This window comes from Panicum hallii, chromosome 1 (genome assembly GCF_002211085.1).
Source record: "Panicum hallii strain FIL2 chromosome 1, PHallii_v3.1, whole genome shotgun sequence".
NCBI classification, from domain to species: domain Eukaryota; kingdom Viridiplantae; phylum Streptophyta; class Magnoliopsida; order Poales; family Poaceae; genus Panicum; species Panicum hallii.
The window spans coordinates 11,406,832-11,551,010 of NC_038042.1; the positions used below are offsets into that span (position 1 = coordinate 11,406,832).

A 144,179-nucleotide genomic window follows, 5' to 3' on the forward strand; every position below is an offset into this window, starting at 1 on the left:
GATGCACAAAGGTAAAGAAGGGATCCAATCACGGAGCGATATACCTTTTGATCTACGGCCTTGCCATCTTCATTTAGATCAAGATGTCCATTAGTTGGCATGGGTGTCTTGATGGGCTTGACATTCTCCATGTCAAACTTTTTCATCATATCTTTAGTATACTTGGTTTGACAAATGAAAGTGCCTTGTTTGAGTTGCTTGATTTGAAATCCAAGAAAGAAAGTCAACTCGCCCATCATGGACATCTCAAATCTCTTCGTCATGATCCTACTAAAGTCCTCGCACCAAGATTGATTAGTAGAACCAAATATAATGTCATCGACATATATTTGGCAAACAAAAATATCGTTATCAACTTTGCGAGTGAAAAGAGTAGGATCGGCTTTGCTTATCTCAAAGCCTTTCCTTAAGAGAAAAACCTTAAGGCATTCATACCATACTCTAGGTGCTTGCTTAAGCCCATAGAGCGCCTTAGGAGCTTGTAGACGTGATTAGGAAATTTGGAATCTTCAAAACCCGGTGGTTGCTCAATATATACCAATTCGGATATTGGTCCATTAAGAAAAGTACTCTTCACATCCATTTGATATAGCTTGAAATTATGGTGAGTAGCAAAGGCAAGCAAGATATGAATTGACTCAAGCCTAGCTACAGGAACATAAGTCTCACCAAAATCCAAACCTTCGATTTTTGTGAAGCCTTGAGCAACCAACCTTGCTTTGTTCCTTGTCACCACGCCATGTTCATCTTGTTTGTTTCGAAAGACCCACTTGGTTCCAATAACATTTTGCTTGGGTCTTTCTACTAAGGACCGGACTTCATTCCGTGTGAAGTTGTTCAATTCTTCTTGCATAGCCATCACCCAATCTGGGTCATCCAGTGCTTCACCTACCTTAAGTGGTTCCAAGGAAGAAACAAACGAGTAATGTTCACAAAAGTAGCCAAACGAGAACGAGTGGTTACCCCTTTACTTATGCTTCCAAAGATGTTATCTATGGGATGATCCTTTTGGATATTTTGATGAACTCTTGGATGAGGAATTTGAGCTTCTTGCTGTATTGGTTCAACTTCTTATTCAGCCTAAGATTGATCTTGATGTGGAGTTGAGGGTTCAACTTCAGTGACCCGGATAGTCCGATCCTCAGTCCGGATATTCCGGACAGGGGATCCGGAGTCTCCGGACGTATGGCCGGAGTTTCCAGGTTGCGCGGCAGAGGTGGATGTAGATGACCCTTTGAGCATCAACTCATCATTATCATCTTGATCTCCTTGTTCTTGAGGCTTTATTTCACCAGTGGCTAGCTTCTTGATAGTCTTGCTTGGTGATTCTTCCATGCCTACAACACCATCAACTTGCTCCCCTTGAGAGCCATTAGATTCATCAAATGTCACATCACACGCAACTTCAACACAACTGCAGGTTTTGTTGAAGACACGATAGCCATGAGCATTTGAGGCATAACCAAGAAGAAAACATTCATCAACTTTAGGTTCAAACTTAGAGTTTTTGGACTTCTTGTTATGAATGACGGACTTACTTCCAAAAACTCTAAAGTAAGACATGTTAGGCTTTTTACCATGTAGAAGCTTGTAGGCCGTCTTGTCCAAGATCTTGTGTAGATAAAGGCGGTTGATGGCATGGCACGCTGTGTTGATTGCTTCCACACAAAATTGATCCGAGACCTTGTATTCATCAAGCATTGTCCTTGCAGCCTCAATGAGAGTTCTATTCTTCCTTTCAACAATTCCGTTTTGTTGTGGAGTATATGAAACAGAGAACTTATGACCAATGCCCTCTTCATTTAGGAATTCTTCAATGTTGGTGTTCTTGAATTCGGTGCCATTATCACTTCTCACTTTCTTGATCTTGGTCTCAAATTCATTTTGAGCTCTTTTTGCAAATTTCTTGAATATATCTTGCACTACACTTTTGTCATGCTAAAAGAATGCCGAAGTGAAATGAGAATAATCATCAACAATGACAAGACTATATTTGTTACCACCAATGCTTATATAAGCGACCAGGCCGAATAAGTCCATGTGTAGTAGTTCCAATAGCTTGACGGTGGTGACAATGCTCTTTGGTGGATGAGGAACACCAACTTGCTTTCTGGCTTGAAAAGCACTACAAATACGATCTTTCTCAAAAGAGACATTGGTTAGAACTAGGATGTGATCCCCCTTTAGGAGCTTGTTGTGATTTCTCATCCCAACATGGGCTAGTGTGGCAGAACCGCTTGAATTATTCCGGCTCAAGTGCGCTATTGATCGCCGTACAACCGCAATCAGCTCAACGCACTTCAAACGGAACAATCCTTTGGTCTGTCGGGTCTCCGCCCGATACAACCACGGTTCAGCAGGATCGAAGCAGGTTTACCTCGCACGAAGGCGAGTTCACATCCCGGAATAGCTCATCAACTTTTAATTTACAGCCATACATACATTATTACAAACTGAGTTTAAAGATAAGTAAACTTATACAAAAACCATGTTTAACTGACAAGCATAACAGCTTGTCTAAACTCACAGCGGAAGAAAAAGTTTTTACGCGACTACACACGCCGCGAAGGCGAACACCAAGCTTAGACCAGGGCCTGGTGTCACTCTGGAGGGTCTGTGCCGGCCGGGGACGGGTCCCACTCCACGGACCAGCCAAACGGAATGGACGTTGGCCACACAAGGTTGTCCGTGGGATTCTCGTAGGTTGTACCTGAAAACAGATATTGGCAAGGCTGAGTATTCTAATACTCAGCAAGGCTTACCCGGGGCTGGGTATACTTTAGCCCATAACTAGACTCATGAAGGCATTGTAAAGGCTCTGGGTTTATTTTCAGCTGAAAAGTAACAAAGAGTATGAACTATTTTCAAGTTTTAGCTTTCATTTTCTAGTTGAGTATTTATTCTAGATTAGCACCTACACTAAGCAAGCAAGGTAGTGATTATCATTCATCAAGATTATCCATCATTAGTTCCACTTCTTACTCAATGTGGTAAAAGGGATAAGCAATCTCAATCCTCGTGAGAGGCGGACGATTCGAATCGAATTTAACCTTGCAAGGTAAACCTAACACACACGCTTGGAATACCAACAGGGCACTCCGAAGCAACCGTTTCCCTCATATTCCGGGTTATGGATCAGGGCCACCACAAGCGACTGCAGGACCGTACGCACACCCAATGTGTACAGGACATACGTCTGTAGCGCGACTACAAAACCCGTATTCCTGTCTGCCTTGCAGAACGTACTCCCACATGTCGGTGCGTGTAAACATAAAATAAAAGTCGAGTGGTGGAGACAAGTCCATTTGCCGGGCTATTCGGGTACTAGGCTTACCGCTTACCATATTTCGCGGTATGTGGTTAGTACTTTCAAAAACTTAGCCACCACTACCACACATTTCAACCTTAAAGCTTTTATCAAAACAGACAGGGTAAACTTCCAGGTCATGATACAACACATGACCCTGTCCGTCATCCTTATAGTGGTTGCAGGAATGTAAACATGCAACTCCTATATCGCGCGAGTGACAGGAAATCACTCGACTTCTACCGGTCCTATTAGCGGAGCAACTATCCGATAAGGACTCGGAAGCATTACATTGGATTCCTAGGATTCATGCATCTAGGGTTTCACTTCAATTCCTAGACTTAATGCAAAATATAATATAGATAGACATAGATTGCAGTGTAAATAAAGTAGTGGGATATGTCCGGGGCTTGCCTTCTGGAGTGGGGGTGAAAGCAGGAGTGTCAGAGGTTTCCGAACTCGGGTTCGGAGTTTCAGTTAGTCCCTCGACGACTTGCGTTGGATCTTCTGGGAAGCCTTGGTCTTGTCCTAAGACCAATTCGTAGTCCCCGTCGTCGAGTGTCGTTGATTCTATATGAGATGCAGAAAATAAGGTGAAATTTAAATTTAAAAATCCACATTTCAAATATTATAACTCATCCAATTAACACACAAACATGCATAAAATAAGAGATTTTAGATTTGAAACACTATTTATAAAGATATGGTGGAGTTTATTGCAATAAGAACTAAAATATTTAAATCAAATTTGAAATGAACTAAAATTTGGATTCAAAACTTTTAAATAAAAGATTATAGAGATTTGATTATATATTAAACATTATAAAATATTACATTAGTGAATGATAAAAGATTCTGATTAAAGAAGGCTATACATTAGGTTTATTTCAAATTTGAAAGTTTCAAAATAAAAGAAGTTAAGTTTAAATCAAATTTGAGTTTGAAACTTTGCACAAAGATGCTTAGAATTTATAGATTATTTATACCAAACTTCATAAACAAAGCATGAAGTATCAAAGTTAGGCATAAACTACCCTTAATCTTAGGTTTAAAATACAGGTAGAAATATTTTGTTTCAAACTAAACTCTATTAACAAAAGTCATAGAGTTTGAAATCTAGTTTCTAACAAAACTAGTTTTGCCATTTTTGGATTTTTCTATGAATTACTACGAATTTTGCAAAGCAGAAAACACATACACATGAAATAACAGATGCATCAAGGGGGGGGGGTCTCGGTAAAATTGCATCGGGGCCCTCAGACCAAACTTCCTAATTGCAAAAGGGTCCCTGCCGAGCCCCGACGCCGGCCGGCCTCGCGGCTCCGACGTGTTCTCGCCGACGGCGAGGTCGCCGGCGGGGAAGAGCTGCCCAGGCACGGTCTACAGAGCCTAAGGAAGAGATTTGGAGGGGCGGTGCTCGACGGGTAGCCACGGGACACGGTCGACGACGGTGAGGCGCGGCGGCCGTGACGGCGCGACACCGTTCCCGGCGAAAGGCCGGCGAACACGAGGGCATAGCGCGCGCATGAGCATCACTGAGATGTGGGGAGACGATTCACAGACATGGATTGGACGGAGGAGTGGTGAGGCGGGCTGTCGACGGTGAAGCCGAGCTCGGCGGCGCCAATGGAAGGGCGGCTCGGGGTGGAGCAAATCCGGCGAGGGGAAGGGCCGGGGCTGGTCTGGATCATGATGTGGGGCAAGGGGAGGAGGTGGGGAAGCTCTGGGTCAGCGGGATTTGGGCGGGGTGAAGCGATTGCGGTGTACGCCGGTGAGGAGTGCGGGCGGCTCCGGTGACGCAGGGAAGAAGAAAGGGAAGAAACAGCCGAGGGTAGGGGTTTGGCAAGTGAAAAAGCGAGAGAAACAAGGTGGCTTGGAGTTGCTGGTGCCACGGAGCAGAAGAGAGGGAGGGATAAGGCATGCCCACAGGGGTATTGCGGCGGCGGCAGAAACTCCGGCGTGCGGTGCTGGCAGCCGGTGGAAGACGTGGCGCTCGGGTGGGACGCCAGCAGCAGAGGGCTAGAGCGGTGGGAGGATGGGGAAGCAACGCGTGGCAAAGGGGGGCACAGGAGATGACCGGCGGTGGCCAGGAACGACGCATTACACCGGCGGCAGGGAGAACCAGAGGGCAGAGCAGAGAGCAGAGGCGCCAGGAGGAAGAAAGGGGAAGGAATGTAGCTGAGGACTGATTTGCAAAATCAGAGAAAAGTAGGGACCTTACTGAAAAGAGCTCGCAACTTTTAAACCAGTGCTCAAATGAAGATGGTCCAAAAAGCAAAAGTGCATGGTTTTTCAAACTCTACAACTTCTCTTTAAGGTTCATCTGCATTTGAGCAATAGTTTTAGAAATAAAATAGACTTAGTAATACTTTCACTTTTTATGTAAATCCCATGGTAAAATTACTTTTACATATATGCCCAAGGGTAATTTCACTTGTTTTTGCCATTTAACCACAGATATCACTTTTTGCAAAATAACCCTTATGTTTTTAAACTTTTCCCCCATTTCCACCCATTTTGCATAAAAAGACCTTTAATTAAAATTAATTATATAAACATCACTTCTTCCACAACATTGCACATATTAAACACACATTTTGTCATACTTTGGACATAAAAACATAAAAACAATCTAAGGTGTGACCAAGCTAATTACCTGAGTGTCACAGCCTTCCCCCCTAAAAAGAATCTCGTCCCGAGATTCCGGAATGGAAAGGAATGGAAGGATCAAGCTTGGAGGTAGGTTTGGAAGAAGTTGGGAAAATTATGCTGAAGATAAGATTCGGTTTCCCATGTTGCTTCTTCTTCTGTATGATGGCTCCACTGAATTTTGTACATTCTGGTGGTTTCTCTTCTGGTGCTTCTCTCTTTAGTGTCAAGGATTCTGATTGGATGCTCAGTATAGGTCAAATCTGGTTCGATTTCGATAGCTTGGGAATCGATGACTTTGGTGGGGATCTTAACACACTTTCTGAGTTGGGATATATGAAAGATGTTATGGATGGCTGCTAATTGAGGAGGAAGTTGGAGACGGTAAGCTACAGGTCTGCAGATTTCAAGGATTCCAAAGGGTCCGATGTATCGAGGAGCAAGTTTCCCTTTTACACCGAATCTTTGAACATCTCGGGTGGGAGATACTCGAAGATATACGAAGTCTCCGACTTGAAATTGTAATGGTCTTCTTCGTATATCAGCGTAGCTTTTTTGTCGAGATTGGGCGGCCTTTAGATTGTTCTGGATAAGCCTGACCTTATCTTCAGCTTCCATAACTAGATCGGGTCCAAAATTTTTACGCTCGCCGGTTTGTGACCAATTCAAAGGAGTTCGACATCGGCGACCGTATAAAGCTTCAAATGGGGCCATCTTAATACTTGTCTGATAGCTGTTATTGTAAGAGAATTCTGCTAATGACAAGTATTTATCCCAGTTTTTGTCAAATTGGAGTACACAAGCTCGGAGCATATCTTCTAGAATCTGGTTTATTCGCTCAGTTTGCCCATCCGTCTGAGGATGATAGGCGGAGCTTCGAATTAACTTAGTTCCAAGAGCATCATGAAGTTGCTCCCAGAATCTAGCAACAAATTGCGCTCCATGATCAGAAATGATCGTTTTAGGTACTCCATGAAGACGAACAATTTGATCTAAATAGATCTCGGCATACTTCTTGGCAATATACGTAGTATGCACGGGAAGAAAATGTGCAGTCTTGGTTAATCGATCAACGATTACCCAAATAGAGTCATGCCTCCGAGGAGTGTTGGGCAAGCCAACAATAAAGTCCATACTGATATCCTCCCACTTCCATGAGGGAATGGATAGAGGTTGAAGGATACCAGCAGTCTTCAAATGACTGGCTTTGACTCTTTGGCAGATATCACATTCTGACACATATTTGGCAATCTCTCGTCTCATACGAGTCCACCAAAAGTTCTGTTTCAGATCCTGATACATCTTCGTACTGCCAGGATGTATAGAGAATTTGGACAAGTGGGCCTCGTCCATTATTTGCCTGCGGAGCCTATGGTCCTTAGGTACAACAATACGTTCGTTGAACCATAAAACCCCTTTAGGATCAACTCGGAAGCATTTATACTTCCCTTCTCCTTGTGTTATCTTCTGTTTAATGATTCTGATCCCTTTATTACGCTGTTGCGCTAGAACAATACTATCTCTAAGTGTGGCTTCAACCGAAAGATGGTTTAAGTCACCTTGGGAAATGATCTCTAAGTTGAGCTTACTCATTTCCCAACAGAGAGTTTCGTCGAATGCTTCAATGGATAGGCAAGAACAATGCGCCTTGCAACTAAGGGCATCTGCAACGACATTGGCCTTGCCCGGATGATAATGCATTTCCAAATCATAATCCTTGATAAGTTCTAGCCAGCGCCTTTGCCTCATATTCAGATCTGCCTGGGTAAAAATATACTTGAGGCTTTTATGATCAGTGTAAATATGACATTTTGTACCCATCAGATGATGTCTCCAGATCTTTAGGGCATGAATAACAGCTGCAAGTTCAAGATCATGAGTAGGGTAGTTCTGTTCATGAACCCTAAGTGCTCGTGATGCATATGCAATTACTCGGTTGTCTTGCATAAGTACACAACCAAGTCCAGTTCCTGATGCATCACAATAGATGTAAAAAGGTTTTGAGACATCTGGTTGAGCTAAGACTGGAGCAGTCGTAAGATGATTTCTGAGAATATGAAATGCATCTTCGCATTTTTGATCCCAGGAAAATTTTACACCTTTCTTTAGTAGTTCGGTCATAGGTTTGGCTATTCTGGAAAAGTCAGGAATAAAACGGCGATAATAGCCAGCTAGACCGAGAAAACTACGAATTTGATGGACGGAGGTCGGGGGTTTCCAATCCATCACTTCTTGTACTTTACTGGGATCGACGGATATTCCGTCACCAGAAATGGTATGGCCCAGGAATTTGACTGTATCTAGCCAAAATTCACATTTAGAGAATTTGGCATACAGGTGGTGGTCTCTTAATCGCTGAAGGATGACATGGAGATGCTTAGCATGATCTTCTGGAGTTTTAGAATAGATCAAGATGTCATCAATGAAGACCACGACAAACTTGTCGAGCTCTTGCATGAAGACGGAATTCATGAGGTACATGAAATAGGCTGGGGCATTAGTGAGACCGAACGACATGACAAGATACTCGTATAGACCATACCGAGTGGAGAAGGCTGTTTTTGGAATATCACTGGGTCGAATCTTAATTTGATGATAGCCGGAACGAAGATCTATTTTAGAAAACACCTTGGCTCCGGCTAATTGATCAAAGAGGATATCAATGCGGGGTAGAGGATACTTATTTTTGATAGTCACCGCATTGAGAGGACGGTAATCGACACATAGCCTCAAGCTATTGTCTTTCTTTTTCACAAATAAGGCTGGACAACCCCATGGTGATGCACTTGGACGAATGAAGCCTTTGTCTAAGAGATCTTGGAGTTGGGTTTTTAATTCAGCCAACTCATTAGGAGGCATTCGGTAAGGTCTCTTAGAGATAGGGGCTGTACCAGGTTGGAGTTCTATAATGAACTCGATATCTCTGTCTGGGGGCATTCCGGGTAAGTCATCCGGAAATACATCTGGATATTCACAGACGACTGGAATGTCCTCTAGTTTGACCCCAGACGTAGCATAGGTGTAAGAATGGAAGAACTTTGGTTGTGGAAGATAAAGAATGGTAGGCTCATTTCCCGGGGAACCTATCTCCACGGTTCTTGAAGAAATATCTAGAGACACATGATGTTGGGTCATCCAATTTACTCCTAAAAGAACATCTATTCCTTTTAGGTCTAGCGAGAGTAAATCTGCCTTCATCAGATTGTTACCCATCTGAATTGGTACACTTCTACAAACTTGATTTGAGGAGATATTACCACCCGGAGTTGTTATCATATATACTCCATTAACAGGATAAATATCCAAACCTATTTTATTTCCACATTCTTTGCTGATAAAACTATGGGTAGCACCGGAATCAAAAAGAACAATAACGGGATGATAGTTGATAGAAAATGTACCCGTCATTATCGGTGCCCCTTCAGAGAGTTCGGAGAGTGTGGTGAGATTCACCCTCCCTTGTCGGACCTGCACCACTTGTCTCTTACCCTTGCCCTTGTAGTTTGGATTAGATGTTTGCCCTTGGAATGATTTCCTAGGTTGAGGGCAATCCTTAATGAAGTGGGACGGGCTTCCGCAATTGAAACAACGATTATTGTTGTTTCCTGGAGTAGCTGGCGGAAAGCTCGGCCGCAGACCTTGTTGGGGTTGTTGTTGAGTTTGGGGCAGGGGTGGTCGGTTGAATTGTACTTGCTGGGAAGGTCGGGCTACCCATCTGCCAGGTAAATTGCCTCGAGGCGGAGCTCGAGGGGCATTACTCGGGACCAACCGGTACCTTGGCGACTGTGAAGTTGCAGGTCCTGAAGGTGCTTTTCGTTTCTTTTCTGCTCGGTGGGCGGCAATGCAATCTTCCTGAGTAATGGCCATGTTGACCAACTCATTGAAATCGTTGGCCTTCACTAAATTCAGCCATTCTTTGAGCTTGGTGTTTAAGCCTCGACGGAAGCGATCACATTTACGGGCATCCGTGTCCGCATGTGATCCCGCATACTGGCACAGGTGATTGAAAACCTGTGCATACTGTGTAACCGTACGGGTACCTTGGGTCAAGCTCAAAAATTCATTGAGCTTTCGCTCAATGAGTCCCGCTGGTATATGATACGCTCGGAACGCCGTTCGAAACTCGTCCCAAGTGATGACGTGATCGGCGGTTTGCATAGCATGGAACTGGTCCCACCAAAGACGAGCAGCGCTTCGAAGTTGCTGGGCTGCAAAGAGCACCTTGTTCTCATCTGAACATGGAGCTGACAGTAAAGCGAACTTAGATTCGATAGTCCACAACCAGGCATCTGCGTCCAGAGGCTCATCGGCCTTATGGAATAAAGGAGGTTGGGTGCTGAGAAAGTCCTGATAAGTGGCCGATAGAGGTTCTCCTCGGCCGCGAGGTTGCTGCTGGAAATGGCCCATCTGAGCTTGTACAAGTTGATTTAGAAGCTCGGTTTGCCGGGCCATAACCTCGGCCAGGTTTGGAGGTGGCGGTGGTGGTTGCTGAGAACTACCAGGTTGTCCTGCCCGGAATCCTTCCGGGGTTCCACGAGTAGCTCCAACCATCTGAAATAAAGGAGATATCCGTTGTCATCCATAATCTTGCTCCAATTTCAGATAATAGGCAATTATCAGATGGAAATGTAATACATATGTTCCATTCAAACCACTTATAGCGGATACATGGATATTGAACAGGATAACCCAAACTCGGGATTTGGATTACTACATAGATACTAATACCATTACACCTCATATTGATACATTCGCATCATTACAAACTTTTGCCTAATGAGACATGCCACAAATACAACCAGTGGCTCTATAACTAGATAAACTACACATCACCTAGGTTACATCCAGCTACAGCAAGGAGAGTGACGTGCTAAAAGTCATCAAGGTTTCCCACTGATGACTGGCTACCAGAAGAGGAATGATGGGGACTGATGACAGGATCTCCATGCTCAGAATCAAGTTCTGAGACTCCTTCAATCTCCTCTAGATCTTCTTCTTCCGCTTCAGGTGCTGCAGGTGCAACGGGAGGAATCGGGGGCTGCTGCAATTCTTCAATCTGAGCTTGAGCATCATCCACTGCAAGGATCAGATCTTGAACTTGTGCCTGTAGAAATTCAATAACAGTATCCCGCTGAGTGATTATGTGATCACTCTCATTGATCTGATCTTCACGATGATGGATGGTTTCATCCCGTGCCGCGATAATCTCATCCTTTTGAGTCACTAACGCCTGAAGCTGATCCACTTGAGCATTTTGTCTATCAGCTTCTCTGTAGTGACCCCGGGCAATATAGATTGCTCGGCCCAACTCATGACGCAGAAGTAGATGATAATGATATTGTACATTCATAAACCGCATCATCCCTTGGAGTGCTTCCTCCGGTGGACCATCCAATCTATGACTCTCGGGGACGATTCTGAGATTCCATTCTGGCTCATCGGGATTTGTCATTGAGAATAACCCAATGGGCTTTCCTGCAACTTCTTTTGGATGCTGAATACAGAAACGGTAGATTGCCTCTAATGCCGCTGCTTCAATAGTATCCACGATACGATAACCCATTACATTAACTTTGATGGGCGACCATTGAGAGTGAAATAGATGTTGTGGAATTGTCATTAGGACATGAGCTCTATGAATCCCATCCTCCACAAACTCGACAGCATCATACTGAGGAGGCTCCGTGTAGTAAAAAGACTGCAAGGACTCCCAAAGTAGACGTGGAAAACCTTCCCAATGGAGGGCATTAGTATGAAGATGCCCCTCCGAATCCCAGAAAACGTTAGAAGGTGTTGCCATCTGCGACCAGAATGCAAATGGTGGAACTTTTTATCTTGTTAAGAGGGCACAAGATAAACAGAACAAGATAGTCAATGCTGATAACAGCAAGGACTAATAATCAGATGGATACCTAAGATTCTATATAAGATACCCAACCTAAAACTATCATTAGAACTCCATTAGCCTATTCCTAAGGCAAACAATATATCCTTTATTTATGAAAATTCTTTTGTTAACAGATGATGTATGCACGCACTACTCGTCCTTACAACCAAAACAACTGCCGAGTATCCTCGGACTTACGTGGTTAATTCCGGTGGCATAACCATACGTCTCTCACTATATATAACTAATCGATAAACCCTACGCATCCTAATAGCGTAAACGTGGTTAGTGTACCTGCAGAAAAATACACAGATATATATATCTCATGAACCTTTCATGGCAGCACGACATGAAAGCGTCCCCAAACATTACTGTTCACTATAGAAATAGCATCTGTACAATTACCGCCGTACAGACAACGTTAGCATACGTTATCGAAACAACGTATTCACGGGGGGTGCCGCAAAATGCGGGGGTATGAACAGCGATCGCCATACCCTGCGCCGAACCATATACTCCCAATATAATCAACCTAAGTTGGTATATTGGCAGCATCTCAAGTAGGCCACTGCTTGAGAAACAGCGTTCGGTTCGCATCACCGACGGGAAGGCCAAGCTCCCTCAGTTGGCTGAGGATCCTTACCTTCTTACCTCCGTACGTAGATGTCGTTACAGGAAGTAAGGTTGGATTGTGCAGGAATTTAAGTTTTGACGGAAAGTAGTGCTGCAAGTCAGAACTATCTATACATATATAGATACTATTAGCCACCTGATACTTTCCCATATAAACCCCTAGGGCTTTACGTTCTAATCACCAACCTTAACGGATCCAACGTACTTTATAAATTCATTTGTTGGCAAACTTTTATCCAGAAAACACTTTTTAAGAGCTATTCTAGATGTAAAGATAAACCTACAGCTCTGATACCAGCTGTGGCAGAACCGCTTGAATTATTCCGGCTCAAGTGCGCTATTGATCGCCGTACAACCGCAATCAGCTCAACACACTTCAAACGGAACAATCCTTTGGTCTGTCGGGTCTCCGCCCGATACAACCACGGTTCAGCAGGATCGAAGCAGGTTTACCTCGCACGAAGACGAGTTCACATCCCGGAATAGCTCATCAACTTTTAATTTACAGCCATACATATATTATTACAAACTGAGTTTAAAGATAAGTAAACTTATACAAAAACCATGTTTAACTGACAAGCATAACAGCTTGTCTAAACTCACAGCGGAAGAAAAAGTTTTTACGCGACTACACAAGCCGCGAAGGCGAACACCAAGCTTAGCCCAGGGCCTGGTGTCACTCCGGAGGGTCTGTGCCGGCCGGGGACGGGTCCCACTCCACGGACCAGCCAAACAGAACGGACGTTGGCCACACAAGGTTGTCCGTGGGATTCTCGTAGGTTGTACCTGAAAACAGATATTGGCAAGGCTGAGTATTCTAATACTCAGCAAGGCTTACCCGGGGCTGGGTATACTTTAGCCCATAACTAGACTCATGAAGGCATTGTAAAGGCTCTGGGTTTATTTTCAGCTGAAAAGTAACAAAGAGTATGAACTATTTTCAAGTTTTAGCTTTCATTTTCTAGTTGAGTATTTATTCTAGATTAGCACCTACACTAAGCAAGCAAGGTAGTGATTATCATTCATCAAGATTATCCATCATTAGTTCCACTTCTTACTCAATGTGGTAAAAGGGATAAGCAATCTCAATCCTCGTGAGAGGCGGACGATTCGAATCGAATTTAACCTTGCAAGGTAAACCTAACACACACGCTTGGAATACCAACAGGGCACTCCGAAGCAACCGTTTCCCTCATATTCCGGGTTATGGATCAGGGCCACCACAAGCGACTGCAGGACCGTACGCACACCCAATGTGTACAGGACATACGTCTGTAGCGCGACTACAAAACCCGTATTCCTGTCTGCCTTGCAGAACGTACTCCCACACGTCGGTGCGTGTAAACATAAAATAAAAGTCGAGTGGTGGAGACAAGTCCATTTGCCGGGCTATTCGGGTACTAGGCTTACCACTTACCATATTTCGCGGTATGTGGTTAGTACTTTCAAAAACTTAGCCACCACTACCACACATTTCAACCTTAAAGCTTTTATCAAAACAGACAGGGTAAACTTCCAGGTCATGATACAACACATGACCCTGTCCGTCATCCTTATAGTGGTTGCAGGAATGTAAACATGCAACTCCTATATCGCGCGAGTGACAGGAAATCACTCGACTTCTACCGGTCCTATTAGCGGAGCAACTATCCGATAAGGACTCGGAAGCATTACATTGGATTCCTAGGATTCATGCATCTAGGGTTTCACTTCAATTCCTAGACTTAATGCAAAATATAATATAGATAGACATAGATTGCAGTGTAAATAAAGTAGTGGGATATGTCCGGGGCTTGCCTTCTGGAGTGGGGGTGAGGGCAGGAGTGTCAGAGGTTTCCGAACTCGGGTTCGGAGTTTCAGTTAGTCCCTCGACGACTTATGTTGGATCTTCTGGGAAGCCTTGGTCTTGTCCTAAGACCAATTCATAGTCCCCGTCGTCGAGTGTCGTTGATTCTATATGAGATGCAGAAAATAAGGTGAAATTTAAATTTAAAAATCCACATTTCAAATATTATAACTCATCCAATTAACACACAAACATGCATAAAATAAGAGAGTTTAGATTTGAAACACTATTTATAAAGATATGGTGGAGTTTATTGCAATAAGAACTAAAATATTTAAATCAAATTTGAAATGAACTAAAATTTGGATTCAAAACTTTTAAATAAAAGATTATAGAGATTTGATTATATATTAAACATTATAAAATATTACATTAGTGAATGATAAAAGATTCTGATTAAAGAAGGCTATACATTAGGTTTATTTCAAATTTGAAAGTTTCAAAATAAAAGAAGTTAAGTTTAAATCAAATTTGAGTTTGAAACTTTGCACAAAGATGCTTAGAATTTATAGATTATTTATACCAAACTTCATAAACAAAGCATGAAGTATCAAAGTTAGGCATAAACTACCCTTAATCTTAGGTTTAAAATACAGGTAGAAATATTTTGTTTCAAACTAAACTCTATTAACAAAAGTCATAGAGTTTGAAATCTAGTTTCTAACAAAACTAGTTTTGCCATTTTTGGATTTTTCTATGAATTACTACGAATTTTGCAAAGCAGAAAACACATACACATGAAATAACAGATGCATCAAGGGGGGGGGTCTCGGTAAAATTGCATCGGGGCCCTCAGACCAAACTTCCTAATTGCAAAAGGGTCCCTGCCGAGCCCCGACGCCGGCCGGCCTCGCGGCTCCGACGTGTTCTCGCCGACGGCGAGGTCGCCGGCGGGGAAGAGCTGCCCAGGCACGGTCTACAGAGCCTAAGGAAGAGATTTGGAGGGGCGGTGCTCGACGGGTAGCCACGGGACACGGTCGACGACGGTGAGGCGCGGCGGCCGTGACGGCGCGACACCGTTCCCGGCGAAAGACCGGCGAACACGAGGGCATAGCGCGCGCATGAGCATCACTGAGATGTGGGGAGACGATTCACATACATGGATTGGACAGAGGAGTGGCGAGGCCGGCTGTCGACGGTGAAGCCGAGCTCGGCGGCGCCAATGGAGGGGCGGCTCGGGGTGGAGCAAATCCGGCGAGGGGAAGGGCCGGGGCTGGTCCGGATCACGATGTGGGGCAAGGGGAGGAGGTGGGGAAGCTCTGGGTCAGCGGGATTTAGGCGGGGTGAAGCGATTGCGGTGTACGCCGGTGAGGAGTGCGGGCGGCTCCGGTGACGCAGGGAAGAAGAAAGGGAAGAAACAGCCGAGGGCAGGGGTTTGGCAAGTGAAAAAGCGAGAGAAACAAGGTGGCTTGGAGTTGCTGGTGCCACGGAGCAGAAGAGAGGGAGGGATAAGGCATGCCCACAGGGGTATTGCGGCGGCGGCAGAAACTCCGGCGTGCGGTGCTGGCAGCCGGTGGAAGACGTGGCGCTCGGGTGGGACGCCAGCAGTAGAGGGCTAGAGCGGTGGGAGGATGGGGAAGCAACGCGTGGCAAAGGGGGGCACAGGAGATGACCGGCGGTGGCCAGGAACGACGCATTACACCGGCGGCAGGGAGAACCAGAGGGCAGAGCAGAGAGCAGAGGCGCCAGGAGGAAGAAAGGGGAAGGAATGTAGCTGAGGACTGATTTGCAAAATCAGAGAAAAGTAGGGACCTTACTGAAAAGAGCTCGCAACTTTTAAACCAGTGCTCAAATGAAGATGGTCCAAAAAGCAAAAGTGCATGGTTTTTCAAACTCTACAACTTCTCTTTAAGGTTCATCTGCATTTGAGCAATAGTTTTAGAAATAAAATAGACTTAGTAATACTTTCACTTTTTATGTAAATCCCATGGTAAAATTACTTTTACATATATGCCCAAGGGTAATTTCACTTGTTTTTGCCATTTAACCACAGATATCACTTTTTGCAAAATAACCCTTATGTTTTTAAACTTTTCCCCCATTTCCACCCATTTTGCATAAAAAGACCTTTAATTAAAATTAATTATATAAACATCACTTCTTCCACAACATTGCACATATTAAACACACATTTTTTCATACTTTGGACATAAAAACATAAAAACAATCTAAGGTGTGACCAAACTAATTATCTGAGTGTCACAGCTAGTCAGCGATGCCATAACCATCCCAAGCTAGACTTTGCCACCAAGTATGTATCAAGTTGAGCTTTTTCTTGTGAAAAATCCACTAGATAAAGCTTTCCCTTGAGCACACTCTTGAAGGCAACAGAGCCATCGCTTCTCCTAATGACGGTCACACCCTCATTAGTGAATAAACAATTGAAGCCCGAGGCACAAAGTTGTGATATGGACAACAAATTATAGCCAAGTGACTCAACTAAGAGAACCTTTGAAAGAGAGAATTTTAAGTTTAGATCAATATTACCAGTGCCAAGCACTTTTCCCTTTTGATTTCCGGCAAAGGTACTGTAATGATCACCATCGGATTCTTTCAAAGATTCGAACATACTTCCTTCTCTGGTCATATGATTTGTACATCTACAATCAATCACCCATGTGGATCCACCGGAGAAGTATCCTTACAAAACAAGATTATTCCTTCCTTTTAGGTACCCAGAAGTACTTGGGTTCTTGAGTGTTAGTCACAAGCACCTTGGATACCCACACATAGCTTTTCACCTTAGTATTCCATGAGTGGTGAACTACAAACATAGCAACCACTTTACCACGGTGCTTCCTAGTTAACTTATAATCCGTATAAAAATACATTTGAGAGGATAATTCTTGTGTCTTAAGAGCTTGGAACTTGTCTTGATTTAATGAAGATGCGACAATTTTGGCACCTTCATCACATGTTATGCCTCCCTTGACAAACTTGACATGACTTGTCCCTTGGATCTTACCAACTCCCTTGTGGATGGGAGTAGTCATGTTCACTAGACCTCCATTTGCTCCTAAGGCGGCCTTGGTATTGTTCTTGACATATCTGGATGGTTTCAGGTGCACCAGCTTCATTCTTTCCAAGTCCCTTACCTTTCTTAAAGCCATACTTGCTCATGTACTTTGATCCAAATCCCTTGGTATGCTTCTCAAACTCACCTACCCTTGGTGAGGGATTTTTCTTGAGTACTTGCTTATGAGATGGTGCTTCTTCTTGCACTAATTGAGCGAGTCTAGTAATCTCTTTCTTCATGACATGCATTTCAGCATGGTTAGTACCACAAGTTTGAACATCAATATTAAAGCATCATGCACAATCGTTACTAGTTGAAGGACTAGATGACTTTGATGACTCACAAGCTTTAGAGGAGCTTTCCAAAAGAGTGTTAACTTTAACTTCAAGTGCCATGTGAATGGTTTCCAAGCTTGTTAAGCTTTCTTGAAGTTTCTCGTTATCACTTTTTAAGTTGGCATTGGTACCGAGAGACGTTATGTGGTGGGCCTTGGAAAAACACAAAGTCCCAACTAAGTATATTACCCTCATCAAGGATATGTACAAGGATGCGATGACTTGTGTTCGAACATGTGATGGCGATACCAGTAACTTTCCAATTAAAATAGGACTACATCAGGGGTCAGCATTGAGCCCTTATCTATTTGCTTTGGTGATGGATGAGGTCACAAGGGACATATAGGGTGATATCCCTTGGTGTATGCTCTTTGCTGATGATGTGGTGCTAGTTGACGAGAGTAGGGCAGGGGTTAATACGAAGTTGGAGCTGTGGAGACACACGTTAGAGTCGAGGGGGTTCACACTGAGTAGGACCAAGACCGAGTATATGATGTGCGACTTTAGCCCGACTAGGCATGAGGATGGGGACGTTAGCCTCGAAGGTCAAGTGGTGGCCAAGAAGGATACTTTTCGGTATCTAGGATCAATGCTTCAGAAAGATGGAGACATTGATGAAGATATTAGACATAGAATTTCAGCCGGTTGGTTGAAGTGGCGGTAGGCTTCTGGCATCCTCTGTGACAAGAAGGTGCCACAGAGGCTAAAAGGTAAGTTCTATAGGACGGCGATTCGCCCGGCGCTGCTATACGGTGCTGAATGTTGGCCTACAAAAAGGCGACATGTCCAGCAACTGGGTGTAGCAGAGATGCGTATGCTGCGTTGGTTCTGCGGGCATACAAGAAGGGATAGAGTCTGGAACGAAGAGATTCGAGATAGGGTCGGGGTGGCACCTATCGAGGAGAAGTTGATTCAACATCGGTTGAGATGGTTTGGACATGTACAACGGAGGCCTCCCGAGGGGCCGGTGCGTAGTGGAGTTTTAAAGCGGGGCGATAATGTAAGGAGAGGTAGAGGTAGACCTACACTAACTTGGGACGAGACGGTCAAGAGAGACCTTAAGGAGTGGAATATCGCCAAGGAATTAGCTATGGATAGGAGCTCTTGGAGATTAGCAATTAACGTACCTGAACCGTGACCTTTATTTCTTTTTGTTTAACCCCTAACTCTTCCTTTGGCTTGTACACTTTTTGTGTTTCTTATTCTTGTTTTCTGTGGGTTTCATCTCTAGCCTACCCCAACTTGCTTGGGACAAAAGGCTAAGTTGTTGTTGTTGTTGTTGTTGTTGTTGTTGTTGTTGTATTGGTGTCTTTGATCAAAGAAAGTTTCTTGGTCAAGTCATTCACCTTTCATCTTTCACTAGTGAGTGACTCTTCTACCTCAAGAAATATGTCATCCTTGGTTTTGAGAGAGTGCTCAAGCCTCTTATTTTCCTTCCTTTTATTGGTAAGGTTCTTTTCAAGAGTTTCGGATTTTTCTCTCTCAAGCCTAAACAATTTTTCTTGTGATTCAAGAGTCTCATCTAGATTATCTAGTTTCATTATTAGTTTCATCATTTTAGTTGCCGCTCTTTTGCCATATTGTTTAATAAGACTAGCAATTTCATCTTCCACATCTAGTTCATCATCCGATGAGTTTGCGGATGTTACCTTCATGTTCTTTGCCATAAGGCACATGATTGGGCCTTGATCTTCATCATCGGTGAGATCTTCAAATAAACTTGGTTGATGAGAAGAAGAGGTCTTGAATGACATGGTTGCAACATCTTCATTGTCGGAGTTGCTTTCTTCATTTGAATCCCATTCTTCACCAAGATGAGCTTCACCGGCATGCTTCTTGTATCTTGGCTTGTCCATCTTGGATGAGCTCTCTTTGTTGTCTTTGTTTTTCTTTTTCTCTTCTGGACAATCCGCAAATGAAGTGCCCAACTTTCTTGCACCCGAAACAAGGTTTGTTTGATCTTCTTCTTGGTTCATACTTATTCTTGCCAAAGTTACGGAAGTTGCTCTTCCTCATGATTCTTCTAAAGTTTTTGATGAGAAGGCTATTTGCTCAGCATCTTGCTCGTCACTATCATTGTCACTAGACTTATCATTCTTTGAAGATTGGGAAACCTTTTCTTTGCCCTTTAATTTTGCTTGGAGAGCCAACCCATTGTTCTTTGCCGCTTGCTCTTGAAGTTCGGCCAAATCTTGATTGATCTTGCCTCTCTTCAATTGATCATGATGAGCTTCTATTCTTCCAAGAACATTTTTGGCGGTAAAGTACTTGAAACCTCTTTCGGCCCTTATCAAGCTAGGTAGTGTGACATCCCTAACCATGTAGATGGTCAAGAGCTTATCTACTATCTCACGATCACCCCATTTGTCTCCACCAAGTGACTTGATTTGATTGGTGATCTTCTTCATCCAGTTGTACATTTCCTTGACAGTTTCATCTTTCTTCATTGAAAAGAAACTTAGTTCATCTTCTAATGTCTTGATTCTTGATTCACGAACATTTCTTGATCCTTGATGATTCACTTGGAGTGTATCCCAAGCCTCATTGGTGGTGAGAGCGTCTTCAATCTTGTCAAACTCTTCAGGGCTTACAGAGGTGTGAATAATATTCAAAGCTTGATAGTTGCGTTGCATCACATATGCTTGAACCAGAGTTGGAGTTTCATCTTCATCCGGAAGTTCACAACCTACTTCCACAATTTTTCAAATATCCTTGTGAATTGCACTCAAGTAGCCAAACATCTTAGTCTTCCATTGATTGTAGCCCATCCCATCAAAGTAAGGTGGCTTTCCCAAGTGAATTGAAGTGTTGTGATCACTTGAGATTTGAAAGGTGTAATCATGAGCCACTCGGTGATAGTCGGCTCTTTTCTTCATTTTTGATGAGCTTGAGGATCTTTTCTTGTAATCGGTGTCAGAGTCATCACTTGACTCGATTATGATCTTGGTGTTGGATCTCCCTTTCTTTCTTTGTAGCTTCTTCTTCTTCTTCCATGCCTTCCACTCTTGGAACGACATCTCATCATCGTTTGTTTCCAACTCATCTTATTCTTTTTCGTGTTGATCATTATTTTTCTTGTCTTTGGAAGAACTTTTGTTATCCTCAGGCTTTCCTAATGACTTCTCCTTGTCAACTTCTTCGATTGGATCGATGGGAGCCTTTGATGAAGTGTCACTCGACATCTTGATTCTTCGAGCGGTTAAGCGCTAAAATAGAAAAACCATGCTTTGATACCAATTGAAAGGACCTCAAGATGCCTAGAGGGGGTGAATAGGCTAATCTGCAACTTAAAGCACTTTTGAAACAGTTAGTGACAGAGGAGCCCGGATACTCTGGGTATATGTTCGGATACTCCGGACTTTGTTTCCGGTGTCTTCGGATATATTTTCCGGAATGTCCAGGTATGAAGGTAATGACAAGAATACTAAGTGTCAAAATAGGGAAAGTAGATCGAACAAATTTGCAGGTACCTGGCTATGCTCTAGAGTGTATTTCACAAGTTGAGTCAAACTAGATATGTGTATACGAGTAGATCAATCTCAAACCCTAGTAAACAAGAGATACAAGGTAACAAGGCCAAAGTGCAAGTAAAGTAGACAAGAGAGGACAGTGATTTGTTTTCCGATGTTCACCCCCAAAGGAGCTACGTCTCCGTTGAGGAAGGATTCAAGAGAAGATGCTCAAGAACCCCTATGCTCCTCTCCCAAGGGTGAGACCAATGCTCAAACCCAAGGTCACTTACTAAGTGTTCCTCCGAGAGGAATGACGATTGCAAACTTCCCGTGGTGCTCACAACTTGCTAGATCACTCTCGAGCGACGCCTAGCCGTCTAGGACCTAGAAGCTCCAAGAGTAAAAATTTTGAATCCACTGGCTAGATGAGGATGATATGCTCAAGAGATGGAATGGAAAATCACTAGCACAAATCTTTGCTCTTGCAACAATCTCACTTGAATCCCTAAAGTAAATCACTCAAGAATGAAGAAAGGGGGAGTGAGAGAGTTCTTTTGCTTTTGGGCATTTCTGGTTGAACTGAGCAAGAGCTGTTTTTTGAGTCAAGGGGCATGAGGGGTATTTATACCTCCTATTATAGAAAACTAGCTGTTTGCAAAAGGGTACCCGAATACTCTGGGTATATGTCTGGTTACTCCGGACACTGGGTTCCGGACACTTCGGACTCAGTGGAATTTACTGACGGGGAACAGTTACCCGGAGACTCCGGGCATATGTTCGGATACTCCGGACATCTCTATTCGGGCATTCCGGACCAGTATCCGGACACTCTTGGTTCAGCAGGAGATTTCACAAGAAGGCTGTTTATAGTGGTAGGTTTGACTCTCATGGTTTTTTGTAGGTTCTCTTGAGCACAACTAGCACATCAACACCTATAGACGAAAGTTCCTCTTGTTAGTACGGCGTTCCTATACACAATTTCAAAATAAAATCTAATCTTCAAACAAATTTGAAACACCACTTTTCATTTCCTTTTTGTGGGGTCACGCTTCGTAGTACGCTTTGCTTATTCACCCTTAGCACCTGCACACATGCTTGATAACACGATTAAATATACATGTGCTTTGTCATCTAATAGTAAAACCCATTAAGGGGCCTAGATATCTTTTAGTTCTTCTAATGCAATGTGATCTGCCAAAGTCTTGGACATCACATTCGGCCCAACTTTCGGGTCGTAAAAGACTTCTTGCTATGCAGCGTCCCTAATAGTGCAGAGGAGTATTCTAAAATTGCGGTAGATCTGTATGATGCTATTGCTGGATTCCACTTCCACTGTCCATTCCTTGCTCATAATTGCAGTAAGACCCTCAATCTGTGGTGCAGCGTCTAGAATGAACACCTCATATCGTGAGCATATGCACTTATGCTCCTTCGGCAAGTTTGATGTGTTGCTGAGTTCCATATACTCTTCTTCCGTGAAGAGATCAGAGATGAACATTAGCATGATCTGTGGACTTGCTTGGTTCGGTGATCTCCTCTATGTATGGTGGAGGTGGAGAGGATGCAGCTGATATGATGTGAACTTGCTCATCTCCTTGGGTTGATCAGCTGGATCAAGTGGATCATTGAAGACTCCTGTGTACTAAGTGCTGTCAAGGCTCCAGAATAGTCCGTACTTCAGCCACTGCCTTATACATGATGGATCCCTCGGAGGCGACATTCATAAAATGTGCGCTCTCCGGCTTTAACCCACCAACGAATTGCTGCATTAGCATCTCTTCCGAAATATTGTGAGGTGGTCCAGAAGTTGCCATCTAATTGAATCTTACCCACGCTGCTCCAAGTGACTCTTCGCCTTGCTTGAATGTCAGTAGTTGAATGCGAAGCGGCATCACTTTGGTAACAGGGAAGAAGAATAAGAAGAACTCATCCTTCAGCTCTATCCAATCTCCGCCAACTCTCCCTACCTTCCAGTTGTACCAAACTTTCACTTCCCCCGTCAGAGAGAACGGTAATAGATTCCACGGTAGGTTGTTTTGATTCATATCGGGTATGGTGAGGAGAGAGCAACTCCCCTTTAATTCCTCCAGGGGAGCATAGGGACATTCATCCTTCCTACCAGAAAAGGACTGTGTGCAAACCATGGCTATGAGACTTGGATGGATCTCATAACCATCAGATAATATGGGGTGGCAAGATGGTGGCGGTTCCAAATACTCGCGAGATGGAACTGCTGGATAACTTGGAGTAAACTCCATGTGGTGTGTGGAAAGGTTGTGGAAAGTGTACAGCTGAAATAGCTCTAAAACTATTGTTGCTACCATTCCCTGGCAACGGCGCCAGAAACCTTGTTGGCACTCCTTAGCCTATACGAATTAATCCGCAAGCACACGGATACCGATGTAGCTTTCACCAGGGAGTTTACCTGGGATATCGAATCCAAGGAACAATAAGCGCGACCGGACCTAGAACCATTCAACCGAACCCACAAGGGGAGAAGAGGTAAGAGGGTAGAGGGCTTAACTTCAGTTAGAAAACTCGTTACCCAAATAACTTGTTATCTACTAGCTTGATCTGCTTCGGCTGCTGGAAAAGGAAGGATTTCAGAAAGGGGTGAGAGGAGAGTCCAACGGAAACCTGCTACTACTGCTATGAAAGCACCCGAACATGGTGGACTACGAGGGATGGATAGGGCTGTCACCACCTGCCGCCTACCACACTGTTCCGTGGGGTGGAAAACAACCCAAGGTAACTATCAACTCCAAGCACCACGTCTAAACTATCGAGTCACTGACTTCCACCTCACCTTAAGACTAGAAGAAACCCCAAATGCATACAACTTGCTAACCACATAGACAAAGGATCCCGCAGATCAACGAAAGTAAATAAATAAATTACTGAAAGTAAGAGAAGAACTAGTGGGACACTAAAGATAAACAAGGAACCTACTCGTATAAGCTTTATTCCTCCGAGGTGGCTACAGAGTCGGAGTAGGACCTAGGGAACCCGACTCCTCTCCTAGCTTGGCTTTCACCCAAGCTCTCACCTCACTCTCTCCCTATTCTACACTAAGGTAGAGTGGCTAAACCAAGAACTTAACTTCTCTCCAAGAATGATGTGTTGAGACTGGAGGTATTGGTAGTTATTTATAGCTCTTCAAGTTCAGTACTTGGACATGTGCTTAGCTTCCACGCAGGTACGGCTGTTGTGTAACTTCCACGTGAAGGGGGGACACGTGGTGTGCTACAGGGCCAGGCCGGCCAGCCTCTCCTAGGCCGACCGGCCTAGGAATGTTGCCGTGTGTCACCGCCCTTCTTGTGGACACTCCTGATCTTCTCCTGAGGTTGGTGGTGGTTGCATTGGTTTGAGGCTCGATAGCTAGAGGCCGGCCGGCCTGGCTCTAGCTCCTTCCAGCCCTCCATTGTACCGCCTTGTTGATCAATGCGTGGATGTTACTTAGGAAGGCGGTTTGGAGCTTGAAGACTAGGGTAGACGCTGCATGTGAGCCCATCAATCCATGGCTCAAGCCTTTCGACCGTAGGATGTTTTGCTTGATGATGTACTGGTCAAGATTGCTTGGACTTGTATTTGTAAACGTGCACGTGAAGTTTGAGCTTGAAAGGCCACAGTGCCAGGCCGGCCGGCCTAGGGGAGGCCAGTCGGCCTGGGATTTCTCCCAAATCGGCCAAATTTCGCACAGTGAGCTCCTAAGATCAAATATGCAACAAAACTTATGGAACTCATTAGGATAAATACTTTTGGCAAGATCTTGGCTTTATAAGCATGAAATCCGGAGAAATGTTGGCGGTAAAAATCATGAAAATCAACCACCAACAGCCATCACCCAATCCGCATCACTTAAAGCTTCTTCTACCTTAAAAGGTTCCAAATAGGAGACAAATGAGTAATGTTCACAAAAATTTGCTAATCTAGAACGTGTTGTTACCCCTCTTTTTGAATGCTCCCAAGGATGTTATCCACTGTATGATCATGTTGCATGCTTTGGTGAACTCTTGGGTGAGGTTCTTGAGCTTGATGTTGCACTGGATCATCATCCTCATCAGCTTTATCTTGATCAAGGACATCTTCATCAGCATCTCCGGAGTTTCCAGAGATATCTCTGGAGTCTCTGCAGATTTGGCCGGAGTCTGAAGTTTTCAGTAGCAATGGTATTTGGCCCATCTTTTGGTGTCTCTTCATCATTCTTTTCTCGAGGCCCGATTTCTCCAGTGGCTAGGTTCTCAATGGTTTGCTGAGGTGCTAATTCATCTTCTGCATCATTTAGATCAAATTGCTCCATTTGAGAGCGGTTAGATTCATCAAATGTTACATCACACGCAATTTCAACACATTCAGAGGAATTGGTGAAAACACGATAGCCATGAGCATTTGAAGCATAACCAAGAAGAAAACCTTCATCAACTTTAGATGCAAACTTAGAGTTTCTGGGCTTCTTGTTAGAATGAAGCACTTACTTCCAAAACCTCAAAAGTAAGACACGTTAGGCTTTTTACTGGTTAAAGCTCGTATGCGGTCTTTTGCAAGATCTTGTGCAGGTAGAGACGGTTGATTGCACAATATGCCGTGTTAACCGCCTCCGCCCAAAATTGACATGTAGTCTTGTACTCATCAAACATGTTTCTTGCGGATTCCAAGAGAGTTCTATTCTTTCTCTCCATAATGCTATTTTGTTGAGGAGTTGTTGACACAATTTTTGACACATGTCTGGCCGATGCAAAGGCAAGAAAGATAGCCGATGGAAGCAGAGCAGTCTAGCCGATATGGCGTCGCGGCCGATGGAGCATATGTGGCGCTGATGGTTTGCGTCAGCAAGTTATCATGTGGAGTCTGAGTTTTCTACTACGTAGCTTTAGTTATAGAAGGTTTGTTTTCTTTTTAGTCAAGTTATTTTTGTCGTAGTCGACTGTGTTTGTTGGCTAGCCTATAAATATTGGCTTGCGGGCATGTAATCGAGCAATCATCAATACAACAACAAAACCCTCTCTTATTTATCAGCGACTTCGCCAAACCCTAGTTTCTTCCAGTTCGTAGGGCTGCATCGCTTTGATCTCCGGCTTGCTGGCAGGTTCCGTTTTTACCGAGCAAATTAGATCTTTGACTGACGGTGCATCGCTTCTTTCTCAATCTGTTTACTCACTAGTTATCGATATTTTCTAGTCTTTGGTAGATTAACTTGTTTAATCTCACTTAGCTTAGCTTTTCTCACGGTTATGCAGCTTCGATCCAAGTTATCTATCGTCTTTTACTGCAGTTTTTACTATTTCAATCTACTAGATTAAGTTTAGTCGATTGGATCTAGATCTAAGTGTTGCTCACAAGCATTATTAAGTAACATTAATACTGCTTGCTTTCTAAAATTGGCTGATTCTAGCCGCTTGCTTGTTGGTTTGTATCGGACGTTTTGACTGATACTCCATGTGGAACATTCGGAAATCCAGCCGATACATTCTTGTATTTGATAATGCATTGTTCCTTGTCAATTGCAAGTCAAATTGACTGGCACGCTTAGCAACTACGTGAAGCTATTTTGGAGCCTGCGCCGGAGTTAAGCAAATCTCTCAGGTCCTCGCGTGTTGCCAAGTAGAAAGCCGATAGCCAGTTTTTTGCATCAACACACTTTTGGCACGCCTAGTAGGACCAGAGAACGACTTCACCATGTCCATCCCGATACCGGAGGAGGTGGATGGTTTCAATATCCTCAAGGTCACCGAGGAAGATCTCAATGTCACCCAGAAACAGCTTCTGAAGAAGGCAGTGGAAGACTACAAGACGAACTGCCTTGGAATTTTCAGTGTCACCAAGAGAGGAGAGGCCATACAGAAGAATGCCTTCCCAAAGCCGTGTGATATCACGATCACTGAAGATGCGGTCAAGTTTCAAGAGACGTTCGATCAAGCTATGCATCACGCAATGATCAACCAGTCGAACGTCCTGATGAATTCGATTCAGAATGCTGTCAGGGAAACTATGGCCAGCGGCTTGCAGATGGGTTACAAAGGGTTGTCTTATTCTCAACCAAAGTCATCAGCCCCAGCAGCATCGAGAGCGGGGAGCGCCACTATGGCAGGCTTTGGCACCTAGGCGCCACCGCTCAGCACGATGATGCCGACCGCCAAAAGCTACCCAATGCCACCATACATATTCTAGAGGCAGACGTATCAGCCGATGGCATCTCTAGTCCTAACGGCACTAGTATTTATACCTTCTTTGCCGATGATGGCAGCATCGGTGAGTGGTGGATCTTTCAACGTTCCTGCTGGTTTCATCCCCGACCCATCTGTAGGGATGCCTCCTGAGTACATGGTCCTGACCAGCACAGGGGCATAGGATCTGGCCCAGCAGTTTCCACGTATGGATGGCTCAACCCAAGATACGCAGCCACAAGCACCTTCCAACCAGCTACCCGTTTCCCCACTACAGACCGGTAGGCCCCACTCACCAGCATCGGTCTCTCAGCCGATGGATCTCTACCAACCACATACGAGTGGTTATCAGCAAGGTCCTTCGGCTCCTCAGCCGATAGCGAATCATATGGATCAGCAAGGAGGCTACCAACAGCAAGTTCCCGTCCAACCGCAACTGGTTCAACAAATTCAGCCTCCAGTACAGCAGCTACAACCAGTGATCCAGCAACAGGATAATAGCCTCCAGAGCATTGATTGGGCCAGCAAGATAGCCGATGTGATGAGAAACCAATTTGGCTTGAAGCCTAAGGAGCCAACGCACATATACTGGCAGCCCTACCCTGAGGCTTATGATCAGATCACTCTGCCTCATCATTACCAAGTGCTAGATTTCACCAAATTCTCTGGCAGGATAATGTGACAACAATCGAACACATTAGCAAATTCCTGGTCCAGTGTGGGGAGGCATCTGGCAACGATGCTCTGAAGATTCGTTTGTTCCCTCTCTCTTTATTTGGATCAGCCTTTATGTGGTTTTCTTTGCTTCTAGCTAACTCCATCATCACGTGGGCCGATCTGGAAAAGCAGTTCCACAAGTACTTCTTTGCCGGGGTTCAGGAGATGAAGCCCACAGATCTGACGCCCTTGAAGCAGAGAAATGATGAGCCCGTTCCTAATTTCATCCAGAGGTTCAGAGACATCAGGAGCCGTTGCTATAGCTTGTCTCTCAGTGATAGCCACCTAGCCAAATTGGCTTTTCAGGGATTCCTTCCTCACATCAGGGAGAAGTTTTCATCGCAAGAATTTGATAGCTTAAGTCATCTTGCTTAGAGGCTATCTAATGTTGAGGTTCACGTGCACAATCCCAGGGGAAGTACCTTTCAGAAGAAGATTAACAATGTCGAGTACTCTTCTGATTATGAAGGAGAGGCCAAAATCGGCTTGGCAGAGTGGACCAAGAAGAAAGAGCCGGTTTTGTGCCTGTTTGCTAAGAAGGATACCAAGAAGTACAGGTTCGACATCAACAAGGCGGACAAGATCTTTTCTCTGCTGTTACAGGAGGGGCAAATCAAATTGTCTCAAAATCACACGATCCTGACAGCCGAAGAACTGAAGAATCGCAAGTACTGCAAGTGGCACAATGCTATGTCCCACAACACTAATGAGTGCAAGGCATTCCATCAACAGATTCAATCGGCTATTGAGCAAGGGAGGATTAAGTTTGAAAATCCTGCAAAGCCGATGAAAATTGATGGACATCATTTTGCCACTAACACGGTTGAGCTCGGTGATCCGGGCAACAAAGGAAAGGCTAAGATGCTGACTTCTGAGATGGCCAGGCAATCAGGAACTGTGGATCCTGAGATGCAAGTATCGGCTGATGAGTTGAAGGATCGCAGCTGATACGAGCAAGGCCAAAGTCCTAGAGGACCGGCAGAACCATCACATCCAATATGCTGATAAACAAGTATCGGCGTAGACAAGACAGAGAACGGCACTTCCAAGAAGAGAGGAATCGACATGACGAAGACCACTAGCGATGCCCCTTCTTCATTTTCTGCTAGAATGAAGGATTGAGGCTCCCGTCGGCTGACAACTGGCCTGAATGCAACAGCCCGCGTAAGGACTACCATACTTTCAAGAGGTAGTGTCATGATGATAGAGGCCGTAGGCCGATCAGCAGAGGTGAACACAGAGAAAGACGTGTCCCCATGCATGATCGATTGGATGGCACAGTTGAAGCCTAGGATCAGTTGGAAGATGAAGCCAATGATCATGTTCCTCATGAAGAACCTCTAAATCGAGAGATCGAGCATCAACACAATTATCTCTATGACCCTAAGACTTACCCCTAATGGTGCCCTGGAGGGTTAACCAAGTCTTAGAAGAGGAGAATCCAAAGGCTGCACCACAGGGAGCAAGAGGAGGAGCACACTCAGGGGAAGAGGTGTGTGAATTCCCAGGTGTGGCGTGTTATGAGAAAAGCCGATGAGTTTGAGCCATCGGCATCAGTTAACATGGTCTTTGTCTTGCCGATGGAGTTCAAAGCTCCGTCCGATGATAAAGAAGAAGAGCGGGCGATGGCCCAACTTACTCTGGATCCGATGCAAGCTGCATTTGATTAGCCAGAGGATAAGGAGCGTCAGCACTTGAGGCCCCTATACATCAAAGGACATATGGATGGTCGGCCGGTGACCAAGATGATGGTTGATGGTGGTGCTGCCATTAACGTGATGCCTTACGCCACCTACCGGAAGCTCGGGAAAGGCAAAGAGGATCTGATCAAGACCGACATGAAGCTCAAGGACTTCGAAGGCAAGACTTCACCAGCCCGAGGGGCAATCAATGTTGAGCTGATGATCGGGAGTAAGACTCTCCCCACTACTTTCTTTGTCATTAATGGCGAAGGCTCGTATAATGTGCTCCTGGGATGAGATTGGATCCACGCCAATTGCTGTGTTCCATCCACTATGCATTAATGTCTCATCCAATAGGTGGAAGATGCTGTCGAGGTGGTACATGCAGACTCATCGCTCAGCGTGGCAACGGCCGATCCTCAAGTCTGGGGATACGATGGAGTGGAATGCATCTTGGGCAAAGTTTGGGAAGGTGATTTCCTAAAGATGGCTAATTTTGATCTAAAGCCAATCCAAGCAGTCAGCTCTAAAGAATCATTCTAATTGATGATTTCCTATTAGAAGATGAAGGCAAGCTTGGACATGGGTTCACGTCGGCCGATGAAATGGAACAAGTTGATATTGGTGATGGCGATAGGCCTAGGCCGACGTTTAGCAGTGCCAAGTTAGATTCTAAGTGTAAGCAAGAGTTGACTAACTTGTTGAAGGAATTCAAGGATTGTTTTGCTTGGGAATATTATGAGATGCCAGGATTAGACCGATTGATTGTTGAACATCGGTTGCCAATTAAGCCAGGGTATCGGCCATACCAACAAGGTGCCAGGTGATGTAAACCAGAGATATTGCTTGACATAAAGGCTGAGATCACTAGGTTACTCAAAGCTAAGTTTATTCGACAATGTCGGTATGCTGAATGGATCTCCAATGTGGTGCCCGTATATAAAAAGAATGGCAATTTACGGGTATGCATTGATTTCAGGAATCTGAACAAAGCCACGCCCATGGAAATGCGGGGTACAATCAGATTTTCATGGCAGAAGAAGATATTCCGAAGACTGCATCTAGATGACCTGGACATGTTGGGTTGTACGAGTGGGCTGTCATGACCTTTGGCTTGAAAAATGATGGGGCTACGTATCAGAGGGCTATGAATTATATATTCCATGATCTCATTAGTAAAATAGTGGAAATCTATATCGATGATGTTGTGATCAAGTCAAAAGGGTTGCGAGACATTTAGCCGATTTACACAAGACTCTAGAGTGCACCAGAAAGCATGGATTAAAGATGAACCCAAACAAGTGTGCTTTCAGCGTATCGGCTGGTCAGTTCTTAGGCTTTATGGTTCATGAGAGAGGAATCAAAATTGGGCAGAAAGTTATTGGTGCTATTAACAAGGTAGTTTCTCCAGAAAACAAGAAGCAGCTTCAATCGTTAATATCTGAAGGTTCGTATCAAATTTGTGAGGGAGGATACAGTCGTTCATCCCATTGTTGAAGCTGCAGGCCGATCAAGAGTTTGTCCTGGGAAAAGAGCAACAGAAGGCTCTTGATGATATAAAGCAGTACTTGGTAACCCCACCAGTGTTGGTTCCACCCTAGAAGCACAAGCCGTTCAAGTTGTATTTATCGGCTGATGAATGTGCTATCAGATCGGCCCTTATTCAAGAGTTTGAAGGGAAGGAACACGTAATTTATTATGTCAGCCGAAGGCTCTTGGATGCTGAGACCAAGTATTCTCCAATTGAAAGATTGTATTTGTGCTTATACTTTTCATGCACTAAGCTCAGACATTAATTATTATCAGTTGAATGCATCATTGTGTGTAAGGACGATGTCGTCAAATACATGCTATCGTTGCCAATTTTAAATGGGAGCATTGGGAAGTGGATCCTGGCTCTATCAGTGTTTCATTTATGATATGAATCGGCTAAGGCGGTTAAAGGACAGGTTATGGCCGATTTTGTTACTCAACATTGTGGCCCTGAGATTACTGTCGTCGAGCCTGCTCCGTGGATGTTATTTTTCGACGATTCATCTTGTGGAAAAGGTTGTGGTATCGGCATAGTTCTTACATCGCCTCAAGGGGCCAGGTTTGAATTTTCTCTACCAATTCCTCGTACATCAACCAATAATCAGGCAGAATATGAGGCTGTGCTCAAAGTGAACCAATTGCTAAGAGAAATTAAAGCCGATGCCGTTGAAATTTTTGGGGATTCTATGCTCATGGTTAATCAGCTGATTGGGAAATATGATTGCAACGATGATATTTTAAGGATTTACCATAAAGAATGTCTTGAATTGTTGAGAGAATTCAAGATGGTTTATATTGAGCACATTCCTAAGATGCATAACGAAGAAGCCAATAGGTTGGCGCAGAGCGCTTCTGGTTATCGGCCGATATGTGATATCACGGCTATGGAGTTATTGGCCGATGACTGGAGAAAAGAGATCATCTAATGTTTGAAAGATCCATCACAGAAAGTCTCCAGGCAGCTGAGATTCCATGCTACTAAGTTTGTTTTGCTCGAAGATGATTTATATTATCGGATGATTGATGGTGTTTTGCTCAAATGCCTTGGTGTTGAGAGTCCAAAAGTTTAATGGGAGAAATTCATGAGGGCGTATGTGGAGCACATCAATCAGCCTTCAAGATGAAATGGATGATAAGAAGAAACGGATATTTTTGGCCGACAATCTTGGAGGATTGCTTCGAATACTACAAAGGGTGCCAAGATTGTCAAAAGTTTGGTAGTGTTCAAAGAGCACCTGCATCGGCTATGAATCCTATCATAAAGCCGTGGCCTTTCAGAGGATGGGGCATTGATCTGATCGGCCAGATTATCCGTCATCTAGTAAAAATCATAAGTTTATATTGGTGGCAACTGATTATTTCACCAAATGGGTTGAAGCGATTCCCTTGCAGACCGTGACGTCTAAAAATATGATTGATTTTGTGAGAGAGCATATAATCTATCGGTTCGATATTCCTCATACCATTATGACCGATCAGGTACTATATTCACTTCAGGGGAATTTGAAGAATTTGCTGCCAGTATGGGGATTAAATTGCTGAATTCCTCTCCTTATTATGCTCAAGCCAATGGTCAAGCGGAGGCATCCAATAAAGGAATCATCAAGTCAATCAAAAGGAAGATTGCCAAGCAACCGAGGCAATGGCATACTACTCTGAGCAAGGCTTTGTGAGCGTATCGGATGGCTTGTCATGGAGCGACTAAGGTGTCTCCTTACCAATTGGTTTATGGGCATGAAGTCGTCCTTCCTTGGGAGAAGAAGACTAGTTCAAGATGTGTCTCTTTACAAAATGAGCTGGCAGCTGATGAGTATACAGGTTTGATGAAAGATGGCCTTGAGGATTTGGCTTCTCATCAGCTTAGAGCTTTGGTAGATATGGAAGCAAACAAGGCACGGGTAGCTAGATGGTACGATAAAAAGGTTAAGATTAAAGAATTTTCCCAAGGAGACTTGGTTTGGAAGCTAATTCTGTCGATAGGATCTAGAGATCAGAAGTATGGTAAATGGTCTCCTATGTGGGAAGGTCCCTATCGGATAAGTCAGTTTCCTGGTAATGCCTATATCTTGGAAACGCTTGAGGGAGAAAAGTTCACATGAGTTTTGAATGGTAAATGTTTGAAAAAATATTATCCTAGTATATGGGTGGACGCCTAAACCGAGTACTTACGGAGAAGAATTGGTTCAAGATTGCAACCGACATGAGGAATATCGCCTTTAGTATGATGCGAGGGCGAAAGTACTCAATTGAGCCAATGATGCTTATGCATGATCGAATATGGCCGATACGATATGTGTCGCCCTTAGCGCAAAAAATTACACTATCAGAATTTGATGGTTATCGTGAAGAGCCGATGTAATCACAGAAAGAGGTGGAAATGCATGAAAGTTTTGAAAACAAGCATAGAAGAAAAATATTTGTACATTCATCGGATACAATTTACTCGCCAAGGAAGACCCTATTGACTACACCCTCGACGTTGACTTCAGCACCGATGGCCCCGGCAGCTTCATCAAGCTCGTCAACGAGCTCCTCAAAGTCTGCTTGGTCTTCTCCCTCAGGAAAGATGAGGTGCAAAGTCTGGAGGTCATGGCCGAGCTGAGTCTGCACCATGGCTAGAGCAGTGGCGACCCCCTGACGAGCTCCGTGGCCGGCGATCTCCCTAGCGTGGTTGGGGATGTCCTGGAGGCAGTCGGCGAGCGTGGCGCCAATAGCATTCACCGTGGTGGCGGCATGGTTTGCTGCTTCGTGCAGGACCTGGAGTTGGGCCTTTAGAGCTTCCAAATAAAGGGGGAAAGAAATCAAGATAATAGGACTTGCCAAAAAAGGAGAGATTCCAACTGAAGGAACCTTACCTACGACCCTGGCATAGGTGTCGGCCAGCATTACGCGGGCGGTGGAAGTTTTGCCCTCGGTGGCCGACAACCCTGCTTGGGTGGCCTCAACACCAGACGCCAAGCCTCACAAGTCGCCTCAGAGTAGAGGTCACGGACCTTGTTCAGTTGGCGGAGGAAGTGCCGGGCATCGTCTCCGTTGTAGGAGTCGATGGAGCCAGAGGAGGAGCTCACTGGGGTGGTAGATGGTGCAACACGGGTGGTGCTGGAAGCCTCGTCAGCCATGGAGATGGCTCTGCACGGACGAGAAGATCAGTAGCATGAACACGAAGATATACGAGAAGGGGAATCCTCTCACCCTTGGCGTCGGAGTCGAGCGCAGAGATGTTGATTGGCACCGGATGGATCCTCTACCGGATGCTTGTTGCTAGCCATGTTTTTTATCTGAGAGGGGCTTGAAGAGATAGGGTATGGAACAACAGCAAGATGCGGTTTGGTTTTTCAACCTAGCCTAAAGCCCATATTTATAACCGCAGGATGGATCCAGGTCAAGTACCGGCTGGGAGGAAGTCAGAGCGTCGTATTGCTACAGTTGAGAAAGAATTCGGGGTGTCGTGCTGCTACAGCCGAGAAAGAAGTAGAACCGTCGTGCTGCTGCGATTGATGGAGGAGATGAAGGGTCAGGAGGAGAATCATCATTACTGGTCTGAGCGCTGAGTATGCATGTACGGGGTCAAAGAAGCGATGATGACTGGAGAGAATTTCAGAACAAAATTCTTTTATTCCAAATCTGGGGGCATGTGTTGACACTAATTTTGACACGTGTCTAACCGATGCAAAGGCAAGAAAGACAGCCGATGGAAGCAGAGCAGTCTAGCCGATATGGCGTCGCGACCGACGGAGCATATGTGGCGCTGATGGTTTACATCAGCAAGTTATCATGTGGAGTCTGAGTTTTGTACTAAGTAGCTTTAGTTATAGAATGTTTGTTTTCTTTTTAGTCAAATCATTTTTGTCATAATCGACTAAGTTTGTTGGCTAGCCTATAAATATTTACCTACGGGCTTGTAATCGAACAATCATCAATACAACAACAAAACCCTTCTCTTATTTATCAGCGACTTTGCCAAACCCTAGTTTCGTAGCTTTTTCGCTTTTCTTTCAACGAGTTCTTCCAGTTCGTAGGGCTACATCGCTTCGATCTCTGGCTTGTTGGTAAATTCCGTGTTTACCGAGCAAATTAGATCTTTGACCGACGGCGTATCGCTTCTTTCTCAATCTGTTTACTCACCAGTTATCGATATTTGCTAGTCTTTGTTAGATTTACTTGTTTAATCTCGCTTAGCTTAGCTTTTATCAGAGTTATCCAGCTTAGATCCAAGCTATCTATCGGCTTTTACTGCAATTTTTACTATTTCAATCTACTAGATTAAGTTTAACCAATTGGATCTAGATCTAAGTGTTGCTCACAAGCATTATTAAGTAACATTAATACTGCTTGCTTTCTAAAATCGGCTGATTCTAGTCGATTACTTGTTGATTTGTATCAGACATTTTGACCGATACTCCCTATGGAACAATTTGGAAATCTAGCCGATACGTTCTTGTATTTGACATTGCATTGTTCCTTCATGGTGGTAAGATGTTGCTCAATTCTTCCAATGACATCGGTGGGAGTAAATTTTCTTGAAGCCTCTATTCTCCCTTATCAAAGTAGGTAAGTTGATATCTCTAGTCATGTATGCGGTCAAGATCTTGTCAACTACATTCTTATCACTCCACTTGTCACCACCAAGTGCTCTAATCTTATTCACAATTTTGTTCAACCGTTTGAACATTTCTTGTGGTGTCTCATTCTCATTAATGATGGTGCACGAATTCTTCCTTCACGCACTTTCCTTGTGCCTTCATGGTTGACTTGGAGCGGCTTGCATATTGCGTTGAATTTTGAATTCTTCCTCTTGGATGATGACTTCATCTTCCTAGGGAATGTTGACACCTACATACACACACAATCTTCCAAAGGTCCGGATTAACCCTGATCAAATACACACGCATCGAGTGTCGCCATGAGGAGTAGCCCGTCCCGTCAAAGTGAGGGGGCTTCCCTAGGTTCACTGCTGCACTTTGGGAGGAGCTACTTAACCGACCATAATTAAAAGGAATCCTGGCAAAGGTTTAGGAGCTTCATTTTTTATTTCCTTTACTGATTCGGTGTCATAGTAGGAATCCTCATCAGATGACTCTACCTCCTTCTCTTTGTTCTGGTTCTTCTCATCGTCCACTTTCTTTTCATCTCCACCATTGGGTGGAATTTCTCTGGGTGAATTCGACATGTCGATTCTCCAAGCGGTTAAGATTTAATCCGGAGATCAAAGCTCTGATACCAATTGAAAGGATCTAGATGTCGACTAGAGGAGGGTGAATAGTCGAAGCTGAAAATTACAACACTTAAAATATATTTATCAATAACTTTTGGAGTCTCCGGATATTTGTCCGGAATCTCCGCAACTTCCGGAGATTCCAAAAAATGTCCAGATACTCCGAAGAAAAGTGCTGAAACCAAACTCGACCAATCAAACCTCAACCACAGGTAGATCGAAGGAATTTTCAAGGTTTGTAGGTTTGTTTCTACCCCTTTACTTCCACTACCTGCAGTCAAAATCTTTCCAACAAGTAGATCGAGAGCAAATCTTAGAATTCTAGCAAGAAACAAGAACTTCAACAAATCACAAAGTAAAAGCACCACGACACAAGGATTTGTTTCCCGAATTCAGTTCCGCACAGGGAACCTACGTCTCCGTTGAGGCACCCAAGAAGAACATTTACTTTTTGAGCTATGAAACCTCCCCTTAGCAGCCCCAAGGTTGCTAAGGTCACTTAGCAGAACATGAAGGTTGTACAAACTTCCTGGGGCACACCACAATCTTAGGTGCTCGACGGGCAACACCTAACCGGCTACAAGCTTGAAGCTCCAAGAGTAACAAACATGTAATCCACTGGCTTGACAAAGAAAGAGGTGCTCAAGAGATGGGAAATTAGCTCATTTGCAGTCTCACTTGCTCTCCCCTCAATTTCACTTCAATCCCCTCACCAAATCTTGCTTGGAAGTCAAAGGAGGGAGTTAGGAAGGCTCTTGAATGCTCAGTGAAGGAGGCAGGTGAGTTCTAATTGAAGGGCAAGTAAATGAAGAGGGCGAGGGGTATTTATACCCCTTCCCCCAAAACTAGCTATTACAGGGTTAAGTTCCGGAGGCTCCGGAAAAATCTTTGGAGATTCCGGACAACAACTTCGGAGACTTCGGATATGTGCGGAGACTCTGCACATTCCAGTCTCCAGACACATTCCGTAGAAACCCCATGTCCAGAGACTCCGGAAACTCCGGACTTTTCTGCAGAAACACACTTTAAAGATATTCCAAGTGATGTATGAGTGCAAAGGTGTCTCTCATAAGTTTGTTAGATCATCTTGAGCAGCTTATTCTATGCACAGCGAGTAGATTCCATGTCCCTCTTAATAGTACGGCATTCCTATACTCAAATTCAAAACGTAAAGTAATTAAAACTCCATGAAACTTCGCCTTGCAACTTTCATTACCTTTTTGATGATCATCTCCTTTTTCAACTTTTCATCTATCACCTGTAGTTCCTGCTCACATTCATACAAATAGCATTAGTTCTACAAGCATATTTATTAATACACCAAAACCCACTAAGCAGGTCTAGATGTTCTTTCACATATTCCTTACAACACCTAGTCTTAGTGTGGATCAGGACACACTGAATAATATAGCATTTGATCATATATGTGGCAGACGGGTGAAACCTAATTTTGCTTGATTGAAAGGCGATTGTTTTTGGAAAAAAAGTCCCTTGTCATCTTGCTTGCTGGAGTTACGCACACGCTACGGCACTACCTAGTGTTGACTGCTGGGTGCCACTCCAATCCGCCGGTGGCCTGACGCAGTTGTCTTGAGTTGCCCACAACTACACCTTCCCCCACCATGTCCATATATATTTCTAGGTTGATTTGTTTCTTTCACAGAAGTCAACAGTGGAGATAGCTTTTGATTGATTTATTAGTTGAGAATTTGGCGTCCATGCCAGAGCTGATTTCCAGTGATATGTCATGTGACCTTGGAACCTTAGCACTCATAGTCTGTTGATCCATGCCACAATGCAAGTGAAGCTCCATAGAGCATGGAGCCGTGGACCACACCTCGTGACTCTTGTCGTATACTGATGATGCCGTCTTTCGGTTGTCCCTCTGCAAATTTGATGATGAGCTACATTGATAACTTTGGATCAACAAGAGCCCCTTGCTCCCAACACTAACATTCGGCCTCATCATTGGGCTCTCTTCAACAATGCCCACGGATTGGAGCTTAGTCATAGTCAACAAGTCCACTATTGATCCGTGGCACAACGGCACAACCACTACTATTAGCCCTTCCAACAGTAGTTTTGTAGTTTTGTTAATGTTAATATGGTACTATTTATCTATCTTGTGGTTTTAAGCTAACAGTAGTTTGTAAAAAATGGGATAATTTAACAAAGTGAAGATCAAAATCCTCCTAACTTTGTACAGAAAAATATTGTTGATCCAGCTAGCATGTCTCCTTTGACTAGTTGTGTTGCTAGCTTTTTTTGTTTTGAGGGTCAGTTTGTCGTTTGTTTCAACTGTGAATGGTCAATTATTGAATCAATGATTGTCCTCTGGTCGGTTAGTGATGTCAACAACTGGGTGTAGTGTAAGACACTTGCCTTGTTATTTTGATCTCCTTTTGGTGCATTTGAAAACAAAGGAAATTGTTCTTTTCCCTCCCAGCAGCAAAGCCGGCCGGACTGGGATGGAGGTAACGAAGCTAACGCTTCCAAGGACATGTGTGGTCATCAGGGTGGAGAGAATGGCAGTTGTAGCACAACGCTTTCCAAGTCATCAAGCCACAACTTTTTGAATACTTCGTCAGGCGGTGCTGACTTTGGACTCGTGTGCAGCCAAGTGATGCCGACTCTGGGGCTGTACTGTCTCGTTGATTCATTGGTAGTGCCTACTGCCATTACCACTTTGGAAGGAAACATGCGTGTGCGCTCAGTTATTTCAAACTAGGAAAGCCCTTTTAACCTTAAAATAATCCTCGAGGTTTTTCGTTAACAGAATAAGGTTTACGCTTGTTTAAACTGTACTGTTCTTTTGTTTTCTTTACAAAACAATGGAATGGTCACATACACTCATTTCTCTAAATGCACATCTTTCTTTCTCAGTGACTCATACGTCTAGGCGTCTAGCATATCTTTATATTATCGTATGAAGTGACCAGGAATGTATATATTCCTGTAGACCGGGACGTCACCTTCCACTAAAATAATAGTATCATTTATTTATAAAATAAAAATCTACAAAAAATACATGAGTAACAATGCTATGTCTAGAACAAGAACCTGTTGGACAGGTTACACAACAAAAAGTCTAACCAACTGGGCGAGGATCAGTTTGATTTTTTTTTTGTTTTCAATCACATTATGGAAACGTGGGTGATTTGTTAACCGAAAACACATATGCACAAGGAAGTATTGGAAATACATATTTTCTGAACTTAGAAAGCGATTGATAATTCAGTGACAAAATAATTATTTATCAGTGTGATAAATATAACCAAAGCCAGTCATACGAACTTCAAAAATACAGTTAGCATTGCATTTCATATGCATATTATTCTGCCTTTCAGCAACGACCCCACTCTGCCCGGTCCTAAATCCTAATCATCTCCTGAGCGGCGCGGCCGGGGCAGCCTTTTCCAGTGACGCTGACAAGTGGAAATATTTGTACAGTTAGAAATGAATAATCGATGGTCAATGTGTTATTTGTACTAGTGATCGTGTTTTGATCCAAGCTAAGCTCGAAGTATCAATCAACTCCATTAGGTTTACACCACTGCTTCCATTAGTTTTGTTTTAAATCAAACTACTTCTCTATTTTTATCAAATTCAAAGAACAATAAACCGACATGAAAAAGTACGTTAGTTTCTACTATTTGTATGCCATTTATAACGCATGCAATATTTCTGCCTCCAATTTACGTTTGTCGTCTACAAAGTGAGACACGGTTTTATTCCGACCGCCAAGTCCCAAACGGTTCCGCACAGTCATGACGAACAATATTAATGCGACAATTCTACAGATAGCGTCGCGAACTCTCCATGCTCCAAGGGAACCATCAACTGATGCCACATTTCCAGCACGCTCAGTGGAGAAGGCTTCGAAGATGTTCGCTCTGATCGTGCTAATGCCGAGTCCTCCCGTCCAAACAAACAAGATGAGCACAGCACTATCTTGTACGGCAAAATTGTAGCACAGGACACAGGTCCAGGTCGTTACTGCCGACTGATATTTAATTTTTACCCCTGGAAACCTTGCCAGTCAACTGGTAGCTGGGTGCGACAAACGACGGCATCATTTATTGTTTCCGTGCCGACCCCATTGCTGGTTGAAAACTTTGCTGACATGTGATGTGACCAGTCACCCAAATTTCCCCTGCGACTGCGAGGACTCGTGTTGCTGAATGCTGACAGGTCACGCCCTTGTCCTCTGGCTCGGCCGTTTTGACTTCCAAGGGAGAAGCGCCGAGGCTCTTGTCTTCTCTCCCCACCGAATCGATCACCAAACGGAGGAAGGCGGATGGGCATGATCAGTGAGGTCCCAGCTCCACAGCCGTTGCTTCGTTCCATCCATCTCGTCTCCTCGCAGCGGCCATGGAGGATCGTCGCGGGGGCGCCGTGGGAGGAGGAGGTGAGATCGACAAGAGCTCGGCGCTGGGCGAGGTCAAGAGGCAGCTGCGCCTCGCCGCGCCGCTCGCCGCCGCGCTCCTCCTGCAGAAGGTCATCCAGACCATCTCGATCTTGTTCGTCGGCCGCCTCGGCGAGCTCCCCCTCGCCAGCGCCTCCCTGGCCACCTCCTTCGCCAACGTCACGGGCTTCAGCTTGCTGGTAAACCATCCCGGCCTCTTGTACTAGACGGATTCGAAATTTCGACTTCCCTTTCGTCTCTCCCGTTTCTGACCGAGGCACGTCGCGCGCCCGGCCCGGCCGTTCTTGCCGACCAGTCAGGCATGGCGAGCAGCCTGGACACGCTGTGCGGGCAGGCCTTCGGCGCCGGCCAGCGCCACCTGCTCGGCGTCTACAAGCAGCGCGCGATGCTGGTGCTCGCCGTGGCGAGCGCCCCCGTCGCGTTGGTCTGGGCCTACACCGGCGAGATCCTCGTGTGGTTCCGGCAGGACCGGGAGATCGCCGCGGGGGCTGGCAGCTACATCCGGTGCATGATCCCAGCGCTGTTCCTGTTCGGGCAGCTGCAGTGCCACGTCCGGTTCCTGCAGCCGCAGAACGTCGTCGTGCCGGTGATGGCCAGCTCCGCCGCCACCGCCGGGGCGCACGTCGCCGTCTGCTGGCTGCTGGTGCGCCGGCTGGGCATGGGGGCCAACGGAGCCGCGCTGGCCAACGCCGTCTCCAACCTCGTCAACCTTACGGTCCTGGCGCTCTACGTCAGGGTCTCGCCGGCCTGCAAGGACAGCTGGACGGGGTTCTCCCGCGAGGCGTTCCGCGGCATCCCTGCCTTCCTGAAGCTCGCCGTGGCGTCCGCTGCCATGGTCTGGTGAGGAACACGCACTGCACTGAACATACTACCATTGTGCCTTGAGGCAACTGACGATGAGTGTCTGCGATGACCATGTGCAGTATGGAGTGGTGGTCCTTCGAGATCCTTGTGCTTCTTACAGGTCTTCTCCCCAACCCAAAGCTCGAGACCGCCGTGATGTCTATCTGGTAAAAGACTGAGCTTGACCTCCTATGTTGAACATGTCAATGCTGCTTGCTCTCTGATCGATCTAATAAGGCTCTTGGTACTGTGGTTCTTGCAGCTTCAACACTTATGTCTTTGCATTCATGCTCCCGCAGGGACTTGGTGCTGCAGCAAGGTCAGTGGTCCGAAGTCCGGACATGATGATGATCATATTCTAACAATTCCTAAAAAAAAGAATTTAGTTATGCTCTTAGGCCAGTCTCAGTGCACAGTTTCATTGTACAGTTATCAAGACTGAAAATTCGGTTACTGTGCTGACTGAGTTGATTATCTGTGGCGCAGCATTCGTGTTTCGAACGAGATTGGTGCAGGACGACCACAGGCGGCACGCCTTGCGACGCGGGTGGTCGTTCTCCTGGCGATCTCCCTGGGCGTTTGTGAAGGACTTGTGATGGTGCTAGCGCGCAATCTGCTGGGATATGCGTACAGCAATGAGGAGGAAGTGGCCTTGTACACCGCTAGGCTGACGCCGATCCTCGCGGTGTGCACCTTATTCGACAGTCTGCAGTGTGCTCTTTCAGGTATTAACACACACCTTATCTGACAATAGCTGCATCTAGCTATGTCTTTCAGATTGTGGCAGGGTTCAGTCTCTATGATCTCATCTTCTCCGTGTCATTTTTTTTCGGATGGAGAGGGAGGGTATGGTCATATGGACTATCTGATGATCTTATCTCTCATTCTAAGTTCTAACTCATGGTAACAGAGTGCTGCAAGATTCTGTAGCTGTACTGTGCAGGAACAGGAAAATAGATCCATTTCTAAAACGAAAAAACAGAGAAACTGAAAAGTCCAGACACTTTGACATTGAGCATCTCAGCTCACGAGAAGAAGATTTCCACAAATTTAGACATTCGGCATTTGAGCTCATGCTTTTGCCATTTCCTCAAAATGATGGCAGTTCCAGTAGTAATCCACAGTTTTTATTTTGACTAAACAAGTAGGTAGTTTTTTGATGTCATGGAACCAGGTGATTTACATAGGTAGGCTATGTACTTGATGTGCAGGTGTTGTTAGAGGCTGTGGCCGGCAAAGGATTGGTGCCTTCATCAACCTCTCTGCATTCTACATTGTTGGCATCCCTGCGGCATCCATATTCGCCTTTGTCTTTCATCTCAGAGGAACGGTATTATGCTTTCTCATTAATTTCCTTTCGGAGTAAGTGAATTTCCATTTGTTTTCAGTTTCGCAGTTAAAATACATTCTCAAAGGAATGGTTTGAACTGAGCAGGGACTCTGGTTTGGTATCTTGTGCGGAGTAGCAGTCCAGATGCTCCTGCTTCTCTGCATCACCTTGTGCACCAACTGGAACAAAGAGGTAAGATTAAGTCTGGAGCTTGAGTGCATCTGATTTAGATGCTTTGTTTCATCTTGTTCTCAATGCTGCTTGTTGGGTTTGTAGGCATTGAAAGCCAATGATAGAGTTTTCAGTTCTTCTCTTCCTGTCGGCAACACGTTAACATCAGGTGGTAGCGAGCATCCAAATGGATGCAGTTTTGTTGGAAAGGATGCGCAAGGAACCAATGAGGGGACAAAGGGTTCTACTACTCCGAGCACAGGTTGATGGCAGTAAAATGTTGGTTATCACTGCTCCGAGCACAGGTTGATGGCAGTAATGTTGGCTATGTAGTCTCTTAAAAGTTAGTGTTAGACTAGTAAGTAGCATCATGTGGCGTGTACTCGCTACTTTGCTCTTCAGTTAGAAGCTTCCTTCATCCTTGTATCTAGGAAAAGATATGAAAGGAATCGGTGCTCGTAGACTAACTAAGAGAGGAGGGGTAAATTAGATCAACTTAAAACCTTAAAACCTTAATCTTTGACTCAAATCTTAAATCTAGTTTATACAAAATTTAAACTAAAGCAAGCTATCTAGATATACAACTATGATTCAACTAGTGTGAAACCCCTATCCCAAAACAAATTTTGCAATATATAGCCAATTCTAGTAAGATACTGCACTAGAAAATAAATGCACACAAGTTGAATGAGAAATACGGAAAAAAGAAGAGGATGAGGGGAAGCAAACTTTTGATACGATGATTTATCTCGTGGTATCGGTACACACTAAGCTACCTCTAGTCCATATCGTTGAAGCATTTATAAGGAGTATTACTTCCCAGTCATTAAGTCTCTTCAGGACACCCCTTAACTTGCCACAAAAGTTAGGCCACTAAGTCTCACACTAAGTTTCCTGGTCACCTTGATGCCGCCTTCACTATGGACCTTCCTAAGAAGGAGGAATCTCCTTATTCCCCGCATAAAATCATTGTTGCCGCTCCACACCAAACTGAAGGGTCGAGAACTTGCCAATGAGCCATAAACAGTTCAAGGGGCCGGCACACCAAGACTATAGTGGTGGTTCACTCTAGAACCATGCACAAGGCAACAACATATTGCTCTCTTATTCTCTCTCTAGGCCTAACCTAGCACTAACACTCCCAAAGCGTATGCTAAAACCTGTAGATGTGATTAATTTGCTCGATGGAGAGCTTGGAAGTCTTCTTCAGTGTCTATGCGAATCTCACGAACTCCAGAAGTCTCGAATGACTGGGGTTGGGGGGAGTCCTTAGAAACCCACTCATAGACGTTACTTGATTTTCTACCAAAAAGTGTCGGTTAAACCGGTCGCCACCACCGGTTTAACCGGTCACACTAAGTCTGCATGCTAGTTGTTGAATTTCAACATCCCCTTCTGCTGACGCCATTGCACCGACGCAATACATCGACGGGTGTTGGTTCAACCGGTGCTGAAGACACCATTGCCCAAAACCTTCTGGAGCTTCTGTGCATATCACTATGCCAACTGGTAATTGCTTCGACACCTACTGTCCAAAGAATTGGTTTAACCGATGCAGTAGAGATTTATTCACTCCATCACCATACCAATTTTCTAATGCAGCGATCAGTTCAAATTCAGGGGCGTGGGTTAAACCGGTGGGCTGATTTCTGCTGGCACTTGTTCAAGTCATTTCAGCTGTCATTTGGACACTCTAAAATATTCTATGTGTGGATTGTCTCTATGACTTGGCATCTTGACAACGATTTGGATTGTATTGTATATGAGTTAAACTCTATCCATGAGAACTAAAAATTCATAATCATACATATATGATCTTACAAACTTGTTAGTCCCATTAACTATATTATCACACAATCACCAAAATCTCAATTGTAGTCTAAAGGGATCATGTCCCTTACAGGAAATGCACTAAGGCATGTGTAGCAGAGCACTGGACAAATTCAATTGCTTTTAGAACTCTGAACTCTCCGTAAAACCAATCTTGCCGGGTTGTTCACTAACCTTGTGGCACGTAGCAGGGAAGGGTGGGACTTTGGTACCCTGCAGGCTGCAGCATGGGACCAAATCAAATTTTAATATGTATACAAATGCTAACGATTCATCATGACAACTTGTCTTCATCTGCAAATTCAAGGATGACACCATGCCAATAGGCGGACTGGACTGTGCATGTAGGAAAATTTATCTAACACTGTACCCACTGTTTGAAATTTTCTCGTGAATGATTGGGAGACTGAGCGCCATAACATCTCAAGAATTGTAGTTCCAAAAATATTCAAATTCAAATTTATTTTCAAAATACCTTTTGAATTCTATCTTCTCTTCTAGCTAAAACCTCCCTCAGCTCTCTTCCCTAGACCCACTCCTGACCCAACCCATTTATCTCCCTCTCCTTTTCCATTTGGCCGGCCCACAATCCCTCGTCCCATCTCTCTCTACTCGGTCGTGCCACATGCGCTGCTCCCCTACCCAAGTAAAGTAAAAAAGAGTCCAAATCCAATATGTTTTGTATGTTGGATTCGGACTGCAGGACAGAATCAAGTTGTAACAACTGCCACGACTTCATATGGACTCCGACTGGGGCATTCATAGACTTCACAGAAACTTATAAAGTCTACTTTCATATGGAACCGGACTTATATCCATATCTTCTCCGAAGCGGCCACAATCATTGATTTACTATAGAGACCTTTTCTGTGCACGTTGCTGCGTCACTTGATTTTGGCCCAATGGGCTCTGTATCAAGTGGAGCCCAATAGAGGCGCATCGTAGGGTTTAGGGATGACCTCCACCATGTCCTCGTCGTCCTCTACCCTCTTATATACCTCCATAGCCGCCACGAACAGATGGAGATTATGATTTATTGAAAGTTTAGCCATTACTACTTACTTCCTTGTAGATACGTGTGTCGGTTTGACCATCCGTTCTACTCGATTCAGAACCCCACCTTTGTGATTTCAGATCGGTTGTTATCTCCATATTTGCAATTGAGTTGCTTGTTCTACTTATTCTTGCTTGTTCTTCGATAGCCATTGGAGTGGTGTATCGGTTGCTAAGGCGCATCCCTGGATGGTTGCAGTTGGGCTGTGAATGTTGTCTCCATCCCCAAATCGAGTTATCCCATGCCTCTCAACGAAAGATCGGGAAAAACCCTAACGGGTTCACATCACTGGCTATTGAGTAATTTGCTACAACAATAACTACCAAATATAAAAAAGTCTTATCGATAATGGAAAGAGAAAATACACAGGGTACGAGAGTTCAGTAATCTGTTGGAGAGTATACCACTATTCTCGCCAAAGCGCGGTGATACCAGATCTGCTGAGTTTGCTCAGAAAGTGACTGGCTGAGCTCCTTCCCTTCCCATGGCCATAGTCACCAGCGTGCTGGGTGATGTGTTGAATGCATAAATAAAATCTTAGTTAAAATTAAAGTGGTTTGATATAGGGTAAAAATAAAAGTGAACTCTAATTCGGAAGAGAGAGTAGCAGTTAGTAGTAAGTCTATTAATGTATTCTTTGGAGAACATACACTAGGATGTAAATGGTATAGATATTTTTTGATGACATATCAATTTTTGACCGAAGCCAGCAAGAGAGGCACCACCTATTTTTTATATAAGTTTTTTATTTAATTCAAGTATATTTTTAATTCACTCCGATGAGGAGTCGAATCTATACCTGGTGAATGCTACTCAAGTGCTCTAATCAGTAGGCTAGGAGCTCTTTCGCAATGGACCAATCGATTGAAGAGTATCATATAGATAGTCAGATCTATTTTTGGATGTCCGGATTAATGTTTTCAAATATCAGATACAAACTTGGATATTTTTATCAAATGTTTGATTTGAATGTAGTAGGTGCAGTATTAGTTGGATTTTTTGAGATTAATTAGTTGGATAACCCAGATAGTTAATTCGGATCTCATATTCTGATAGTTGCATCGGATGCCCATTAGGCCTGGCTGCAGGCCCAACAGTGTAAGTAACACATAGTTTCTTTTTTGCTTTTTTCTAAAGTATTTATAATTACAAACAATGAACAATATTCAGATTAATTATAATCTCACCAAAGTATTTATATTAATTTAATATAAACCCAAAAATAATACAAATTATCTATAAATTAAATAAAATATAAGAATAAGGTGTCAACAAATTAAAATTAAATCTAAAAATTTAATAGAAGTTGTCCACTTAGTGTGAATTTGTGTCTATAAAGTTTTGAATTTGAGAAAATGTAGGAGTTTGAGGACATTTAAGTAATTTTTTATTTTGCTAGAAATTATATAAGTTTTAAGTTTTAATGGTTTGCAATGACAGGTTCAACTTAACCGAAAAACAAAGTTTTATAATAGTGGATCCATGGCTATGTCTTTCTACGATATGTGTTGATTTTTTCCATGTGATGTGTAAGAAGCTTTGGCAAATTGCTATTTTGCTTCTTTAAGCACAATCTAATTCGAATTGGGACTTGTGGTGTGGCTAAATGATTAGAGCATATGTGATATTTATAGTTGTTCTTTTTACTCAGCATTCGAAGAAATATTTGCGATTAACATTATTTGGTGTCCACATTCAACTTATTCGTATTTGACACACATTCATTCGTATTCATAACCTACGTAATCCGCATATCTGCATCCGGACTTATAAATGCTACGATAACATTTATTTTAAGTAGAGAGAATATGTTACTAAATTTTAATCAGCAAATTTATTCTCTGAGATTTAATATCCATGCTGTAGATATGATTGTTGGAGGGATGTAGGTACAAATTTTAGTGCCAGAGTGCTAAGTGCGTATGGCTCCAACAACAAACCCAACAAGTTAACTTGGGAATCCGAATAATACTTTGCCGACTTGAAGAACATGATTGTAATATGCTTGGAATAGTTTAGGACAACCTTTTTCTTTTTTATTAAATAACGGTCATTCGAGCCTTTGGTGACGAGGAGCTAGCCTTGTCTTTTGCGCATGCTAATTAAATGGATTAGGCGCGTATTTGTTTTTGACTCGCACATGTACCAAACAGTGGCCGGAATGCGGATTAAGAAGATGGAATCAGTGAACTCCGGCTCGATCGCCATTGCCGCCTCAGTTTCCCACGCAGGGAACAAGATGGCAACCATGGAGGAGGCGCCGCTCCTCACCGTGACGGCGGACACCGAGAAAAGGGCCGGAGGAGACGCCGAGGGCTCGCCGTGGAGCGAGGTCAGGAAGCAGCTGTACCTGGCCGGGCCACTAGTCGCCGGGTACCTCCTGGTGAACACCGTCCAGATGGTCTCCCTCATGTTCGCCGGCCACCTTGGCGAGCTCGAGCTCGCCGGCGTCTCCGTCGCCACCTCCTTCGCCTCGGTCACAGGCTTAAGCGTCCTGGTAAAAATTCCTATCCTCTTGTATCTTTCGGTCAACTCGCTTCCTCTACGGCGGCGGCGCTACTGAATACTCCGCTGAGGTGACGCGACGATCTTCTTCTCAGGCGGGGATGGCGACCGGCCTGGACACGCTGTGCGGCCAGGCGTTCGGCGCGGGACGGCACCGCCTCCTCGGCGTGCACAAGCAGCGGGCGATGCTCGTGCTCACTCTCCTGAGCGTCCCGGTCGCCGGGGTGTGGGCCTGCGCCGGCGAGATCCTCGCGTGGTGCGGCCAGGACCCGGAGATCGCCGCCGCTGCGGGGAGCTACACCCGGTGGCTGATCCCGGCGCTGCTCGTGTACGCGCCGCTTCAGTGCCACGTCCGCTTCCTGCAGGCGCAGAAGCTCGTCCTGCCGGTGATGCTCAGCTCCGGCGCCGCCGCGCTGGGCCACCCGGCCGTCTGCTGGCTGCTGGTGCGCCGGCTCGGCCTGGGCAGCAGAGGCGTGGCTCTGGCCAACGCCGTCTCCTACTTGGGCAACCTGTCCCTGATGGCGCTCTACGTCAGGCTCTCAGCCGTCCTGCAGGACCACATGGACGGGCTTCTCCGGCGAGGCGTTCCGCGGTATCCCCGGCCTCCTGAAGCTCGCCGTGCCTTCTGCTGCCATGATCTGGTAACGGAACATTTGATGCAATCCCTATGTGACGGATCAAACTCAATACCATTGCTCAAAGCCTCAAACTCACGACTGCAGCATGGAGTGGTGGTCCTTTGAGCTCCTGGTGCTCCTCGCTGGTCTTCTCCCCAATACCAAGCTCGAGACGGCCGTGCTGTCCAACTGGTGAAAATCGGTGCTCGCTTTCGGCAAATTCTCCTTGTTGTTTGGTCTAGGATTGGTCTCATCACTCTTATGGTTCTTGCAGCCTGCACACTCTCACCTTCGCAGTCATGGTGCCGATTGGACTTGGTGCTGCCGGGAGGTCAGTTGTCGGAAGTCCTAACAGAAGATGCTGAAAACAATTCCCCTTTAGTCTGTCACCGAGTGTATAATTTCTTGTTTTTCCGTCTCGTGTTTCTACTCAGCACTCGTGTTTCGAATGAGCTTGGCGCTGGCCGTCCCCGTGCCGCTGGTCTGGCAACTCGGGTTGTCATGTTCTTGGCATTCTCAGTGTGTGTCTCGGAAGGGCTTGCGATGGTGCTGGTGCGGAATATACTAGGGTACGCGTACAGCAACGACGACGAAGTGGCCAAGTACACTGCTAGACTGATGCCTGCCCTCGCAGTGTGCATCTTGTTTGATGGCCTGCAAAATGTTCTTTCAGGTAAACAAGAGACGCACGTTTTGGACCCGTACAGCAATTAGAGAAACAGATACACTTGATACCATAAAAACCTGTCCTGGTATCAATCAATAAGGACGAGATGACTCCCAGGAGTTCTTTATTTACATCATTGGGGCATTATTGAACTTAAATTAATCTTCATTTTCAGTATCTAAGATCTGATACTTAAGTAAATCTCCATCTTCAGTATCAAAGTTAGAAAGTTGATAACAGATGGCTCCACTTTGTAGGTGTCGTTAGGGGTTGCGGCCGGCAAAAGCTTGGTGCTGTGATCAACCTTGTGGCCTATTACGCTGCTGGTATCCCTGCCGCATTCCTTTTCGCCTTTGTATGCCGTCTTGGAGGAATGGTAATATTTTCTGGGGTTATTACTTTCCTTGAGACCTAGTTTCTGTTTGTCAGAGCGATCTTAACATAAAGTCCGGGTTTACTCAACAGGGGCTCTGGTTTGGACTCCTATGCGAATTGGTGGTGCAGATGCTCTTGCTTCTACCAATTTCCGCTTGCGCCAACTGGAACGGAGAAGTAAGCATATATAAGTTTCAGATTCAGTCAAATTGGTTTAGTTGCTCTCAACTTGTTCTCAGACTTATTAGTTGGGTTTCCAAGCATTGAGGGGAAAGGACAGAGTCTTCAGCTCTAACCTTCCTGTAGATATATGACAAAACATGAGATGTCAGCGAGCAAACAAATGAATCATGTCTAGTCTGCAATATGCTTGATTAAGATGCATTGAGGCAAGATCGCTCCTGTTAATACCAGTGATGGTTATTCAATAGTGAGATAATGGTACTAGAACCCTGAGCTATTTTGGTGTTTGCCAAAACAGAGTGCCTTTGCGGCTTAAGAAGGAAGGCGTGTTGTATTCAGAAACTCCAAAGCAATGTAAGATCATCTGCAACAAGTTAAGGGCATCAATTGACTTATTAAACAACAAATGGTTTTACCAGTAGTCATTTATTGTAACAGTTGTTACAAATAAACTTTGTTTAGCACTCTTGATAGCCACATTCACCCTGATCCCCTGTCTACAGGGTGGGACTACACACACCCGTACAGTGGCCTATCTGCTTCACAAGATCCAGGTCCAACAATGTAATAATACCTAAATATTGTGGCAGATTGTAATGGCGTGGTCTTGATATACTAACAAGCTAACTATATTTAATTAGCTTCTCCTAAACATATCATTTTTTTTTAAAAAAAGGAGGGGTACAGCCAAATGATGGCTACTTGCCGAGTTCTCGGTGATAATAATGAAAAGCTTCCTGAGTCTCGAACTCCGTCATGCTTATATACAAGAAGAAAATGTATATTACTAACAAGGCCCGTCGCCCATTATCATTTGCTGCTATTAATTAAACAGTACATTTAGTTGTATTTTTAGTTCCTATGCATAGTTGCATAGGAACAAGTCGTTTAAACCCACAAGGATAGAAAAAAAAATTGGACCGGATCGCTGATCAAACCCCAAAAACTGCTACCGGCGGTCTCACTGCTTCGGTTCACACAAATGATCATTTATAAGAAAAACCGGCTCTAAGAGCCTATTCTTTGCGGTATTGGACTGAGAATGCGCGTTATTGGGTTGAGAATTGGCACAGTTGAAGGCCAGCAGCTTAAACCTACACGAATATATGGATGGAACCGGATTGGATATGCATAGAAACGGAATCAATATCTCGGATATCCGTTTTTATGTTTCCTTCCGGTTTCCATCCCCTAGGATAGAAACGGATCGGATACGCATAGAAACGGTTTCGGATATCTTGGATATTATTATTTTTATTTCCTTACGGTTTCCAATCTCGGATATAATTTTGATAGCACCAAGGGAATTGAATCTTCCAATATTGGAGGCTCATGCTAAAGATTTGAACTCTCGTGATTCTTCGTTACAGTTACGCAGATGGATAGGCAACATGGTCATTCGACAGAGCAAAGCTTGCATGTGCATGACAGGTGGCAGCATGCGTGGATGTGTGAGTTAAATTAGTTTGAATTCCAAGCTCGAGAAATATTTATCTCCAAAATCCTTTATACATTTTGTAATGTTTCACAATTAATGTAACAAAATGAATCCATAATTAATGCATTTTCCTAATTTGATTTTTGAAATATTCACCATCTCTAGTAAAATAATACAATATTTTGAACTTGTTGTTTCAACGTTTTGAATATATTATTTGAAAAACGTACAAAAAAAAGTGAGCTAGTTTTTGTGAAATATTGAACTAGGTCTAAAGAAATGTTTAACCTAATATTTTGAAATGATCACTAGGTCATAAAACCAAGAACTGCGTAAAAAAAATAAGATTAACAGTCAAAAACAAAATTTACTCAAACAATTATTAGGAATCCCGTTGTTGGGCACCCTGCGGCAGTAGTGGCGCGCCACACGCGGAAGGGATTTGAAACGGGCCCAAAATTAGATGTTTGTTCGGCCGAAAATGCTCTGATAAGTTGTAGATGGCCACTTTCAGGTCTCAAAAGCTTAAGGCCGCCGCACTGTCCGTCTTTCCTTTTTTTTCTAAAAAAAATGTGGCAGCATCTGATATGAGATCAAATAATACTTACTTGTTGTGATTCTTATAGTTTGAACATTATGATATTAGCTTTCACGTCCCCGCTAGGACTTGGTGTGGCCATCATAAGGCCTTTTAAGTCTCAGTTCTTAAATCTGAAGATTAGAAGCACACTATGATCCTCAACTGTGCGTTTTAAATTTTCAAAACAGAGAGGCCTAGTTGTACCATGTCAACTAGCTCAGAGGCATGAACGAACCAACAAAATCACCAGAATAAAAGAAGCGCACAAGTAGACCTTAATCGCACCCAAAACACAACTGTTTAGGAGCTCAAATTGAAAGGTTTGACTTGACCGCATGCTTATCCGATTGGATAAGCAGAAATAGTTTGGGAACTTATCAGTTATGACCCTCACCTGTAAAATATAATGAAGATCAAATCAGATCAGATCAGGCATACTTTGTAATGATTATTCGACTGTGATAGGCTCTAGTAACATATTACTCATATATGTGTTTTAATCAATATTTATAGTTTTTTCCGCTTTGCATGCCACCTTCGTCTGTGTTTAACACTTGTTTAAGCTAAACCTTGCCTTGGCCTATGTATGTAACATGGAAATTGATACACTTATGGCCTCTTGCATAATGAATATGTGGTTATCATGGTAACCCACATCATTCGTATATTCATTGAGTAGCATTTTTTTTCTAAATAATGCTAGAAATAAACTTGGTAATTTAGAAGCATATATATAGTAGAGCTTTGGAATGTTTCTTTGTAAGAGTGAAGATAGGTATTTTAGATTCATATTTAGAAGATTAATTTAGGTTATTTTCAAAAAAATAGCGAAGGTGAGTAATTTAGATGCAAATATAGGGGGTTAATTAAGATTATTTTTCATAATAGCATAGGTGGATAATTTAGATAAAGATGTAGGATGTCATTTAAATTATCTTTCATAATTGCAAAAAGTGGGTAATTTAGATATAGATTAAGGAGTTACATTAAACTATTTTTTATAATAGCAGAGGTGGGTAATATCAAAATATTGTACATCCAGTGATATTATTATAATTGATGATTAGAGTCTATCAAACTGGTTGATGGATGTATATTATGATTGTTATTAGAATTTGTAGGATCTATCTATTTTTTCTAGCGTGTCTTGTGAGGATAAATGTGGAGCCTCTAATTTGTTAAGTTGTAATAGTAAGATTAATCAATTTACCTCTTTATCCCATATTTGAAGTTTTATTTTTAACTTTACATCTCGCCTATATGTGTGTTTGACATGGATATTGATATGCTCATACCTTCAGACAAATATGCACTACACCACGGTTGGCTTATGGTAACTTGCGATCAGTTGCTAAAAGCGCTTGCAACAACTTGCGATCAGTTGCTATAGGGTTTTAGCAACCGACGCGGTCCGTCGCTGTAAGTGGGGTTGCTAAAGGCTTTAGCAACCGTCCACTTCTTTAGCAACCGACCCTCCATAGCTGTTTTATACCTTTACCAACCGAATGTACAACCCATTTAGCAACCAACAGTAAGTTATGAAGACTGATATAATCTGAATAAGTAATGTTAATTCAGAGCTATTTATGCTGTAAACCAATTACAGTAAACAAGCAGTCACATAGTCATAAGTAAACAGGCAGTCCTTCACATGATGACTGAGTAAACAAGCAAGAAATCATCACAAATGACTTATATCAAGTTAATTGACTTCATTAAGCAGTCCTTCACATGGTCATAAGTTACCATCATCTTTCCAAATGATCCAACTAATGAGGCCTAACTAGCTAGTTTTGTCACAAAAGCAACCACACTTGCAATTAGTTTACAGCATAATGTTTGCATGTTTACAAAATCTGTCACAAAAGATTTCCATGCCATGTACTTGAAACAGTCCTGCACAAGCTTCTAGCACCCAGAATTCTTCGGCCTACACTAAGATCCTAACAGTCCTGCAATTATCAATTCTTCAGCTTATCCCTTCCTGGACACTAAGAGGAAAAAATTAGTCAGTTATCAAGTGAAAGCAACGATGACAAAAAAAAGTGCTACTTGCAACTAACAACAGGTTGAGTTGGCTGTCTTAATGCTTTAATCACCCAGCAGGTTGAACATTGTCATTTTTTTAATTTCTGTCATATGCGCTACTTGCAACTAACAACAGCTATCCTAAGAACAAACAAAAGTAGTTCCAATAACAAGTAGGTTGCTGGCTGTTGCATATATAGTTCTGTCTCTATCCTAAGAACAAACAAAAGTAGTTCTGTCATGGTAAAACAGCAACTTATGAGAAGGCTGGTGCATTTGTCAACCACAATATATACCTGAACCAGCTGGTGCCTTGTTTGTAACCTTCAGCTGTTAACATTAGGAACAATTATTTAATAATGGTCACATATATGAATCAAAACATAAACAAGCTGAAGCATATCTCATTACCTTCTTGTATGGCCATGCAAGCCTTCCATCCTAGTATCAGCCATAGTTTGCATGTTGCCATATGGACGAGGGAGAACTTCATCTCGCTTGAGCACACAAGTCACAATAACTTCACAATATTGCCTTCCAATTGGCTCACCTCCAACTATTGTGTCCGGTTTAGTGGAAACAATTGTTCCTTTAGCTACGGGCACATTGGCTCTCAACAAGGCATATAATATGACATCTTTTCCAATCTAAACATATGATTAATAACAACTGAATTCAGTGTCTTATAGGATTATGCCCCCTATGGAGTACAGAAATTGTAAAAAAGGATGAGAAACTTACAAGAGCATCATGTGGAGACCGAGGAGCATCTGTCTTTGGTGTTGCTGCCTTTGAACTTTGCAGCTGATCATCGTCATCTCCAGAAGCATAATCTTTATCATTAGGGTCATCCTCACCATTCCTTGCACTAACACTACACCACAGTCAATTTTTAGCGACCAATCTTAGCGACAAATAGTCTGTCGTTAAAACTTATAGACCAATAGTAGGTCGCTATATCTTGTTGTGATAACCGACTGTGGGTCACTAAAACATTTACAGTACAACGATGCACGATGGGTCAGTAAAACCATCTTATAGCAACCAATAGTTCGTCGCTAAACCAATTGCTGTGAAAACCCACGTTCCCGGGAGACTGAAGCGGAAAGCGGGAAAAATTTTACTCTTTCGCGGTCTTTTTTTTCCTCCCGCGAACAATCTCTTCTATTCTACCCTAACCTGCTTTCTTCTTTCTTGAACCAAGAGCCGCCACTCCCTGCAGGCCCGACACCAACCAGCTGCAGCGCTCCCATCCTCACCATTATTTGGTGGCGACGCCGCCCCTGGGCTGCTCCAGCGCCGGCCCTCTCCCTCCGAGGCCTGCCTGCGCTGGGAGCCACGGCCCCTCCCTGAGCCCGCCTGCTGAAGGCCGCCTGCGCTGGGAGGCTGGGAGCAGCGCCGAAGCCTTCGCTCCCAGCGCCGCCCCTGCCCCCGCCGTCCACTCCCAGTGCCGCATCCTGCCAGCCTCGCCGTTCCTTCCCAGCCTCGCTGCTCCCTCCCAGCGTTGCCGTGCTTGTCCCAGTGCCATTCCCGTCGCATCCTGCTGAGTGCTGTGTTGTCTGCTGGTGCTGCGTTAGGCTTGGTGATAGCACCTCAACGGGTGTCCCTCACAAAAGCTGCTGTGCTACCGAAGCCTGAAGGTACTTTGACTAATTTACGTGCATGTATTTAACACTTTTTTAGTTCCAGCTGCTAGTACTACTTTTCTAGTCATCAACATTGAATTGATTGATTTCTTTTATATATGTATGTGCTTGTGCAAATGTCTTCCACGAATCCATCTAAAAAATATGGTTCAGGTTACCAAAAGCGTAAGAAAAAACAAAGAATTGAGAATTAGATTCAATATCAAAAAGAAGCTATGGATAGGTTTATTATAAAAGAGTCACAAGTGTCATCCGGAATTAAAAAAGAGCTATTTCAAGAAACACTAAAAGAATGATGTTGTTCAAATAATTTTTTTGTAATTCGAAATTCAATAGGTATGTTTATTTATATATTTTATTATAATATATGATGTTACAAATTATGATCCTATTTCTTAAGAAAAAAGGCCCTGTTTTGAAGTTCGCACAGGGCCTCCGATTTTGCCGGCCCAGCCCTGCTCCCAGCCTTTATTCTGTTAGGTCCTCTCCTAAGTGTTGGTTTGCTTATTCCTTTCTTATTCTTTTAGGTCCTCTCCTAGGTGCTGGTTTTGCTTACTCCTTTCTCTTACTACTTCATTACGTGTGAATTTCTTTGCACTCCATTTGTTTTTCTTTGCAGTGGCAGTTATAGCTTGGTTCAGAGAAGCTGTTCTGCTAGGAGCTGCTATTGGTGCCTTCACCAGAGCTGTCATTGTTGAGCATCGTTAGCTCGAGCTGCTAGTGGTGCCTTCGCCAGAGCTGTCATTGTTGAGCATCGTTAGCTCTCATAGAAGGTAATTTCATCAAATTTCTGTCTCATATATTTTAGTTTTTATTAGTAATTTTCTGTGTGTGAATTTCTTTGTATGTGTATGGATCTATGAATTTCTCTGTATGTGCATGAATCTGATTAAAGTATGTTTTCTTATATGTTTATGTTGGATGGTATTTCATATCCCATATAAGGTGTATGGATAAGTCGTGGATCGACAATGCGTCTAGGTATTACTACATTTTTTCAGAATAATTAATAGTTTTTTTAGCTTATAATTAACATAAAGATTATCCATAGGGAGACAAAGACTTATAAACAAGGGGTGAACAGTTTTCTAGCTTTTGCCTTTCAAAATTCAGCGAAAGGGGGAAAAATATTGTGTCCTTGCAGAAAGTGTGTTAACACATTTTGGAGAGAAGGTAGTGAAGTGCGAGAGCATTTGATATGTGATGGATTTCTAAAAGGGTATAAAACATGGACTTTACATGGTGAAGCTAGTTCTTCTATGAACCATGGTAACAATGATCGTCCTGAGTTTTTTGAACAGCCTAGCGATGATGATGATATATCTGAGTTGATCAGGGACTTAGCTTGTGGTTTAGATGATAAAGGGGATTTGCTAGATGATGGGTCTTGTGAGCTGCCTATTAATGATCTTGCTGGTATTCAAAAGCTATTAGCGGATAATAGTCAGGAATTGTACCCTGGTTGCAACAATTACTCCAAGTTACGTTTTCTGATTCGATTGCTTCACATCAAACTTATTGGGGGTTGGACCGATAGGAGTTTTGATTTGCTGCTAGATCTTCTTGCTGATGCACTACCTAAAAGTTCAGCACTTCCCAAGAACTACCATGAAGCTAAGAAATTGGTAAAATCTGTTGGAGTTGGGTATACTAGTATCCATGCATGTGAAAATAATTGTATTCTCTTTTGGAAAGAGCATGAAAACTTTAATTCTTGTCCAAAATGTAAGTTATCTCGTTGGAAATCAGAAAAGAGAAGCCTAGATGGGAAACGTGAGTACAAGGTTCCTAGGAAAGTTGTTCGTTATTTCCCCATCAAAAAAAGACTTCAGCGATTGTTTGTGTCCTCTAGAACCTCAAGTCTCACAAGGTGGCATGACGAAAGTCGAATGAAAGATGGTTTACTTAGGCATCCTGCCGATTCACCTTTGTGGCAGGATTTTGATAAAAAGCATCCAGAATTTGCTGCTGATAGTCGTAATATCCGCCTAGCATTTGCTACTGATGGTTTCAACCCACATAGGACTATGAATGTTAATTACAGTATTTGGCCTGGTATTTTGATTCCATTGAATTTTCCACCTTCAATGTGCATGAAGGATTCAAATTTCATCTTGTCTGTGTTGATTCCTGGTCGGTCTTCTGCTGCTAGTGATATGGATGTTTATTTTGAACCACTTGTTGATGATCTGCTAGATATGTTTGTTAACGGAGTTAGAACTTATGATGCTTCGAAGGGTGAATATTTTCAATTACGTGCTGCAATTCTTTGGACTATCACTGATTTACCTGGTCTTGGAAGCGTCTCTGGTTTTGTTGTATCCGGTGAAGCAGCATGTCCAGATTGTCACTCTTTAGTATGTTCTGTTCGACTTGGAAATGGTGGCAAGTCCTGTTACATGGCACACCGTAGGTTTTTGCACCCGGACCACCCATATAGGTTTGATGTGGATTTATTTGATGGTGGCATTGAGGTCAGGCCAGCACCTGCTCCGCTTTCGGGAGAGGAAATTTTGGAATACACGAAAAATCTGAAAACGGTTTATGGCAAGGACCCATCCCGTAAGCCAGCAAAGAATCAAAGACGTAAGGAAGGGGAAGCATTAGTCTTTTTGAAAAGGAGACCTATTTGGTTCATCCTTCCATATTGGAAGGACTTGATGCTTCGATATAATTTTGATGCTATGCATATAGAGAAAAATGTGTGTGACAACATAATTAATACGTTACTGGACATAGCTGGAAAATCCAAGGATAATTTGAATGCTCGTTTGGATCTTCAAGCTTTAGATATTAGAAGGGATCTTCACCCAGTTGAACTAGAAGATAACCAGTTTTATTTACCTCCTGCACCTTACTCAATGAGCCCTGCTGAGAAGAAAATATTTTGTAAAGTGTTAAAAGGGGTCAAATTTCCTCATGGCTATGCAGCTGATATACGGCATAATGTTCTTGTTAATGAAAAAAAGATAATTGGTCTTAATAGTCATGGTAGCCACATTCTTCTACAAGACTTGTTACCACTTGCTGTGAGGAGAGTACTCCCTAAAGATGTTAGTGCTGTTTTGATTCGTTTAAGTAACTTCTTCAGGAAATTGTACTCCCCTGTAATTCGAATAAATGACATGCAAAGGTTAGAGTCTGAAATAGCTGAGATCTTGAGCCTTCTAGAGACTATATTCCCTCCATCTTTTTTTACTATCAATGTACATTTGATGGTACATCTGGCTGCCCAAGCAAGAATGGATGGTCCAATTCATTTTCGCAGCATGTGGCCTGTAGAAAGGTTTCTTAAGAAATGCAAGGGCTATGTTCGCACAAAAAGTCACCCGGAGGGATCAATCATGGAGGGTGCTATGTTCGAAGATGCTCTTACATTTTGCTCTCGGTATTTACAAGATGAGAGTGGCTTTAGCAACAGAATTAGAAATCATGGTGTGCTGTCCACAGAAATTTCCAAGACAACTCCATTCTTTTATAAAATGGGTCAAGGACTGGCTGGAAAGTGTTTTGTGAATTTGGATCACAAGACATGGCTTCAAGCACATAGATATGTGCTTTTCAACTATGCTGATATAGAACCATACTTAAAGTAAGAATTTGAACTCATGTTGTGTTGTTTGCTGATTTGTCTTTTATGCTTATAATTTTTTTTCTTGCATTTTCAGCAAGCATGCTACTTATCTGTCCTCAAAGGGTGTTCGAAATAAACGTGAGATCAAACGGCTTCATCATGAAACCTTCCATGATTGGTTTAGGTTGCATGTAAGTGTCAAACATAGGTGTAATGTAGATCATGATATCAAATTTTCTTGTCCTTTAACATTAGTATTAATAACCACAGGTTGAGGAAATGGGCGAGGCTGCCTCGGAAGAGATCCAAATTTTAGCTAAGGGGCCATTGATGATTGCACAACAATATAACAGCTACACAATAAATGGTTTTAGCTTCCATACGCAGTCCCATGATGAGAATAGGCCAGTTCAAAGTAGCGGTATAGCTCTAGTTGCGGAGTCAACATGCTTTGAAAGAGGCAATAATGACAATCAAATATTAGGGAAACACATCTATTATGGCATCATAAAAGAAATTCTTGAACTAAACTATCATCACAAAGGAAATATTGTGCTTTTCAAGTGTGATTGGGTTGATAACCGTGTAGACAATAAGTGGGTCAAAACAGATGAATTCGGGATTACTAGTGTTAATTTCAAGCATTTATTCTATACTGGTGATAAGATATCGGATGAGCCCTTCATCTTAGCATCACAAGCTACTCAAGTTTACTATGTTGCTGATCCAATTGATGATGAATGGGTTTGTGTTATTCAACCAAAATCTAGAGATTTGTATGGAAGTGGTGATGCTGATAATGACATCCTTGATGATGGTAATGACATAGTTGCGACAGTGCCTGATGTAAATTGTGATGTTGCTGTAAATGAGTTTCCTCGATGTGTTCCTTGTGCTAGAACAGACATAGATGGTATTATCGTGTCTGGAATAAAACAAGGGAAAAAATCTAGAAAGTAAGTTTGTTAATGCCCCTTCTCTTGCTGGTTCCTTGAACTGTAGAAGCTGCATTCCCTTATGTTTCTATTACTATTTAAGTACATATAGCTGAGCTTATTGTCAACTTTTTTTAGGAAACAAGATGTCAAGCGCAAGAGGAAATGATAAAGCGGCCTCAAGTAATGAGTATGAGCAGCTAAAGCTAGAAAACATTGAAAGAAACAAGAGGAGGATGGCAGAGCTTAACATCCCTGAACTAGTCAACTCTATGGCACAACAAGATCGGGCTAAGAGAATTTGCAAGGTGCGTTGTAAATTTATTTATTATACAATCTACTTAACATGGATAATAGTGGTAGTATTTCTTTCACATGCACATGTCATTTTATAATAGGAAAAGCGTGGCACAAGTATTCCAACAACAACACCTCGGACCTTGCGCCCAAGACCACAAAAAAAGGTTGCCCAGCCTGAAGATGATCCAGTGCTTGCTGATTTGCAACCAGTTGGAGGTTTTTTAAGTGACAATGGTACTGAATTATTATACTATATATTGATATGAAACTACATTTTATAGTTGGAGATATTCTCAGCTCACTAATATGTGTTTTCACTATGGTGCTATATTCTATAGTTGAAGATATTCAGAATGATGAGCAAAGCAATGCTACTGAAAAGGAAAGGGTTGGAAGAGGCATAACTAAGCTGGAGAATGTTTTCTCAAGGAAACCAGATGAGCCTAAAATTAAAATATTACTCAATGCACATGGTCAGCCTGTTGGTCAAAGTTCTAAGAAATTTGCAAGAGCTATTGGGTGTCTAGTTAGAAAGGAAATCTCAATTGGAACTTCTGATTGGAGGCTTGTTAAAAAGGCTGATAAGATGAAGTTGTGGGATGCTGTGAAGGAATATTTTGATATCGACGGTGCCGGCTTTAATTGGGTTATGCGTACTGCAGGGAAAAAATGGAAAAATTTCAGGTCAGATTTAAAGAAACGGTACTTCAATCCAGAAATAAATATAGAAGAAATTCCAGAATGTCCTGACAAAAGGGTCAATCCAGAGGATTGGAAATATCTTTATGCATATTGGATGTCTTCTGAATTTGAGGTAAGAACCATATAATATGTTGTATTCTTTTGTAAAATATGCAAGCAAATCTCTATATTAATGCATAATATTCTATTTGTGTGTTAGGATCGCTCCAAAATTGGTAAAGCAAACCGACAAAATGTGGAGATGCCCCATACATGTGGTAGTGTGAGCTTTGCATGTTCAGAGCATGATCTGGTAACACTCAATCTGTTGTAATATATAATTATTGTAGCATTTACTCAATCCGATAGTACTTCAAGCTTTATTTTAACATGGAACAATCTGTTGTAGTATAATAATTATAGCTAGAGTGTACTCAATCTGATAATACTTAAAGCTTTATTTTAACATGGAATTGTTGCAGGCTGTACAACTAGGACGCTCTCCACGAAGAGATGAAATATTTATCAAAACTCATACAAGGAAAAATGGAGTTCCTTTACCCCAAGCAGATGTAACAATTGTAAGGCCTTTTTTATAAATGATTGTATAATATGCATTTAGTGATAATATGACATATGAGCTGATGATACACTTTTCTAGAAAACCCTTAAAGACATAATTGAGATATATCCTGAGTTAACGGAGCGAACAATTCAGCAAGGGGATGCATTTGCTGTTATTTGTGGGTTGAAAGAGCCAAAAGGATATGTCCGAGGTTTGGGTCTAGGTCCAACTCCTCAAGATGTTGGCACTCCGGGGCTGAAATGTTATGCACCAACAAGACTTCAAATGGAGATATTTGCCCGTGAAAGGGCTGAAAGTGAGAAAGCTGCTCTAGAACAGCGGGTGCGTGAGCTGCAGGACCAACTTGAGCAAAGGGCAGTACAAGACCGTGCAAGTGAAGAGCCTAGGTCGCAACATGGTTCTAATATGCGACAGAATCTGGTATAACACTTCTTTATTTATGCACAAATCAATTTTTATCTAGTAATTTATCTCATCCATTATTGAGACTTTCTATGTAGAATACAAAGGATGATGAGGACAATCAAGGCGAGGAAGACCGTACTTCTGGAGATGACTACTTGGATGCTGAGGATGACCAGAATTTCTTGGATCAGATCCAAGGGGCAAAATCATCACAACCTGCAGGTGACATTGCAACAGGAACATCACGGCCTGCAGGACACATTGCGACAGCAACATCACGGCCTGCAGGACACATCGCGACAGCAACATCACGGCCTGCAGGACACATTGCGACAGCAACATCACAGCCTGCTGATGCTCCCCGCTCTGACCATGATGCTCTAGTAATACTTTTATCTTATATTTTCAACTTGCCATTTTATTACCCTGCAGTACTTTGAATTCCATTCTCACTCATTTGTATTAGGTTGGAAAGGAAGTCATTTTGTATGCCTTGTTGAGATCTGATCAAGCTGTGGCTAAAGGAATAATTATTGGAACTAAAGCAAGCATCAAACTTGGAGGTCAGCCCATTGGTAGGCAATATTGTGAGGTCATTGTGACTTGTGTGTTGAAAAGGGATACAATTCTTCCTCGTCCATATGATGGTATGGAGACTTTGGCTGATGCTAGCATGATGCCGATTGCCTGGCCATACAAGAAAGTAATTAGCTAAACTTGAACCATTTTATTAACCTCAATTTCATATGGCTGACCATCGTTTTATACTTTATCTTATGACAGCTGAAGATAACAAAGAAGGCATCAAAGCCAGCTACTCCAGGTATTTTTTACTCCAGCCATTTAGTTTGAGTTGAATCAAGGACAGAGTTGTAGTGCATACTTGTTCTTCTGCAGGTTGATCTAGTTCAGATTAGGTAGAAAGCACATATACTTGCTGGTGGTGTTTCTGGTGGTGTCTTTGGTTGTAGTGCATGCTTCTCCCTTTCATGATTGTGATCTACACGTTTGACAAATAATTAGAAAGCACATATACTTGCTGTTGGTGATAGATTGGGTTGTTATTTTTTTTGGCAAGAATGAGGACAGAAGAATGAATGGGAGCACATATACTTGCTGTTATTTTTTCTAGTTGTAGTGCATGCTTCTCCCATTCGTGATTGTGATCTGCACGTTATTTTTTTGGCAAGAATGAGGACAGAAAGCACATATACTTGGAGTTATTTTTTTCGTGATTGTCATCATTTGGTTTTGGTTAAAACCTGATACAATATCTGAGATTTTTTTTCCTTCTGTAATTTAGTAGTAACTAGGAAGTACATTGCAAAAAATGGTAGCTGAACATGTGGTCAGATATGGTTCCATTGGTTTTGTGGACCTCATTTCTGTAAAACTGGTGCTATTAACTCTTCATGTTATATGATCAAAGAATAAGTCATTCTCACAATCCAAGTTGATTAATTAGCTAGTATATGGAAACTGCCAATGTATAGTATTTTCTTGTCCTCCCTCTTCAAACTTGTGACTCATTTCTGCCAAATACTGCCAGTGCATATTATTTTCTGGGGCTCTTTCTATCCTAGATTGAAGTGATTTTGCAGAATATTTATCCTGACAGTGCATAATATTTAGTATTGATGATAGTGTAACAAAGTGCATATATTTCTGGTTATTTTTCTAGCCATGTGGTAACTTGGAGTCTTGTAATTACTTCACAGGGCATGTTGGGACATGATCAAGTCAATCACAGGGCAGGTTCAGCTGGAAGCTCGCAACTCATGGCAGGAGCTTCCTTTTTGTGAGCGGCAAGAAATATATGTGCAAGCTGCTAGCTAGCTAGTTGTTTTGTGAATGATACTGTGCATGATGAATGCAATGATATATTTGCAAGAATGCAAACAGCTCTTTTGTAACTAAATCTAGCTACTGTTTAGCTAATGCACAGCTTATGACGATTGATATTGTAAGCTAATCTAGTTATTGTTTAGCTCATGACTTATGACAATTTGTGATGGAATGGACCATTTAGTACTCAATATAATCAAGTGATATTGTATTTGTGATGGTCAACATTGATACTAATAATTCCTATTAATACTAATAATTATTGTCAATAGCGATAATTAATACTATTACTTATATGCTGGTGTCAGGAATCACTGACCTTTAGTTGGTTGCTAATGTACTCTATACAATCCCACAGTGGGTCGCTATATAGTTCTCAATAGCAACTCACAGTCTGTCGCTAATACAGAGGTGGGTCGCTAAAACTTTTAGCGACCCCGGCTGCAGCGACCGTCCAGGTGGGTCGCTAAAGGCTTTTAGCGACAGATGGTAGGTTGCTAAAAGCCATTATAGCGACAGACCATTAGTTGCTGATAATCAACCGTCGTGTAGTGTAAAGAACTGTAGTGTACCCTTAATCAGTGCAAACAAGCAAAAACCATAGCAAAAAATCAGATCCAGTCCTCACTTTTAAGCCATGGAATAGTACCTGATTTGGTTGTGTAGTAGAACCATGGTGTGACGCGGGCTCTTCACTTGCGCGGTCCTTTTGTGCTCTTTGCTCAATTTCAGCCTCCAACTCAAGTATACGCTATTGTAGAGCAGCCTTCTCATTTTCAGCCTTGTTACGAGCAAAAATCTCCATTTGAAGTCTAGTTGGCTTATAGGACTTCAATCCTGGAGTGCCAATATCTTGAAGAGTTGGACCCAAACCCAAACATCGGACAGATCCTTTTGGCTCTTTCTCTCCACAAATGACAGCAAATGCATCACCTTCTTGAATTGTTCGATCTTTTATTTCTGGATAGACTTGAAGAATGTCTTTAATTTGATTCTATTAGATATTAGATGGGTTCATATGTCAAAGATATATTTTGCTAACAAGATATGAGATGAGTTCATATGACACTAAAGAGGCTTACAATCACTTGTTCTGCGGACTGTGAAGGAACTCCATCCTTCCTCGTATGGGTCTTGACAAAGATATCATCTCTTCGTGGAGGACGACCAAGTTCCATAGCCTATATCAATTCTTGTAAGTAACAATAATGTATACAATTTGAACAGATCTAACTACTAGTTCATGTGCTGAACATTACCAGATCTAACTACAATTTGAACAATATATATCAAGCAGATCGAACATTACCAGATCATGTGCTGAACATGCAAAGCTCACACTACCAGTTGTATGGTGTAACTGCACATGTTTCCTATTTTGTTTGGCTGTTCCAGATCGATCCTAACACAGAATTAAGAAATTTATATACATTGCATAGAGGTTCTAAGCTTGGTATTGCAAAATACACGTCATATTACATGTTTCTTACCTGAAACTCAGAAGACAACCAATACTTGTAGATACTTTGCCAGTCATCATCATTGATTCTTTCATCAGGACATTCTGGAATTTCCTCTAAATTTAGAATACAATTTCCTGCCAATGCTCGACCAATATTGTGAAAGAAAGGTGTTGTAACAGAAATTTCTGTTTGCAAGCTCTCATTATTTCTAACTCTATGCTTAAAGTGAGTTTCATCTTGTAAATACTGAGAACAATGTGTTAGGGCATCGTCAAACATAGAATCCTCCATAATTGATCCCTCCGGGTGACTTTTGGTACGAACATAGCCCTTACATTTCTTAAGAAACCTATACATGTACAAAACAGCACTCATCAATTTATCAAAAAAGTAGTTTATTGTTTTGTATGTTGCAATATGCACTAGATAATTACCTCTCCACTGGCCACATGCTACGAAAATGGACTGGTCCTGCCATTCTTGCTTGTTCAGCAAGATGCACCATCAAATGAACATTAATGGTAAAAAATGATGGAGGAAAAATAATCTCTAGCAGGCTCAAGATTTCAGCTATTTCAGACTGCAGCCTTTGCATATCACTTATTCGTAGAGCAGGGGAGTACAATTTCTTGAAGAAGTTGCTTAAACGAATTAAAACAGCACTAACTTCTTCAGGAAGAACTCTCCGCACAGCAAGTGGAAGCAAGTCTTGTAGAAGAATATGGCTACCATGACTGTTAAGACCAATTATTTTTTTGTCACTAACAAGAACATTATGTCGAATATCAGCTGCATATCCATCCGGAAACTTGACCCCTTTCAAAACTTGACAAAACAGTTTCTTTTCAGCGGGACTCATTGAGTAGGGTGCAGGAGGTAAGTAAAATTGATTATCATCTAGTTCAACCGGATGAAGGTCACTTCTAATACCTAAAGCTTGAAGGTCCAAGCGAGCATTCAAATTATCCTTAGATTTTCCAGATATGTCCAACAAAGTGTTGATTATGTTGTCACACACATTTTTTTCTATGTGCATGGCATCATAATTATATCGGATCATCAAGTCCTTCCAGTATGGAAGAATGAACCAAATAGGTCTTCTTTTTAAAAAGATTAATGACTCCCCTTCCTTGCGTTGAGAATTCCTAGCTGCCTTGTTGGATGGGTTCTTGCCATAAACTATTTTCAGGTTCTTTGTATATTCCAGAATTTCATCTCCAGAAAGAGGAGCAGGTGCTGGCCTCAACTTAGCGTCACCACCAAATGAAGCAACATCAAACCTTAATGGGTGATTTGGATGCAAAAACCTACGATGACCCATGTAGCAATGTTTGCTGCCATTCCCAAGTCTAAGAGAACAGATCAAGGAGTGACAGTCAGGGCACGCTGCCTCACCAGATGTGACAAACCCAGACACACTACCGAGACCAGGAAAATCAGTGATGGTGTAAAGTATTGCAGCACGCAAATGAAAGTATTCACCCTTCGAAGCATCATAAGTTCTCACACCATTAACAAACATATCAAGCAGATCGTATACAAGTGGCTGCCAGTAGACATCCATATCACTACCAACAGAATACCGACCGGGGATTAACGCAGACATAATGAAATTTGAATCCTTCATGCACATTGCAGGTGGAAAGTTGAGTGGGATCAAAATGCCAGGCCAAATACTGTAACTAACATTCATAGTCCTATACGGATTGAAACCATCGGTGGCAAATGCTAGGCGAATATTGCGACTATCAGCAGCAAATTCAGGATTCTTCTGATCAAAATCCTTCCACAAAAGTGAATCAGCGGGATGTCTAAGCAAGCCATCTTTTATTCGGCGTTCCTCATGCCACCTTGTGAGACTTGCAGTTTTAGAGGATACAAACAATCTTTGAAGTCTTTTCTTAATAGGAAAATAGCGAAGAACTTTTTTAGGAACCTTGTAATCCCGTTTCCCATCTAGACTCTTCTTTTCCGATTTCCAACGTGATGCATTACAATTTGGACATGTATCAGATTTTTCATGCTCTTTCCAAAAGAGGATGCAATTATTTTCGCATGCATGAATAGTAGTATACCCAACTCCCACCGATTTGACCACTTTCTTTGCTTCATGAAAATTTTTAGGAAGTTCTGAACCTCTAGGCAGCACATCAGCAAGTAGGTCTATCAACAAATCAAAACTTCTATCTGTCCAACCTCCAATAAGTTTGATGCGAAGTAATCGAACTAGGAAACGTAGCTTTGAGTATTTACTGCATCCTGGGTATAATTCTTGACTATTGTTTTCTGCTAACTTACAAATTGAAGCTACATCATCACTAGGTGGCTCAAAAGATTCATCATGCTCCATACACCCTCCATCATCTAAACCACAAGCTAAGTCCCTAATCAACTCATCTATATCATCATCTTCGCTGCGTTGCTCAATAAACTCATCTATATCGTCTTCATTCACAAAAGACGAAGAAACTTCTCCATGTAAGGTCCATGTTTGGTACCCTTTTAGAAAACCATCACATATCACGTGTTCTCGTACTTCACTTGCCTCTCTCCAAAATGAGTTAACACACTTTCGACAAGGGCATAATATCTTGTTCCCTACTGCTGAATTTCTAAACGCAAAAGCTAGAAAACCGTTCAACCCTTTTTCATAGGCCTCCGTTTCCCTATATGCAATTCCTATGTTAAAAATAAATATAACTACAGCAGCAAACAATTTCAGTTATTATGAACAAGTTGTTCGGTACCTAGCCTCATTGGTGATCCACGATTTATCCATGCACCTTTATGTGAGATACGAAACAACTTTCAAATATGGAATCTAAAAACAGATAACAAGCATCAAAACATAGTTGCATATTTTTGTAATGTACATGCATACGCAAGGTATGAAAAGAACTCAGAGGCACACAGAGAAAATTAATGAATGGGTATGCAAAATTACCCTTTGTGTGAGCCGAGGTTTGATAAGGTTAATGTCAACCGCCTTCCAATGAGAAACGCTTTGCTCCAGCTGAAATCGGTACCTGCAAAGACAAGAAGTAGCAGTACCAATCAGTAGCTGCAAGATTTGTACACTGTGTTTACGAAATAATAATTCCCTACTGCAGGAGAGAGGGAGCAGAGCGGCCAGCGGGAGGGAGCAGCGCGAATGTCTTCAGTAATGCGGGCAAGCAATAAGTCCAGAGCAGATCGAACTTGGGAGGGAGAGAGTAGAGCGACCAGCGGGAGGGAGCAGTGCGGCAGGGCGGAGGCGGGCGCGCGGGCCGCGGTGGGCGCGCGGGCGGCAGGTGGCAGCAGGCACGCAGGCGTGCGGGCGGCGGCGGGCGCGCAGGCGCACGGGCGGCGGCGGGCGCGCAGGCGCACGGGCGGGGGGGGGGGGGCGCTCGGGCGGCTGCGGGCGCGTGGGCGGCGGCGGGCGCGGGGGGCGCGCGGGCGGGGGGCGCGCGGGCGGCGGCGGGCGCGGGGGCGCGCGGGCGGCTGCGGGCGCGCGGCCGCGCTGGCGGCGGCGGGCGCGGGGGGCGCGTGGGCGGCGGCCGGCGGCGGGCGTGCGGACGCCGGCCAGCGGCGGGGGCGCAGCTGTGCAGGCAGGAGCGTGAGGCACTTAGGGTTGGGGAGGGGTTGGGGGGGGCAGCCGTTTGTTGGGCCACTTGTTCGATTTGGGCTGCAAATTCAACTAAAATTTTTGCGCGTAGTTTGGGCACGCGGGAGTCTGCCCGCCTAAACCTTTAGCTACCGACTGTCGGTCTCAATATAACATATTTACCAACCGATCGTCTGTTGATATAATCGTACAGTTTTAGCAACTGATCGACTATTACTAAAACGGCTTTTAGCTACCAACTTTCCGTCCTAACCTTTTAACAACCAACAGCTAGTAGTTAGTATCAGTTGCTAAATGTCATCCGTGGTGTAGTGATGTGAAGCGTCCCCCCATCAGAGGGGACTTAAAAGTGTTACTTTATCAGTCCCAGGAGACTGATAACACTTTTATTACATCAGATGGTACATCACCGTACAACTCTACGCGGTAATGGGCAGTGAAGCGCCACTATCGCGAGGATTACAACAAAAACCCACACTACTACACTGGCTACGAAAAGAGGGTCATCAGAGTCTTGCGCCATGCGGAACTCCGGCGGTGGCCCTAACCACAGGCAAGACTGGGTGCAGGACGAAACCCTACTCGACATCTTCGGGGATGTAGTCTGGATCTTCTGCTGTAAGGAGTAAGAATGGGGTGAGTACAAACGTACTCAGCAAGTCCAATCACACCCACGGGGGGGGGGGGTATATCAGAAATCAATGCACAGGACAGTCCAAGGATAAGGTTAGGATTCATTTACGGAAAACTCAGTTATATGGAAAGGTTCATTTAAAACAATTTTCCAAAGCAAGTTGTTAAGCATCAAGGAGCACATAGTGTTGATCCACACAGGATCCAAGTTTTAAACTACTACCAGACTCCCCGTCCGCCGTAGCACACGGCACCACTGCCGGACACTTCCCAAACAACCCACACCAGTCCAACCATTCCCAGAGAGAGACACTAGTTATGTGACCACACCATAACTTGCCCAATACCGTGGGCACGGCTATTCGAATAGATTTTAACTCTACAGAGGTGTGCAACTTTACCCACAGGTGGGGTACCACAGCACGATCACCTTAGTGTCGGTGCAGATCCCAACAAAGCCGTTACCCACCTTAGCTAGACCTGACCAGCCACCACGGGATCCATCAAGGGGTCATTCGATCTATCTCCGAGGTTTAACCGGGGCACAAGTTACACAGAGCTTATCCCTTCTCCTTGATCACCCGTTGCTCTCAGCCCTCCTGATGGCTATCAGACTAACTAGTGGGATTTATGCTAAGCCGTTGCCCATACAACGGTCAAGTGGTTTGCACGATAAGAAGCTAGGTGAGATGACACATCAACTTGGTCCTTACGGATGACAAGATGGATATCTCTCTTCCCCGCTCTACCACACAGGTACGAGCACACCCACGGCAATTCACACAGAAATGCCATCCATCCCGTCTGACTCGTCTTTTCAAAACCATATTTTATCCCGTCCCATACACACACATTTTCTTTATAAAAACAAGTGGTCAAGGTATGGTTATCACCAAAGAGGGTGGCTATCCTACCAGGTTTTCAACAAACAAAACCATGCAATTTTATAAAACAGGCCACTGAGTTGTGTTTATAAAAACTAGGACAGAAACATGCATCAAAGGGCGGGATTGAACTTGCCATCATCAAACCCTTGCGGGAGGTCCTGATCGAAGCACTGTCCCTCGGGCTCGGGGTCGCAGAACTGGTCCTCGTTCGCTTGGTCACAATCGGGACCTTCCTCGTTCACTCCGTGTCCTACGACGCAAACAAATATACACACAATCAAGCGAAAGAACTAAAAGCTTTCATCGTTGAGCTTAAATCAGAAATAATTTAGCTACGGAGATAGGGGTAATATTTTTGGGTGGTTTTTTAATGGCATGGTTAGAACTATACTAGAAAGGGCATGGTAAAGTTTCGGGTCGATCGGAGCTCGTTTGGCGCATAAAATGACGAGCTAAAGAGGGTTCAGGGGTTAAACAGGGGTCTAAGGGTTTATTCGTAATTATCCGGAGGCAGTAAGGGCCTATTTGCGAATCCTAGAAATACCCAGGGTATGCTAAAGGATGTCAAGTATATCCAGGTTTATGTAATGGGGGGGGTTTGGTTTGAAATAGCGGAAAGAGCAGAGCTTCTTTTGCAAAATGGAGTAAATGGGGGGTTCCTTTGGGGAAAAACAGGAAGGGGGGGCTTTGGACAAAAAGCACCTTCTTCTTCCTCTCCCCCTCGTGACCGAAACAGAGGAGGGGATTGGGGGCGGCGGCGGCAGCCTCGCCGGCCGGCCAGGGCCAAGGGCAGCTCGGGGCAAGGGGATGAGGGAGAGGGGGGCACGGGGATCCCATCCCCGGTCTCACCTTGGGCCGAGGTGGAGCGAGGGGGCGTGCCCACGGGAGCAGGGGCGGTGGCGCTAGGCGGCTCGGCGGGGCGGCGCTGGGCTTGGGGAGGCGAGGAGTTGGGTGGCGGTGGAGGCCGTGGGGAAGGCGAGCTGCGCGGGGGCCCTTCTTATAGGCCGGGGGAGGCGGTGGAGGGGGCGGCCGCGACGGTGGCCGGTGCGGAGCACCATTAATGGCGCTTCGGCCGCTTGCGCCCGTCGTGGCGTGCGGCGCGGGCGCCAAGGGCGTCGTCTACCACGTGGGGGAGGGCTGTGCGAGCACAGGGCGCCGGTGCGAGCGGCGAGGGCGGGCGGCGGCAGCGGCGGGTGGCTCGGCGTGCAGCACGGCCATGCGTGGGGGGGGGGAGGCGTGCGCGTGCGCGCACGGCGCGGCGAGGCGCGGGCCCGGGGCAGGGTGCGGGCGACGGGCGGCACGGCGCGGCGCACGGCCATGCGCTGCGCGTGCGCGTGCGTCGCGGCACGGCCGGGGCAAGGCCCGCGCGCGGCGCGGACAGGGCCGGTGCGCGGCCAGGGGCGAGGGCGCGAGGGCGCTCGGGCGTGCGCGGCGCGGGTGCGGTTGGCCGGGAGCAGGCGCGCGCGTGCGTGAGGGAAGAAGGGGGGGTGGCGTGGCCCGGAAGCCGGAGGCCGGGCGGCGCTCGGGAGCAGGGGGAGGGGAGAAGAGAAAGGAGGAGAAGGGAGGAGGGAAAAGAAAAGGGAAGAAGATGAAAAAGAAAAGGGGAGAAAGAAATGGGAAAAGAGAAAAGGAGAAAGGCAAAGGAAAGAAAATGGGGAAAAGAAATGAAAAAGGAAAAAAAAGAATGACGCGTGCCGGCGGGATTCGCGGCGGTGACCGTGGCCGGTCGGCCACGCGCGACGCTCGCACGCAGCGTGAGGAGTGAGACCGCGGCCGGATTCGGTGTCGGCTCGGGGATTAGGGTTTCGGGTTGAGCGGCTTCGGCGACGAAAAGGTTTCGAACGAACATGTCTTAGCGCGTAATTTGATTTGGAAATTTTCAGGACGTCACAATATGCATATGCGGAACAAGGTGTGCATGGCGACACATCATTTTGAGTATTTTCTTAATAACAAAATGGTAGGTAATTTGCTTGCATATTAGGTTTACTTTAATTCATTTTTAATGATGTCATACGCGGATAATTTAGATACAAATTTAGAGGGTTATTTTAGATTATTTTTCATAATGGTGTAGGTGGGTAGTTTACATATAGATTTAATGTATTACCTTATACTATTTTCATAATGAGATAGGTGGAAAGTTATTAAAGAAAATAAACCGGATCTAATGGCTATTATTATAAATGATGACTATAGTCTAATGAATGGATTGTCGGATGTTCCTAATTTTTTAAAGAATTTTCTAGAATGTACCTTCTTTTGTTCTACACATCTCATGAGGATTGACCTGGTAGGTGTTACAAGGGGTTGTGGTCAACAAAAGATGGGTGCCTTCATCAGCATTGCTTCCTACTACATTGTTGGCATTTCTTCAGCATTCTTTTTCGCCTTTCTGCGTCACCTTGGTGGAAAGGTTTGTAGTTTTTTTTATGTGCTTGAGAATGTGGTAGCATTCAGTCGTTTTTCTCTTACCAACTGGAGGCCTATATATAGAGAGAGAAATAAATCCGATTTGGACTCAATACAGGGGCTTTGGTTCGGACAGATGTGTGGAATGGTGGTGCTGATGGTCTTACTTCTTGCGGTTACTCTTTGTACCAACTGGGATAAAGAGGTGAGAGCATATTTAACTATTACAACACATTTAGTGTACTAGCTATTTCTCATCTTGTTCTTAAGCTCTTACTTCGGTTTCCAGGCATTGAAGGCAAATGAAAGATTTTTCAGCTCAACTCTTCCAGTGGATATGTTAACATGACAAGATATGCAACAAACTAATTACTGTGGAATGACGTTCAGGAAACGATTGAAGAGATTACGGGTTCTATTAATCCTAGTAAGTATTTATAGCAACTTTAAAGGTTATGAACGGATTACTTTACATTGTTTTTCCCTTTCATGGCCGATTAAAAGTTTAAGTGTTATTTGAAATGCTAGTGCAACACATCTCGTCAACTGCAAAATTATTTGCAGCCACTTGGAAGCCTGTCAGCTTGAAACACTTTTATGATAGTGTGCAACGTGGGACACATACACGAACCAACGTGGATGCATCCTAGTACACATGCTGAAATAAGATTGACGGTCCGCTAACATCCGCTGGAGAAAATACACATAATCTCCAAGGGTGGGTAGGTTCTAATTCCATCTCCTCCTTTCAGGCATGCAGCCGTAGTGCGAAAAAAATATGCTACAAATAAAACTAAGTCAACTTTGCTGTTGATCCACATTCCTCCCTCCCTCCCCCCGAACCGCCCCCCCCCCCCTCCCCAAAAAAAAAGAAAAATAAATAAATAAATAAAACCGCCAGCACCATTACCTGAATTCCTTAGCATTAATATGCAAATAGCCAAGTACCATAAAGCCCTAGTCCTAAGTAGTATTTGGATGCCCACTCAGACCTTGTTCGGATACATACTAATCCAATCTGTACGACTGATTGAGGTCGAAATTTAGTTTATTTTCCCCTCCAGTCCATACGTATTGGGAGGGAATGGATTTATCCAAACAAAGCCAACCTCAAGATATAACTCTGTATTGAGAGGGGGCATTCCCTCTATCTACCAAACAAGGGCACTGCCCTCATTCTTGTCCTAATTTAAAAGTTAAATTTCTGTAGGGTAACTTTCGTTTTCTAGGTTAAAAAGTGAAAGATGCCCATGGGAAGAACTAGCCTGCAATTTAGGGAATTAGCACACGCCCTTGTTTATAAGCAGGCAGCGGTCCTCAAATTCCCGTTGCAGTAATGGAAGTTCACACGAACAAATGGATAAAAAAATTGCAGTTGTCCATCAAGAAAATGACATTTCAGCAGTGTCTTTTCGCAAACGCATCACACTATGTACAGTGTGTGATCCATTGACACTGTGTACTACAGATGGGACAACCAGAATTTGCAGTGCCCCTTGACCAAATAACATTTCGCAAACGCATCCATGGGGAAACCGACCCATGACAAAAGTGCTGACATTGTTGTTGGGGGGGTGGGGGGGGGGTGGTGGGGGGGCGGGCGCGGTATGCATGACGGCCCGATTCTGGGAAATCCTCGTTGAGATTTTCAGAAATCTGAGCAAAGAAACGAGACCATGCAACTCTTCATTGCTAAATGGGGCATTATCCCTCCATTTCAACAAAAAAAATAGGCACTAGTAATTCCGAGTCTTTGTAACATACTACTAACAAGCATTTGCTGAAAATATAACCGGTAGAACATCGAGGCCCAAATCCTCTGCAATAAGATAGTGAAGACGTCAACCAAATCGGGATCAAAGCATGAAAGCAAGATACAAGACCAAAGGCACTGCAATTGTGCAACACTTCGAAGAGAGACATACTTGCAAGAACGCGCGCACACAGAGGCTATATTATATAGGTAACACGGAGATGTTGTCTATTCCTTAAACTGGGCACTCCGACAGTTTCAAGATACATCCCTGGAACTTGCAACATCCCCAGCAGCCACCATGCAAATTGCAAGGAAGATACTTCGATTGTTCACAGCTGTTCACAGATTGAAGAACACAGCATAAGAAACTGGAAAACACAAGCAAGGGCACCAGATGTAGAAGTTGTTTTCCTCCCCCCCATTAAAACAACTTATCAGCTACTGCTGTTGAATCCCAAGATGGGCCACCCAACTCTTCTTTAGAAGAATGTCCCTTCCGGAGGCTGCACTAGCTTGCGATTGTGCGAGGCAGCCATCTCCTTCTTGAGCTGGGTTAGGATGTTTTCCATTGTGTAGTCCCGCTGCCAGTTTGCCAGCAAACCAAACTTCTTTGGATCAACCTACATGGATATACCAAAAACAGAAATTTATTCACTGCAGTTGTGTGTCCCCTCTTCTGTATGCTCACACGGACGTTAGAGAGAAGAGAGAGAAAGAGGTCTTACCACTCCCGTCTCATGATTAACACATGTCATGTTGATTCTTGAATGGAATCTGACAGATGGTGGCTTCTCAGGATAATCCTTGTCACAGAACAACTTAAGCTGGTAGATGCGGCCCTCATGTACAGTCTGATGAGAGAAATAGAAAGTAGAGTTGATTTAGACAATATATTAAGGAACTCAATGAAAGGAGCAGCATGCACATTCGTTACGTGCTTCTTGGTATCTTCTGCAAATACTGGGACAGATTTACAAATGTATTTCTTCAGTTTCTAGAAGGAAGAACCATCAACTTCAATCCTATTTATGCAACTACAAATTGTTGTTACCAGCCATTTCACCCACACTGTTAAAGGTTGATCAGCAATAAAGGGTTGAAACAACTAAATTAGACATGAGTACATGACATGTTTAGGTAAAGCCGAAATGCTGCAGCTGTACAAACAAGGACTAGTTGTCATGTTGCAACGTTCATATTTCAAAAAGGCAATGGGGAAATACTCAAGAGGATGAGATTGTGCTCTCACATTGTGGGGGCCAATGATGGTACCAGTCCATGACCTCATGTAGATGTCATCTGCATCATCCATTCCATAGCTCACTGTCCCATCACCAATGCCCTTCTCTCCACGCTCAAGCTCTTCCAATAGCCTGAAGTTCCTAGGAACTGCAATTTTTATCATTTGTTAGTTACATAAGGAGACAATGCAATGAATTCTACTCGTAATCTACTAAATCAATCTTATACTCTTAATATCAAAGACAGGCTGTACAAGATCCCCTCCTATCTTATAGAAAAGGGTCCCATGATCCCGAGCCGGACTTATCTTGGCTCACAAACCTCAAGATTGTTTATAAAGAGCTAATCTACGCCTAGCTCAGTTGGTGGGAGATGTTGGTGTACACCGACCATCCAAGTCCTGTTGGGCATGAATTTGGGTGCCTATTTCTTCTTATTTAAAAGTTACAATGCCAACTGATTCCCTCCTAGGTTGGTCGAGTTAAAAGAAAAATAGACATTTGATATAAAGAAACAAACAACGCTAAAGAAAAGCATTCAACTGAAGCAGAAAAGGACATGGGGGCAAATATAAGGAAGAACAAGATGGTCAACACACAACATGTATGCAGACAAGGTAAAGAAACACAAATGTAACCGCGAAGGTGAGTTATTACTTCCATAACATTTGCATGACTGACCCCAAAAAAGAAAAAACAGAACTTTTTTTTATCTCGGTGCTCATCTTTGGGTTGTATATAAACATTTTTTCCCCAAAGAAAATGCACAAGCAAGGTTAAACCATTTCCTGCTATGTAATTCAATAATTCATAGACGTGGATGGAAACTGAGATCCACCTTCTCTACATGGACAAAAAACAAAAGATATATAGGTTTCACATGTTATCACCATTTCACCCCTTACATTTTTCATGCACTTTAAGAAACCCAAGCTCCCTATTGAATAGAACAGACGCCTGTACTGACGGGAAACCATACCAGACTAGATATGAAGATTCGATGGCAGCACAAGGATGCAAATGCATCCACTGCCAGCCATCAGGCACAAACTCAACGAGAAAAAAAAATCATAGCCGTTTTGTCATTTTCATGATCAAGAGAACACAGCTGCTTATCGAATTTTCATAAAAACTCAAACAGTCCAGCTGCAGGGCTACCACAATAGCCCTAACCCCCAATGTTCACCCCTAATTCAATGAATTACCAGGCAAGAACTCCCACAACTGAGAAAAGAACAAGGGAACCGGATCATTCAATTTAACAACGCCTTGAGACTTGACACCAACACGCACTTGATCCACATGTATTGATTCGAAATGCTTAAAAATTTCACTTTGCAGCAAGAACCACTGAATCTAATCCATAGGGATATTCCGAGCAAAACGAACACTAATTCCTCTAAGCCAGCGAAAGCACTCAAAAGGCTAATAATCCAGCATGCCCGCAGCAACCTACGCACGCATCTAGGTTATCCGCGTCGCGCCATCCAATCAAACTATTAGTCCCACCCAACCCGTAAAAGGGCACCGCACACCCGTCCATCTCCACCCCTCCCCGAATCGGATCGCGCGGGGGCAGATTGGGGGACGGGCGCACGACGCCCAAATTAGAGCGAGACCGGATCTGATCGGGAGATCTCGGGGCTGAAATCCCCGTCAGGACAAAAAAGAAGAACAGAAGGGGGGCAGATTCCTCACCGACGACGCTCGATCCGGCGCCGGAGCTGCCCAGCGTCATCGCCGACGGGTGGATCGGCCGGGGGGTGGGGGGAGGGGAGGGTTTGGGGGTTTCGGCCCTCGCGGAGAGGATGGAGAGGAGGAAAAGTTGCGGCTGCGCACACGCAAGGCGGAAGAGAGAGAGAGAGAGAGAGAGAGAGAGAGGGCGACGGGGTCGTTCGCTCGCTTTCCTCTTGTTGGTTGGCTGCGTCGGGTAGGGTGGAAGGATTTGTTACCACGGACGGGAGACGACCATCCATTGGGAAATCAGGATCAACGGGTGATGTTGATTGGATTTCCTTTTTCTCGGAATGAATAACTTCTTGCCTCCCTAAAGAAATGGGCGAAATCAAGCGCTCCATAATATCATCAAATTCCTAGTCCATGGATGCTAATATCCTGTGCTCTCTTTATTTTAAATTATTAGTCATTTCAAATTTTCTAAATATGTAAATTTTTATTACGTAAGGTTTTCACCTTAATTTTTAGTTTGGTCAACTTCTATCATCAATATATGGACCTTAGTCCATCCCGTATGCGAGACGGATCAGCCCTCCATCTACGACTCAATCATGTAAATACCTTCCGATATCTATACAATTTTTATCTGTAGCAACGCACAAGCATATTTGTCTAGTATATATGCATCTAAAAAAATCAAAACGACTAATAATTTGGAATGGGGAAGTATCATATGATTCATTATATCTGCTTTATTACTTTATTTCCTGTAATCAGAATGTTGAATTTTATAACAATGCATCCTTGTCACTATAACACCCTCATCAAAATGTTATATTATATGACATTGCATTCTCGCCACCCACAACACTCGATTGTTCATAAAGTTCTTACTAAACAGTTCCTAGTGCATGCATTTGATCACGCCCCTCTTGTGCTATGTCCTCTCCTCCACCTAAAGACCTCTGTCCAGTGGCAGCTTATTTGTGCTAAAGTTCTTACTAAACAGTTCCTAGTGCATGCATCATTTGCATTGTCATCTGCGTCAATATGGACAATAACTACACTGTAGCTTGAAGCAAGTGAGCTTTGATCTTTCCCACTTGTTCACTTGATAGGCAACCACCCGGTCATCTTAAGGTAAATTCCGATCAACCATAGAATTGCCCAACTGCTGTTTATTGGTGGTCCATTCCCATAGTTACATGTAGGGATGGAAATTGGATATGGATAATCAATATTATCTGATTTCGCAAGTGGCAAGAAGAACATTCCGTATTCGAGATATATGTATCTAGTTAAGAATTGGGTACCAAAATATCTATCTGCTTTATCCTAAGTCAAACTGTTTTAAATTTGATCAAGTTTATTGAAAAGAGTAATAATATTTTGAATGTCAAATGAGAATAATTAGATCCATTAGAAAATATATTTTCATAATTTACTTATTTGATGTGTTAGATGCTAATATTCTTCTCTATAAATTTAGTCGAACTTAGACTACTTTGACATAGAACAAAGTAAAATATCTTATATTTCAGAACGGATCGAGTACTAGTGGAATTGATTCATGAACTTATAATTGAAAACTTGATAGCCGGAGTCAAGTGTATTGAGTACAGAGCTTTCCTATTGACATTACTTTAACATAGAGATTGGTGTGGGAACCATACTTTCCTCATGATCAGCGGAACTCAAACCACAAAAATAACATGCTCTCATGGAAAATCAGTAGATTTAAAAATGAAACAATACGTAAGAATTATTTAAAAATAAAACAATACGTAAGAAGTACAATGGATACTGTAGTTGGTTGCATATAATTAGTGCTCAATTAAATGTTAAATAGTCGGTGGCCCATGGTTTAGCCAATTATTGAGCAAATTGTGCAAAACAATCATTTAATCAGGCTAAATGGCCATTTTAATGGGCTAAAGGACCACTCAAACAAAGACGACTACCCACTGTGTAGCATTTAAATGGACCAAAATGTTGTTTAGGCAATTTAATTAACACAGCCAAGTGAATGCTACATCGACTGATTTCCAATGCATGAATTGCTTTTTCAAAGAACCGCTAAGAGTCCCATTTTTGGTATCCAAATACCAAGTCTAGTTAGTGTTCATTCCTAAATCGAACTACCCTTGTGAATGTTGGACTAATGCTGGTGGAAGTTTGATGGGAAATTTGCATCCATACCACCACTTCATGTACATTATTTATTTATTTATACCACCAGGTCAGTACACAACTTTTTTAGTGATATTACTCCAAAAAGACAGCGTTTAGCATTTAATTTAGGACAAATCACATATATACCTATCTTCAAAAATTTTCATTTACGACCACAACTCTGTTTGAACCTTATATCAAAGATTTGCTGTCCTTTTTGTAAAGTAGAGGCCAAGTGTAAATCAATTGGCAAGCATAAATATACATTCGGTTAGGATGGAAAGGCCATTATTGATCGGAAGAAGCATTGTTTCTGGTGCCTCAAACTTCCATTGACTTGTTCAATGTTGACATCTCTGCAGGAACAGGAGGAGTAGAGCTGGATACTCTATCCTTTGCCATCAATGCCTAGAGGCCAAAGTGAAAACTTTGAGAAAAAAAATAGGAATGACTATGATCAAATCAAAAGCAGTGCAACTCAACTCCAAGCTTACTTCTTTATCCCAATTCATGCATAAAGTAATGGAGAGAAGCAAGATAGTCTGCACCACCAATCCGCACAAGAGTCCAAACCAAAGTCCCTATTGATCAGAAAAACCATATTTTCATTTAAACCCCTCACAATAATAAGCAACATGAATAAAAGTTAACCTAAACCCAAGTAAATACCATTCCTCTAAGGTGGAAGACAAAGGCGAAAATGACTGCTGCCGGGATTCCAACAAGGTAATAGGCAGCAAGGTTGATGAAAGCACCTCTCTTTTGCCAGCCGCAACCCCTAACAACACCTATAGATCAATTGTTAGTGATATCATGATGCACATGATGCTGCAAACATACATAATGTTAGTGTCCAACAACAAAGATTTTTTTTTCTTTCAGCTTTTCATGTCCAATAGCAAAATATATGAAACTCCCTGCTGCCAATGACACATATGGTTGTGCTGGTTAATTTTAATTCTCAATTACCTGAAAGAGCACACTGCTGGCAGTCAAGGATGATAGACGCTGCGACGAAGGGCAGCATTCTATGCGTATACTTGGTCACTTCTTTGTTGTTACTGTATGCATGACCCAGTATGTTGCGTAATAGCACCACCATAATTCCTTGGAACATTCCAACACAAAATGCGAGGAGCTTGACAACACGTGTCGCCAGATGGGCAGCATGTGGCCGCCCTGCGCCGAGCTCATTTGAAACACGTATGCTGTGTACAAACATGCATGGTAGAATCTTTATTTACTTACAAACGTTGGAAATTGAATGAGAATTAAAAATGAAGAAATACCAAGTGAATAATGCAATATGTGGCCACTTTGGTCAATAATGCATCATCTGTAATTCTGTATCTTGAAACTATAGTGTGTTGCTGACCAACCTTATGGCCACACCAAATCCAGATGAGACCATGAATGCGAAGGTACTAATGTTGAAGCTGGAATAATAACAATCACAACCGTTGACATGAGATCAGAGAGGAAATCAAACAAAAACTACACCAAAGTAAAGCAGGTGTTCTCATTTCTCACCAGATGGACAGCACGGCCGTCTCAAGTTTTGGGTGTGGAAGAAGCCCGGAAAGTAGCAGCAGCAGCTCAAATGACCACCCCTCTACGCTACATATGCGTTTTTGCAATAACAATTATTAGTTGATTACTTTATACTACACTACGTGGAGAAATGTCAATAGTGATGTTGAAGATCGGAAAAAGTGATGGGCATGTAGCGCCTATCACCACTACCGGAAAACGGCCTAAAGATGCAGGCTAAAAGTACCGGCTGCTGTTGCATCCGGTACTGATGCTCGCATGAGTACCTGCTGGAACGGCGGCTGGTCCAGAGAGGACCTGTGTCACAACGTGTTGCCAAAGGTCCTCTCTGGACAAAAGCATCGGGTCATGGCATGACCCGTTGCTCATAGAGCGAACATTAGCATCGGTTCAAGCCACGGCCCGATGCTAATACCTCCAGCGCTAATGATTAACCATTAGCACTGGGTCATACCACGACCCGGTACTAATTCCGCTGCCTATATATATATATATGTATGTATGTATATAGCAGCCCCCCTCCTCCTCCCCTAGCTGCTATGAACTCAGCACTATTCATGGCAATCGAGTGAGGGGAGGGGAGGGGAATTTTGGCTATTTTATACGGTGCAGTTGGCCTTTGATTTAGTTTATAGTTGTTATATATTTGATAATTATTTTTTTGTAGTTTTAGTTTATAGTTGTGATTTAAATGTAGTTAGCCAATGATTTACTTTTATATTGATATAATAATTATTATACATGTCATAATTAATTTGTTAGATGTAGTTAACAAGTGATTTAGATGTATTTAGCTATTGATTTAGTTTATTATTGATACAATAATTGTTAGACATGTGATAATTAACATTTTAGATGTAGACACCATGTGTTTTAGATGTAATTAGCAATTGATTTAGTATATTATTGTTTTATACATGTGCTAATTAATTTTTTAGTTGTAGTTAGCAAGTGATTTAGTTTATTATTTTTACAATAATTGTTACAAATGTGAGATGGTGTATTTAATTTTAGTTCTAATTTTATATTCTGAATGAATTATTTTGACACTAACGATATATACAATGCACCCCTTTTAAAGTTGTGAACCTTGACACTCTAATATTTCTCACATAAATTTTTTATGAATTTTTTGAAGGCATATATGATTTATTACGCAAATAACAAAGATAATTAAATTAATAGGTTTATAACACTACTAGAAAAGAAAACAAAAAGAAAAAGAAAAGGTAAACCAGCGGGAAGGAAACTCCGCCCCCGAGGCACCGGGTGGAGATCACCACCCGGGACTAAAGGGGGGAATTTTTTCCTTCCGGCTGTTGAGAGCCTTAGGCACCCGGTGGTACCTCCACTTGGTCCCTAAGGCTCCCCCTTTAGTCTTGGGTGAATCACGAGACGGGACTAAAGGTTCCTTTAGGCATCGGGTAATGTTTGTACTCAGTACCCAAAGGTCCGGGGTATAAAATCTGTTGACGCTCGTTACAGCTCGATTTCGACCGTCAAATCCCGCATAAAAGAGGAACAATATCACATGCCAACACTAGTATAGGACGCAAGAAACCGACCCAAGAAAGTGCCAAGTCACTTACCAAGGACCAGAGGGCCCACCTGCCAGTCTCTTGCACGAAGTTGAGGTCGGTTGGTGCCCAAACTGGTTCGGCCGAACCAGCCAGGGCACAACCGACTTAACCCTTGCACATCGCGCTTCCTCATTGGCTACTAATGGCGGTTCAACGAGGCCTCTGCTGTTTTCCCGGCCGTAGACCCCTGGTGCCACAACTATATATATGAGGGGAGGGGGGGTTATAATTAGAACACACTTCACACTTGCAACTTTTTTCTTCACCTCTCCCATTCCGAGCTCTAGGGTCTCTTTAGAGGTGTAGCGCTGCCTAGGCGGTATTAGAAGATAGGAGGAGAGTGAGGGAAAGTAGGGGAAGTGCCGGTGTTGTCGGTACTCTACTCCAGCTTGTACCTCGACGGATGCATATAAATTAAAGTAAGTGTTCGTGACTTCCTTAGTGCTTTAGTTTCATAGTTAAGTAGTAGTTCTAGCTCTTTAGTTGTTTACTGGATCGATACTTCACTAGCTTAGTGGGTGCTCTAGTCTAAGGCTCCTGATAGAGATGGATGTTCTTGGACGAGGTTAGAGTTAGTAGACGACAGCGTAGACGTGGTGTCTAGGCTAGACTTTACCTGTTGGTTGTGCTATATCCCATGGTTTGATGAGGTAGGTGACAGGTGGTGAAAGCCCTATTTACTCAGCGTAACTCTCCCTGTTCGGGTATATCCCAGTGCCGTATTACTGGGGCACCTCGGTTTTATCCAGGCAGAGTCAGTAGCCTGAAGTAAACAATTAGGATAGTTCTAACTTACCTTTGATTCTTAGCCTTAGGAATCCTTTCTGCTCCTTGCTGTTGACGCTCCTTACAGACCAATTTCGACCATCAATTTGACCAGAAAATTGGGAGAACTAACATTTCTTGCAGGCATATTTATCCAAAATAATATCAATTCCATATGTCCCCTGGAAAATATAGCTATGCAGAAATTTGAGCTAAAGTGGAGGGAAAAACACACCTTCGAATCCAAGGCACATAACACCGACCAATCACAAGAAAGCACGAGGATTGAAGGACCCACACGATAGCCTCAAGAGCAAGGAAACACACTCTCAATCCAAGGCAACACCTTTTCGGCAAATCAGAATGTGTTGTTTAGCCTCCCATGGATCAAAGGGCCCACCAGAGCATGCAACCCACTTAGGACAGTGCCAACTCATCGACCATGGACCAGAGGGCCCACTTACCAGTGTCCCTGCTAAAGGGGGTGGCCAAAGGCGGTTATCCTGGTTCGGCCGAACTGGTGGTTCGACCGAACCAGTTTTGGCGCCATCGCCTTACCTCGTGCACGTGGCGCCTCCCCATTGGATCTCAAGGTAGGTTCCAAGTGAGGCCCCCCTCGTTTGCCAGCTGAAGCACCCCTTGGACACATCTATAAATATGAGGGTAGGGGCTCCTACACCAATGCACAACACACACAACCCTTCACTTTCATACTTGAGCTCTAGGCTCATTTTTAGAGGTGTTAGGAGATAGGGAGAGAGTGAGGTGAAGTCGGGGAATTTCCGGACTTGTCGGCACTCTCCTCCAGCTTGTACCTCGACGGATGCTTATCAATCAAAGTAAGTGTTCAACTGTTCATGACTTCTTTTGTGCTTAGTTTCTGGTTAAGTAACAGTTCTAGTTCCTTAGTTGTTTGCCGGATCATTAGTTCGCTGGTTAGTCGGTGCTCTAGTCTAAGGCCAAAGGCTAGAGTAGTAACGATAGTGTAGACGTGGTGACTAGGCTAGACTTACCTCTTGGTTGTAGTATATCCCATAGTTAGATGAGGTAGGGAGCAGGTGGTGACAACCCTGTCTATTCAGCGTAATCCTTCCTGTTCGGGTATATCCTAGTGCCATATTACCGAAGCTCACCAGGTTTTATCCTGTGGGAAACCAGTAGCCCGATGTGAACAACTAGGACAGTTCTATCTTACCTTTGATTCTTAGCCTAGGAATCCTCTCTGCCCCTTGCCTCTAGCTTGTGTGGTGTTCTTGGACGAACCTGAACCTTAAAGAATTTGCACACCTTCCTCAACGGATACGATACCCCGGAATACTCCTGGGTGAAAGCTACAACGGTATCTGTGCACTTGCAGATTTATTTGTGATCGTAAAACTACCCAACACTTGCCTCTAGCCAGTGTGGTGTCCTTAGACGAACCTGAACCTAAGAGAGTCTGTACACGTTCCTCAGTGGATACGATACCCTGGAATACTCTCGGGTGAAAGCTATAATGGTATTCTGTGCGCTTGCGGATTTATTTGTGACGTTAAAAATACCCAACAAAACCCCGACGTCTTCATCCTCCAGATCGATGCATGTTGTGGCCTCCTCGTCGATCTCTCCATGCCCGTCACCTTCTTCACGCCCCTGATGACTCCGCCGCCTCCGCTCTCGCCTCTGCGCCCCCGCCCTCCTTGTCCGGCTTTGATCCGCTTGGGCCCGCGCTGCCGCGTGCCTCCTCTCGCGCACCTCCTCGTCCAACCCGCCGCCACGCCTGCCGTCACCTCTCGCCTCTTGTAACACCCTAATGTAATTTTTCAAATTTTTAATGAATTTATTTTGGCTCGAATAAAATTTTCAAGGTTTTCTCTAGTTTATCTTGCATTTAAAGTAATTTTATAACACAAGAAAATAAAATTTATCATAAGATCAACTTGTTTGTGTATTCCTGCTGGAGCATTGTTTTTCTTGTGTTGAGTTTATAGGGTTTGAATTCAAATTTATTTGAATTCAAATAGATTTGTTTGAATAGTTTGAGTGTAGAAAAGAAAAAGAAAAGAAGAAAAGGAAAGAAAAGAGAAAGGCAGCCCAACCCAGCCCAAACCATCTCTCAGCTCGGCCTGTTTCTCCCCCTCCTCCCGCTTGGGCCGGCCTCTTTCCTGAAGCCCAGCTCCTCTCCCCTCACCGCGTGGGCCGCGCCCGGCCCAGCAGCCAGCCCAGCTCATCCAGAGCGCCTTCTCTCTCTTTCTCTTGCTGATTGCCCGGGCCCTCCTATCGGCGCCCCTCTTTCCCGTCCGAGCCGCGCCCGCTCCCTCCTTTCTCTCTCTGATCGTTGGTCCCAGGCTGTCAGCGCCTTCTTTTCCCCTTCTCTCTTTCTTCCCCGGCGCGTAATGGCCGCGAGATCCCCGGCGAGCTTCTCGCCCCTGGGCCCGCACGCCGAGACCTCGACCCCCGCCCTTAATTGGCCTCGCAGACCCTCCCCTGCACCCTCTGCCTTACCCCGCCGCCACCCGAAACCCTAGCGCTGTCGTTCCCTCACTCCGCCGCGCTGCATTCTCGGCCTCACCGTGGTTAAGCCGCTCCGCCGCGCCCCAGACCACCACAACCCCCACGCCCGCTTCCCCTCGCCATCCAGAAGCTCCCCGAGCGTAGCAATTGGGCCCAACGTCTCTGCATTGAGGGGAATTTGCGATGAAGCTGCCGCCGGTGAGCCGCTCCGCCGTCTCGATTCATCGCCGCCGGCATTCTTTGGTCCATCTTAACCCCCCGTACACCTTCGCAGGCGACCCCTGAAGTGATCCAAGGTGACCAGAACATCAGAGCCCGTCTGTAGCCGCCGGCCCGCGAGGACCCGACCCGCCTCCGTCGCCGAACCTCACCGCCGGTCATCATCCGCGCGTTCTATCCCAGCCCAAGCCCTCGGTGAGCTTCACTCTCTCCTCCTGGTCCCTTTGCACTGGATCTCGTAGCTTTTGGCAGCCCGTAGCGCCCGGAATACTGCACGCCGGCGATGCTGTCGTGCCGAGCCGCCCTCACCGTCGTTATGCCCTAGCCGTGCCCAAATCCACCACCACAAGTGCCCAGATGTGTTTGCCGTGCCGAGCTCTTGCTCCTAGGCCTGATCTCGTCCAAAACCGAGCCCGGACGGCCAAGATAGGCCAAGTCCGGCATGTTTCTGCCGAGCGCCGCCGCGGGAAACCCATCTCCAGCGACTCCCGCCGCCGGCCGTAGCCCCTTTGAACCCTAGCCGCCCGATCTATAACCACCGTTCGAGATTAGATCGCGAGTCAGATCTAATCTGGGCCATAGGCGTTAGATCCAATGGTCCAGATTAGCGCGTATCCCTTCAGCCTGGTTATTTTGTTAAAGAGCCCTCGGTTTTCCTAGGAATCAACCCGCAGTCCACCCTTAGTTCAAAAGTAATTGCAGATAGGTCCTGTTTTTATCGCTTAGGCCCCTGAGCTTCCTGGAATTAGTGTCCGCCATCCTAGCCACGAGTTTTAACGAGTTAGCCTCTGTGTCTATGGTTTAATTAGGTTTAGGCCCTTAGTTTTTGCACAGAACCCCCTGGTTTTCCTGTTTTCTTATAGAAAAGCCTCTGGACCTTGTTTTAACCCTAGATTTCGCGTCTTAGCTCTGTTTTAGTTGGTTTTCACGCTCACACAATCGTTGTAATGTGTAGAATAGCTCTAGACTAGTTTTGTGTGTTGTTTTCTTGTATTGGTGTACTGTTTCTTATAGTTTGCTATTGTTTGTGCATGTGTGTATGTGTGGACCATGTTATGGCAATGCGATCGTGAGTAGACAGTGAACCTTTGGACGAGTACTAGGAGCCCCTTTCTGCAGAGCAGTTGTGTACTCACACTTGCCTCCTCTACTCTTCTGCTCTCTCTGGGATATCTTCGACTGCTTCTCAGTACCAGGCGACGTGGAGGACTTCATCAGCGGACTCGACGATTTTTAGGCGTTGTCTCCCAGCCGAAGTCCCTGTGGCGCCCCTGCTTTTCATGTATTTATTTTACGCTTCCGTATTTCTTGAACTGATTCTTGATTCAGTTGTAATAAAGATACTCATTTATAATTTATATGCTTTTATTTCGAGATACGTGTTGTGATATCTTGATGATTCTGTTGTATATATGCGTGACTTGATCCTGGCGCATATATGATTGCTCAATTTATGTTCTTATAAATCGGGTGTGACAGAATTGGTATCAGAGCCTTGTCGACTGTAGGACGAAGCCTAGATAGGAATGGTCGAGTTTAGGGATTTCCTTTCGCTTGCCTTGCTTCCGCAAAACTCAAACATCCGTTTCTGCTTCTATTCCTTGAGCTCTAACCCTCGATTTGGCTAACCCTCTCTGCATTTTCTGAGAATTAATTTGATCTTTTCCGTAGACGTTGGCCTGAAACCGTCTAACCCCATAAGTTTAGGCTATCGCGATGAAAGTGCGCTAGACGATTGTGTTAGTCGAGTGGTGTGATAAACTCAGCTAAGATGTGAATATTGGATGTTTGTGATTGTGCAAAATGTTTGATTTGGATTTTTGGTTGATTGCATAGTTTAGAAGTTAAACTTGTTCATGCAAAACGACTTTAATGCAAACTGAAATTAAATAATCAAAATTGAGTTAGAACGTTGGGGGTAAAACCGTACATCCTTTTCTCTCTATTTTATCGTGTCAGAGCTTTCTTTCCGGAAGTTGTACAATATCTATCTCTTATAAATTTTGCTCTGCTGCAAACAGATGGTGAACACCAGGAGCACCGGCACCGGTTCTGGCCAGCAGGGGCAGAACAATCAGAGTACCGATCAGCCGCTGCCGATGCCTCCACCTCTGACTCCGGAGCAGTTCTTCCAGCTCCAGATGCAGATGATGGCCACTCTGAACAACACTGTTCAGACTCTACAGCAGATCCACGTTCAACCGCCACCTCCTCCACCGCAGCAGCCCCGCGACAGGCGCGCGGACTTTCTGAGGGGTCACCCGCCGACGTTCTCTCATGCGGCTGACCCACTCCAGGCTGACGACTGGCTTCGTTCGGTGGAGCGCCAGTTGGATGTCGCTCAGTGCGACGACAGGGAGCGAGTTCTGTACGTAGCAGGGCAGCTGCGAGACTCAGCTCTCGATTGGTGGGAGTCCTACCCGGCTGGGGACCGCGACGTCCTCACTTGGGTCCAGTTCCGGGAGCGTTTCAGGAACCACCACATCCCTGCTGGAGTGATGAAGATGAAGCACAAGGAGTTCCTTGCGCTTAAGCAGGTAAATTAGAGTAAAATCTTTCCGCAATTTCTTTTTGAGCTCAAACCCACCCTCGTTATAAGAAATGCTGAGTAAATTTCCATCCTCTTTTTCCGTGTATTATCATTTCAGGGAGCTATGATGGTGACCGAGTACCGTGATCGTTTCCTCCAGCTCGCTCGCTACGCCCCCGCTGAGGTCGCCCATGATGGCGATAAGCAGGAGCGCTTCAGGGAGGGACTCGATGACCACCTGGAGTACGCGCTCATGAACCACTGCTTCGACAACTTCAACCAGCTGGTTGACACTGCCCTCAACACCGAGCGCAAGCGCCGGGAGATTGAGGACAAGAAGAGGAAGATGGCTCCTGCTGCGTCTGGCAGCAACACCCGGCCTCGGTACCAGTACCCGCAGCAGCACCAGAGGCAGATCCAGCAGTACCAGCAGCGACAGCAGCAGTACCCGCCTCGTCCTCAGCAGCAGCAGCAGGCGGGACAGGGCCAGAGGCTTCCAGCACCTCCGGCACGCTCTGCTCCACCGGCTCCACCAGCTCCGCGGCAGGGAGTGCCTACTCCTCCTGCCGGGCAGCAAGCTCCAGCACTCCCACGGGTGTGCTTTCACTGTGGCGAGCCAGGACACTACGCTAATGTCTGTCCTCGGAAGGCACAGTCGGGACAGCAGGGGCGCCCAGCTCAGCCCAAGGCGCCATCCCAGGGCAGGGTGAACCACGTGACGGCCGAGTCAGCAGCCGAGGCTCCCAACGTGGTTATTGGTACGTTCATGGTCAATACTCACCCTGCTACAGTGCTTTTTGATACTGGTGCTACGCACTCCTTCATTACTCGGTCTTTTGTTGAGCATCATGGCATTCATACTAGCACATTAAAGAGGGGCATGTTGGTATCTTCACCGGGAGGGCAGTTGAGATCTCATATCTTCTATCCCAGAGTCAGTGTTGTCATAAGGGGGGTAGAGTTCAGTGCTAATCTGATTGTGCTAGACACCAAGGGTATCGATGTGATCTTGGGAATGGAGACCCTTGTTAGATGGGGTGTCAAGATTGATTGTGCTCAGAGGACTGTCCACTTGTCGGCACCAGATGGACAAGAGGTCACAGTAAGTGCTTCGGAGTCTTCTGGAATTCTTTGTCAGATGGAGGCTAGACCCACGGATGGAATTCGCATGGTGTCTGAGTTGCCGGATGTCTTTCCAGATGATTTGCCAGGTATGCCGCCTGATCGCGACATTGAGTTTTCTATTGATCTCTTGCCTGGCACAGCTCCTATTGCTAAGCGGCCCTACCGTATGGCACCCGTTGAGCATGAGGAAGTTAAGAAGACTGTCAACGAGTTGCTAGCCAAGGGTTATATCCGTCGCAGTTTCTCTCCTTGGGCTTTTCCTGTATTGCTTGTAGAGAAGAAGGATGGAGCGAAGAGAATGTGCATCGATTATCAGGATCTAAATGCCGTCACCATCAAGAACAAGCATCCATTACCTCGTATTGAGGATCTCTTTGATCAGCTTCAGGGTGCTTGTGCATTCTCGAAGATTGATCTGCGCTCAGGTTATCACCAGCTGAAGATATGTCCTGAGGATATTCCGAAGACGGCATTCACCTGCAAGTATGGGCTATACGAGTATACGGTCATGTCCTTTGGCTTGACCAATGCTCCGGCTTTCTTCATGCATCTGATGAACAAGGTTTTCATGGATTATCTGGACATCTTTGTGGTGATATTCATTGATGACATCCTGATATATTCCAAGTCAGAAGCAGAGCATGAGAAGCATATGAGGCTTGTGTTGCAGAGGCTCAGAGAGCACAAGCTGTATGCCAAGCTCAGCAAGTGTGAATTCTGGATTGACGAGGTTCCATTCCTCGGCCATGTCATCTCCAAGGGAGGTATTGCTGTGGACCCCGGAAAGGTGAACGATGTGCTTGACTGGGTGGTACCGCAGACAGTGAAGGAAGTCCGCTCTTTTCTGGGCTTAGCAGGATATTATCGAAGGTTCATTGAGAATTTTTCCAAGATTGTGAAGCCTTTGACTTCCTTGCTGGAGAAGGGTGTGGATTTCTCTTGGACTGATGAGCGTCAGAATGCCTTCGAGGAGCTGAAGAAGAGGTTGACTACGGCGCCAGTCCTTACTCTGCCAGACCAGAGCAAGAGGTTCACAGTGTATTGTGATGCTTCGAGGGATGGTCTTGGTTGCATCCTGATGCAGGACGGCAGAGTGATAGCTTATGCCTCGCGGCAGTTGCGCCGGCACGGGCTGAATTATCCCACTCATGATCTGGAGTTAGCTGCAGTTGTGCATGCTCTGAAGATATGGAAGCATTACTTGTTTGGGCAAAGGTGTGATTTTTACACCGATCACAAGAGCCTCAAGTACATTTTCACTCAGAGTGAGCTGAACATGCGGCAGAGAAGATGGCTAGAGTTGGTCAAGGATTATGACCTGGAGATTCACTATCATCCGGGCAAGACCAATGTTGTAGCAGATGCTCTGAGCAGGAAGAGCTATGTTAACATGGCCGTGGCTTTTCAGATACCTCAGGAGTTATGCGAGGAGTTTGAGCAGTTGAGTCTGGGTTTCTTACATCACACCTCGAGTGCATCATTCGAGGCAGAACCCACTCTAGAGGCAGAGATCAGGCAGCATCAGAAAGAAGATAGAAAGCTGCAGGAGATCCGTGAACTGCTCAAGATTGGCAAAGCACCTCATTTCAGAGAGGATGACCAGGGTACCTTATGGTACAAGGGTCGGATATGTGTGCCAGATGTGAAGGATCTCAGGAAGCTAATCTTGAGTGAGGCTCATGATACGGCATATTCCATTCATCCGGGTAGCACGAAGATGTATTATGACCTCAAGGGATGATTCTGGTGGTATGGAATGAAGCATTTCGTTGCGGAGTACGTGGCTATCTGTGACACTTGTAAGCGTGTCAAGGCAGAGCATCAGAGGCCAGCAGGTCTATTGTAGCCATTGAAAATTCCAGAGTGGAAATGGGAGGAGATCACTATGGACTTCATAGTTGGATTGCCTCGTACTCAAAAAGGGTACAACTCCATATGGGTAGTAGTGGATCGGTTGACGAAGGTTGCCCACTTCATCCCGGTGAACACTACTTACTCCGGCGCTAGACTCGCAGAGTTGTACATCTCCAGGATTGTTTGTCTGCATGGTGTTCCGAAGAAGATCATATCTGACCGAGGATCTCAGTTCACTTCAAAGGTTCTGGGAGCAGTTGCATGATTCGTTGGATACGAAGCTGCGTTTCAGCACTGCTTATCATCCTCAGACAGATGGGCAGATAGAGAGAACCAACCAAGTGTTGGAGGATATGCTTCGAGCCTGTGCTATTCAGTATGGTACCAGCTGGGATGAATGCCTGCCATATGCAGAGTTTTCATACAACAACAGCTATCAAGCCAGTCTGAAGAAATCTCCTTTCGAGGCCCTGTATGGTCGGAAGTGCAGGACTCCATTGTATTGGGATCAGATTGGCGAGAGGCATGTGTTTGGTCCAGATATTGTTGAAGAGGCAGAACAGCTGGTACAGCAGGTGCGAGAGAACCTGAGGGTCGCTCAGACTCGTTAGAAGAGCTACGCGGATGTTCACCGTCGAGATTTGACCTTTGCAGTGGGTGATCATGTGTACCTGAAGGTCTCGCCGATGAGAGGAATCCGCAGGTTTAATGTGAAAGGGAAGCTAGCCCCTCGGTACATCGGTCCATTCAGGGTCTTGGAACGGAAAGGAGAGGTGGCATATCGTTTGGAGTTGCCTCCCAACGTCTCGGGAGTGCATGATGTGTTCCACGTGTCTCAGCTGAAGAAGTGCTTGAGGGTGCCAGAGGAACAAGCACCGTTGGAAGGGTTGGATGTGCAGGAGGATCTGACCTACACCGAGCATCCGGTGAAGATTCTGGAGATATCCGAGAGAGTTACCAGAAACAGGAGGATCAAGATGTGCCGTGTTCAGTGGAGTCACCACACGGAGGATGAGGCTACTTGGGAGCGAGAAGATGAGTTGAGAAAGACATATCCCGATCTTTTTGCTAGCTAGCCTATCAGAATCGCGGGACGAGATTCCTGTAAGGGGGGTAGGTTTGTAACACCCTAATGTAATTTTTCAAATTTTTAATGAATTTATTTTGGCTCAAATAAAATTTCCAGGGTTTTCTCTAGTTTATCTTGCATTCAAAGTAATTTTATAACTCAAGAAAATAAAATTTATCATAAGATCAACTTGTTTGTGCATTCCTGCTGGAGCATTGTTTCTCTTGTGTTGAGTTTATAGGGTTTGAATTCAAATTTATTTGAATTCAAATAGATTTGTTTGAATAGTTTGAGTGTAGAAAAGAAAAAGAAAAGAAGAAAAGGAAAAAAAAGAGAAAGGCAGCCCAACCCAGCCCAAACCATCTCTCAGCTCGGCCTGTTTCTCCCCCTCCTCCCGCTTGGGCCGGCCTCTTTCCCGAAGCCCAGCTCCTCTCCCCTCCCCGCGTGGGCCGCGCCCGGCCCAGCAGCCAGCCCAGCTTAGCCAGAGCGCCTTCTCTCTCTTTCTCTTGCTGATCGCCCGGGCCCTCCTGTCGGCGCCCCTCTTTCCCGTCCGAGCCGCGCCCGCTCCCTCCTTTCTCTCTCTGATCGCTGGTCCCAGGCTGTCAGCGCCTTCTTTTCCCCTTCTCTCTTTCTTCCCCGACGCGTAATGGCCGCGAGATCCCCGGCGAGCTTCTCTCCCCTGGGCCCGCACGCCGAGACCTCGACCCCTGCCCTTAATTGGCCTCGCAGACCCTCCCCTACACCCTCTGCCTTACCCCGCCGCCACCCGAAACCCTAGCACCGCCGTTCCCTCGCTCCGCCGTGCTGCATTCTCGGCCTCACCATGGTTAAGCCGCTCCGCCGTGCCCCAGACCACCACAACCCCCACGCCCGCTTCCCCTCGCCATCCAGAAGCTCCCCGAGCGTAGCAATTGGGCCCTACGTCTCTGCATCGAGGGGAATTTGCGACGAAGCTGCCGTCGGTGAGCCGCTCCGCCGTCTCGATTCATCGCCGCCGGCGTTCTTTGGTCCATCTTAACCCCCTGTACACCTTCGCAGGCGACCCCTGAAGTGATCCAAGGTGACCAGAACATCGGAGCCCGTCTGTAGCCGCCGGCCCGCGAGGACCCGACCCGCCTCCGCCGCATAACCTCGCCGCCGGTCATCATCCGCGCGTTCTGTCCCAGCCCAAGCCCTCGGTGAGCTTCACTCTCTCCTCCTGGTCCCTTTGCGCCGGATCTCGTAGCTTTTGGCAGCCCGTAGCGCCCGGAATGCTGCACGCCGGCGATGCCATCGTGCCGAGCCGCCCTCACCATTGTTATGCCCTAGCCGTGCCCAAATCCACCACCACAAGTGCCCAGATGTGTTCGCCGTGCCGAGCTCTAGCTCCTAGGCCTGATCTCGTCCAAAACCGAGCCCGGACGGCCAAGATAGGCCATGTCCGGCGTGTTTCCACCGAGCCCCGCCGCGGGAAACCCATCTCCGGCGACTCCCGCCGCCGGCTGTAGCCCCTTTGAACCCTAGCCGCCCGATCTATAACCAACGTTCGAGATTAGATCGCGAGTCAGATCTAATCTGGGCCGTAGGCGTTAGATCCAGTGGTCCAAATTAGCGCGTATCCCTTCAGCCTGGTTATTTTGTTAAAGAGCCCTCGGTTTTCCTCGGAATCAATCCGCAGTCCACCCTTAGTTCAAAAGTAATTGCAGATAGGTCCTGTTTTTATCGCTTAGGCCCCTGAGCTTCCTGGAATTAGTGTCCGCCGTCCTAGCCTCGAGTTTTAACGAGTTAGCCTCTATGTCTATGGTTTAATTAGGTTTAGGCCCTTAGTTTTTGCACAGAACCCCCTGGTTTTCCTGTTTTCTTACAGAAAAGCCCCTAGACCTTGTTTTAACCCTAGATTTCGCGTCTTAGCTCTGTTTTAGTTGGTTTTCTCGCTCACGCGATCGTTGTAACGCGTAGAATAGCTCTAGACTAGTTTTGTGTGCTGTTTTCTTGTATTGGTGTACTATTTCTTATAGTTTGCTATTGTTTGTGCATGTGTGTATGTGTGGACCATGTTATGGCAATGTGATCGTGAGTAGACACTGAGCCTTTGGATGAGTACCAGGAGCCCCTTTCTGTAGAGCAGTTTGAGCAGCAGCAGGAGAACTTTGAGGAAGGCAAGTATAACATGAATATTCTATCACTTTTTAATACAATTTTATACTGCATTTTAATTCTGTATGCCTATAAGGACTTCCTAGCCACCTTATCCTTTACATTAATACCTTGGGTTGCATTTTGGTTAGTTGTGCTAGATGCTGCGCTCTCACACACCTCGGTCCTTTTTAATTAAATTGACTAATGGATTTATGCAACTTAATTCTGAGAGTGGCCCTCTGTGCTGTGTGCTTGAGTGGCTCACGTCTCCTTAAAAGATGCTTTTTATAGAAACATGGTTTAGGGGGCCAGCACGGTGCTTAGTGCTTGGTTGGCCACTCTCCATAAGGACCGATTCATAAAGCAACAACCTGGGACAACCGCGCAACCACAAGACTGGAATGGGATGGTCTTGACTTACTAATTAGGTCGTGTTGGTTCGGGAGTAACTTACCTGCGTGGGCAAGAGAGGTGGTAAGCTTCAATGGTCCCTGCTCCTCTGGCTTGGTCTGTGCTGTGTGCTTGTACCCCCGGAGGTGGGCCCCATCGTTGCTGATCCAGAAACCTTAGCGGTTACACCTTACCAACGTGATCCTTTGTAACGGTCTCGTAGTGTGCTTGCTAGCCATCTCACCTAAGGAAGTGTGATGAACAACTAGCGTAGCTCACGATTTGTGGGTAAAGTTGTGCAACCTCTCGAGAGTGTAAAACTGATATATCAGCTGTGCTCACAGTCATGAGCGGCCCAGATCCTCCGTCTGATTAGTGGGGTTATCTCTGGTGGTTTTGGGTTGGTTCTCAGTAGTTCTTAATTAATATCGAATAATTTCTTATGCAATTTGTGTTTTGGTAATTCATCCACTTGTAGTAAATAGCTTTAATAAAATTTGCCAAGTTTAAAAGCTAATGCAGTTGAGTCAGCTAACCGTAGAGCCTCATAATTCGTGTTATACTTGTTGAGTACAAGTTGTGTACTCACACTTGCCTCCTCTACTCTTCTGCTCTCTCTGGGATATCTTCGACTGCTGCTCAGTACCAGGCGACGTGGAGGACTTCATCAGCGGACTCGACGATTTCTAGGCGTTGTCTCCCAGCCGACGTCCCTGTGGCGCCCTGCTTTTCATGTATTTATTTTACGCTTCCGCATTTCTTGAACTGATTCTTGATTCAGTTGTAATAAAGACACTCATTTATAATTTATACGCTTTTATTTCGAGATACGTGTTGTGATATCTTGATGATTCTGTTGTATATATGCGTGACTTGATCCTGACGCATATATGATTGCTCGATTTATGTTCTTATAAATCGGGTGTGACACCTCTAGAGCTAGCGCTCATGCCCGTGCCGCCTCCTCCGACCTCATCCATGCCACCGGCGCCACGCCCGCCACCCCTTGGCCTCCGCACCACCCTACCCCCTCCTGCACCTCCGCCAGCGCCGACCCACCCCCCCGCGCTGCCCCAATCACGACGACCGTACCGGCCACACGCCACCCTTAACGTAAGGGCATGCACACGGGCACTGGCTCTTTTTTATTTTTTATTTAGGGTTTAGTTATGTTTTTGTTTTTTATTAGGGTTTAGTTAGGTTTTTTATTTTTTTAAGTTAGGGTTTTTTATTTGTTTTAGTTTGGGTTTAGTTAGGATTATTAAGATTACAAATTACATTGATTAGTCTAGTTTAGCAATTAGCTTTGAAATTAGTTTATTAGGTTTAATTGCTCTAAAGATTTAATTTACTTATGCATATATGTGTTTTATTTTACGTATCTAGTTTAGTTATTTTAGTTTAATTATAAATTGTTTTATTTTGAAATGTCATGTTAGTTTTATTACATGTACATGTTCTTTAATTATGAAATTTCATGTATATGTATTATAAGGATGTGTAACTTGATAGATGTATATATATACTATCCAGGCCCGGCCCTGGACCGGTGCCAGCGGTGCGGCCGCACCAGGCCTCCAGGAAACAGAGGGCCTCCTCCCAATATACATGTGTATATATATATATATGTAGGCAGATCTTTGTATAGAGATTACAGTCTAAAGGCCAAAGCCCATCAGCCCATGCTACCTGCTCGCTACAGCCCAAAAGAAAAGGTTTTCCTCTCGTGGATGCCTCCGCCAGCTGCCGTTTGGCCTTCTCGTGGAAGCTTCGTTGCCTTCTCGTGGAAGCCTCGCCGCCTCGTCTGCTCACGCGTCACGCGATTTAGCGATCGCAATCGCCGGATCCAGGCCAGATCACCTTCGCGGCTCGCACTTGCGCAAGCGCAACTCCACCCAGGATTCCAGGAACCAGGCAACGCCTGCCTGCTAGGCTGCCACTTTGTCCAGCGCCCACCGTTAGTCCGTCACTTCGTCACCTTCAGTTCTCAATCTCAAGGTTGGAAACTCAAACCGGTCCCTAAATCCTACTATCCTAGTTGAATGTTCTTGTGTCGATTTTAATCATTGTTGATTTTTTCTTCAATTTATAGGATTAGCACCACATGCCGCCCACTAGAAAGCACGCATCTGGCAGTGAAAAAAGGAGAAAAAGGAAACGTATAGAGGAGCTTAATGCATCACAGAGAGGTGATATCCATAAATTTTTTCAGACTAGAATGCCTTCCAGGAACCCTGAGGAGTTGGCAATAGTTGTTTGGAAGCCACTGGATGGAGGGATTTCACAAGAAAATATTGACACCAACAACAATGTAAGTGATCATGAGAATCCAGAAGTTGTGCAAGCGGAATCTGCTCATGTTGATGAAGGACCATTTTTTTCTATCGATATTTATGATCCTAGAAATTGGGGTAGACTTGATAACAAAGCAAGGGATATATTAGTGGAAAAGGGACCTATAAGAGAGCAGAACCTTGAATTTCCTTTAGATGAAAACTCGAGACATTTTTCATATGCTCATTATTCCAAAGTACTAAAGAATGGAGAGGTACATGACAGGAAATGGTTGGTTTATTCTAAGCATATTGATAAAGTGTTTTGCTTTTGTTGTAAGATCTTTAAATCTAACAACATGAAGAGCTCATTAGCATCCGATGGACTGAGAGATTGGAGACATCTAAGCGTGAGGTTGAAAGAACATGAAGGCACTGTTGAGCATAAAATAAGCATGAACACTTGGAATGAATTAAGGATCAGATTGAGGAAACAAGAGACAATTGACAAGGAACTGCAAGTGCAATTCAAAAAGGAGAAGGAGCACATGAAGCAAGTTTTATTCAGATTAGTAGCCATTGTGAAGTTTCTTAGCAAGCGGAGTTTGGCTTTTAGAGGATCAAGTGAAAAGATCTACAGTGAGTCAAATGGTAACTTTTTAGCTTGTGTTGAAATGATTGCAGAATTTGACCCGGTATTGCAAGAGCACCTTAGACGTATGCAGAACAAAGAAATTCATTATCATTATCTCAGTCATAAAATTCAAAATGAGTTGATTTCTCTTTTGGCTTCTAGTATTACAAATTCTATTATAGAAGTTGTTAAAAGAGCCAAATATTTCTCTATTATCCTTGATTGTACCCCGGATGTGAGTCACCAAGAACAAATGACTGTGATAGTTCGTTCTGTTAATATGTCTGAGGACAAAATAAAGATTGAGGAGTACTTTCTTGGATTCTTGGAGGTGGATGATACATCTGGGTTGGGGCTTTTTAATGTACTCATTGAGTGTATGGAATCATTTGGGCTTAATATTGATGATATAAGGGGCCAAGGTTATGACAATGGATCCAATATGAAAGGAAAACACCAGGGGGTACAAAAACGGTTGCTTGATATCAACCCAAGAGCTCTATATATGCCATGTGCTTGCCACAGTCTTAATCTTACTCTTTGTGATATGGCAAATTCTTCTCGCAAAGCTATATCATTTTTTGGAATTGTGCAGCGAATATATGTGTTATTTTCTGGTTCTCCTAAAAGATGGAAAGTATTACTTCAGCATATTCAGAATTTCACTGTGAAGTCATTGTGCAACACTCATTGGGAGAGTCGAATCAAAAGTGTTAAAGCAATCAGATATCAAGCACCACAATTGAGGTCAGCTTTATCTCAGTTACGTGATGCTAGTGATTCCGAGGCTAGTACAAAGAGTGATGCAAAAAATTTATTTGATCTACTTGGCAGTTTTGAATTTATACTTGGTATGGTTATTTGGCATGATATCCTATTTGCTGTAGATAATGTGAGCAAGAAGCTACAATCAACATCCATGTGCATTGACTCTGCCTTGCAGCAAATTGAAGGTATAATGCAATACTTTAGAAACTACAGAAATGAAGGGTTTCAATCCAGCTTGAAAATTGCAAAGGAACTAGCAACTGAAATGGGTATACAATCATCCTTTCCATTCAAGCGCCAAGGTACTAGAAAGAAACAATTTGATGAGTCTGATTGCAGTGAAGAAATATTGCAGGCTGAGAAGGATTTTGAAGTCAATTATTTTCTGGTCATGGTTGATATGGCGATATCCTCATTGAAAAACAGATTTGAAGAACTTCAGGTATTCAAAAATATATTTGGGTTTCTATTAAGCTCAAGAACCTTGACGTCTTTAGATGATATTGAGCTGAGAAACTGCTGCATTAAATTTGATAAAACCTTTTCTTTTGGTAACTCATCTGACGTGGACTTGAATGATCTAATATCTGAATTGAAGGTTTTACAAATGACTCTGCCAGATAAACAAATGTCAGCTATGGATATTTTTGAGTTTGTTAGAGAAGTGGACAGCTATCCTAACGTTGTCATTGCTTATAGAATCTTGTTTACTATGCCTGTGACTGTCGCATCAGCCGAGAGAAGCTTTTCAAAGTTGAAGCTATTGAAGAATTATTTGAGATCAGTAATGTCTCAAGAAAGATTAAATGGTTTGGCAACCTTGTGCATTGAGAAGCAGTTGCTGGACGATATTGATATTGACTCTATCATCAACGACTTTGCGTCGAGGAGTGTTAGAAGAAATATTTTCAAATAATATTCATATTCTGATTTTCTCAGCAACTTTTATGATGTATTATAATTACAATTAATATATAATTTTTTTATATTTATTGTCAATGAGGCCTCTTTTTTTTTGCCGCACCGAGCCACTGAATTGTCAGGGCCGGCCCTGATACTATCATACATAGAAAATTTTTATTACATGTACATGTGTCATTTTTTAGACTTATTAATTATTGGGTGCACGCACACGCGCGCATACACCCCCACACACACTCTCTCTCTCTCACACACACACACATACACGCATACACTTTGACACACACACACACAAAACTTGGTCATTTTATGTGTTATGCTATTACATTAAGTATTGCTAATTTGTTTATCTTTGATGTCTTAGGGGGGTTTCAGTTAAGCTGGACGGTGCTGGCGATGATCAAGCCACCGAACGGTATCTTTTGGATGCAATCAACGTTGATAGTACGGCCATCTATCAACAATATGGTGAAGAAGAGGCCCAAGCTGTTGATTCTTTCCTAAATATGTCTGGAGATGGCATCATAGAAGAAGATGATGACGACTTTGTGCCGAGGCGTGAGCAATGCATTCCAATCAATAATCCTGTCGGGTACGTATCTTATGCATATATGCTTACACAAACTTGATTTACATTTTGTGTTAGTATTAGTTTTGTTATTAATATATATTTTTTCAGTCCTTCTCTATATCGAAGAAGAGCAAGTCCAAATGGAAACGACGTGCGACCAAGAAGATGGAGGGAAGACAGGTCATCACACAAGTGGACGCAGAGGGCTATCCATGTGCTCCTGAGGAGCCTAGTACAAAGTTTACAACCTAGTGTGGGGTTGTTGTTTGGGCACATGTGGCGGTCACCACAAGACTCATGAAATTAATGAATCTAGACGAAGAACGCTACGCCGTGCCTCCAAACCAAAAGGAGATGTTATGGAGAGCACTCAAGGATATGTTCACTCTTTCTAAAGGAAGAGATGAAGAACTTGTGAAGAAATGTGCCTTCAAAAAGAGATGATGAAGACATCGCCACCAACGATACATCCACACCTACACCAGTATCTACTTCGACAACACCTCTTGGTCCTATTACTCGCGCTCGTGCTCGTCGGCTTACCCATCAAGAAAGTTCACTTTTAAGCTCAGATTTATCATATTTAGACAATGGAGACACGTGCACTCCTGTTTTACTCAGGAACAATGGATTGGATCAAAAGGGAAGAGACATCGCGCAGGCTGGATTCGGACTGCAGGACACACAAGACTTGTGACGGCCGCCACAACTTCATCCGGATTCTGTTTTGGACGTTCAAGTACTTCCTAAAAAGCTTATCAAATCTACTTTCCAAAGGATCTGGAATCACCTCCATATCTATTCGGAGTCAACTGCAATCATTGATTTACTACAGAGTCCTTTTCAGCCACGGTGCTGCGTTACCCTATTTTGGCCCAACAGGCCGTGTATCAAGTTGAGTCCAATTCGGACACATCCTAGGGTTGGAACATGACCCCAGCACCCTTGTGGTCATTCTCCCACTTCTTTATAACCTTTAGCTATCGTCAAGAACACTCGGGTTTTGTTATATGCAAGTTTAGCTTTTGCTACTTCCTTGTTGACGCCCGTGCTGATCCAGCCGCCCGTCCACTTATTTTCGGAACCCCACCATAATTGAGATTCGGTTTGAAATCTTCAGTTACATCTCATAATTTCAGTACTTATCCTACTCCACAAGATCGCGGCAACCATAGGAGGTGGTGTATCGGTTGCTAAGGCGCAGCATCCTTGGAAGGCTATAGTCGGGCCGTGAACATCATCTCCTCCATCAATCGAGTTATCCTACGTCTCTCATCGAAAGATCAGGAACAAACCCTAGCGGGTTCACATCAGATGGCCCTTGCATTTCAACACTTAAGAAGAAATTATTTTGAAATTACATCAAGCAGGACAAGGAATCGGACTAGGATAGTTTCCCCCAAGTCAAACCTTACTGTGAGGAGTTCAAGGCCTACAAGTTGTTCGAGGAAGCTCAGGAGTGTTCTACAAAGAATAAGATCAATGCCGACACCAATAAATACAACCACTGCCTCGGGCGGGTGGATATAGGAAGGCAGTTCGGAAATGGCAGAAGATGGCCCAGGACTCCATGGATAGAGGTATTCAGCTAGTGATTTGGGACTGGCAAGAAAGATCGAAGCAGTGGTTGTTTGTTAATGGTTTCACACTTAAACAAGATGATGGTTCTTTGATCGTGCCCCAGAAATGGAAGAAATGGCCCGGAATTTTATCACAACAATACAAGAGGCCAAAGAAGGAACATTCACGCCTCACAGGGAGAACGATGAGCTAACCAGGGCCTTACAGAACTCCAAACACCCTGGATGAGCCCACAGCATCGGCATGGTCCCATGGAAAGTTGCTTGGGCCGGAGATAGCACGTACAAGACTCATCACAAAAGCAAGGAAGAACAGGAGGACAAACTCTTTGCCTTACAATATGACATGGCTGTTGACGCTCGTTACGGCTCAATTTTGACCGTCAATTTGATCAAAAAATTGGGAGAACTAGCATTTCTTGCACGCATATTTATCTAGAATAATATGATTTCCACATATCCCTTGAAAAATAGTGCTATGCAGAGATTTGAGCAAAAATGCAGGGAAAACACACCCTTGAATCTAAGGCAAAAGCTATCGACCAATCAGAACGCACTGTTTAGCCTCACATGGATCAAAGGGCTCACCAGGACATGCAACCGCCCTAGAATAGCACCAAGTTGTGCACCATTGGCCTGAGGGCCATCTGTCAGCCACCTAGCCAAAGATCAGGCCGGTTGGAGCCAGGCTTGGGTCAGCTGAACCAGGTGATTTGGCTGAACCAGGACCAGCTCCACCGACTTAGTTCTTCAACGTGGTACCTCTCTATTGGTCCCTAACGTCGGTTCTCCAAGGCTTCAGCTATTTGCATGGCCAGAACACCCGTGGACACACCTATAAATATGAGGGGAGGGGGGGAGGGTTAGAATTAAGACACACCTCAAATTGCTCTCTCTCAAGTTCCTCTCTTGCTTATACCATAGGTTAATGGAGTTTAGGCTGAAGTAGCTCTCTTCGGGTTCCCGAGGTTGCCTAGGAGTTTTCGGTATGGGTTTATCTCTTCCTCTCCTTTGTAATTCTCGGATATCTTTAATAGAGTTACATAGTTTATATACTGCGGTGTCAGACATGTATGCTATGATTAGTTTGTATTCATACCTTATGCCTTGCATGATAAGAAGAGTAAATCTAGTGCCACGGCAACGGTTGTGGTATTTGTATGTTAGCTCTAGTGTGATGTCTGTCCATCCGGAGGGTGGGGGCTCCGCGCGGGATGCTAGAGTATCTCGCTCATTAGCATAGACGTGGTGTCCGAGCTAGTCAGTGTTGCCGGATGCGGTCTTATCCCATGGTTTGATGAGGTAGGCAGCAGGTGGCGACAGCCCTGTCCGTCCAGCGTAACCCTCCCGTTCGGGTAGTGGCTGTAGGAGGTCTATAAAGTAGACGAGTTATCTGGTGGCTCCCCTGACAGTCATATGCGGTTCTCCCAGTAGTGCCTGGGAGCCTAAAGCTAAGGATAATCATGTGTATGTGTATGAGTGTATAGTACAAGTTGTATATCTAGATAGAAGTACATAAGTCCCGAGTAGCTTTCTTCTTCCTTTCTCCCTGCCTATGCCTTTTCTTGAGTTTGAGCTTGAGTAACTTGTGTGTCATACTACCTGATTATCAATATATATCTTACCCCTGTTTATGCAATCGAATACTCAACCAAGATTTGATCATAAACTTACTTATTCAATAACCGCCGCCTTTCCAGAAATATATATACGACACCCGAGATTACTCATGGGTAAAATACTACAATGGTATTCTGTGCGCTTGAGGATTTATCTGTGACGTAAGAAATACTACACGGTGTTTCAGGCACCATTGCTAGGAATTAACGATCCTAGTGATGATGCTAACAAATGCCAACAATGGCTAGAAAAGTGCAACAGCTACAACATGAGATGGACGCAAGGGTCCAACAGGCAGTGGCGCTTGCTCTCATTCAGCAGCAGGGCACTGGGGCGCAGCCGGATGTTGTGATTAGCCGGGCCTCTCAGCAACGTAGCAGTTGCACATCCACGGTGACCCTTGGTGATGAACTCCTAGAGAACATGCTAGCGGTTGACTCCTAAAGATACCTAGTGGATGATATCACCATGCAGACAGCATGTGAGCTACATGTGAAAATAAAAAATATCACCGCTTTGGTAGCCCACGGGTTGGCCTTACTAGTGATTCCTGGTGGTACAAATCATGGAAGGTCTGTACCCCCTGGCTACTCCGTTGTCACCGTGGAGCAGATCATGGAAGCCGGCGGACAAAATGAAAAGCTCGAGATCGATTTCGTTGGAGGGGATAGAGAAAAGACGTTGGGAGAGGCACTCCATGGTGTCATTCTATGGTGCAAGGCCTACATCACACTTATTGGGAATATAGCGGCTCCTGTGGATCCTCCTTCTCTGCCAGGTGGGGATAATGATGACTGCGACTTTGGTGGTCCTTCATCTCCGCCACCACGGCCTCCCTCACCATCATCTCCACCAAGGGCTAGGAGTACTCTGACTCCTCCAGCACCGGCCAAAGGAAAAAAACAGACCTCATACCTCCCATCGACTGGAACCCCCAAGAAGCGGAAAACTATCAAAAACAAAATAGGCCCTAAGAAGAAATTGGCTTACGAGATGACTGACGAGGAACTGGCGGAACATACACGCCAAGAGTTGAAAGATCATTTCAAACCTTGATCGCTAGAGAAGAGGGTGCCAGTTCATCCAATACAGGCACAAAAGTTCTACACATGCTTGAGCGACATCACCAAGAGAAAGGTAATACTACCCTCAGACTACGACCGCACGCTTATAAAGGCCCATTAGAAACAAAAGAAAAGTGGGAAGACCGTTCACTCAGCTAGGCGCAGAATAGAAAAACTTGGAGCCCCTCCGGGTGCAGACGGATAAAGAGAAACACACGACAGAATTTATGCAAACGAGATTTACCTATGCGCAGGCAACCGTGCAAACAGATGATATCCCAATCACCACCGTTGTTAGTCTTTCATACAAGCATGGAAAACCTTTTGTCACTGATGAGGAGGAGTTCAAACTAGAGACGCAGATGTTCAAATTCCATCAATGGTACCAGCAGCAATCGAAGGAAGGCCAGGTCATGTTTGGACTTAAGTATCACGACCATGATTTCTTCCGTGGGGATGATGAAATCCGGGTGGACTTTGAATGTGTGCATGCAATATACCGTCGTAATTCCCTCGACATCTCTATCGTCACCTGCTGGGTTTTGTAAGTAGTGAATAATCTCTAGATTAATACATTTTATTAACCAGCACTGTATTCTTTATGTACTAACTAATTTATATTGTATCGTGTAGTATGGAGCTTCAAAGATGCCGAAAAGAAGGATGGCAGCATCAGGTGGGCTACTACATGAAACCCGTCCTTATCAACGAGCATACTTTAAAGATGAAATATAAGGAAACATGTCAAAACATGTACAAAGCTCTAATGCAGCAACACTACAAAACCTACATATTAATACCCTACAACTTTGAGTAAGTCTTGATCGACTCATAACTCTTTTCTATTTCCAAATAAATGTTTAGTCGAATATATATATATTTATATATATGCTTGTATATTTATATGTGTAGCTTTCATTGGATTTTGCTCGTAATTTGCATGGAGTCTAGTAGAGTTATAGTGTTCGACTCGAAGAGGAAAACAAAGTTAGAAATTCAACACTTCTTAGACCTATTTAACAGGTAAGTTTAATTTGCAAAATAAAATCCTTTTTTATTTTTAGATCAATTAAGCATCAAACATATTTTTAAGTGTAGGGTGTGGAAAAAAATTCTGAAAAAAACCAAGGCATGGGAGAATGGAAGGCTGAATTGGATGTTAGAATGGACTTTCTGGTATGTGGTGTCGCTACTGTTTTGCATATCTTATTTGGTGTTCATTTGTGTATAACTAATTTGTTTCTCTTATAGTGTTCGCGACAAGAAGAAGAAAATAATTGAAGTGGTACTATATATGTGATTACATGCACACTCTGACACATTTTGGGAGGGCTACACTGGAGGATCTAAGAGTACATACAAACCGTTCATAAATGCGTTCTAATTATGCTGACACGATGAATTAACATATTGAGCTTTATTTTTCAAAAATGATAGATGATGCGAATAAAAAAGGAAGTTGTCCATGTGGATAGGATCAAGGTCATGTCAGAGTAGCTCATAATATGCATTATCAACAAGATCCTAGATCCTGAAGGTGAGTTCTCCATGACGGTCATCCGGTTCATAAAAAATCAGCATCAACGTCATGAGGGCTTGTAATCAAGATAAAAAGGATTACTCGTTACACTAATTTCTAGTGCTTGTAATTGTGATATTTGTATATTTGTAAATATTATTATGTCTAGAAATTTAATTACATGATTGTCAATGATATTTAGTTGTTTTCATATATTATTTTAACTCGATCGCGACTAAAGGTAGTGTATACCTTGTGTGCGCGTAGCACTTCTGCAAGAATAAAAAACAATAAACAAATGAAATAAAACTAAATTTAAAAAAGATGTTTAGACCAGAGACCAACCGGTGCTAAAGGGGGTGCCAGCTTGCGTCAGCGTAGCGGCCCCCTTAGTATCGGGTGGAAAGACCAGCCGATACTAAAGGCAACCTTAGACACCGATTCTTTTACCCGGTGACGAAGACCGTAACTTTTAGCCTCGGTCTCGTAGTATCGGTTCTAGAATCGATACCTAAATCCTTTTTCACTCCGTGCTGAAGGCACGTTTTTCAGTAGTGCACCTAAGGTGCCTATAACTCGTAAAAGGTGATAGATATTTTTGCTCATTACTTTTAACTTATATCAACAGTCATGGGTTAAGATCTTCACCCGTTACTTGTCAATAGCAACAGCTTAAGATCTTTGCCCGTCACTAATTTGTAATTTCAATATAAAAATATAAAAATAAAAATAGCACTACTAGAAAATATGCTATCGGTCCACCTTAAAAGCATTAGTACCGGGTTATCTTTCTACCAGTACTTTTTGAGCGTCTAGGGACTGGTGGTAATACCAATCAGTATTATAGGCTAGACATTAGTACCGGTTGGTGTTACCACCCGGTACTAAAGGTTCCACCCATGTTAGTACCGGGTGGTAACACCATCCGGTACCAATACTAATGGGTCATCCACAGGTTACTTCAAAAGGAAAACATCTCTATTCCTTTCACAAGTGTTGTGTAGGTGAGATTGTAAAGAGGTGTCACGCGAGGCAAGAGGTCACAAGTTCGAATTCTCGCACTGCACGCGTGCGTATTTCGCTCGAAAAAATTGCATGACTTGTGACCTACGAAGTGCGTGTGCACAGGCCTCTTCTCAGGTTTAATATTTTTTTCAAAATATTTTAGTACCGGGTGGAACCTTCACCTAGTACTCAAAGATCCTTTTAGTAACGGGTGTTTTACCCGGTGACGAAGATCGAGACTTTCAATCTCGGCTTCGCAGTACCGGTTGGAGAATCGGGACTAAAGCTCGTTTCCAACCGGTACTGATAAGTGTTTTTCTAATAGTATTATTTTATTATGTGCATAGATATACACATCTTGCTGTAGCTTGGATCCCTAGAAATTTTGCTGATTCTAGTGCCTTTTCTACTGTTAAAACTATAGATCAAGATTCATCAATGCCATAAATGCAAAGGGTATGGGCATGTGTAGTTTTAGTAGTAGCAAATAAACTGATCAGCCTTGGATACTCCTTTGCTCATTGAATCTACAATCTTTTCTCTAGCTAGCTTGTTTACTGGAATTGCTGCAAGTGTGCTGGTTCTATTAGTTCCTGGTGTTCCTGCTTGCCAATTGTGAGTATAGTTAGTTTAATTACTGGCTGCGATTACTTGATCGAGGCAAATATAGATCGGTGCAGTTTTTTAATTTAGGGTTCTGCATATATCTGCATACACATTTCCGGAACAATTTCCGCTGCTTAATTCGTCAAGTTGAGAGAATTAATTGTTATTGTTCCTGTTGCTGGATAAATATTACAATGAAATGGATACTCTCAAAGCTATCGATAGGCATTGTGAGCTTTGCGATATGTTTATTTGATTAACCTCAATTTGATTTGCCATATATTTATTTAGTGCTTACCCTTTGGTTACTTTAGTTTGTTTCTATCACCCGTATGACCTTCATATATAAAAAAAACTGGACCTCCGGACCAAGGTAGTATTGTCTGCATCATTTCTTTACTAATAATGGAACGTCAATGCCGGCCTATAGTGTATACGTACTCATAGTTTATTTAGAATTAGAAAATAAAAAAAGTGTTGATCTGATGCTCACCACAGCATGAGAGCAGACGGCGCGGCGAGCTTCATGAAGCCGGCGATGCCGCGGAGCGCCTCGCGGGAGAACCCCTGCCAGGTGGTCTTGCAAGACGGCGACAGCCTGACGTAGAGCGCCAGGAAGAGCAGGTCTGCCAGGAAGGCGACGCCGTTGGCCAGCGCGGCGCCACGGCTGCCGAAGCCGAGCCTGTGCACGAGCAGCCAGCAGACGGCCGGGTGGCTCAGCGCCGCGGCGCCGGAGCTCAGCGTCACGGGTGCTACGGCGCTCTGCGTCAGCAGGAACCGGACGTGGCACTGCAGCGGCCCGTACACCAACAGCGCCGGGATCAGCCACCGGATGTAGCTGCCCGCCGCCGCGGCGATCTCCGGGTCCTGGCCGCACCACGCGAGGATCTCGCCGGTGTAGGCCCACACCGCCGCCGCCGGGAGGCTGACCAGCGTGAGCACCACCATCGCGCGCTGCTTGTACACGCCGAGCAGGTGGTGCTGCCCGGCGCCGAAGGCTTGCCCGCACAGCGTGTCCAGGCTGCTCGCCATGCCAAACTGATCGATGATGACAAGGAGGCGCGCGTGCGCCCGCAGTCAGCGGCTACCTGGCATCGGCCAGCACGGCAGACTATGGAGTAATGGAGACGACACCGGCCGGGTTCAGTTTGATTACCGTACCAGCAAGCTGAAGCCGGTGACGTTGGCGAAGGAGGTTGCCATGGCTGCTCCGGCGAGCTCGAGCTCGCCGAGGTGGCCGACGAACATGACAGAGATCATCTGGACGACGTTCTGGAGGAGAAATCCGGCGACGAGCGGCCCCGCCAGGCGCAGCTGCTTCTTCACCTCGCTCAGCATCGAGCCTGCTTTGATCCGTCCCCTTGGCTCTCAGAGATTCCTCACCACTCGATCCGTGCCTGGCGACGGAGTTTACTGAAAATTTTAAGGATTATAAGCGACGAAGTACGACATGCATGTGGGGCTTGCTGTCACATGTCAGCAAAGTTTACATAGTCCTTAAATCAAGGAAGGTATGCGTCATGACGATGATCTCACCATTTTATGACCCAGCCACGCCAGCAATATACACACCATGTATTTTTTTTTCCCATCATCTCCCGCTCATCATTAGATCGAGCAGCAAGCAAGTAATCAATCTCCGCCGCCCATACCAGGTCTAGCTAGGAGTTTTGGAGACGCCAGGGGAAGGTGGAGCCATGCCATTCAGCAGCTATAGGATTCTCCAGCCCAACCTGTTAGAAGCAGGTTCATTTCTGTAGGTTCCAATTTGGTTAGATGTTTTTGAGTGTGCCCCAGCAGCCAGTCACATGTACAATAATGATGCTTTAATTTTCTAATGCCTGGAGGTTCATTTGTATTCGTTTATTGGGAACAAATTAAGTATAATTTGTACATCCGAACTCGAATGCCGTGGATATATTCCATCACAAGAACTCTAACGAATTGCGCTATGCTCGATTTGCAGCATTAGAATAAGTTAATTGAATAAAGAGGTTTAGGATAACCGGTGTGAACAAGAATGAAAACATGAGATGTAGTGTAATATATGCTAGTAAAATATCTTGTGTTCTGCATTTGTACTCATAGTGGTGAGTATATGTATCTGCAAGTATGTGTAAGTTTTATTTTTTGAAAAGAATGAGAACGAGCATGTTCTGATGTTAGGGATACAAGCTTACGTTGAACCGACATTTCATTTGTATAACTGAAATCATCGTGTAGGCACTGGCGGACCCAAGGCCAGGCCAGCCTGGGCACGTGCCCGGGCTCCCTTGGCGAGCGTCAATGCACCTGCAACGGTCACCTCGTTACAGAAAATACCAGGAAAGCTCAACTCAAACACTAACAGCCCAATATGTAGAGCGGATGAGACATCCGATCGATTCATGAACTATCATAAGTTCACATCATGGAACATAAATTGACGGGATCAAGGCATCACTACGGGAAACAGTCACTTTGCCGAGTGTAAAAAACACTCGGCAAAGCACAAAAAACACTCGGCGAACACTTTGCCGAGTGTTGCACTCGGCAAAGGTCACACGGAAGAGAGATTGTCGGCAAAGGGTACTTTGCCGAGTGCATTTCGTCGGGCACTCGGCAAAGCCTTTGCCGAGCGCAAAGTGCCGCGCTCGGCAAACTTTAAGCGCCGTGATGGAACAGGGCATGTAACGGACGTTTTGCCGAGTGCCAGGATATGGCACTCGGCAAAGACTTCCAGTTTGCCGAGTGTCAGGCTCCCGGCACTCGGCAAAAACTTCCAATTTGCCGACTTTGCCGAGTGTCGGGCTCCCGGCACTTGGCAAAGTAGCCGACTTTGCCGAGTGTCGGGCTCCCGGCACTCGGCAAAGATTCTTTGGTCTTTGCCGAGTGTTTACACGCGGCAAAGATTCTTCACTCTTTGCCGAGTGTTTACACTCGGCAAAGATTCTTCAGATTTTCCATTTTAATCTGTTTTTTCGATTTCATCCACACATATACATATATATCAGAAAAACATTATATCATCACAAAAATCACCAATATCACATCTATATTACAAACATCACATCTATACTACAAACACAATTGATTCACATACATATCCCAAATCGGTTCACACACGTACTATTATTACAGATCATAAATATGCATGTCTCACAATATAAGTCCATAGATGTCTAAAAACATGAGAAGTCTATAGAAACAGGTGGTAAGAATCATGATGAAGACCTCCAACCCGGCGACCTCCATACCGGCATTGTTGGAGAAACATGAGGGTCATTTGACGCCGCCGATTGATTCTGCAAAGAGGAGAAGCGATCCCATGTGTGAGACAAGATAAGTAAAGGTCAGATATGGCTAAAACTTATCCATACTCACAGGAGTAGAAAACTCCGCAGGAGGTCGAGGTGAAGCGAACAACGAAGGTGGTGGAGCTACACCCTTTGCGGCACCAAGAGTCTGCATGTAGGCAAACATATCCCTCATCCTATGCTCGTTCTCCAGACGTAGCCTCCTCTTTTCTTCTAATTCGGCCTACAAAATTTTCACTCCAATGTTATGATAATACAAAGAAATGGTATACAATAATCAGTGAACGACGAATAAGAAATGACCTGGAGTGCCTGTATGAGGTACTGTGAAGTGTCTTGCCGAGGTCGTATGCCTGGGCTCGCACTCGTGCTCCTTGCTCTAATCTGAGATAGAGTAGGAGTAGAGGACGAGTCGATTGCGCTGTCGGCAATCCAATACCGCCCATGATTCTTACCTCCTCCAACCCTCATGACGACTTCTCCGTCAAGGTCCTCGGTGGCCGGATCAAACTCTGGACCATGGACCTCCCTTGCCATTGTTGTGTACGCATTGAGGCGGGTATGGACCATGGGGTTGCTGTATGCCTCGGGCCCGTCCTTCGGATTGTAGTTGACGTCAGACGTCGCCTTGCCCTTATGGGACATAGCATATGCCTTCAAGAGGCCGCAAGGCTGACCACCATGTGACGACGACTGCAACAAAACAAGCAAGACGATTAAAAATCATGCATAATTGAGTGTTACATTAAATAAATTCATTCGCGTACCCATGCTTCTGCGTATCCGCTGAGGCTGCGACTGCCTTGATGGTGTGTTGCACCTGGCATCAACAAACGTCGCTCCCGACAAGCGTTGTGTGACTCCTCCCACTCGTCGGAGCACCACTTCTGTACCATCTGTCGCCAGCACTCTTGATGCCCGAGGCACCAATAAGGAGTCGTCTACAGGGCATCAAGTATTTGAAATATTCGAAGATGAAATTAAGCCTGCTTAATGTAAACCAGAATGCATATTAATTTTCTTTATTTACCTGCAAATACTGCTCCTCAGTCAAAGACATGGTTCTTGCTTCTGTTTTGGTGAGTGCCGGGAGGGAGATTGAGGGGGATAACGAATACTGGCCAACATGTGTATGTTGCAGCCATCATTCCATAAGGATTGAACCCATCTGTTGCCAGCGCAACACGTACATTACGAGACTCTCTGGCTTTCTCATGATGAATGCTATCAAAGTGGGTCCATGCTTCACCATCGGACGCATGTACCATCTTATCACGATTGTATCGTTTTCCATTTTTGTGCCATGTCATCTGTTTTGCGTATTCCTCTGTCATGTATAACCTCTGGATCCTCGGTACGAATGGAAGATGACGTAGGATTGTCACGGGGATGTCAAGCTGCCTCTTCTGCCCATCACCAGAGTCTACCTCCATGAACCTAGAGGATCCACACCTTGGACAATACTTTGATTCTGCGTGTTCTTTCCTAAACAAGACACACCCCTTCGGACAAGCATGTATCTGGTCATACGGCATCTTGAGTGCACGAAGAAGTTTCTGTGCCTCGTACATGCTCTTTGGAAGAATGTGACCCTCCAGAAGTAGGCTGCCAATAACTGTCAACATACCATCAAAGGCGTCTCGGCTCAGGCTATACTGCGACTTTAACGCCATTATGCGTCCAATGGCATCCAATTGAGAAACCTTCGTCTGTACATGAAGGGGTTTCTGTGCCGCGGCAAACATGTCGTAGAAGACCTTTGCAGTTGCCTCTGGCTCCTCCTCCGTATGACCTTCAACAAATTGTGCCTCGTGGTAGTCATGTAACATTTCCGCCACCCCGGCATCGGCATCATAATCCTCGACACGTTGCCTCACCACCTCCTCTCTCATACGATCGGCTTCACCGTGGAATACCCACTGGGTATAGCCTGCCGTAAATCCATTCAAACAAAGATGTTCCCCCATGACCTTCTTCGTTTGTCGTTTCCTGTTTGCACATTTGCTGCATGGACAGAAAATTCTACTCGCTCCTTTAGCAGCTTCGCCAAACACCCGTTCCAAGAAGGACTCGGTCTTGTTGATCCACTCATCAGTGACTTGACCCCGACTTAAGTGGCCAGTGTACATCCAGTCACGGTCCTCCATCCTCTAACATATGCATTGGAAAGTAATATCAATTTCACATGACAATGCATTAACACTCTGTTGCCTAAAAGATGACTAAGGGACTAAAGTTACAAACATTGCGATCTCCTAGGCTCCTACGCTATGTTAATATATTTAATGGTCCAAAATGGTACCTGTCTCTACTTCAATACAAACAAACCATAGCAAACATATTCGCAAGTACACATGCATCATCTGGCGGAACATTAATGGATTAACGGATGCAGTACCTGCGGCGGCCGAGGGCGTGGCGGGGGCGCGGCCGGGGGTGCGGCCGGGGGCGCGGCAGGGGGCGCGGACGGGGGGGGGGGGCCGCGGCGGGGCGCACGGGGCGTGGGGCGGGGCCGGGGGCGCGCGGGCGGTTACACCTAAAAAGATCAATTTGTTAGAACAAAACAACTCACAATACTCTTAATGAGACAACAGTCCATAATATAGATCAACAGATCAAGGTAGCTAGATCTTATACAACGCAGTGCTACCCACAGTTCCCGAGGTTTTGCTTGTGACATCGATGCTCCTTTGATTCTTGAGACCTCCCACCCCTATGAAAGCAACAAATATTCTGTGTGGTTTATGCACCTCCCCCTCTCTACCGTTTCGAAGGTGGAGCACAGATATATAGAGGCCACTCTCTCTCTCATTACCTGCTTTCAAGTAGAGACGTACACAGACACATAATGCACCATCCATCCCCCCCCCCCCCACCTCAATGTAATAAGTGACACCACAGATCAAAAATCAAACCACCTTTCGAAATAGCAGTCCATAATATAGATCAACAGATCAACTCACTCTGCATATATAGTCCATAATGTAGTACCTGCGGCGGCCGGGGGCGCGGGGCGGGGCCGGCGGCGGGGCGCGCGGGGGCGCGGGGCGGGGCCGGTGGCGGGCCGGGGGCGGGCCGGGGGCACGGCCGGCGGCGGGGGCGCGCGGGGGCGCGCGGCGGGGCCGGGGGCGGCGGCGGGGGCGCAGGCCGGGGCGGCGGCGGGGGCGCAGGCCGGGGGCGGGGCGAGGGCGCAGCCGGCGGAGGGGCGCGCGGGGCCGGGGGCGGGCGCGGGTCGGGGGCGCGGCGGGCGGCGGGGCCGGGGCGGGGGCGGGGCCGGGGGCGGCGGCGGGGGCGCAGGCCGGGGGCGGGGGCGGGGGCGCGCGGGGGCGCGCGGGGCCGGGGGCGCAGCCGGCGGCGGGGCGCGCGGGGCCGGGGGCGGGCGCGGGGCGGGGGCGCGCGGGGCCGGGTGCGGCGGCGGGGGCGCCGCCGGGGGCGCGGGCCGGGGGCGGGGGCGGGGGCGGGGGCGCAGCCGGCGGCGGGGCGCGCGGGGCTGGGGGCGGCGGCGGGGGCGGGGCCGGGGGGGCGGCGGCGGGGGCGGGCGCGCGGAGCAGGCGGCGGGGCGCGCGGGGCCTTCTCCGAAATTTTTGTTAAGTGCTGTGCGTGGGAGCGAGCTAGGAGCGGGCCGCATATATTGAATAGCTTTGCCGAGTGCCAGATCGGTGGCATTCGGCAAAGTCAGCTCTTTGCCGAGGGCCGGATCAGATGCACTCGGCAAAGTGATGTCTTTGCCGAGTGTCAGACGTGGCGCTCGGCAAAGGTCCTCTTTGCCGAGTGCCAGACGGGCGGCACTCGGCAAAGAAGGTCACATTTTTTAGTGACCTTTCCCCAATTTATTTAATTTTTGTATTTATTGAAAATTAAGCTACAAGTCACTCGAAAAAAGGAAAATAATGAATGAAAAAATTATATTCACGTTATTGAAGGATGCGTTGAGAGGTTATCGAGAAAAAAATCAGAAATTTCAAACTTGTGGTCCACGAAATATGACGCCGAATTTCATATCCAGCTATTTTAAAAATGTATAAAAACCAAATATGGTCGGAAAATTATGAAATTTGTCGAGATTTAATGATATCATATGGGGAAGCTATGATAAAAATATGACGAGGTTTCGTGGAAGTTAAAACGTACGATGCTTATAAATTGAAAGTTCTTCAAAGAGATATATGATTTCATGTGACATCCGATTAAGTGTTAAGCATCATACATGTCAAACTTTCACGAAATTTTATACAAATTTTATCACAATGTCCTCACATGATAACATGACATCTCGACAAGTTTCAAAATTTTCCGACCTAATTTATCTTTTATACAATTTAAACACGACTTGAACATAATTTAGTTGCCATGTTTTGTGAATAGTAGGTTTGAAATTTGTGGTCCTTTCTTCGTTGAGGCCTCAAAGCATGCTCGTTAACGTGAATAACAATTTTTCATACATTTTTTCCACTATTCAAATGACCACGCAGTTCAAATTTGAATTATTCAGAAAATTCACTACAATGAAATAAATTATCGAAATATACCAAACACTTGGATAAAAGAACCTAAATTACATATATTGTTCAGGAGACTGTAGGAATACAATAGAAAAAATTTTAGACAAATTAAAGAAAAAATTTTTGTATGTTTTGCCGAGTGTCTGGCAATGGCACTCGGCAAAATCTCTCTTTGCCGAGTGTCTTGGACCAGACACTCGGCAAACAGTCACGGCGTGACCTACCGTTACTTCCTGGCGCCTGTTTGCCGAGTGTCATCCTTTGCCGAGTGCATGGCACTCGGCAAAGGATGAGTTCACCGTGTGTTGTCCTTTGCCGAGCGCCCGACACTCGGTAAAGGATGAGTTCACCGTGTGTTTGCCTTTGCCGAGTGCGGCACTCGGCAAAGGGTCTCTTTGCCGAGTGCCCGATATTTTGCACTCGGCAAAGCGTTCGGCACTCGGCATAGTGCTGGTTTCCGGTAGTGCATCATCCACGATGTTCCTAACTCCAGCTGAAATGCAATACGATGCAGATGCGAAGGCACTGGACCCGCAAGTGACCGGTGGCTTGGCGACGCTGATGCGCTACTGAATACTTGATTTTTGCTCTTAGTTTTACTGAATAGTTGTATTTGATTGACGGATATCAGTATGCTTCTGAAATTCAAAAGCTAGTTCCAAAACCATCGAGTTTTCAATGGTCCATATATATTTGTGTAAATTTGTTATCTATTGATATTTGTACCAGTCTTCACGAAATTTCTAGGTCCGCCACTGCATATAGGCATCATGTGGTGTGGGTACTACGACGATACCGGTATAAGTTCTATCTTTTTTAATAGCAACAAGTAATGAAAGCCAACTTGCCAACAAATCATTTGACAACCGGCTCCATTCTCCTCCACCTGAGAATGAAGCTGGTGGACCAAGAGCAGTTGGAGCCGGTTTCCCAAACCAGCCCTAGCTCTAGCATAGCGTCAAATAAAAATAGCCCCAGCTTATCTCCGTTTCTTCTCTGTTCACCTAGGTAGGCACGGTAGCTATAGTTGGCGTGTGCCCTGACTCTGATCTCCTTCTTTAATCTTCCTCCGTCCTCCAATCCAGCGACCCTTGATAACACCAAAGAGCCGAATCCCCAACACGGTCAGTCGGTCTTCCACGATTTTTTAAGGTGGTGGTTGGTTGGGTTAAATTTTATCTCTTCATTTAGAAGTATTAAATAAAGTCTAATTATAAAACTAATTGCAGAACCCCTAGGTTAATTTATGATTGTATATTAATCCATAATTAGTACATGGTTATTGTAGCATCACTGTTGCAAATCATGAATTAATTAGGCTCATTAAATTCGTTTCACGAATTAGCACCCATATGTGAAAATATTTTATAACAGATTTTATTAATATTTCTAAATGACAAGATTCTCGTTTGACGTGACGGGACTAAAATTTAGCCTTCCAAAACCAATCCAAAACCAAACTATACCTTATGCATCAAAGCGCATGCGATGCGCCTTCTCGTGCCGGGCAGGAGTAGCTGTCCAGTCAGAAGTAAGAGTTAATCTTGTTGCTTTCAAAATCTGAATGTGTTATTAGTGAGTGCTGAGGAAGTACTTTTTTTTCTTTACCAGAGGAGGAAGTTGTTCAGTTGTGCAGTTTCCACTAGCATTATTATTTTGCCCCTATGCATTCTGTAGCTGCGAATTCGGCCGCGGCCAGATTGTTATAGCCCGGCAGGTGTATCTAGCCATCTAGGTGCAGGCTGCGACGGAGGCACGGGAGACATGGGACGTGTATAGTAGAGCCGGCTGATCTGGAAGCTGAAGTCGACGCAAGGCGCGACAAAACTAGCTAACAACTAACATTCGAGGTGATCCAGACATTGGTTTCCTTAGCATTACTCTGGACAAATATGCATTTATTTCTTGATTTAGGAGAAACTATAATGTACTAAAACTGGAAAAAAGAAGTTTTAGAAACATAGCAATGACATGTCCACTGAAAAAGGAGCAACACCATCCGAAAACTTGAGCGGCATCTTTAAACATAGCTAAACCACGGTGATATATATGTTGACTAGCAACCGAATTAGGACTTCAGTAGTAATCCATACCATGTTTTTTTTGAAAGGATGGCAAGAGATTTGCCGAATTTTTATTAGACGGAAAGAGAAAGAACAACGATCAAGAAAAACCTTAAAATTATAACCATACTCACTCCGACTACCACTACCGGAGACGCGATCTTTGCCGAGGGCCAAATCGTTTGCCGAGAGCAAAACATCGGGCACTCGGCAAAGACACATTTTGCCGAGTGTAGCCCTCGGCAAAGGAAAACACTCGGCAAAAGTGTATGTGCCGAGAGCAAAACACTCGGCAAAAACGAACACTCGGCAAAGATAGACTATGCCGAGAGCCCGGCTCTCGGCAAAGAAAGGCGCTCGGCAAAGAGCCGCCGTTAGGCACCGGAAGCTAACGGCCGTTATCTTTGCCGAGTGTACTCCACAGGGCACTCGGCAAAGACCCAGTTTGCCGAGAGCCGGCAATAGACACTCGGCAAAGAGAGGTCTTTGCCGAGTGTCCTTGACGACACTCGGCAAACACGTTGTGTTTTTTCCTTTTAATTGGCACCAAACTTTTTGTATTGTAATTATACGTTAATTTGAACTATATATACAATTTTAGCCCATTACTCTAATTGTTTGGTATATTTAGTCAATTTATTTCATTTGATTGAATTTCTTGAGATAATTCAAATTTGAACTGCGAGTCGATCGAGGAATTGAAAAAAGTGAATCGAAAAATTGTATTCATATTATTGAGCGTACGTTGATGCCATATCCACGAACGGACAACAAATTTTAAAGATTATGTTCACGACACGTAACCACAAAGTTAGGATCCAGTTGTTTTTAAATTCCATAAAATGCAAATTTGGTCAGAAAATTATGAAACTTGTCGAGATGTCATGATATCATATGGGGAGGCTGTGGTAAAATTTTGATATGGTTTCGTGAAAGTTGTAACGTACGATGCTTACAAATCTATACGTCCTTCACATGTGATAATGAAACTTCTTTCCATATGTTTCGCATTCTAAGCATCGTACGTTAAAACTTTCACGAAACCATATCAAAATTTTACCACAGCCTCGCCATATGATATCATGATATCACGACAAGTTTCATAATTTTCTGACCAAATTTGCGTTTAATGGAATTTAAAAACAACTGGATCCTAAGTTTGTGGTTACGTGTCGTGAACATAATCTTTAAAATTTATTGTCCGTTCGTGGATATGGCATCAACGTACGCTCAATAATATGAATATAATTTTTCGATTCACTTTTTTCAATTCCTCGATCGACTCGCAGTTCAAATTTGAATTATCTCAAGAAATTCAATCAAATGAAATAAATTGACTAAATATACCAAACAATTAGAGTAATGGGCTAAAATTGTATATATAGTTCAACTTAACGTATAATTACAATACAAAAAGTTTGGTGCCAATTAAAAGGAAAAAACAAAACTTATTTGCCGAGTGTCGTCAAGGACACTCGGCAAAGACCCCTTTGCCGAGGGCCAGACGTACGGCTCTCGGCAAAGGTCTCTTGGCCGAGAGCCCGCGATGCGGCTCTCGGCAAACTGCCCTTTTGCCGAGTGCCGTGATCTGGCCCTCGGCAAAGGCTGGGGTTTATGCACCCGGGACTTAAACGTTTCGCCATTCAAACGCGACCGCCCCGCTGTCGCGCCCGCACCGGCCGCCGCCGCGCTCCACCCGCCGCGCCCGCCCGCCGCGCCCCGCCCCCCGCGCCGCCGCCGCCCCGCCCGCCCGCCCCGCAACCCCGACGCCGCCCCGCCCGCCCGCGGCCGCCCGTGCCGGCCGCCGCCCCGCCCGCCGCGCCTGCCGCCGCCCCGCCCGCGGCCCCCGCGCCGCCGCCGCCCCGCCCGCCCGCCCCGCACCTCCGACGCCGCCCCGCCCGCCCGCGGCCGCCCGTGCCCGCGGCCGCCCGGCCCGCCGCGCCCGGCCGCCGCCCCGCCCGCCGCCGCCCCGCCCGCCGCGCGCGGCCGCCCGCGGCCGCCCGTGCCGGCCGCCGCCCCGCCCGCCGCGCCTGCCGCCGCCCCGCCCGCCGCGCGCGGCCGCCCGCTGCCGCCCGTCGCCATCCTCGCCGCGAACCTGCCCCCTGCCGTCCCCGTCACCATCCTCGCCGCGGTTGACCCGCTCCCCGTCGCCATCCTCGCCGCGGCTGACCCGCCCGCACCGCCCCTGGCTCCCCGACGGGCGGCCCTGGTCCAGCTCCCCTGCCTCAGCCTCCTTCCTCGGTGGTGGCCGTGCCCCGACGACTTCGGTCCGGTCCCTCCTCGCTGCGCCCCGCCCCGGCCAGTGCTCGCTGCCCTCGGTAAGATTTCTCGTAGAATGGTAGCCAATGCAAAACTGAAGAGTATATGTCTAAGATATGTCTAAGATATACATTATGTTATACTTTTTATGTAAAAATTTTCAAAGTTATATGTGATCATCGTAGGTGGCTTCCTTAAAAACCATCTAGAGTATACTACATACTGTGTGGTATGTACAAATCCATTGAATATAATTTTTACTTACTAGTTTTACTTAAATTGGTGCATTAGAGGATGGAGGACCGTGAGTGGATGCACTCTGGGTGGTTAAGTCGGGGTCAGGTCACCGATGAATGGATCGACAAGACCGATGCATTTTTGGAAATGGTGTTTGGCGAAGCTGCTAAAGGAGCGGATAGAATGTTCTGTCCATGCAGCAAATGCGAAAACAGGAAGAGACAAACGAAGAAGGTCATGGGGGAACATCTCTGGAAGAATGGATTTACGACAGACTACAGTCGGTGGATCTATCACGGTGAAGCCGATCGTATTAGAGAAGAGGTGGTGAGACAACGCGTCGAGGATTATGATGCTGATGCCGGGGTAGCGGACATGTTAGATGACTTTCACGGTGCACAGTTCGCTGAAGGCCGTACAGAGGAGGAGCCAGAGGCAAGTGCAAAGGCGTTCTACAAAATGCTTGACGCGGCACAAAAACCCCTTCATGCACATACAACGGTTTCTCAGCTGGATGCCATTGGACGTGTAATGGCGTTGAAGTCGCAATATAGTTGGAGCCGAGAAGGGTTCGATGCTATGTTGACGGTTTTTGCCAGCATGCTCCCCGAGGGTCACATTCTGCCGAAGAGCTTGTACGAGTCGCAGAAACTCCTTCGTGCACTGAAGATGCCGTACGACAAGATACATGCATGTCCGAAGGGGTGCGTCCTGTTTAGGAAGGAACACGCGGAAGAAAAGTATTGTCCTAAGTGTAAATCCTCTAGGTTCCTGGAGGTTGATTCCGGTGATGGCCACAAGACACAGCTTCAAATCCCCGTGGCAATTCTACGTTACCTTCCATTCATACCGAGGATCCAGCGGTTGTACATGAGTGAAGAATCTGCGAAACAGATGACATGGCACAAAAATGGCAAACGTTACAATCCTGAGAAGATGGTACATGCATCCGATGGTGAAGCATGGAGGCACTTTGATACCATTCATCATGAGAAAGCTAGAGATGCTCGTAATGTGCGTATTGCGTTGGCAACGGATGGGTTCAATCCTTATGGTGACATGGCTGCCACATACACATGTTGGCCCGTGTTCGTTATCCCACTCAATCTTCCTCCCGGCGTATGTTTTCAGCGACAGAATGTATTGTTGTCCTTGATTATTCCTGGACACCCGGGGGATAAAATGGGTGTGTTCATGGAGCCTCTCATTGATGATTTGGTCCGTGCTTGGGAGGAAGGTGTGTGGACATATGATCGGGCTACAAAGACAAACTTCAAGATGCATGTTTGGTACCAATACTCCATGCATGACTTCCTAGCGTATGGGGTATTTAGCGGCTGGTGTGTCCAAGGGAAGTGCCCATGCCCAGTATGCAAGGAAGACCTTAAGTTCAATTGGTTGCCGAAGGGTGGCAAGTACTCGTCGTTCGACAAACACCGACAATTCCTGCCTCTTGACCATCCATTCAGACGAGACATCAAGAACTTTACCAAAGGTGTCGCGGTGACAGACCTTGCACCTCCGATCAAGACCAGTGCCGTGGTTCGTCAGCACATAGATGGTCTCGTGGTCAAACCACAAGGTGGCTTTGAGGGATACAGTGAGCAACATTTCTGGACTCATAAGTCGGGTTTGACTCGACTGCCCTATTATGATGACCTTCTCCTTCCACACAACATTGATGTAATGCATACTGAAAAGAATGTCACTGAGTCAGTTTGGGGAACACTCATGGACATTCCCGGTAAGACAAAGGACAACGTTAAAGCTAGACTGGATATAGCAACGTTGTGCGATAGACGAAACCTAGAGATGCAGCCTCCTGGTCGCGGAAAGACATGGACAAAGCCTAAGGCCGATTACGTCTTGAGCAAAGATCAAAGGAAGGAAGTACTACAATGGATCAAGACATTGATGTTCCCTGATGGGTATGCAGCTAATCTGAGTAGGGGTGTCAACCTCTCTACTATGCGAGTCTTAGGGATGAAGAGTCACGACTACCACATATGGATTGAGCGGCTTCTTCCGGTGATGGTTCGAGGCTATGTCCCTGAGCGTGTCTGGCTAGTGCTTGCAGAGTTGAGCTATTTCTTCCGCCAACTTTGTGCAAAGGAGTTATCTCGGACCTTGGTTGCTGACTTAGAAAGATCTGCACCAGTCTTGGTCTGTAAGTTGGAGAAGATCTTTCCACCCAGCTTCTTCAACAAGATGGAGCATTTGATTTTGCACCTTCCATATGAGGCTCGGATGGGGGGGCCCGTGCTTGGTCGTTGGTGCTATCCAATCGAGAGATGTCTAAAGGTTCTTCGAAAGAAATGTGGAAATAAATGCAAAATCGAGGCTTCCATGGCAGAGGCATACATTCTGGAGGAGGTTTCCAACTTCACAACAACATACTATGGCGACAACCTCCCTAGCGTGCATAATCCACCGCCTCGATACAATGCTAACGAAAATGAGTCAACCCTCAGCATTTTTCGAGGTCAACTTGGAACCGCAAGTGGTTCAGTCACCAAGACATTGAGTCATCAAGAGTGGCGTCAGATAATGATGTATGTGTTGACCAACCTTGAGGAGATGGCGCCGTACATAGAGCAATTTATTTGCGAATTATGGCGACAAGGAGGTAGTCCTGCCCCGCAGCAACTTGATTTCCTTCTTAGTCATGGTGCGGGAAATGGAGGGCCCAATTTCATTTCTTGGATCAAACATAAGGTATCGTCCGATCTATCGTGTCTCGGTTCATTTCATTTCCTTTCATTTGAAGTTCTTCTTACATTCGATCTACCGTGTGCTCAAACTTGTAGGCTCAAAGGGATACGTCTATGAGTGCTGAGTTGAGACAGGTTTCCGATGGCTTTAAATATAGGGTGAAATCATACTCTGGTTATGACGTGAATGGATATCGTTTTTGGACAAGAAGGTACGAGGAAAGTCGACCCAATCGGAAGACCACCAATTCAGGAGTTTTCACACCTGGTCTAGATGGAGTCGAGTATTATGGAACAATTGAAGAAATATACGAGCTCAGTTTTGGTGGTTCCAAACCTCTTAATCCTGTGATATTTAAATGTCATTGGTTTGATCCACAAGTCACTAGAAGCACATATGTAAATCTTGGTATAGTCGAGATTCGACAGGATTCTACCTTACCGGGGGACGATGTTTATATTGTTGCCCAACAGGCAAAACAAGTTTATTATCTCCCATATGCATGTCAAACCAAAGAACATCTTAAGGGTTGGTATGTTGTGTATAAGGTATCACCGCACGGCAAATTACCTGTCCCAAATGATGAAGACTACATCTTAGACCCAAACACAAATGACTTGGAGTTCTTTCAAGAAGAGGGGTTAGAAGGCCGATTTGAGATAGACTTAACTGAGGATGTCCGAATGGAAGTTGAAATTGTGGTTGATGATGAGGAGGCGGATGAGGTGCAAAACGCGAATGACTTACATATGCTAGAAAGGTTTCATTTAGGCAACGTCGATCACGACATTGAGTCAGATAGTCTTGAGTACAACTTGGTTGATAGTGATGATGAGAGTTATGATCCAGCTAATCCCGATCATGAAGATTATTTCTAATCAATGTAATACTATTATTATGTTTTATTTACTTTGCATTTCTTTTAGGTACATTTTGTTTATCTGTACTTATTGTTTTTACTCTTCTTAATTGTAGGTGATTGAGCAAAGATGGTTGGCGGGATGAGGAGCGTGTCTGGGCTTTACCAGCAGGCTAGGTCCAGGTTTTCTGGGCGGTCTGCTCCTTTAGCTCGGGCGGCGTCTGCTTCAGCTCAGGCGGCGTCTGCTCCTGATCGGGAGGCACCTGTCAGGAGGAGGAGGGGGAGGAGGAGGAGGAGGACTAGACAGGAGCCGGAGGAGGAGGAGGAGGAGGAGGCGCGGGTGGAGACGCAGCAGCAGGAGGAGCAGGGGGAGGAGGAGGAGGAGGAGGAGGAGGCGGTGGCGGCACAGCAGGAGGACGAGGATCTTGGGGGAGATCCACAGGGCGGCGGTACCGCGTCTGGTTCCGGTACCGCCTCAGGTTCCGGCACGTCTGCTTCCGGCGTGTCGCGTGTGTACTTGCGAGGTCCAGCTACTCTACCTCGCCGACCGATACCTCTGACGAGGCGCCCGATTATTGCACCCGATGGAAAAGCGTAAGTAACTTTAGATTTTATCATTGCTTCTTCCTGTTTTAAATTCCAAATAAAAACTAATTATTTTTCTCAATCACTTGAGCAGGAGCTGGCTGATAGTGGAGAGTGGAGGGTGTCACACACGCCAGGTCAATGGCATTCTCGGGCTTCTTTGTAGAGAGCACTACCCCGGGCTTGTTGAGTTCGGTGGAGTGGTGGAGCCGGCCACTACCTTCGACCACTACGCCGCCGCCCCAGACGCTGAAGATCGAGACGGTAGAAGATTCAGGAACAAGGCAGAGCGGGTAAAGCAGGAGCTGTGGGTAAGTGCTCGATACATCGTATTCATTGCACATTATTGAAATAATGAATTGATTCATCGCGTTTGTATGCAGGATTTCTTCAGATGTCGCCCAGGAATGGAGGCCAAGGCGGATGCGGTGGCTGATAAGTGTTGTCATACACTTGTCACCAACCTGCACTACGAGGCACGCGTCCAGGCCATCATTAATTACCACGCCACTGTCCTTGGTGAGAGGGTGAACAAAGAGCAAGCAAGAACCATGAGGTTGACTCGGGAGCAATACCTGGAGGTAAGTACATTAGTTGTTGTCGACATTAACGATTAATTTCCGCTGCTGCTATGTCACTTATACTTCATTTCTGTAGATGATTCCTTATTGGTGCTCGGCGCATCCCGACTGCTGGCAACGAATCGTGGACCAGTGGTGCACGGAGGAGTGGGAGCAGACGCACAACACTCGCCGAGAGCACCGTTTGATGATGCCAGGTGTGACACACCATCAAGGCAGCCGTAGCCTCAACGCATACAGAGAAGCCTGGGTATGACAATTCAGTTATTAATTCTAACACTCAATTATGTATGATCTTCTAATCATCTTGCTGGTTTCATCGCAGTCGTCGTCACATGGTGGGCAGCCGTGCAATGAGTTCAAGGGATATGCTCTAGCCCACAAGGGCAAGGCGAGGGCTGACATCGACTACAACCCGGAGGACGGGCCTGAGGCATACAGCAACCCGAGTGTCCACACCCGCCTCACTGAGTACACCTCTATGGCAAGGGAGGTCCATGGACCAGACTTCGATCCGACGACTGAGGATCTTGACGTGGAGGTTGTCATGAGGGTCGGAGGAGGAAAGAAGCACGGCCGCTACTGGATTGCCGACAGCGCAATAGACCCGTCCTCTGCTCCCACTCTATCTCAGATTCGAGCAAGGAGCACGAGCTCGAGCCCCGCCATACGACCCCGGGCCTCCGGGTACCAGGCCCTCCAGGTGATTGTTTCTTTATCCTACTTCACACTATACGTTGATTCATTCTTTCTTTGCATTACCGTAACATTAGGATTTAAATTGTGCAGCAACAACTCGAAGAAGAGAGGAACAGACGTATGGAGTTGGAGGCGAGGAGTCAACAGTTGGAGGCGAGGATGAGTGCCGACCAAGCGAGGATGGCGGAAATGTTTCAATACATGCAGAGTCTGGGCGCCGCAACGGGTGTACCTCCGCCAACTTCACTCTTTCCGCCAACATTCGGCACTCCGGTGAGTTCAGTACGCTCTTTGAATGTATTGTTGTGTTGTGTCTCAAACTTCTTTTCTTTGCAGAATCAGTCGGCGGGCTCAAATGATCCATATGCATCGCCAAATTCGGGAGCGTATCCTAATCCGGGGCTTGGAGCGTCTCCGGGTGTTGGAGCGTCTCCGGGTGTTGGAGCGTCTCCGGGTGTTGGAGCATCTCAGAATCCGGGAACTTGGCCACCACCACAGGGAACTTGGCCGCCACCACCAAGTTGAGCTATTCACACTTTGACTTATCGATATGTTGCAACTTTAGGACTTGTGTATGATATTTGAACTTGGAACTATGAACTTGCTCTATCGTGGATGATTGTATTGTGTTGCAACTCTAGAACTTGGTGTATTGTGTTTGAACTTGGCCTATTGTCTATTGTGTTTGAACTTGGCCTATTGTGGATGACTGTATTGTGGTCTATTGTGGATGAATCTCTTTATTGTGTTGTGGTCTATATTGTGGTATATTGTCTACTGAATAAAAATAGGTTCTGGACCCTTTGCCGAGTGCCCCAGGTTTTGCCGAGAGCAGGCTCTCGGCAAAGGGTCCTAAACTTTACCGAGAGCTAGGCCATGCTCTCGGCAAAGAGGCCCATTCTTTGCCGAGAGCAGGCACTCGGCAAAGAGGCCCATGCTTTGCCGAGAGCAGGCTCTCGGCAAAGGTGCGCCTGTTTGCCGAGTGCCGGGTCAGGTTCTCGGCAAAGGTGCCGTAACGGCCACACAGCCTACAGGTAGTATCCTTTTCTTTGCCGAGGGCCCCGTTTGCTCTCGGCAAATAGTTTGCCGAGCGCCCGAGAAAGGGCTCTCGGCAAAGCCTCCTTTGCCGACAGAAAATTTGCCGAGAGGTCTTTGCCGAGAGCCCCTCTCGGCAAACTCTTTGCCGAGAGGCTTTGTAGATTTACCGAGTGCTTCTGGCACTCGGCAAATCTGCTGCATCCGGTAGTGTACGCACCACCTCCGCTCAGAAAGAAAAACCACCACGCAAGCAGCATAAGCAGCAAACTGAAGAAAAACCACAACACAAAAGAGACACACCACTATGAGGTTGGAGTAAAACTGTTGGCTACTTCTGTCGCCTGCTGAAACTGTTATACCTCTTCCTTGATTAGATAAGCTATCTCTATCACGGTCTTTTCTTCCTGCCTTAATACTCTTCTATTATGCTCCTTCCAAATGTTCCACAAGAAATAAACAATGAGACCGTCAAAAAAGAATTTGCTATCTTTCGCAACCCTCGCTCGACATTTCTTCCACCATCTATAGATAGAACTCACAAAACCGCTGGTCGGTAGTTGGTGTAAATTGAACTAATTAACCAGCTGATCCCAAACTGTACAAGTGGACGGACAATCTTTACAAAGATGCTTCGGCGTCTCTAGCGTTACTTACCATCTTATATTACTTGCACCACCAGCACCAATGCTTCACGGCTGTCCTGAAGTAGAGAAGATATGAATCCACTGGCAGGCAAAACGAAAACCTGGCTCCGAGAAGGGAGAGCCGTTCTTGATCAAATAAGAATTCTTCATGATGTGCCGAATCGCCACAAATGTTTCGCAGCCCCGGAGATGCATATATTAATTTGTTCAGTTAATGAAATCTTAATCTCTTGATGTCATGTCTATAGGAAGAGTAGAAATAGACACTCGACCATTTGCCTTCAATGCCTGGAGAGCAAATTCAAAACACTGAGAACAAATGGGAGCAGCTGAATCGAATACACGTATAGCAGCTCAGTATAATCCTAGTAAAGCTTACTTCTTTGTCCCAGTTGATGCGCAACGTAATAGATAGAAGCAAGAAGGTCTGCACCACCAGCCCACACAAGAGCCCTAACCAAAGGCCCTATTTATTAGAGTTTGAAGTCAGACTTTATTCTTAACATATATCCCTAATTAAAAAGAAAGACAACATATTCCCGAGGCAACATATGAGGAAAAGAAATACCATTCCTCCTAGATGGCCGATAAAAGCGAAAATGACCGCCGCAGGGATTCCAGCACGGTAATAGGCTGCAAGGTGATGAAGGCACCTATGTTTTGCTCACCACAGCCCCTGACAACACCTACACAGGTTGAATCTGGGTTAACATAATACGTATCTTCACCATTGTTGACAGTGCACATTAACTTAAAAATAAGTATGCATGTGCCCATAAACAGTTGATATACTGTGTGTATTCTTTTATGTCTCTCTTTTGTAAGGCTGTGTGTATCTGCACTCCTGGTTATGCAAGGGTTGGGGGTGGTTCAAGTTCTTTGTACCAGCACGATCTAAGGTTATTGATTTAATAAAATAAAACGTTCCTTATTATCCAAAAAAAATAACAGTTGATGCTCTGGTGTCGTTACCTGAAAGAGCGGACTGCTGGCAGTCAAGCATGATGGACGCTGCTACAACGGCATCATTCTGGTCGTGTACTTGGTCACTTCCCTGTCGTTGCTGTAAGCGTGGCCCCAGATGTTGCGCACCAGAACCACCACAAGCCCTTCCGACACGCCTATCACTACACCACAACACAGTATTAGCGACAGGAGTCAGTTGGTAAAAGTGCACTAATAGTAATGGACAGTCTGCAGGTAAAACTTATCAATGGACGATCTGTCGGTGCTTCCTGTTTTAACGAGTGACGGTCCGCCGGTAAATGTATATATATTTACCAATGAATGATCTGTCGGTGAATCCTGATATTACATCGGGCAGTCAGTCGGTAAAACGTAACAAATTTTAGCGCCAAATATTTCCGTGCGCGGGCTCGTGCGCCCGCTTTTTGGACCTAACTCTGCTCTCTTGGGCTGAAAAAACACACTCCCGCCCCCTTCTGCCCGCCACACACCAGCAGGCAGCGCGCCGCCACTTCCCCCATCTCGCTCGCACGCATCCCAGCGTCCGCTCGGGCGCGCTCGTCGCCGGCCGTCGCCCCGGGCCGTCGCCGCTCGTCGCGCCAGGCCGTCGCCGCTCATCGCCCCAGGCCGTCGCCGCTCGTCGCCCCGGGCCATCACCGGCCTCTCGTCGCGCGGGCCGTCGCCGGACGCTCGTCGCCCCGGGCCGTCGCCGGCCGCTCGTCGCGCGGGCCGTCCCCGTCCGCTCGTGCGCCCCGGGCCGTCGCCGGCCGCTCGTCGCCCGGCCCGTCGCGCGGGCCGTCCCCGGCCGCTCGGGCGCGCCGGGCCGTCCCTGTCCGCTCGTGCGCCCCGGGCCGTCGCCGGCCGCTTGTCGCCCGGCTCGTCGTGCGGGCCGTCGCCGGCCACTCGGGCGCGCCGTCGCCGGCCGCTCGTCGCGCGCGCCATCACTGGCCTCTCGTCGCACGCGCTCCCTGCCCCCGGCCGTCCGCGTGACCCAGCCCCCATCTCCCTCGCGCAATCCATCCCCGTCTGCTCGCCCGCGCCGTCACCCACCCCAGCTCAGCCACGCCGTCGTGAAGGATTTCTCTTGTTCAGTGCTAGGATTTGGTATTTCCCCTCATAATCCCAGCTATTTCTCTTGTTCAGTGCTAGGATTTGGTAGGATCTATGGCTGATATAGCAGGTTTCCTGTGCATATTGTTTGCTCTGTGTTTAATTGAGCGATTATTGTAGTTTAGTTTGTTTTCATTGCATATATGATCGAGCGCGTATGGGGTAGGCAATGCTGAAAGATGGTAGTGCAGGCCTCTTCGATTGCTCTATTTCAGGATTAGTTTATGCTTAGTTCTAGAAGGTGGTAGCAGAAAGTGGTAGCAGAAATTGATGATGCATTACTTGCAGTAATAGGAGTTGGTGAATTCTGTATGATGTTGCGAGTTGATGCATGATGCCATAGGATCCTTAGATTATTAGTACTTGGAGAGAATTTTGTGTGATTTATTTGATGATTCATTTGGTGGTTACATAAATGCAGTTTTGTGTGCTGATTTAGCCCATCACTTCTGTACAATTTTGTGATAAGACTTGATTTCAGATGTACTATTAGTTTATGCACCCTTATTAGCTCAATGTTTGTTGATATTGTCGTATCCTTGCTGCTGAGGCCTTTTATTTTGAATCTTCTTATGGATCTATGTCTTGCTTCCTACTTTCAGTTTTTGAACCTATATCCTCCCCAACGGTGTTATCTGGAGGTGGCCGCCGCATTGCTGGCCTTCTGAAGTCCCATTAAGGTAATAAAGCTATGCCATTGTTTTTGATATAAAATGCTAATTAATTTGGTTGCAAGATATGATAATGCATGTACTACATATTTCCATCTTTCTTTCTCATGGCCAAATTTTTTTAGACTTATATTGAATTGCCTCTACAACATTGTCAGCAGCTCGCACATCGTTTTGGAGCATCTGCAACACTCATAGCAACCAACCTTTGTTGCTGAGAAGTTATTAAGTGAAGGAGCTTGTGTGTAACAGTAAGTTTTATTTCTCTCATGCCTATTACTGATTGTTGCATTGGCTTTCATGCTTACTGTTTGTCTGTGCTATCTGTTGTGCAATAGTTTAGTGTTAAAAGATATAATTTACAAGCAGCTTCATCTCCATAAAGATGGATGGATAAAACCTGGATCAACAATGAGGCTAGGTACATCACAACTATTTCAAAGATGCGAAAGTGTTGTCAAGTTAATATGTGACTTAACTTAATAAATTGCATGTAGGCACACAAGGGCATATTTGCAAGGGGTGAACGGTTTTTTAGCTTATGCATTTACCAATTCAGCCGTAGGAGGAAAAATATTATGCCCTTGCAGAAAGTGTATTAACTCATTTTGGAGAGATGCAAGTGATGTACGTGAGCACTTGATATGTGATGGGTTTGTAAAAGGGTACACAACATGGAACTTACATGGAGAAGCAAACACCTCTAATGTGAATCATGGGAATAGTGACAATGAGTCTAGTGAAGAAGATGAAATATCTGAATTGCTTAGAGACCTAGCTTGTGGATTAGATGATAGAGGGGATTTTGAAGACAACACTTCTATTCCGCAACCTAGTGATGATCTACGAAAGATTCATAAGTTGGTAGAAGCAAATAGTCAAGAGCTGTACCCTACATGCAAGAATTATACAAAGCTTCGTTTCCTCATTAGATTGCTTCATATCAAACTTCATGGAGGATGGACCGATAAAAGTTTTGACCTATTACTTGATCTACTCAATGATGCATTACCTGGGGCTTCATCTCTACCTAGAAACTACTATGAGGCTAAGAAATTGATTAAATCCATAGGACTTGGGTACATTAGTATTCATGCTTGTCAAAATGATTGCATCCTGTATTGGAAGGACCATGTAGATTCAGATTCATGTCCAAAATGTAAGGTTTCAAGGTGGAAATCAGTTAGGAAGAGTCTAGATGGGAAACATGTATATAAGGTTCCTAGCAAGGTTCTCCGCTACTTTCCAATAAAGAAAAGGCTCCAAAGATTGTTCCTGACTTCCAAAATAGCAAAGCTAACAAGATGGCATGATGAGGGGCGAACAAAGGATGATTTACTTAGGCATCCAGCTGATTCTCCTCTGTGGAAAGACTTTGATGATAAACATCAACTATTTGCTTCAGACAGCCGCAATATCCGTTTAGCATTTGCCACCGATGGTTTTAATCCATATAGGGGCATGAATGTTAGCTACAGCATTTGGCCTGGTATCTGTATTCCATACAACTTTCCACCTTCAATGTGCATGAAGCAATCAAACTTCATCCTCTCTTTGTTGATTCCTGGTCGGCACGCTCCTGGTAGTGATATGGATGTTTATTTTCAGCCCCTTGTCTATGATTTGCTAGATATGTTTGAAAATAGAGTCAGAACTTATGATTCTTCCAAGAGGGAGTTCTTCCAGCTGCGTGCTGCAATATTGTGGACAATCACTGATTTTCCAGGTCTAGGCTATGCATCAGGTTGTGTAACATCTGGTGAAGCAGCATGTCCTGATTGCCACTACCATAAATGTTCATTTCGACTTAGTAATGGTACCAAGACTTGCTATATGGGTCATCGTAGGTTCTTGCATGAAAATCATCCATTTAGGTTTGATGTTGATAAATTTGGTTCAATTGAACTTAGGCCAGCACCTACTCCACTTTCCGGTGAGGAAATTTTAGAGTGTACAAAAGATATTGTTACAGTTTTTGGGAAGGATCCATCTGGAAAGAAACCAGCAAGCAAGAGACGCAAGGAGGGGGAGCCATTAGTAATTTTTAAAAGAAGATCTATTTGGTTCATACTTCCCTATTGGAAAGAATTGATGCTGCGACATAATTTTGATGTCATGCACATAGGAAAAAATGTGGATGAGAACTTTGTTAATACATTTCTGGGCACCGATGGGAAATCTAAGGACAATTTGAATTCTCGATTGGACCTTCAAGCTCTAGGTATTAGAAGTGATCTTCACCCTATTGATGTTGATGGCCAACTTTATTTACCACCTGCACCATACACAATGAGTCCTAATGAGAAGAAATTATTTTGTGAAGTACTTAAAGGGGTAAAGTTCCCTGCTGGTTATGCATCTGATATACGACACAATGTTCATGTCAATGAAAGAAAGGTGTTTGGGCTGAAGAGTCATGAGAGCCACATTGTTCTACAACACTTAATGCCACTTGCTGTGAGGAAAATATTACCAGAAATAGTCAGTGCTGCAGTGATTCGTGTTAGTAACTTCTTCAAGAAAATTTGCTCACCAGTTATTCGAATAACTGATATGGAGAGTTTAGAGGCTGATATAGCTGAAACCTTGAGCCTTCTTGAGGCTATATTTCTTCCATCTTTCTTTGACGTCATGGTACACTTGATGGTTCATCTTCCTGCCCAAGCAAAAATTGCTGGTCCTGTACATTTTCGTAGCATGTGGCCTGTTGAGAGGTAATTCCCCTTAGGCATGCTGAATTGTAGTAAAAAAACAATTGTACATATTATTTTACAACATTTTGAGCTTATTATATGCGTACAGGTTTTTGATGAGGTGTAAGGGTGATGTTCATACGAAAAGTCATCCTGAGGGATCAATTATGGAGGGGCATTTGTTTTATGAGAGCCTTACCCTTTGTGCTCGCTATTTACATAGTGAGACTCAATTTAGTCGACAAGTTAGAAATGATGACAGGCAGCAAGTAGAGAACTGCAGTACAACTACTTTCTTTCACAGTTTTGGTCGGGGTTTGGCTAGAAAGTGTACGGTGAGCTTAGACTACAAGACATGGCTGCAAGCACATAGATATGTTTTGTTCAACTATGCCAATATAGGACCATACTTGGAGTAAGTTATCTCATTTATTTAAAATCATATTTTAGTTTTCTCTTCATGGTAAAGTTATAAAATTACCATTGCAGCAAGCATGATCAATATCTATCTTCAATTGGTCTTCGAAACAAACGAGACATCAACCGCATGCAGCATGAATCCTTTCATGAGTGGCTTAGGTTGCATGTAAGTAACTAGGAAGACGGCACACATTATTTGAGATGAACATCATAGCTACCTTAACAGTAGTATTTTATAATCACAGGTGGAAGAAATAGGTGAGGAAGCATCAGATGAGATACAAATTTTAGCTAAGGCACCAATGATGACCGCACGAAAGTATAGTAGCTACACACTAAATGGATTTGATTTCCATACAAAATCTTATGATGATGGTAGGTCTGTTCAAAATAGTGGGGTTGCTCTGATTGCTGAGTCAGAATGCTTTGAAAGGGGCAATAAGGATAACATCATACTAGGAAACAAGACTTACTATGGTATTATAAAGGAGATTGTTGAACTGAACTATCAACACAAAGGAAATGTGTTCTTTTCAAGTGTGATTGGGTTGACAATCGTGTGCAGGACAAATGGGTGAAAACCGATCAGTTCGGGGTTACCAGTGTCAATTTTAGGTATTTATTCAATACAGGCGAAAAAATTTCAGATGAACCTTTTATTCTTGCTTCACAGGCAGTTCAAGTCTTCTATGTTCCTGATCCAATAGATACTGAGTGGGCCGCTGTTCTTCAGTCAAAACCAAGGGATTTTTATGATATGGATAATTTAGAGAGTGAGCACCTAGATAATGGTAATGGACTGGTTGTGCCATTGCAGGACCTAAAAGGCAATGTGACTGTGGATATTATTAACGGGGTTGTCCCTGCTGTTCGGACTGATATAGATAGTATAATTGTTGAACCTAAAAAGTCTAGGAAAAACACTAAGAAGTAAGTCTTGTTTGTTGAATAACGTGGCTGCTATATTTTGTTACTGATTACTTTGAAAATAGTGTTCATTCAGTTTGCTAATATGTTTCAAATCTTTTGTAGGAGGAAAAATGTCAAGCGTAAGAAGAAATAATCAGGATTCTTCCATTCCTGAGCATGAGCAGCAAAGAATTGCAAACATGGCAGAAATTAAGAAAAGGCTGGAATCTCTAAAAATTCCTCATATGAACACCTTGGTGCCCCCTAGGCAACCTAGCAAAAGAAGAAAGGTTAGCCTATTCACTTAATCTTGAACCTATGATCATCATGTTTTTTTTCTAGACAACTAATTCACACTTATATTTTTTCTTCCAGAAAATTGACCAAACAAGTGATGCAGCAACTGAAGGTCATAATTTACGATCAAGGTCACGAAGAAACAATATTGAGACTGTAGACGAGCAGATTTCTCATGATCTAGACCATGAAACAAATGGAGATTTCTTATGTGACAATGAAGGTCCTGTAACTTCTATTGTTTCATCTTATTGCATCTTAAATAGCAACCTATGAAATTATGTTTCCATTTGTTTAAAACTTATATTTACAGATCTGGAACCACAAAAGAAGAAAGGCAGGGGTATCAGTAGATTGGATGATATATTTTCCAGAACACCTCACATGCCTAAAATTAAAATAATGCTCAATGAATATGGACAGCCGGTTGGGGAAAATTCTAGGAGGCTTGCTGGTGCTATTGGGATTCAGGTGAGAAGGACACTACCACTTGGGTGTGATGATTGGAGGCTTGTTGATGCAAAAAAGAAGTTGGAAGTATGGGAAAATATAAAGGTAGCAGCAATATATGGCTCTGAATTTTTCCCATATTGTACTAAATTGTTAGCTGCCATAGTAGCATCTTATTGCACTCCTTTCTTTCATGATGTTCTGCTGATTTTTTTCATCACAAATTAGGAAGTCTATGATATTGGTGATGCTGCTTTCAAGTGGTTTATGACTACATGTGGATTAAAATGGAAGGGGTTTAAGGCAGAATTAAAAGAGAAGTTTTTTGATGAGACATTAACAGACAAGGAGCTGATGGGAAGAAATGGTGGAAGAGTAAATCCTAATGATTGGAAATATCTTATTAACTTTTGGAGGTCTGATGAATCTAAAGTAAGTAACATGTGAATAATCTTTGTCTCATAACTTGCAAATGGATCTTGTATTCTTCAAAATGTATGTAAATTTTTACAATTCCTATCATAAGCTCGCACGGAACGGGCAAAAGCATGCCGTGCAAAGTTGCAGCTCCTTCATACATCTGGCAGCGTTAGCCATGCTTCTACTAGGCATAAACTGGTAATGTAACATAGCACTCACATTAATTATTCATGATAGTATTTTTGAGCATTGTGATTTCTGCTAAGTAGTAAAATCATTATAGGGTGAGGAACTTGGGCGTCCGGCTAGAAGAGATGAAGTCTTTGTCAAAACACATACAAGAAAAAATGGGGTTCCTTCAAAGCAGGCAGCACCAAAAATTGTAAGTTCTGTACATGAAAAAAGTCAGCCTCCGACATTGCTTCATCCACAAATGAGATATTGCTTTCATGTGTACAGGATGAAATTAAAGACATTCTTGAAGTCTATCCTGAGTTGGTAGACAGAACAATTCAGCAAGGCGATGCATACGCTATTGTTTGCGGATTAAAGGAGCCAAAAGGACGTGTTCGTGTATTGGGCGTAGGACCAACTCCCCAAGATATTGGTACGCCGGAGTTGAAGTCATACGTGCCAACAAGGATTCAAATGGAAGTTCTTGCTCGTGAAAAAGCTGAAAGTGAGAGAGCAGCCCTACAACAACGTGTTAAGGAATTAGAGGAGCAAATGCTTGAGGAAAGGCTGGCACGAGAAAGGCAAAATCATGAATCCAACTCACAACATGGTTCTACTTCACGACACCAAGTGGTAAGGGTGTTCCATTTCGACAAGCAATCTGAATTCAGCATGTGTTTGCAGCCATTGCTATAAGTTGACTATTGTGTTGTAACATATTCCTCCATCTTGTTAAACTATCTCATTGTAGAATCCGAGGCCTGAAGAAGCTGCAGATGAGTCACATCAAAATAATTCTAGAGCTGAAGCAGGTAATTGCACAGACAATGAAGATTATGACCTTTCTGATGGGGAGAAGTTGCTTATCCAAAAGCATGCAACAGCTCCATTAGTGCCTGCCATGAACAAGGCATCCCAACCATGTGTTGATGATGGCCATCGCTATGCACATGATTCCCTTGTAAGTTTCTTGTCCTGCAGCAAAATTTCTACTTGTCATTTTCCAGCGGGTCATCCATCACCCTTTTCAAATAATTGCATCATCCAAAACAGGTTGGAAAGACTGTTATACTATATGCTATGCTGAGATCACAAGCTGTAGCTAGGGGTGTTGTCATTTCAACTAATCCAAACACCATATTAGGAGGTCAGCCTCTTGGGAAGCAATTTTGTGAAGTTATTGTGAATGTGGTGCTCAAAAGAGATGCAATGCTGCCTCGCCCTTATGATGATATGGAAACTATGGCTGATGCAGACATGATGTCAATTGCATGGCCATACAAGAGGGTAATAATTAATTGGGCTTTATTTTTCCTTTGTTTCTTTGATTTGTGAGGAGTAACCAGCATTTCCTAACTGATTTTGCATGTGACAGCTAAAGGTTTGCGACGATAGGGCATCAAAACCTTCTCATGGTCTAGATTATTTCCTAATTGATCTACTTTATTGTTCGATCATGATTATTTCTTCATGTTCACTCATTAATTAAAATCGGGCTGATTATTATTCCGTATTGATCTTTATTTGTAGGAATCACAAGGCGCTGCTAATTAACTAGTTGACATGGTAAAAGTAGCAAAATTACCAACATCAAGCCAATACTTGTGCCAGATCGTTTGTTGGAGGCTGAGGTGAATTCAGTGGATCTTTTGGGGCTGTGATGACACCACTGAGGAATCACAGCAACTTGTCTCATGTGTGATTTTGATGGAAGGTTAAACCTCTTAATATGATATCTTTTGTACAACAAATGCTAATGGCTATACAGCTGAACCATAGATATATGAACTGTTAGCTGTTATCTTGACTCTTGGCTTGTATGGATGATGTCCTATATATATTCACCGATGTAAATTATCTTGGCTTTTTTGTTGGCTTGCTAATGGCTTGTCTGGAATTATGTTGAGACCTGATGAATGAATATTCTCAATGTACCATTTAAATTGCAATTAAATGAGCTTTTATTTTTTTAAAATTGGAATTATCGCGTTGGACGATCCGTCGGTAAAGAAACTTTTAACATCAAAGCGTCTGTCGGTATAACTAGTTACGCATAGTCCGTCGGTAAATGCTATTCTAACGGATGGTCCGTCGGTATAAGTACAGTCCGTCGGTAAAAACTTTTACCGACGGGACTAGCACTGACGGGAGTTGTCTGTCGGTAAAAGTTTTTACCGACGGACTGTCCGTCGGTATAACGGCTTATAACGACGGTCCGTCCGTTGCTGTTGCGGTGTTGTGGTGTAGTGTATGCAGAGCGCTAGGAACTTCCCACCCTGGTGGCTAGACGGGCCTGCTGCGGCCGCCCTGTGCCGAGCTAGTTCCAAACACGTGTGCTGTAGTTACCATAATTTTAAATTGTCGGCTAAACCGTTTAGCGGCGGGGCTGCCGTTACGGCATTTAGCGGGTTGTAGCTGGCATTTAGCAGATTATAGCCGGTTTTAGCGGGCTAAATGCCATAGCCGCTGCCCCGCCCTTCCTAGCGGCTATAACCGCCGGCAGGTATAGCCGGCTATTTAAAATCTTAGTAATTACACAAAATGTGAGAAAACTTTGATCGTTGTTGAATTTGAGGGATTATCAAGTGAACAATGCAGTGCGGATCAACCTTACTGCAGCACCAAGTCCAGTTGCAACCATGAACGCCAAGGAGTTGGTGTTGAAGCTACAAGAGTCGCATTAATTAATTTGAGAGAGCAAATTAAATGTCAAGGTAAATTTTCATAATCAAAAGCAAGCTTAGATTTTATTTTTCACCAGATTGGCAGCACCGCCGCATCGAGCTTAGGGTTCGGGAGAAGACCGGAGAGTAGCATCAGGATCTCAAATGCCCACCACCCTATGCTACCCGCACGTTTCAGCAACGCCATAGGTTTGTATCACAGTAAGTTTGCGCAACAAGATTAAAACCAAAATCACTGACCAAACACAAATGGGATGTCAAATTGTCAGCAGTGCATGGACGAGGACGATCTTCTTTCTCACCAGACCATGGCAGCGGACGGCACGGCGAGCTTCAAGAAGCCGGGGATGCCGCGGAGTGCCTCTCGGGAGAACCTCGCTCGGATGTTCTTGCAGGCCAGCGATAGCAAGACGTAGAGCGCTAGGAAGGACAGGTTGGCCAGGTAGGAGACGCCCTCCGCTAGCGCGGCGCCGCGGCTACCCAGGCCGAGCCGGCGCACCAGCAGCCAGCAGACGGCTGGGTGGGCCATGGCGGCGGCGCCGGAGCTCAGCATCACCGGCACGACGGCGTTCTGCGTCTGCAGGAACCGGGCGTGGCACTGCAGCGGGCCGAACAGGAACAGCGCCGGGATGAGGAGGCACCGGATGTAGCGCCCCGCGGCCGCGGCGACCTCCGGGTCCTGGCCGCACCGCGCGAGGGCCTCGCCGGCGAAGGCCCAGGCCGCCGCCACCGGGATGCTCACCAGCGTGAGCACCAGCATGGCCCGCTGCTTGTAGATGCCGAGCTGGTGGTGCTGACCCGCGCCGAAGGCCTGCCCGCACAGCGTGTCCAGGCTGCACGCCATGCCTGTCTGTCCAGGCTGTCAGTCCAGTGGCACGACAGAGCGCGTGCGAAAACATCATTGAAGCTCGGGGGCACTATGTATGGGATGTTTACCAGCAAGCTGAAGCCGGTGACTCCGGCGAAGGAGGAGGCCACGGCGGCGCCAGCGAGCTCGATCCTGCCGAGGTGTCCGACGAACATGACGGAGACCATCTGGACGACGTACTGCAGGAAGCATCCGGCGACAAGCGGGCAGAGTTAACCGGGATTCTGATCGCCGGTGAACACCAGAAGACGCACGCAAGAACTCAGTTGGACACGAGTGTTTTGGTGCTGTAGAATGCGACAGCTTTTTCTGTTGTATTGCCTAGGAATTTAAAGAAGTAACGAAGCAAACGTGAGAGCTAATCTCTCGGAACGTGCGGTGAGCACGTCGCTAATTTGCCGCGCCATCCCGCAGCCTCCGCACGCACCGCACGACGTCCCTAGGACTCGGACGCGCCCCCGCACGAACGCAGCGTGCGTCAGGCTCACGTAGCATGCACCAGAACGTGCAGCTAATAGCTAAAATCAGTAAAGAAGCTAACTAACTAAAGCTATGTACATGATAGTGATCGATTGAGGGTTAAGTTCAACACTTCCCCCCCTAAGCCTTGATCAGATCACCTGGAAGATCCTTGACGCCGATCCTGACGCGCAGCTCCTGAAAGCGGACACGCCCGAGTGCCTTGGTGAGGACGTCCGCGAGCTGCATCTTTGTCTCGATGTAGTCAATGACGATCCTGCACCGTTTGACGCACTCCCTGATGTAGTGGTAGCGCACGTCGATGTGCTTCGAACGGTCATGGAACACCGGATTCTTGGTGAGAGCGATAGCGGACATGTTGTCCACCATGATCTCCGGTACTGTAGACTCCATCCCGACGAGGTCGCCGAGGAGGCGAGCAAGCCAGACGCCCTGACATGCGGCGACAGCAGCCGCGATGTACTCTGCCTCACATGAGGACAGAGCAACAACCTTTTGCTTGGCTGATTGCCAAGTGATCGGACTGTCTCCGAGGAAGAAGATGACGCCGCTTGTGCTCTTCCGGGAATCGATGTCCCCGGCCATGTCGGCGTCGCTGTAGCCGATCAGCTTCAGTGCATCACCCTTCTTTCTCCCATAGTGCAGCCCATAGCCGCGCGTTCCAGCGAGATACTGAAGCACTCGCTTCACCGCGGCCAGATGCTCCTCATGTGGTGACTCCATGAACCGGCTCAGGTACCCTACCGCATAGGCCAGGTCCGGCCGGGTGCACCAGATACCGGAGTCCACCAATAATCCGCCTATACTCCGTGGCATTGATGACTAGAGTGTTGCTCTCCTTGCTCAGCTTGAGGCGGGACTCCATGGGCGCCAAGGCAGGATTGCAGTCTTGCATCCCGCCGCGCTCCAGAAGCTTGTCGGCGTACGCGGCTTGACGGAGCGTGATGCCACTGTCGCTCTGGTGTACCTCGATGCCGAGATAATAGGAGAGAAGGCCAAGATCGCTCATGCGGAACACTTCCTGCATCTCAGCCTTGAACTGGTGGATGTCAATGTTGCTGCCCCCCGTTATCACCAGATCATCGACGTAGACGCCGGCTACCGTGCTCTGAGCTGCTCCTCTGGAAACCAAGTGCCAACATGGTGGCGTCGAACTTGGCATTCCAGGCCCTGGGTGCCTGCTTGAGGCCGTACAGCGCCTTACGCAGGCGCAAGACCTTGTGCTCGGCACCTTTAACGACGTAGCCGGGCGGCTGCGCGACGTAGACCTCCTCCTTGAGCTCGCCATTGAGGAACGCGCTCTTGACGTCCATGTGATGGACCTCCCAGCCTTGGTGCGCCGCCACGGCCAGCATCAGGTGTACCGACTCCAGGCGCGCCACGGGGGCGAACACTTCGTCGTAGTCAATGCCGGCGCGCTGGACGTACCCCTTTGCCACCAGCCGCGCCTTGTGCCGGACGATGTTCCCGTGCTCGTCACGCTTCACCTTGTAGACCCATTTGAGGCCGATGGCACGGTGCCCCATCGGGAGCTCGACAAGCTCCCAGGTGGCGTTGTCGGTGATGGCCTTCATCTCCTCGGTCATGGTGGCTCTCCAGCATGGCTCGCGCTCTGCTGCGGTGAATGTGGCTGGCTCCTCCGCGGAGGTGAAATGGAGCTCGGCGTCGAGGTTCCGCGTGGCCGGCCCGAGTGGCATGGTTCTGGCGCCGATGATGTTGTCGATGGCGCGGAACCGCAGTGGGGCGTCGTCATGGTCGTTATCCAGGTCCAGCTCGTTGTCCGGTGGAGGGGACACGAACTGGACTGGTGTGGTCAGAGCGTCGTGTTCAGGCGTTGCAGGAGCGTCAGCTGGAGACGGGGTGCGCGGAGTTGCACTCCCGTGTTCTGTTGTTGGCGCCACCGGGATGTACTCCTCCGTGTACTCGATGGTGAAGGTCCCCGTGTCCGAGGCCTCGGCGCCATCGTCCTTCCACTTCCACTCACCGGCCTCGTCGAAGACAGCGTCCCTGGAGATGACGACACGCTCGGCGTTGGGGTCGTAGAAGCGGTACGCCTTGGATCCGCTCTCATAGCCGATGAAGATCATCGGACTGCTGCGATCCTCCAGCTTCTTCAGCCCTGGGCGTGTGTTCTTGACGTGCCGATGCACCCAAAGATCCTGAAGTAGTGGACGTGTGGTCGCTCGCCATGCCATGCTTCAAACGGGGTCTTGCCGTCGAGCGCACGCGTCGGTGCTCTGTTCAGGATGTGCACGGCGGTGGTGACAGCTTCCCCCCAGAAGTATCCAAGCAGGTTCTTGGCTTTGAGCATGCAGCGCGCCATGGCCACGACACTCTGGTTCCAGCGTTCCACCACCCCATTCTGTTGCGGGGAATAAGGAGCGGTGAGCTGCCGGTGCACGCCGCGCTCCGCACAGTACCTGCCAAAATAAACAGAAGTGAATTCCCCCCACGATCAGTGCGGAGGACCTTCAACTTTCACCCAGTCTCGACTTCAGGAAGTTCTTGATTGCCGACGCCACGTGATCCTTGCTTGGCAGCAGCACCAGCCACATGTAGCGACTGAGATCGTCGACGAGGAGCAAGAAGTACTTGTTGCCGCTTGGAATTGTAGGGGAGATGGGCCCACAGAGGTCCCCGTGGACGAGATCGAGGAGGCCAATCGCGCGTCGGTGTGCTTGCTCGGGGAAGGGGCTGCGGCGATGCTTGCCGGCGAGGCAGGCGTCGCAGACCTGTTCGACCTGCTCTAAGGGCGGCAGGCCGCGCACCATGTCATGGTGAACGAGGTGGCGCAGCGACTGGAAGCTGACGTGCCCAAATCGGGAGTGCCAGCGCCAGGCCGTCTCGGTGCTCCGGGCGGAGAGGCACACGGGACGCCCGATGTTGAGCTCCAGCAAGTAGAGGCGCGTGGGTGAGCGCTTCACCCGCGTGAGCAGTTTCCCCCCCGGTTCGTGGATGCTGAGGACGCCTGCGTCGAGGACGATACGGCAGCCGGCCTCCTCCAGTTGACCCAGGCTGATGATGTTCGCCTGCAGCCTCGGGATGAAGTAGGCGCCGGTGAGGGCGCGGTGCTCTCCATTCTTGCAACCGAAGACGATGGAGCCGCAGCCCTCGATATCCACCACAGATCCGTCACCGAACCGGACGGTTCCATGGATGTTGACATCGAGCTTGGAGAAGACGCTCCTGTCCCCGGTCATGTGGTTCGTGGCCCCAGAATCCAGAACCCATCGGTGGGGATTCGGATCTGTGTGAGGGCCAAGTTGGGCGAAGACGCGCTCCTCGTTGAGGTCGATGCGGCGGCGTGACGGCGGTGGCGTCGGAGAGGTAGAGAGTCCGGCCACAGCTACGACAGAGGCATGGGCCATTAGTAAGCTGGGCTCGTCTTCCTCACCTTGGGCCAGATTGGCCTGCTCCTTCTTGGGCTTGTTGGGACAATAGCGAGACCAATGCCCAACTTTGCCGCACTTGAAACAGGGAGTGCTCGGCGGCTTGTTAGGGTCCCGCGTCGCCCCTCCGCCGTGACCGCGTCGGGTCTTGCCGGGCTTCCTGCCGCCGGTGTTGGAGCCGCTGCCCCTGTCGTCCCCGCGAAACTTGAGCTTTGCAAGCCATTCCTCCTCACTGAGAAGTAGCCTGCCTTGCTTGTCGTAGATTGGTTCCGCCGGAGATGTCGCCGGCGCGACCTTCTTCTTCCTGCGTTCCTCCACTTGACGTAGTCGCCCCACCACCTCCTCAATGCTTATGGTGTCGACGTCGAGGAGAGTTTCGATGGAAATGGCGACCTGCGACAGGTGGTCAGGAACGACCTCGAGCATCTTCATCACGACCTCAGCGTCGGTGAGGTTCCAGCCGAGGGTGCGCACTTGGTTGGCGAGCCCGACGATACGCAGGGAGAAGTCGTCGACACTCTCGCCAGCCTTGAAGTTGATGTCGTTGAACTCCTTCAAGAGCTGCTTGGCGTTGGCGTCGCGGACGCGCTGGACACCAACGCGGACAGTCTTCACCGC

The 144,179-nt window shown here is 45.2% G+C and overlaps 5 protein-coding genes and 2 pseudogenes across 7 annotated transcripts; 3 read left to right on the forward strand and 4 right to left on the reverse strand.

Annotated features, from left to right (window-relative positions):
• Positions 1-40,660: 40,660 nt before the first annotated feature.
• Positions 40,661-43,722, forward strand: LOC112897689 (protein DETOXIFICATION 16-like). 3 transcript variants are annotated; one of them, XM_025966092.1, is made up of 8 exons: positions 40,661-41,041; positions 41,158-41,702; positions 41,786-41,872; positions 41,968-42,024; positions 42,192-42,430; positions 42,917-43,035; positions 43,141-43,227; positions 43,312-43,722. In XM_025966092.1, exons 1-8 carry the CDS (start codon positions 40,808-40,810, stop codon positions 43,471-43,473), a joined length of 1,530 nt encoding a protein of 509 aa, XP_025821877.1. In that variant the 5' UTR covers positions 40,661-40,807; the 3' UTR covers positions 43,474-43,722. The 3 variants fall into 3 exon arrangements, with proteins under 3 accessions (XP_025821877.1, XP_025821945.1, XP_025822001.1); XM_025966160.1 differs by having other exon boundaries at positions 42,917-43,030; positions 43,312-43,468; XM_025966216.1 differs by having other exon boundaries at positions 41,023-41,041; positions 41,162-41,702.
• A 4,616-nt stretch (positions 43,723-48,338) lies between these two features.
• LOC112891305 lies at positions 48,339-73,803 on the forward strand (annotated as a pseudogene).
• LOC112891337 lies at positions 62,463-63,116 on the forward strand. Its single transcript, XM_025958174.1, has 2 exons — positions 62,463-62,625; positions 62,706-63,116. The coding sequence occupies exons 1-2, from the start codon at positions 62,470-62,472 to the stop codon at positions 63,048-63,050; spliced, it is 501 nt and encodes a 166-aa protein (XP_025813959.1). The 5' UTR covers positions 62,463-62,469; the 3' UTR covers positions 63,051-63,116.
• A 1,576-nt stretch (positions 73,804-75,379) lies between the features above and the next one.
• On the reverse strand, positions 75,380-78,307 carry LOC112891349 (ubiquitin-conjugating enzyme E2 variant 1C). Its single transcript, XM_025958183.1, has 4 exons — positions 78,150-78,307; positions 76,460-76,599; positions 75,936-76,061; positions 75,380-75,830 (listed from the first exon to the last, which is right to left on the reverse strand). The coding sequence occupies exons 1-4, from the start codon at positions 78,187-78,189 to the stop codon at positions 75,690-75,692; spliced, it is 447 nt and encodes a 148-aa protein (XP_025813968.1). The 5' UTR covers positions 78,190-78,307; the 3' UTR covers positions 75,380-75,689.
• A 2,052-nt stretch (positions 78,308-80,359) lies between these two features.
• LOC112891321 (protein DETOXIFICATION 16-like) lies at positions 80,360-109,935 on the reverse strand. The gene is made up of 8 exons (XM_025958173.1): positions 109,717-109,935; positions 109,049-109,593; positions 81,831-81,917; positions 81,680-81,736; positions 81,270-81,508; positions 80,970-81,088; positions 80,795-80,881; positions 80,360-80,708 (listed from the first exon to the last, which is right to left on the reverse strand). The coding sequence occupies exons 1-8, from the start codon at positions 109,891-109,893 to the stop codon at positions 80,622-80,624; spliced, it is 1,398 nt and encodes a 465-aa protein (XP_025813958.1). The 5' UTR covers positions 109,894-109,935; the 3' UTR covers positions 80,360-80,621.
• Positions 109,936-128,252: 18,317 nt separating this feature from the next.
• Positions 128,253-144,179, reverse strand: part of LOC112895914 — a 16,766-nt pseudogene continuing 839 nt past the window's right edge.
• On the reverse strand, positions 140,879-141,199 carry LOC112895929 (uncharacterized mitochondrial protein AtMg00810-like). Its single transcript, XM_025963939.1, has one exon. The coding sequence runs from the start codon at positions 141,197-141,199 to the stop codon at positions 140,879-140,881; it is 321 nt and encodes a 106-aa protein (XP_025819724.1).

Coding starts and splice junctions, on each gene's coding strand:
- LOC112897689 (XM_025966092.1), top strand. CDS start 40,808: ATGGAGGATCGTCGCGGGGGCGCCGTGGGAGGAGGAGGTGAGATCGAC. Junction 42,431..42,916: donor TCTGCAGTGTGCTCTTTCAG/GTATTAACACAC, acceptor CTTGATGTGCAG/GTGTTGTTAGAGGCTGTGGC. Junction 43,036..43,140: donor TCTTTCATCTCAGAGGAACG/GTATTATGCTTT, acceptor TGAACTGAGCAG/GGACTCTGGTTTGGTATCTT.
- LOC112891321 (XM_025958173.1), bottom strand. CDS start 109,893: ATGCTGAGCGAGGTGAAGAAGCAGCTGCGCCTGGCGGGGCCGCTCGTC. Junction 81,089..81,269: donor CCAGCAGTGTGCTCTTTCAG/GTAATTGAGAAT, acceptor ATTGATCTATAG/GTGTTGTTAGGGGTTGCGGC. Junction 80,709..80,794: donor GCATGAATTGGGATAAAGAA/GTAAGCTTGGAG, acceptor TTTGGCCTCTAG/GCATTGATGGCAAAGGATAG.
- LOC112891337 (XM_025958174.1), top strand. CDS start 62,470: ATGGAGATATTTGCCCGTGAAAGGGCTGAAAGTGAGAAAGCTGCTCTA. Junction 62,626..62,705: donor CTAATATGCGACAGAATCTG/GTATAACACTTC, acceptor CTTTCTATGTAG/AATACAAAGGATGATGAGGA.
- LOC112895929 (XM_025963939.1), bottom strand. CDS start 141,199: ATGCAGGAAGTGTTCCGCATGAGCGATCTTGGCCTTCTCTCCTATTAT.
- LOC112891349 (XM_025958183.1), bottom strand. CDS start 78,189: ATGACGCTGGGCAGCTCCGGCGCCGGATCGAGCGTCGTCG. Junction 76,062..76,459: donor CCATCATTGGCCCCCACAAT/GTGAGAGCACAA, acceptor TTCTCTCATCAG/ACTGTACATGAGGGCCGCAT. Junction 75,831..75,935: donor TTAATCATGAGACGGGAGTG/GTAAGACCTCTT, acceptor ATATCCATGTAG/GTTGATCCAAAGAAGTTTGG.